At 38.4% G+C, this 144,179-nt stretch overlaps 2 protein-coding genes across 2 annotated transcripts; one reads left to right on the forward strand and one right to left on the reverse strand.

Annotated features, from left to right (window-relative positions):
* Positions 1–12,906: 12,906 nt before the first annotated feature.
* On the reverse strand, positions 12,907–83,417 carry TNKS2 (tankyrase 2). Its single transcript, XM_080823318.1, has 27 exons — positions 82,904–83,417; positions 68,748–68,972; positions 66,506–66,601; positions 62,555–62,591; positions 62,311–62,386; positions 61,862–61,956; positions 60,208–60,274; positions 56,747–56,933; positions 55,660–55,781; positions 52,999–53,090; positions 52,818–52,896; positions 49,373–49,544; positions 46,070–46,149; positions 42,380–42,525; positions 41,324–41,489; positions 40,143–40,362; positions 37,404–37,513; positions 36,510–36,698; positions 34,156–34,408; positions 33,218–33,300; positions 31,469–31,589; positions 28,197–28,294; positions 27,266–27,340; positions 24,516–24,621; positions 20,465–20,651; positions 16,535–16,691; positions 12,907–15,272 (listed from the first exon to the last, which is right to left on the reverse strand). The coding sequence occupies exons 1-27, from the start codon at positions 83,100–83,102 to the stop codon at positions 15,210–15,212; spliced, it is 3,501 nt and encodes a 1,166-aa protein (XP_080679444.1). The 5' UTR covers positions 83,103–83,417; the 3' UTR covers positions 12,907–15,209.
* On the forward strand, positions 47,103–47,726 carry LOC308355233 (transcription factor BTF3-like; the record flags this gene model as incomplete). Its single annotated transcript, XM_080823319.1, has 1 exon — positions 47,103–47,726. One exon carries the CDS (start codon positions 47,103–47,105, stop codon positions 47,586–47,588), a length of 486 nt encoding a protein of 161 aa, XP_080679445.1. The 3' UTR covers positions 47,589–47,726.
* Positions 83,418–144,179: the final 60,762 nt, after the last annotated feature.

Here is a 144,179-nt window from a genome sequence, read left to right on the forward strand (position 1 = left end):
GGCGCCTGCTTCTCCCTCTGCCCGCCACTCCCCTTGCTTGTGCTTTTTGTCGAATAAATAAATAAATCTTTAAAAAGAATATTTGAGGGGCACCTGGGTGGCTCAGTGGGTTAAAGCCTCTGCCTTCGGCTCGGGTCATGATCCCAGGGTCCTGGGATCGAGCCCCAAGTCGGGCTCTCTGCTCAGCGGGGAGCCTGCTTCCTCCTGTCTCCTCTGCCTGCCTCTCTGCCTGCTTGTGATCTTTGTCTGTCAAATTTAAAAAAAAAAATTATTAAAAAAAAAGAATCTTTGACTTTTAATCTACTTGGGATTTATTTTTATTAATTTTTTAAAAAGATTTTATTTTATTTTTATTTATTTTTTTAAAAGATTATATTTATTTATTTGACAGAGACAGTGAGAGAGGGAACACAAGCAGGAGTGGGGGAGGGAGAGCCTGATGCGGGCCTCAATCCCAGGACTCTGGGATCATGACCAGAGCCGAAGGCAGATGCTTAACAACTGAGCCACCCAGGCTCCCTTTCCTAAAGCCTTTTAGTGTCAGGGCAAATTCAGGGGGAGTCTTAATAGTTCATCTTTCTTGTGTGGCAGGCACATGCTTGTTCATGCACATTGTCCCCAGAAGTAAAACACACTGCTTGGGCTAATGCAACCTAGGCTGAGGTATTTTATTCTTATTTTATTCAATAAAATATCATTTTATTGATATTTTATTCCTAAATATCAGTAAGATATTGTATTCAATAAAATTTATTTTATAAAAAATATTTTATTCACTATGCAGTCATTAAAAATAAGCTTTCCTCTTAAAGAGATATTTAGGAACATGGGAAAATGCTTTGGATATAATATTAAGAGAAGATTTTTGAACAATAAGATCCAGCTTTGTTAAAACAAAAATATCCAATTACTTGCCTACATGCATAGAAAGCAGGTTGTAAATAAATATAAGCGAAATGGTAATGGTTAGCTATTTGGGATGATTTTCACTTTGCTGTAGTTTTCAGCCTTTTCCAAATTTTCTACAATGAATATGCTTTATTGCTACCATCAGAACAATCGGTAATCAGTATGATGTAAATAGGTGTTTTTAAGGCCCACCGTCCGGGCTTGTCTGGGTAGTTGGAAGAGTCAATCCCACCCCAGAGAAGAGAGGATCTTTCTCTCCGTGGGGAGTCCTGGCCGGGTAGCTAGCCCTGAAAGGGGATGCATTTACCACTTCAGTTCAGTCCTTTTGATTGGGAGATGCTGCCATTAGAAGATGTTAAATGCCAAATAACATCATCTGGAGTCTCCTGGTGACCCTTTGTGTTGCCAGCTGCAAGAAGGGAGCCCCTCCTCTGTCCCCCGCCCCCGCACCCCTCCCAGAAGGGCTGGGGAGGCACAAAGATGTGTCCTGTATCGGGGCAGTATGCAAATGCAGGCATGTCTCCAACCCTCTAATCCTATCAGGAATGCTTAGGGTGTTAATTTGACCATCTTTCACAGCTCATAAATCTACTTGGGGGCAAAGCCAAGCTGCCAGACGCCATGAAGCAAAACTCCTTCTGAGGCTGGCAGCTTCAGTAAAGCCGTGGGGATCATGCCTCAATAAAGTCCAATAAAGAGCTTTGTATGTGGGGGACTGGAAAGCAGCTTCTCACATTTGGATACAATAGAACAAAACAGTGGGAAATGTGAATGTCTGATTACCCGGACTGGTGGTCTCCTCTAGGCTCCGCCTGCCCACTGAGCCGTGGATCCTCATTCATTCACGAGTCTTTGCACGCAGATGGATCTATCTTGCTCCCGAACAATTGCCTGCAAAGACTCCTGTCGGATTAGTTTATTTAATCCCTGTCTCTAAATACAAATTGACTATATTCGCTTCCACTGGAATCTGGTAGCCTTTTTATATTAAAATCTATTAAACTTCAGCCTGGTCATTTCTGCCTAGATTCATTCTCCCCTTCATTCGGTGGTCAGAACAGAAAACATTCTTTTCTTTCTGGGACAGAACACTCCCCCAGAAAGAGTTCCCACTCTTCCCTCCTGACAAATAGGGTTGAAACTGCCAACAGAAATCAATTTCAACCTCCGGTTTACAGCTTCATCCAGAATCCCATCTGTTCTTCCAAACGGTCGATTTAAAATTCCCTTGATTAGAGATCCTAAGTAAAAACATCCGTCCCAGCAGCTGTTTGAAGAGGGGAGGCACTGAAGGCACGTTGGAGTAGTTTTCTGCTTCAGGGACATAAAGCTCATCTGACCGAATCCGCAAGCTGACTGAGGTGGAGAAGTGCTGGTTCCAGGAGAGAAACGCAGTCCTGACCCATGATCTTAAGAAGCACCAGAAAACTCTGAGACTGACCCATCCTGCACCTCTGTGTGGTTCAGGCGGCAAAGGGCATTCCCTCGGAGTCATGAGAAAAGACGGCGGCTTGCCAAGAGCACTTACAAGGTTGAGGAAGACAGAAGAAAGGGAATTTGAAAAGATTTATCAGCCTTGGCCATGGGCATTAGGTTTAACTCTTGGCTCTAGTTCCCTATCTGAAAGATAATCAATGTGGGATTATCTGGCTCATGGTGTTAAGGATTTAATACACGGTGACTGGGATTACTGCTATTATTGTTACTGGGAGTGAACTTTAAAAATAACTATAAGTATTGATGGTACATTGTTGCTGGCAGTGAATTAAATAAATGAGTGTTGTTACGATGGTTACAACTGGTAATGCCACTATTAGCTATTACTTTCTACGTATAATGGTTAAGTAGACCTTAAAAGAACTGAGTAAAGAACAGATAAGCCCACTCACTCACCAAGTATTTACGGAGTATCATCTCTGTGCCAGGCACTGTTGTAGACACCGGGCTCTATCACCAAAATCCACCCTTGCGAAGTTTCTCTTTTAGTGGGGGGAGATGGGCAATAAATATAATAAATACACTATATGGAATTTAGAACCTATTTCGTTTAATAGGAAAGGTAGAGCAGGTTAAGGAAGATTGGAGTGAGCTGGGGAAGAGGGAGGAAGCAATGAAATTTAAACCAAGGTGACTGTGGAAAGGCTTTCCTGAGAAGGTGACATCTGAATAATATGGAACCGGGGAGTAAGTCATGGGGAATGCGTGGGGGAAGAAAGCCTGCCTGCTCCGAAGGCCGAAGTGGCGGGGGGTTGGGTGGGAAGTGGTGTCACAGGGGTGGCACAGGCAGGTCATGCATGTCAAGCCATGCATTTGAAAGACTTCATCTTTTTAAGCCAAGTGGGGAGTCACTGCAGAACTCTGAGCCAGAGGTGGGACATCGTTTGACTTATGCTCCAACAGGATTACTCTGGTTCCTGAGTTGAAAGTAGACTCGAGTTCAATTTTAAAAAAAGAAGAAGAGGAGGACTATGGGGTCTGGGAGTTGGGGGGAGGTGGTGGACAAGGGTGAATGTGGGCCGTGAAGGAAAGATGATGAGGACTCCAAGGTTTCTGTTTGGAACAATTGGAAGAATGGAGAGGCCATGAACCAGGAAGAGGAAGACTGAAGACAGAGCAGGCTTGGGATTTCTCAGTTCAGTTTTGATTACCCTTTTTGGAGATTTAGAGCTTAAGAGAACCCTTAGATATTACCTAACTTAATCTCATCTTAGAACCAAAAAATGTATTTTTAAAAAAAAAATATTTTAAAGTAGGGGCGCCTGGGTGGCTCAGTTGGTTGAGCTCCTGCCTTTGGCTCAGGTTGTGATTCCAGGGTCCTGGGATCCAGTCCCACATTGGGCTCCCTACTTAGCAGAGAGCCTGCTTCTCTGCCTCTGCCTGCCGCTCTGCTTACTTGTGCTATTTCTCTGTCAAATAAATAAATAAAATCTTTAAAAAAATATATTTTAAAGTAATCTCTACACCCAATGTGGGGCTCAACCTTAGAACCCTGAGATCAAGAGTCTCATGCTCTATCAACTGAACCAACCAGGCACCCCTAAACAAATTATTATTATTTTTTTAAATGAGTCCACACAGGGACATCTGAATGGCTCAGTCGGTTAAGCGTTTGCCTTCAGCTCAGGTCATGATCTCAGGGTCTTGGGATGGAGGCCTGTGTGGTGCTCCCTGCTCAGTAGGGAGTCTGCTTCTCCCTCTCCCTCTGCCTCCTACCCCCATGCTCTCTCCCTCTCTCAAAGAAATAAAATACTTAAAAAAAAATACATGAGTCCACATAGTACAAAATTCTAAGTACAATGAATACAGACTGAAAATTTGGCTTTCATTTCCATCTATAGGTCTCCTGCCACCCAGCTCTCCTCCTCAGATTACTGTTACCATATATTTGCCATATATTCCACACCCCCCAGAGATAGCCTATAGGAGGACAAGTCCGTGTGTTTGTATTTCCTCTCAATTTTTTTTTTTTACAATGGTAACTCATTATACATACTTCCACATCTTGCTTTGCTCCCCACTCCCTTCTCTAATATCTGTCTTGATCAGTACACATAGCACTGCTCATTCTTTTCATAACTCCAGACTTTCTGGTACATGAATGTGCTATAATTTATTTAACCAGTTTCCTATTGATAGATAGATGTACTACTTATAACTTTGTCTTTTCAAGTAAAGCTGTGATGTATTTTATCATGGGTCCTTTCACTCAAAGGACCCATTTAAAATTTGGGCAATTACTACTGTTTTCCTTTTCGAGGCTGTTTTTCAACAATGCAAGAGAGCTACTCTCCTCCACAAGGTGTGACAGGTAGCTGTACCGTACTGGTATTGTGCTGGTGGGATTGTACTGGTAGTTAATCCGTATCAGCATACTTCCATAGGCACTGGCAAAAGCTGCTGCCCCCAGGCCCCTGAGTGCTCCACTCCAGTATCTCAGAAGCTCTAGTTCCCCCACCCCCTCCCACAATCCACCAACTAAAGGATAGACACCAGGCAGAAGACTTCAGAATCTGCTCTGATTGACCAGTGCCAGGGTGTTAAGTATCTTGAATATCACTCTTTGCTAACAGAGGTGGAAAATGGTTTCATGGTATTTGGATAGGTTGCATTTCTCTTCCTTAAATGCCATTTTAATTTTCTTTTCTGTATATTCATTTTCTTTTGGGTTGTGTTGCTTCTTGATTTTCAGGAGCTTTTTATATTAAAGAGAATCAACTCCCTGTCTGTTGTTCATGTTGCAGATATTTGTCAGTCTGCCATTTACCTTTTTGTTTGTAGACGTAACATTTTTTCTGAAGTTGCATTTATCGATCCTTTCATTCGTAGCTTCTGGGTTTTGTGTTACATCTGAAAGATCTTCACTATGTCTAGATGAGTAACATTGTTCTTTTTTCTTATAATTTTATCTTTTCATTTTCTTATTACACATTTGACTCACCTGAAATATTCTGATGTAAGGCTTGGGTCCAACTTTATTTTTCCCAGATGAATGCTCAGTTGTTGCAAGACCATTATGTTTCCCACAATTTCATAATATACTACACCTTTATCACATACCATGGATTGGAGACCACTTCTGGGCTCCTTCTTCCATTTCATTGATGACCTCATGTGTCAGGATTACTGTTTTTTTTTTTTTTTTTTAAGATTTTAATTTATTTGACAGAGAGAGAAACAGTGAGAGAGGGAACACAAGCAGGGGACTGAGAGAGGGAGAAGCAGGCTTCCCACCAAGCAGGGAGCCCAACGTGGGGCTTGATCCCAGGGCTCTGGGATCATGACCTGAGCCAGAGGCAGATGCTTAATGACTGAGCCACCCAGGAGCCCCAGGATTACTGTTTTAATAATAGTTTAAAAATATTTTTAATACATGATATTATTAGTAGTCCTTCACTACTTTTTTCTTAGACTAAAAAAAATTATTTATTCATTCATTCACTCATTTGCAGGGGGAGAGAGAGAGAACGAAACAGACTCTACCCAGAGCCTGATGGGCGGGGGGGAGGGGGGTGGCGCGGTGGTGGTGGCTTGATCTCCTGAAATCATGAAATGAGCCAAATTCAGGAATCAGATGCTCAACCCATTGAGCCACCCAGACGCCCCATAGGTAATTTTTAAAAATTATTGTTTTTAAAAAAGATTTTATTTATTTATTTGACAGAGATCGTAAGTAGGCAGAGAGGCAGGCAGAGAGAAAGGAGGAAGCAGGCTCTCCGTGGAGCAGAGAGCCCAATGCGGGGCTCCATCCCAGGACCCTGGGATCATGACCTGAGCCGAAGGCAGAGGCTTTAACCCACTGAGCCACCCAGGCGCCCCTCCCATAGGTAATTTTTAATAAGATCCTTGTATATTCATTTTTCCATGGTAGCTTTAGAGTCAGTTTGGTATTCCACTCCTTCCATCAAAAAGACTGACACGTGGACCAAAACAAGTACTGTATGATTTCACTTATACAGGGAATCTAAAAAACAAGTGAATAAACAAACAAAAAGCAGAAACAGGTCCACAGAGGACAAACTGACGGTTGCAGGAGGAGGTGGGGGGGTGGGCAAAATGGGTGAAGGGGAGTGGGAGACACAGGCTCCAGTGATAGGAGGAGTAAGTCACAGGATCAAAGGTGCAGCTCGGGAAAGTGGTCAGTCGTACCGTAACAGTGTTGTATAGTAACGGACGGGAGCTACACAGACTTGTGGAATTACTGCTGTACAACTGAAACGAATTTAGTTAACGTTGTGTGTCAACTACATTTCAATTAATAAAAAGGCTAAATATGTTATTACGTCATGGCAAATTTGTAAATTAATCTAGAGAGAAAATCTTTACCTTACTGAATCTAAGAAGAGCACATCTCTTGTTTCATCTCACAACTGCTTTTTGTGTGTAAACAGGAAGTCTACTACTTTCTACTTTTTTTTTGTACCTATTCATCTTACTGAATTTTCTTACTTTTCAGTTTTCTTGCTTTTTTTCAGATACTATCAACTGTGAGTAAACAACTTTACTGTCTCCTTTATCATTTTTAATGTTTTCTCTCTCATTTTCTCTCTCTTGACTAACAGTATCAGCTAGAAGAGTGCTAAGTAGTGGTAATAGACAGCCCTCATCTGGTTCTTACGTTTCTCCTATAAGCAGGAGGCTGGCTTTTGGCTTACATATAAAATTGGTCTACATACATATTACTTATTATATGCAGTTTTAAATATAGTCTGCCCTTTATATATGTTGCAAATGTTTTCTCCCACTTTGTGACTTGTCTGTGTACTTCCTTTACAGAGCTTATTAGATGAACAGATGTTCTTAATTTTAATATGGTTAAATTTATCAGTTTTTTTTTGTTTTTTTTTAAAGATTTTATTTATTTGACAGACAGAGATCGTAAGTAGGCACAGAGGCAGGCAGAGAGAGAGGAAGGGAAGCAGGCTCCCCGCCGAGCAGAGAGCCCAATGCGGGGCTCCATCCCAGGACCCCGGGATCATGACCTGAGCCGAAGGCAGAGACCCTAACCCACTGAGCCACCCAGGTGCCCCAAATTTATCAGTTTTTTCTTTTAGGGCTACCATTCTCTAAAGCTTAGTTCACAGTTTTCTTGTCTCTCCAAATTCGAAAGTCTTCCATAGTTTCTCCTAAACATTTAACATACTTTGCTTTTCATACTACATAAAATACATTTACAATTTTGTGTATGCATCCAAACAGATTTTTTCATGTGGGTAACGAGTTGTTCCATAAATATTTGTTGAAAATGTCCTCCTTTCCACATTATCTGTAATGCTATCACTGGTGTATATAACAATCCCTTATATTCTGTTCAGTTGGTTAAATGAGCTTATTCCTGTATCAGTAATACACTTAGTTCCTAGAGCATTACTTCTAGTCTTACTCTCTGGTCCACCCCCTGCCCTCAGCAGGAGTATCTAGCCTATCTTAGCCATTTACAGGTATTTCCCACTTACCCTAGGTTCTTTTATGGGAAAAAAGTGCAAGAGTTATCTGTTATTTCCATTTCTATGGGAGTGTTTGCATTTTTTCTTTTTAACCCTTTTTCACCTTTATAATTCTATTTCCACTCTTCAGTGATTGTCCTTAAAAATATAATATGCACACTTAGCAAACTCTGAAGTTCATCATTTAAAAATTCTCCCACCTTCCACATTATGATCAAGTAGTACATTTTACCTTGTCTTTTAAAATTTTTTTTACTTTTTAAATATTTTATTTATTTATTTGACAGAGATCACAAGTAGGCAGAGAGGCAGGCAGGGAGAGAGGAGGAAGCAGGCTCCCTGCCAAGCAGAGAGCCTGATGCGAGGCTTGATCCCAGGACCCTGGGATCATGACCTGAACCGAAGGCATAGACTTTAACCCACTGAGCCACCCAGGCGCCCCTCTACCTTGTCTTTTAAAACATCAAATCTGGGCACCTTGGTGACTCGGTTGGGCGACTGCTTTCGGCTCAGGTCATGATCCTGGAGTCCCTGGATTGGGTCCTGCATCGGATTTCCTGCTCGGAGGGGAGTCTGCTTCTCCCCCTGACCCTCCTCCTTCTCATGCACTCTCTCTCTTATTCTCTTTCTCAAATAAATAAAATCTTAAAAAAAATCATTATTTTTTACTTCTACAGTATTTTTGTAGATAACACTTATTACATTGTTTCATTTAAATAGATAAAATAGCTCCGATACACAATTCAAAAGGAATAAAAGGATATACAGTGAAAGGGTGCCTGGGTGGCTCAGTTAAGCATCTGTCTTTAGCTCAGATCACGATCTCAGGGTCCTGGGATCCAGCCCTATGTTGGGCTCCCTGCTCAGCCCTACTCAGTGGTGACCCTGCTTCTGCCTCTACCTGTGCCCCTCCCCTGCTTCGTGCTTGCTCTGTCTCAAATAAAATCTTAAAAAAAAAAAAAAAAAAGGATATACAGTGAAGTCTTTAACACCTCTGTCCCCATGGTGCCTCAGATTTCCTCCCAACAGTTCATGTGTATCCTGGAGGTATTTTATGCATAAAGAAGCAAATGCATATTGTATATTTCCCTTTTACAGAATGGTAGCAAATTACAGATATTGGTCAACCTCTTGCTTTTTTCTTCTTTCCATGCCTTTTTCATGTTATGTTTTGAAGATTATTCCCTACCAATTAATAAAACACTTACTCTGTTTTTACACGAGTATTTCTGTTTACCAACTTCTTTGTTCATCCTGCTTGCATCCAACTCCTTCCTTCTGGATTCAATTGCTTTCTTTCCTAGAGAACAATTCTATGTTCTCTTAGCAAAATCCAAAAATGTTTTCTTCATCCTCCCTTTTATTTATTTAAGTATTTTATTTATTTACTTATTTAGAAAGCACAAGCAGGGGGAGTGGCAGGCAGAGGAAGAGGGAGAAGCAGGCTCCCCACAGAGCAAGGAGCCCAGTTGGGGGCTCTATCCCAGGGCCCTGGGATCATGACTCCAGCTGAAGGAAGATGCTTAACCAACTGAGCCACCCAGGTGTCCCCCATCCTCCCTTCTAAATACTAATTTATCTGTATGTAGAATTCATAGCCAACATCAATTCTTCTTCCTCAGCACTTAATTATTTTATTGTCTCCTGGCCTATATTGCTGCCATTGGAAAGCTTGCTGTTAGTATAATTCTTTCTTTGCAGGTGATGTCTTTTCTCTTTGGTTGCTTTTAGATTTTTCTCTTGTCTTTTGCAATTCTGCTACCTGTCTAGAAGTAGACTTGTTTTCATTCAACCTCCTAGATATTTGTTCCCTTTTTTTAAAAACAACAACAAAAAAGTCCTTAAATTGTGGAAAAATCTTCAAATATCTTCCCACCTTTCTTTAATTTTTATTTTTTTTTTAAAGATTATTTATTTATTTGTCAGAGAGAGAGAGAGTGAGCACAGGCAGACAGAGTGGCAGAGGGAGAAGCAGGCTCCCTGCGGAGCAAGGAGCCCGATGTGGGACTCGATCCCAGGATGCCGGGATCATGACCTGAGCCGAAGGCAGCTGCTTAACCAACTGAGCCACCCAGGCGTCCCCCACCTTTCTTTAAGTTGGATCTTCTACACTCCTTCTCTTAGCCCTCTTCTATTTCCCATCTCTTCCTCTGTTACAATGCAGGTATTTTCCTGATTTATCTTCTAGCTCACCAATTCCCTCCAGATATGCCCAATCTGTGGCTTAATCTGTCCACTGCGTTAATTTCACTAATTATACTTTTTAGTTCCAAAAGACTTAGCTTTTCATATGTATTTTGCCTTTTTCATAGTGTCTTTTCTAATGGGTTTTATGCTTTCTTCCCTTGCTCCAGTCATTGTAACTATTTTTATTCCATAGTTATTCTACTATTTTAAGTTTGTGGGGGTGCTAATCCTCCAAGATTATGTCTGCTGACTTGTGCTCACAATGGATGGTTTTTGATTTTTGACCATGAGTCCATTTGTTTTTTCTGTACTGCAGGAATATGATTTGGCTTGGCCTATGGGTTCCCCAACAAGGATGCCAGAAGGGTCTATGTGCTTTTTTTTTTTTTTTTAAAGATTTTATTTATTTTATTTAACAGACAGAGACCACAAGCAGGCAGAGAGGCAGGCAGAGAGAGGGGGGAAGCAGAGGGGAAGCAGGCTCCCCGCCGAGCAGAGAGCCCGACATGGGGCTCGATCCCAGGACCCTGAGATCATGACCTGAGCCGAAGGCAGAGGCTGAACCCACTGAGCCACCCAGGCGCCCCGGTCTATGTGCTTTTATCAGTAATTTTCAAACTGAGATTCTTGAGCATCGAAAGATTTATATACTTAACATTTTGAGCTTTTAAAGATTTTTATCTGAACCTTGATGGGATCAATGGTTAATAATTCTTGCTGTTTTAAAATTCTATGTTCTATATTTGCATGACAACTGAGGACATTCAACCACTAGTCCTCACTAGCATTCTAGGAAACAGTAATATTAGTTACAATAACCAGTTATTACCAACTACATAACTTTGTGGCACATACAGAACATCATTCAGTTTTCTAAACAATCCTAGGAGAGGAGTACTATAAAGGTTATATAATTTAAGGTTGCATAATTGGGACAGGGTATCTATCTGACCCTAGAGCCCAATCACTTAATGACTATTAATTTAGTCACACAACAAAAATTTACTAAGGAACTACTATGTGCCAGGATGTACTAAGTGATAGGTATGGGGTTCACGAAACATTATTTTTCTTATTTCAAATTCTCTGTGAAGGGTCAGTTTTTTCTTCCTCCTAACTTCCAATTTGCTGCAGACCAGTATTTTTGTTTAAGAAATTAAAAACATTGCAGCAATGTCAAACTGTCAGTTTTGTTTTCATCTCTCCATGGGTTGGTACCAAAGAGTCAGACCAGTTCCCCCTGCAGAACTTCTCTGTGGCACTGCTCTACTGGCAGACCGTATGAGGGGGCTCTGGGGAGGACAACTTTGGGTGGATGATGAAGTAGAATGATACTTCTGACAATGGTGGCTTCTCTGTGGGGAGCAAGAGCCTCCTAAAAGGGTGTAATTGAAGCCAATACTATACTATATGTTAACTAGCTAGAACTGAAATAAAAACTAAAAAAAAAAAAAAAAAGGTATAGTTAAGTATTTTAGGTCACAGTCTGCCTAAGGAGTATGCGTGAAAAAGAGGTGGCAGAATGGGGGGTGCAGATTGAGCAGATAGTGAAAAGGTCACACTATGGTCTAACTTTATAAAAATCTGACCATTTTCCTGATGAAGATTGGGTACTACTACTTGCTTCCTCTGTCACTCTTGTTGTCTAACAGGGCAGGACAGTAGGTAAAGGGCCAGTCAGGAATACTAATTATAAAAGCTTATGGAAATTTATTTACATGTTTTCTTTCCTCACCACCCAGCAAACAACTGGATCGTATCAGGCACTGGGATGCTTAAGACCTAGCAAGCACTTTAATAGTATCCTAACTGATACAGTAACATAAAGCTGCTGAAAACTCTTTCAAAGCAAATGACTCATGGGTTATCTGCACCATTATTTTATCATGGAAAGCGGAGAACTTATCACATACACAAAAACACTTATACTGAAATCTAAAATACAGACATTACTATACTTTCTTTTAAGAGTAATAAATACCACTAACTTTAAGATTAAAAAAAATTTTTTTTGAAGATTTTATATGCCTGAGGTAGAGCGAGAGTGAGTGAGAGAGTGCACAAGCAGTGGGGAGTGTCAGGCAGCTGGAGAAGCAGGCTCCCTGCTGAGCAAGAAGCCAATGTGGGACTCTATCCCAGGACCCTGGGATCATGAACTGAGCTGAAGGCAGACACTTAACCTACTGAGCAACTCAAGTGCTCCGAGAATTTAAAATTTATGAAGTTTTTTTTTAGGGGTGCCTGGCTGGCTCATCAGTAGAGCATGCAACTCTTGATCTTGGGGTCATGAGTTCAAGACCCCACTGGGTCAAGAGCCAACTTGAAACAAAAACAAACAAACAAAAAAATACATTCCTTTTTAGAAGACAGATTACCCAGGAATAAGCTTTGAGGTTTACCAAAACTTGTATTGGATTGATTAAATGTCTGAAGGCATCTTATAGCTACTTCCATCTTAAAGCATCTGAATAGGTTATGGTCACGACACTCAAAATTTTAAACTTTATTTTTTTTTATTTTTTTTTTTTAAAGATTTTATTTATTTATTTGACAGAGAGAGATCACAAGTAGGCAGAGAGGCAGGCAGAGAGAGAGAGAGGGAAGCAGGCTCCCTGCTGAGCAGAGAGCCCGACGCGGGACTCGATCCTAGGACCCTGAGATCATGACCTGAGCCGAAGGCAGTGGCTTAACCCACTGAGCCACCCAGGCGCCCCAAAATTTTAAACTTTAAACTGCACTCTATCACTGTTAGACGCAGAACTACATTGTTTTCCTGCAATTGTGGTTTATTGTAATCTTAATCCATTTTCTCAAAGACCATTCAACACATTTATACTATTCCAGTAATTACCATGCTACCCAGAAAAACAAATAAACACTTTATTAAGAATTAAATGAGGGTATGGAATGTGATACAGTACAAGTAAGACACCCAAGATGGATATAATAGTACTACTCACACAAAAAGTTAAATCTCACTTCAAAAATAAAAAAAAAAAAGGAAAAAGATAAAGAAGAAAAGCAAAAATCACAAGACAAAAGAAAAAGCAATTCCATCATTGTAAAGTAAGATATTTCATGCAAAAACTCCAAAAAAATCCTCCAAACCACCCACAACCCCCCCGAAACAGCCAACAAACAAAAAGCTATCTGAAAATATTGCCATGCTAACATATTAACCACAATGTAATCATTCATAGGAAAATAACACAGTAATTAAGCAATGGATTAGATGAAACAACACAGGCTGCAGTCATAAACTCAGAGACCTTGATGACTTTACATGATAAGCAATTCCAGATTCACTTACAGGGGGAGTGTTATGGGGTCAATGTTGGGAGATATGGTAATGTAAATATAAACTCCATTAACTCATCTCATTATCTTCTAATTATAAAACCTGGATGATTCCAGAATCTGAAAAATTATATAAAATTTGGCATACTCCATTTGTGTTCCAAGAAATTACTTTAGGATCATAATTGCAATTATTAGAGAGCTGTATAAAAGCACTTCAAGGTCAGGAATATGATCACAATTTACATCATAGAAACAACTCCAGATATGCATTTAGTCTGATTAACTCTTAGTTAGGACAAGAAACATGATTTTCTAGCACTTTATGTACAAGTTACTGCAAAGAGCCAGGTAATTTAGAGATGGAATAAAATGTAAAACAAAAGTGAACTGGTACAGAGCGAAGGGGAACATTCTCACTTACAGAGACTTAAGTCGGTAAAAACCTGCCTTGCCTCTTGAGGCAGCTAGAGTCAACAAATAGACTGCCAAGCTATAATTCATGTCTCTGGGCCAAGAAGCTTTAGCTGATTTCATGGAAACACAGTTTTCCTTTAGAAAACAGGAATGGCATTTTATGGGACAGCACTTCCCTCCACAGCTGCCCAATAGGCCTGTCACCATATAGTGCACACACACAGCGTTTTCCAAGTGACTGTGAATGTCACAATGAGGCTACCCAGGACCAGGAAGCACCGTGTCACAGCACCTGCCCATGAAGATGACCTGGAGAGAACTGAGACACCTACATTTGTTTCATGGTTCTGGGTTCAGCTTACCTATGGTGTACAGATTGGCTGTAATAGTGAGGCCAAGGAAGAAGAACAAGAAAAAAAATACTTAGGACAAAAAAATGACCCCCTCTCATTTGCTTTTTATCCCCTTTCAATTTAGGTAATTAGAACAGACTGGAAAATTATTCAGGATTCCTCTTCCTACCTCTGAAATGTAACTTCCTATTTACACTCCACAAAAAGAATCCTGTAATTAATTGCTCAGTGGCAGGATGTAGCCCCTGAAACAGGAGCACTTGCTGATTTTCACAAAATGAAATGAGAAAATTTTCCAATGTGAAACCCAGAGCTTGAGGCCAGTAATCATCAGGACGTTCATAGAGCTCTTTGGAATGTGTCTTATACATAAAAGGTAATCACAAATTAAATCCCCAGAGTCTTCATGAAATAAATTCTTCAATGGGAAAGATTTCTAATGAGAGATAAATGCTTCCATCAGCTAATTAAATCTGATAAATCAATCTTTCCCAACTGACAAAGTCTTTGCTAACAGCTCAACCATAGCCTCTAGAATCAGATGTTAAGTTCATTCAGTCATGATGATGCAAAATGAAATACAGATGTGCAGTACATATGAAAAAATGTGTAAACCGCTGCAGTTCTGAAACAGTAGATTTATATTACAAAGCAATGTAAATAAATACTGGGCTAGTACAAAAGCTCTTATTTACAGTTTTACAAATGAAATCGTATTCAGTGTAAATGCTGTGTTTTAAAGAACACAGTGCTGTATTAGTAAAATGAGTTCTGTTGAGGGGATTACAGTTTCTGTTAGAATCAATGCATAACCTATAAAAGATTCAAGTTAACTTTGTTTATAATTTAGTACAGACAAACCCAGTTTAACCTGGAATGGCATCTGTTAAAGTGCTGAAAAACAGGAAATATTTAGAAAACACTGTACATTATTAAAGCTTTATCAAGTCAGAATGTTAAACTTCTTTCACATTTTTTATCCTTCTGTCACAGGCTTGTGGACAAGATGGTATTTCTCAGCGAAGGAGTAAAACTTAAGAGGCCACCAGCTGCTTAGATGATTTTATTAGGTTCAGTGGATTTAGCTTCCTAAAACAACTATTTATCCATCAACCATACCTTCAGGCCTCATAATCTGGTAAGTAATTAAATATTCAGGATAAGCCTGGAAGAGAAAGATTAATTTAAATGTTGGTAAACAAATTTTTTGAAAGGTGATTTTACCATAAGAATTCCTGATCTTTAGAGAAGAGGTTCTAAATTAATGTGTGGATCAGAGTACTCCATGGGCATTTTCTTAAAACATCCTTACCTTGATTCCAATCCCTCTTAGGTTCCGAATCAGCAGGTCTAGGATGAATCCTAAGCATGTGTTTTTTTTTTTTTTCCTTTTCTTTTTTTTCAAAGATATTATTTATTTATTTGACAGACAGAGATCACAAGTAGGCAGACAGGCAGGCAGAGGGAGAGGGGGAAGCAGGCTCCCTGCTGAGCAGAGAGCCCAATGCAGGACTCGATCCCAGGACCCGGAGATCAACACCTGAGCCGAAGGCAGAGGCTTTAACCCACTGAGCCATCCAGGTGTCCATGTCTGTTTTTAATAACTGAGGAGATCCTGGTATGTATCCTCAGTTCTGAACACTGCTCTAGAGATGCTTCTGACTGCATCTGTGTCACTAAGAGCAGGAGAGAATTGTACGTTTCTCTGCTACAGACAGGTTAACTACTAAATACAAGATTCTGATTAATTATATTTTATGGAAGGTTAAAAAACAGAAAAAAGATCCACCAAAATTGGCAAAATCTGAATAAAGTCTATAAGATAATATTCTATCAATGGTATCTTCCCAATGTTGATAATTTTAAAAGAGAATGTCCTCGGGGCGCCTGGGTGGCTCAGTGGGTTAAGCCTCTGCCTTCGGCTCAGGTCATGATCCCAGCGTCCTGGGATGGAGCCCCACATCGGGCTCTCTGCTCAGCAGGGAGCCTGCTTCCTCCTCTCTCTCTCTGCCTGTCTCTCTGCCTACTTGTGATCTCTGTCTGTCCAAAAAAAAAAAAAAAAAAAAAAAAAAAATTAAAAGAGAATGTCCTTGTTTTTGGGAAATACACACTGAACCATTTAAGGCTACACAGCAAGCCTACAATGTCCTCTCAAGCAGGTCAGGAAAAAAATCTGTATTCATACAAACGAGGGAGAATGATAAAATGTTAACATTGGGAAAATCGGGGCAAAGGGTATATGGGAATTCTCTATTAGTTTTGCTACTTTTCCATCAATCTAAAATTATTTCCAAATAGAAGTTAAAAAAAGCCCAACCCAGTTCTTAAGGCAATATGCCTTGTCAATTTAAGAGATTAGTAAGAAGAGTTTATTAAAGTATGGCTCTAAATCATTCTGAAGATGAAAAATAAAACTGAATTAATTACCTGTTCTCCTCTGTAAATAACATATTCAGCTAATGCTAGACCGTTCACGCTGGGTCGACCAGTGACTGAGTGATGTCCTGGAGGAGAATGTGCCATTTTCATTGCACTGAACTGCAGGAAAGACTTTCCCAAGGTTACCCGGCAAAAGAGCAGCTGCCTGTAACATGAAAAGATCTCCCTGACAACAAGGCAGTACATGGCAGTTTTATTTCTGTACAGTGCATAAGCTTTTTAGTGTATTTATACAGAGTTGTTGGTCATTTCATCCTTAAAATAACTTTGCAGGAATGTCTTCTACTCTCATTAATGAATTTGCCACTTTAATTCTTATTTTAACTATATAAACTGAAAGCGTAACAACCTCATAGAGATGGAAACGCTGCTCTCATCTGTACCCAGAGGAAAAGCACAAACCATAGCCCAAGTGGGAAGAAGGGGATTTAGGGAGCTCCCACAAAGTAGCTTGCAAAGATGGACATCTATCCAACTAAGTCTAATTGATTTCACCTTCAAAATGCATTTGAAATTCATTTTCTTAATTCTATTGCTACTGTTAAATTCAAATCACCAAAATTTTTATTTGGACTGGGAATAATGGCCTCTGAACTTCTATTTCTCCTCTAATTCCTAGCTAAACTATTTTCCATCCAAGCAACCAGTTATCTAGAAAAAAAACAACCCAACACATAAAACATTAATCAAATCACATCACTTTACTGCTTGAAACTTTGTAGAGGCTACTTAAGTGTCCCTGGAAGAAAACCCAAACTGCTTACAATGGCTCTAAATTCTCAAATCTTACTTCGTGTTCATTGTGCACCAGGAGCATTAATTTCCTTTCTTCACACAGGCCAACTTTCTCAACCTCATGGGCATCATACACACCACTTCCTTTACCACAGAGAATGGTACCTATTCTGCCACTCTTAACTGACTACCACTCATTTTTTTAGGTTTCAGCTGAAATGTTAGTTCTTCAAATAGTTTTCCCTTATCAGAAGTTTGAGATTACTCTCCCAATCCCTTCAGGCGTACGATTGACCTTCCTTATTTCCAATGAACCCCTTTTTAAAAAATTACTTAATGGTTTCTCTTCTTTGTTTTTCAGAGGAGAAAAGATTTTGGTGAGCCAGTTGATTCTGTTCTCCAAAGAAGAGAGGCTACCTATACTTTTTATTCTAAATATGCTTGTTGGAAGCCTTGGCATTTCTAGTAGATTTCTATTATAGTTACAATCAGCCCTGTGATAACCCAAACTCAAAAGTCTTAAGTTAATAAACTTATTTGTAGAGAATCAACCTTTCCCTTCCAAAGACAGTTTACAAGACTGTAAAACACTACTTATTATAATCAGAACTATTTTAACTATGAGTTAAATAGAGAAAGTGCTCAGAACTTTCACCTCCAGATAAAGTGACAGCAGAGTTCAATTTTTAGACTCTCAAGAAATTATAAGCCTTTTAACCTGTCCAATTAATTTATGATCTAAAACAGAAGAGGATGGGAGTTCATGCCCAGAAGGGCTGACTTCAGGCACCTACACAAGTCTAAATTTAAGGGGAAAACAAGAGTAATATAAAAAAAGACCTTGTTTTCCTCCAAGATTGCAGTTCTTTACTTGGCAACCTTTCACAATCAGCTGGGAAGACTTAAAAAAAAAAAATCCTAATGCCCAGAAATTATAAGAGAATCTCTGAGGGTGGGACATCGGCATCAGTAGTTTTTAAAGCTCCCCGGGTGATTCCAACGTGTCACCAAGGCTGAGAACTAGTGCTCCAGTGCTTTCTTCTAGATCATTGATCAGAAAACATCACCACCCTGGAGCTTAGCAGAAATTCAAGTTCTTGTGCTTCATCCCAGACCTACTAAATCACCAACTGAGTAGGCAGGGCTTAGGAATCTGTGTTTTAGCAAGCCCTCTAAATGATTCTCATGTCTGCTAATGTTTGAAGAAGACTGTTCTAGGTTTTTTTTTTTTTAAGATTTTATTTATTTATTTGACAGAGATCACAAGAAGGCAGAGAGGCAGGCAGAGAGAGAAGAAGGGAAGCAGGCTCCCTGCTGAGCAAAGAGCCCAATGCGGGGCTGGGGGGGGGGGGGCAGAGCTTGATCCCAGGACCCTGAGATCATTACCTGAGCCGAAGGCAGAGGCTTTAACCCGCTGAGCCACTAACTATAGCAACGCCCTAACTATAGAATAAACCACTATAATTAATTTTACTCAATTCTTCCAATGGCAAAAGATAATTTGTGCTTACCTATGAGGAGTTTATTAACAGGGACAAGTTATCTGAATGATTTTAACAACTGAGTTATTAGACCAGGGTAACTAGAAGTGGAGAAAGAAAGTACAAAGTAGTTATTTGATATTAACGTACTTTTTAAAAGGGATTGAAGTGTTCTGTTATAACTTCTCTTTCTTTTTTAAAGATTTTATTTATTTATTTGACAGAGAGAGAGATCACAAGTATGCGGAGAGGCAGGCAGAGAGAGGAGGAAGCAGGCTCCCCGCTGAGCAGAGAGCCTGATGCAGGGCTCAATCCCAGGACCCTGGGATCATGACCTGAGCTGAAGGCAGAGGCTTAACCCACTGAGCCACCCAGGTGCCCCTGTTATAACTTTTCAAGTTGTAATATAGTAAATTGAAGATTCTAGGATCCTATCCTAGAGAGAGACTCCCTCATGCATTGCTATGAAATAATTAGGCTTGGCAAGTAATGCCATTTTAGCCTTTGAGTTCTCTCTGTCTATTTAAACAGGAGGAGCAGGGGCCTGGGGGGCTTGGTTGGTTAAGGGTCTGCCTTTGGCTCAGAGTCCTGGGATCGAGCCCCACATCGGGCTCCCTCATCAGCTGTGGGTCTGCTTCTCCTCTCCCTATGTGATCTTTCTCGCATGTACTCTCTCTTATTAAAAAAACAAAACCCCCCTCCATAAAACTTTAAGTGGGGGGGGAGAGGGGCAGAGGGAGAGGGAGAGAATCTTAAGCAGCTCCACACCCAGAAATGGGAGTTTAACATGGGGCTTGAGGATCATGATTTGAGCCAGAATCAAGAGTCAGACACTTGGGGCGCCTGGGTGGCTCAGTGGGTTAAAGCCTCTGCCTTCAGCTCAGGTCATGATCCCAGGGTCCTGGGATCGAGCCCCGCATTAGGCTCTCTGCTCAGCAGGGAGCCTGCTTCCTCCTCTCTCTCTGCCTGCTTCTCTGCCTATTTGGGATCTCTGTCTGTCAAATAAATAAATAAAATCTTTAAAAAAAAAAAAAAGGGTCAGACACTTAACTGACTGAGCCATCCAGGTGCCCCTTGAATAACGTATTTTGAAAAAATCTACAGTCCTATAATATTTAAGAGCCACAATAAAATCTCTCAAGTCCAAAGATATTACCTACTCCATATTCTTTAAAACACTAGGTGTTCCAATGATTAAATGATTTAAATAGGTCAACTGCTCAGAACTGTGCTGCTCTATACAGATCATTTAATAAATACTAGCTGTAATTATAACTGGTGAGAGGGCCAAAACCAACCTGAAACAGGCCTAGCTTGGATTTCTAAAGTTGCCCAAGATGCTGCCCTTCTCTCCAAATTTCTCAAATATGAAACCAGTTCTTATCAAAATAAATGAGAATTTAAGAAATAAGAGAGAGGATCACAGGGGAAGAGAGGAAAAATTGAAACAAGACAAAACCAGAGGGGGAGACAAACCATAAGAGACTCTTAATCATAGGAAACAAACTGAGGATTACTGGAAGGGAAGGGGGTGAGGGATGGGGTAACTGGGTCATGGACACTGGGAAGGGTATGTGCTATAATGAGCACTGTGTATTATGTAAGATTTATGAATCACAGACCTATACCCCTGAAACAAATAATACATTATATTTAAGTAATTGAATTTAAATAAACAAAATGAGAACAAGTAATCTCTTACCTGTGGCAAACGTAACAAGATCTGTCTTTGTGAACTGGACACCCAGTACCTCCTCCAATTCCATAGACATACTGATTGCTTTTGGAAGAGTTTTCAGCAAAATAAATCCCAGCTCCAAACATGCCACCTATGTAGGCATGCCTTTCATCGAAGCCTTTATGGATAATTGCATTCACAAAAGGAGATCCTAAAATACATGTAGATAAGTAACAATTTAAAATTATCTTAGAAGAAAAATAAAATGAAACGCTCTTTGAAGTTAAATTCCTAAACAGACATACCTGAACACCACAATAAAGAATATAAAAAAACAAGTGTAACAAGTTAACTGTCAGCTAGTTTATGCCATTAGAATAAATAACTATTTTAGAAGACTTGCTAATACCAACTGATATTTCTAGTAAGGTGGTGGATGAGATGTAAAAAAAAAAAAAAAAAAAAAAAAAAAAGACATGCACAGATTCAACTAGAAAAAGAAAAGATTACTTGAAATACTGATGTTAAAGTTATTAAATTCCAGACCCCAAATCCATACAAATCCAGAACCAAGAGTTTCACACAATTTACCTAAAATAGCAGTGGTGAATGCAATTAAGTCTTACACTGACACATCTGTGTACATTTTCTAGGTATCAAAAGTGGCCAAAGCGGTCTTTTTTTTTTTTTTTTAAAGATGTTATTTATTGACACAGAGAGAGAGAGAGTGAGCACAAGCAGGGGGAGTGGCAGGCAGAGGGAGAGGGAGAAGCAGCTCCCTGCTAAGCAGGGAGCCCAATGTGGGACTCGGTTCCAGGACGCTGGGATCATGACCTGAGCCGAAGGCAGATGCTTAACTGACTGAGCCACCCAGGTGCCCCTTTATTTTTTTTTAAAGGATTTTATTTATTTGCCAGAGAGAGAGAGAGAAAGCACAAGCAGGGGGAGTGGCAGGCAGAGGGAAAAGCACACAGAAGGAGAATCAGGCTCCCTGCTGAGCAAGAAGCCCAATATGGGACTCTACCCAAGTACCCTGGGATCATGACCTGAGCCAAAGGCAGATACTTAACCGACTGAGCTGCCCAGGCATCCCCAATGTGGTTTTGTCATGTTCATTCTCTTCTTCTTCTTCTTCTTTTTTTTAAGGATTTACTTACTTGAGAGGGAGAGAGAAAGAGACCGGACCGATCAAGTGAGCATGAGTGCATGCAGGTGTATGTGTGTGTGTGTGCGGGGGTTAATGGGGAGAGGGAGAGATAGTGTTAAGCAGACTCTGCATGAAGCCCTACATGGGGCTCGATCTCATGACCCAGAGATTATGACCTGAGCTAAAACCCAGAATTGGAGGCTAAGTGACTGTTCCACTCAGGCACCCCTGTTCTCTTCTTTATACCTCTTCTCTCCCATCATTCCACTTCTCTGCCTGTCATCCCATTATACCAGATTCTATCTGCAAATGTGGTGTGTTCTTCATTCTCTGCATACTGACTACTTTCTCCCTGTTCCCTGCATGTGTGCCAAGAAGAGCTTAGCCAAAGGGAAGGAGGTAGTCACAGGAACCAGGCCAGAGAGTAGGGTGACGGGTGGGTGTTGGGGAAAGCCAATATAACAGTTCACTGATTCATCAAGATTAGTGTCCCTGTTCATAAAGGGATGGGAAAATATGCTGAATTCCACTCTGTAGATATACTGAAGGACAGAATCACTTGTTTGAATTAATTTGGAAAAACCAAAATCATTTATACTATAAAATAGAAAAATCATTCATTTTATCAAGTCAGTACATAAATAAATCATACTCTGTGATAAGGGATTATCATAATGATTTTTAGGATTTCAGAATGAGAAATGTTATTTAGATATTATGTAACAATTCAGTCTGCTATAGCCATTCCTCCAAAGGACTGTGAAATTAAAATGCTGTGTTTTATAGAACTTTATAGGTCTATAAAAAATCTTCTGCAAACAAAGCCAAATAAAAAAACAGATGGGACTAACTATGTGCTTGAAGACTTGATAAACACTGTATTACTATCTATATTCATCTTTGCTATACATTTGAAAGACCTGGGTGCCTGGGTGGCTCAGTAAGTTGGGCATCCGACCCTTGATCTCAGCTCGGGTCTTGGTCTCAGGGTTGTGGGTTCAGGCCCCATGCTGGGCTCCACACTGCTTAGAAAAAAAGACAGACAGACCAACCAACAGCTATTAATTTGCAACATAAAAAAACTCAGGAAATTTCAAGAATAAAGTTGCTCTCAATTCTATGTAAGTTCTCTGAAAATTCCCTAAGTTCAATGACAAAAATGGCTTTAAAAAAAAAAGATTTATTTATTTTTAAAAGTAATCTCTGGGGCACCTGGGTGGCTCAATGGGTTAAAGCCTCTGCCTTTGGCTCAGGTCATGATCCCAGGGTTCTGGGACCGAGCCCCACATTGGGCTCTCTGCTTGGCGGTGAGCCTGCTTCCTTTCTTCTCTCTCTGCCTGCCTCTCTGCCTATTTGTGATGTCTGTCAAATAAATAAAGTAAAATCTTTACAAAATATAAAAATAGGGGCGCCTGGGTGGCTCAGTGGGTTAAAGCCTCTGCCTTCGGCTCAGGCCATGATCTTAGGGTCCTGGATCGAGCCCCACATCGGGCTCTCTGCTCAGCAGGGAGCCTGCTTCCTCCCCTCTCTCTGCCTGCCTCTCTGCCTACTTGTGATCTCTGTCTGTCAAATAAATAAATAAAATCTTTATTTTATTTTTTAAAAACATTTTATTTATTTATTTGACAGAGAGAGAGAGAGATCACAAGTAGGCAGAGAGGCAGGCAGAGAGAGGGGGAAGCAGGCTCCCCGCCAGAGCAGAGAGCCCGATGTGGGGCTCGATCCCAGGACTCTGAGATCATGACCTGAGCGGAAGGCAGAGGCTGTAACCCACTGAGCCACCCAGGCGCCCCAATAAATAAAATCTTTAAAAAAATAATAAAAATAAATAAAAGTAATCCCCATTCCTAAAATGGTACTTGAACTCAGGAAACCAAGATTAAGAATCACATGCTCTATAAACTGAGCCAGCCAGGCACCCTTGACTGATAATGGCTCTTTTAACACAATGAAGTTAAATGTAGTTTTTTGTTTGTCTGTTTGTTTTTTAAGAATTTTATTTATTTGAGAGAGCACAGGGTGAAGGGCAGAGGGAGAAGCAGACTCCCTGCTGAGCAGGGAGCCTGATTCGGGGCTCAATCCCGAGACTCCAAGATCACGACTTGAGCTGAAGGAAGTTGCTTAACTACTGAGCCACCCAAGCGACCCCCCCCCCCTTTTAAAAAAGGATTCTATTTACTTATTTGTAGTTTTGATACTTAGAATCGAAGGCAGAATAGGACGTATATGGTCTTCTGAGGCGATTTTCAGACCTTGTTTCATTTTACTTTTATTTTTGTGAAAGAGTGAGAGAGAGTGAGAGAACAAGCTCCTGAGCGGCTGGGGGTGGGTGTGTGGGGGTGGAGGGAGAGGGAGAGAGACTCTTAGGCAGTCCCCACACTCAGTGGAGACAGAGCCCAACTTGGGGCTTGGCCTCCTGAGATCATGACCTGAGCCAAAGTCGAGTCAGATGCTTAATGACTGAGCCACCCAGGGGCCCCTCAGACCTTGTTTTAATTTTAAGGCAATCAATTAGTTAAAAGTAAAACACACCATTTCTCAGAGTGATCGTAATATGCCGTTTTGATATAAAGAGAAGAGGAAAATATGAATAGTCAACATTTCCATTTCTATATTTTGTCCTTATGTGATCCTATTTATAAATAACACATTATAAAATATACAACTTCAAAAAAGGTTGGAAATATAAATATAAATCTAATATTTAGAGAAATAGTATTTATTTTTAAAAAGTGGCATAAAAAAATAGGCTCATTATTTCATACATGATTAAAAAATAATGTAGAAGAGGATGGTAGTAGGATAGGGGAAGAGACCCCCCGCCACCTTTTTTTTTAAAGTAAGGTTTGAACTCACAACCCTGAGATGAAGAGTTGCATGCTCTCCCTACTGAGTTAGCCAGGTACCTCGGAGAAGAGGGAATCTTACCATGAAACAGCATTCTTTCATTTGCATGGTTGTGGTTTTCTTCAGAAACTTCTTTTCTCCTGTGAGTGTATCTTTCCCATAGTTTCTTGTTACAAACTTTCTGAATCTATAAAAAAGAAATCAGAAAAATCAAAATATTAGTTCATAATTACCTACTTGTTCATCTTAACTAAAATGGTCCACATAGCCAGTAGAGAGGCAAAAGTTTTTTTTGAAATGTGAACTATGTTTTATCTCAGTCAACTAAAAATACTTGGTCTCAAACATAAAGAGAAATATACCTACATTTTGGAAATCAAAAACGTCAAAGGGAAAAAAAGCTACATATAGCCTTATGTGAAGGTCAGGAATACTGTTGACTAAAATACTTCCATTCTAATTTAGAATTATTTAACTTTTCTTTCTTTCTTTTTTTTTTTTTAAGATTTTATTTATTTACTTGACAGACAGAGATCACAAGTAGGCAGAAAGGCAGGCAGAGAGAGAGGAGGGAGCAGGCTTCCCGCTGAGCAGAGAGCCTGATGCAGGGCTCGATCCCAGGACCCTGAGATCATGACCTGAGCCGAAGGCAGAGGCTTTAACCCACTGAGCCACCCAGGCGCCCTTCTAATTTAGAATTATTACTAAAATATCTCCCAATCAGGTATGTGGAGTTCTGCATATAAGTATTAAAAAGAGACAAGTTTCTTTCAACCTCCCCCTGCTTTATCTGGCTGAAAGTATCATCTTTATCTGTTATTAATTAAAAATGTTTGAAATAGCCACACCAAACACCATTTTTAAGACACGTACAGAAACACAGAGACACACCCTTTACTCTTCCCTATCCTTCCAGTTCTTAAAAGTTTTGTTTGGAGAACCATTGAAGATGGTCTTATTTGGAGTATTTCTTTATTTTTATTATTTTTTAGATTTTATTTATTTATTTGACAGAGAGGGAGAGATCACAAGTAGGCAGAGCAGCAGGCAAAGAGAGGGAAAAGCAGGCTCCCCACTGAGCAGAGAGCCCGATGCGGGGCTTGACCCCAGGACCCTGAGATCATGACCTGAGCCGAAGGTAGAGGCTTAACCCACTGAGCCACCCAGGCACCCCTCATTTGGAGTATTTCTAGGATCAAAATTCATAATCCTAGAGCTGTTTCTTGGCTGTGTTTAAAGGTGTTACAGCCCCTTGCTGGTCCCAGAGCACATCTGGGCAGTGGTGGTTTTAGCCTTGGATCAAAAAAACTCAAAATACCGCCACAGATGTAATCAATGAACACAACTGACACAGAGATCTCATTTATGTAAAAAAAACAAAAAAACAAACAAAAACCCCTCTCCAAAAAACAAAAATGAAGTTTTGTCATTGAAAAATTCATTAAATATTGCATTAAAATATCTTTACAGAGGAAGAAAACAGCATACCTTTTCTCAACTTTTAACTATTTTGAAAATGAAAAACATATCCTCTCTCCTGCGCTCACACTTAACAAATCTCTATACATTTTGTTACTACTTGCAGATAATGCAGACTTGACTGAAATTTGCCTGTAATATGCATAATTATGTCTTATTAAAATTATTATATATGTTCATGAATAGAAATCTCAAGGTGCTACTCTTGTCCTACTATGATATAAACTAATAAAACGGAGCTTCCAGAAGTAGGATTCCTTTACCTGAATAATGTGTGCTTTTGTTTTAAGTCATCTAATAGTATGAACAGAGCAACCTCAATAGTTTCAGTATTCACTAACTCTAAAATATGACATCTAATATTATACTCATAATAGTTTATATTCTGAAACAGTAATATAAAACAGATTAAAGATTTGATACTATTCACTTTTGAGTTTAAAATTCAGGTATTATAGGGGCGCCTGGGTGGCTCAGTCATTAAGCATCTGCCTTCAGCTCAGGTCATGATCCCAGGGTCCTGGGATCCAGCCCCATGTTGGGCTCTCTGCTCAGTGGGAAGCCTGCTTCTCCCTCCCCCTGCTTGTATTCCCTCTCTCACTGTCTCTCTCTGTCAAATAAATAAATAAAATCCTTAAAAAAAAAGAGTAAAATTTAGGTATTATAAAAACATTTGCCACATTCTAATTGTCTTTAGAATTATTAAGATATCTGAGCGTAGCTCACACTCACAAGTAGAGTGTGCATTTTTGCTTGCTGTAGTTCAAGAAAAACACAGCAAAGCTGGAAAAGGCCCTGAGAAAGTCAAGAAAAAGAGGACTCTCATGTGAATGACTCACAACATTTTTTAAAGACTGTTTTTGGAAAAGATGAAGATGTAGAAGGAGTACTACTAAAATTACAGAAAAGTGACATGTAGGGGGACTCAGAGAAACCTGGAGTCATCTCAGGACAAATAAAAGGAAGCATGGTATAAGATGGAGACCTCCCCTGAGCCACACAAAAAAAATGTGGCTTTGTTATATAACAGAGTACCTTAATAGTAATTTTTATATTTACAGGATTTATTGTTATTCCAAGATAAGGCATATACGCTAAACTTCAGTATGTTCAACAGGGGCTGAATTATTCATTATGAAAACAGCATCAACAACAACAAAACGAAACAAAACAGTACAGGGATTTTTGAGACTCTTAACCTTCCAAGGATATCATCTTTCCCAAAATATCCCGATGTTATGTCAAAGACTTACTAGGCTAGAAAGATCATTACAGTCTTATGAAAGTTAATTATCATTTCAAGCTTTGAAAAACCATGGTCTCCGAAAACTTTATTTTCACTAACTTCTTACCTTGAGAATATTGTATCTGTTGAAGATCCCACCTGCATGACCTCCATCTCTGTGCTCTCGGACTGTACTTTGCATCTGGTAGAAAAAATATGTCAAATACATGTGTATTAACTTTTGTTTTTTCTGATATGGGGAACATGGTTCTTGACTCCTATGATTCTGTTTTTGAGAATACAAAATGAGATTTTGTTGTATTTGTTGTTTAAGGAATAGGAGTCCTATAAATTCACAAGGACTGTTTTCTAGAGATAATTAGCTAGTCAATCTGAAAACTATTTACAGGTGAAAATTATACAATGCAAATTAAAGGAAGAAAAAAAGAAAGAGATGCACAGGTGAGTTAAACACACAAAGCTAATCACCTGACATACTAAAAAACAAAGCAATCGTTTATTTGTTCCAATTCATGTTGCTCTAATAAAGCACAATTTGTACTTCATAGAGAATTGGAGTTTCTTGAATTTTAGAACTGAGTCCTACTTAACTTTTTATCTCTGTGTTCCTCACACACATGTTCTTCAAAAGTGTAAGGCATTATTCAGAGATTTCAGTGGATCCAAGAGTTTTGTGGAAAGATATCTAGAAGAAAAATTTCCTGGATAAGTAGCATCCACATACTCTGGCTTTTGTCTGAGATACTGGGCTTTGTAATTGTCTTCATGAAGGGAGGGAATATTGGAATTTTTTTTTTTTTAAATGACAGTAAACTCTTCTCCAACAGAATTCTGGGTTAGTATTAATTGTAGTACTGAACAAAGTTACTGGAATTAAAGTTTATTGAGGGAGTGTACCTTAAATACTAAATTTGAATGTTTTCCAGGTGGTAAAAGAGTTAAGGACAATTAAAAAACCCTACGATATTTTTAAGATCTGGAAACCTCTAGGAAGTTTAGCTACTGAACCAACATTCATTTAAGGTATATGAACATACCTCTTCCTCCACAGACTGAAACTCTTTATCATCAGGAGATAGATCTATGAGAATTGTTCCACTTCCAGAGGTGTTCAGAGTTAAGTATGGGTTAAGACCTAGCAAATGAAATTTGAAGGTAAAAAAATATATGCCAAAAAACCCCCCCAAGTTAACATCAACCAAAACCAGCCGCTTGATTTATGATGTTTACTACTGATTTTTAAAAACTTTTAACTTTGGATGAATTTAGATTTTCAGGAAGGCTGAGATCATATAGAGAGTTCCTGTGTACCCTTCACTCAACTTCCTAATGTTACCAGTAAGAACATTAATGCTCCCCCAGTGTTACCATTTTATATAGCCACAGTGCATCTGTCATACTTAGTAAGTAAATTATAGACTTTATTTGGATTTCACTAGTTTTTCCCACTAATGTCCTCCTTTTTCTGTTCTAGGATCCAAACCAGAACACCACACTGCATTTAGACTACTAATTTTGACATAAGCTATAAGGGTTTTCTGGGAATAGTTCAGAAAATCTTTTTTTTCTTTATCTCTTTTCTTAAGGAGTTTGTCACACATTTTTTTCCTCAGTTACTCCCTTCACTAACTATATAGCCCTTTCAGCACTTAGCCTTTAATTTTTGTAAATATGAGGAAGAATTATGACAGAAACTTGTCTAGCCTCAGGTAATTCTGAATCATCTCAGAATGATTAACTCGACAAAGTTTACTCACTACTGAATGTTTATTCTAACCACTAACAGTTTTTAATTCAGCAATGAATGTTGTGTTTTCTTGAATGTCAATCGTTAAGATAACTGTTAAGTTTTTTAAATGGAGTCTTGAACAGAATTTTCTAATTTCTTTGGTGTATCTGGAACACACACCTCTCCCTCAGTCCCTACAACAAGATCTCTAATGCTCTGCTGTTTTCCAAGGTAGGGATCAAATTCATTATTGCTGGCTCAGCGCATGGCAGTTTGCCCCTGGAGAGTTAGAGCACTGTTCTGGTCTGAATAATAAGATTACCATCAACATGCTAAATTCTGATAAAGACTTATAGATATAGCTGAGTTACAATATCTACAAGAAGTGTGGGGACTTACAAAAGGGAATGTTCAACGAATAAAGACTTAACAAAATAAAGAGTATGACACAAGCTTGAACCTGTGTACCATCCTAAGATGTTTTAGCAGTGCTCAAAGATGAGGACAAGTCATCTATTGACTTGATGCACTGATGGATAGCTAGGGCTAAACCAGCAAATGACAGACTGTCAGAAGACTACTGTGGTTCCACTCTGCAAAACGTATAGAATCATGGCTTCAAACAAAGACAAGAAAGGTGGTAACTTTATGCAGGCAAGTGACCCTGATCTGCTAGAGCAGATGCAGTTATTCTGTGCTGTAAAAATTCTCCTTCATGTAGGAATGAATGTTCCTTTGCAATTGCAGCTGGATATATCAGAGTGACTACAGACCAGAGGTGGCATGCAGTTACATACCTCTGCCATTTGGAGGCAGTATATCTGTTTCTGCCATCGTTTCCTGAGCCTTTCAATGAGTCTTTTTTAAAAAAAAATTTTTAACATCTTAATTTTTTCAGTGTCCAAGATTCATTGTTTATGCACCACACTCAGTGCTCCATGCAATACGTGCCCTCCTTAATACCCACCACCAGGTTCACACATCCCCCCACCCCCTCCCCTCCAAAACCCTCAGTTTGTTTCTCAAGAGTCCACCATCCCATGCTTGTCTCCCCCTCTGATTTACCCCAATTCACTTTCCCTTTCCTTCTCCTAATGTCCTCCATGTTACTCATCATGCTCCACAAGTAAGTGAAACCATATGATAATTGACTTTCTCTGCTTGACTTATTTCACTCAGCATAATCTCCTCTAGTCTTGTCCATGTTGTTACAAAAGGCGGGTATTCATCCTTTCTGATGGATGCGTAATATTCCATTGTATATATGTACCACATCTTCTTTGTCCATTTATCTGTTGAAGCGTATCTTGGCTCTTTCCACAGTTTGGTGACTGTGGCCACTGGTGCTATGAACATTGGGGTACATATGGCCCTGTCTTAGTAACTGTATCCCAGACACCGTATGTTTAATGAACAAACACTGCCTGATTCCTTTTTTAACCTGCCTCTCTCCTAAATGATCCTTGTTAGTCTAGTACTCCACTGGAATTTCTATCCTACCAGATCTACCTACTATTATTCTAGTAGAGTCATGATGGCCATCCACCCACAACTAACTGAGAGTTCTAGTTTCTCTTCATTTTTGATGTTTTTTATATTGTATACTAACATTCCAGGGAGCCATGGGTCTTCCCTCCTTTTTATCTTATACAATTTTGTGATCTATAAGACATATTCCAGACTACCTCACATTTTAAACATTTTTGCCTTAGGCCCTGCCAGGCAAGTCAAGTGCATCTACCTTTAACTGATCCTATTCCAGAATTCCAGTTTAAAGTATTCCTTAACTTCAATCACCTAACTTTTAGAGGAATTTTTTTCAAGAGATGGACCCTATCCTGCCTATCATACATCCTCCCCTGAAAATGTCTTCATTTTTGTTAGTCTAGGTTTTTCTTGGACTCTAGTTGTATAGCCAGGACCTCAACAACAGGAAGTGTCTAACCCCAGAGACAGTGAATCATGCCCTCAGTTTAACTATGGGTCTTGATACTTAGAACAATTCACCTTTTTACCCAGGACCTGGTACACAGGAAATGTTAACATAACAAATACAATCTGCATTTTTTAAAAAGTACCAACATTCAAAAGAATTAAAGATATTACTCAATGCTGTTTTCCCAAATTCCCTCATTACAACAGGAAAACAAGTTTTCCCGGTACTTCCACTACAGGTGTTTAGAATTTAGCCATTTACAATAAAAGAGATTTACATTATTTTATGGGCAGGCCTGAATGTCTAAGCATTGCCTATTATATTACCATAAGAAAGGAGATATCCAAGTTTCTGATCTTTTAGAATCATAAAATTTTAAGAGCTAGAATAATTTCAGGGCGAAGGCAATTCCCAAACTTTTGAATGGCCCAGAAATCTTACTTAGGTTCACATAATTACCGGCAGAAGCTCAGGAAAATTAACAGTAGCAGTGTTATGACTTGATACCAGGTTTCTCAAATTCTAGTGTTTTTCCTGTTAAAGGGACTCGCTCTCACAGGATTTACTAATTATCATTTAGTAGGCTGAGGGTTGTCTTATGCCAACTGTTAAACTGATGACAGCATTAATTTAAAATGGAATACCTTGTTGTCCAGAGATAAGTCTCTCAACTCCTTTAATTAGTTTGTGCCTATGTCCATAAGCATTGATTCCAATCTCCTTCAGCTCCTTGTGCCCCATCTCAACTAATACATCCAAAGTGATCTGACAAAAGAGGATGAAATTGTTTAGAAGACTTATATTTGGTGGACATTCATATACCGGTGTTCTTTTAACATATTAGATTTATACATTTACTTTGGCTTTTGTGAATAGCTTAGAAACAAAAGCAAACCACTTATTAAATTGAACCTGAAAAGTTACAGCTAATTAAATTTCAGATATGAATTACCAAAAATATCTCAATGAATATAACTATAGTCATTTAAATATAAATATAACTATTTTAATTATAAGTATAGTTGTTTTCATTTAGCATTAAGAACCTGAGCTGACTTAAATTGCAAAACAAAAATGCACATATCTACCATCACTCTACAACCAACCCATTTATACAATGCCTTTACTGCATCCTCCAGACTCTGGACTACGCTAACTGATACTTCTGTCTCAGGGTTCAAATTATTCCTTTTCCCTCAAATATATTATTCCCACTTTATGAAACCGAAGACATTCAGAATCCTGTTTTATTTATGTATCTTCCATGAAGCTTTCCCTGAATAGTCCAGAGTGCAGTAACTTTTCTTTGAATTTCTAAAATCTATGCCAAAACTTATTTCTTCATATACTGTTAGAGTTCCATAAGTAGATCAAAAATTCCTTAGGGATACAAGTCTGTAACTACCATATTTTCTGTACCAAAAAAAAAATCAGTAAATATATTCTGATAGTGTACTTTAAAGTAGGACTGTTCTAAAAAAGCCCAGATTTATACCTAGCATTCCTATTACCTTCCCATAGTGGCTAGTGAAGTGTCAGACTTAAGAGTACGTAGTGACTGACACAACTGAACTGACCAAACAGAGCTCAAAGATAACCTACTTTAAGGGCTAAATAAGTGATGCTTTCCATTAGAGAAAGCTACTTTACTATTACTACGTGAGAGTCTATTACTCCATGTATTTTTAAATTTCTTCTTTGATTTCTTGTTGACCCATTCATTGTTTAATAGCAAGCTGTATAACCTCCATGCATTTATGGTCTTTCCAAACTTTTTCCTGTGGTTGACTTCAAATTTCATAGCATTGTGGTCAGAAAATATGCATGGCATGATCTCAATCTTTCTGTGTTTGTTGAGGTCTGATCTGTGATTTAATATGTGATCTATTTTTTTTTTCTTTTTTCTTTTTTAAGATTTTATTTACTTATTTGACAGACAGAGATCACAAGTAGGCAGAGAGGCAGGCAGAGAGAGAGAGGAAGGGAAGCAGGCTCCGTGCTGAGCAGGGAGCCCGATGCGGGGCTCGATCCCAGGACCCTGGGATCATGACCTGAGCCGAAGGCAGAGGCTTTAACCCACTGAGCCACCCAGGTGCCCCAATATGTGATCTATTCTGGAGAATGTCTCATATGCACTTAAAAAGAATGTGTACTCTAATGTGTTTCCATGTATTTATTTTTTATTTCATCAGAGTCCACCTTTTTGTGCTAATAAACTAAACAGAAATTCCAAGATAGCCAAATTAGAAGAGTGACTGATTTCCAGTCTCTTAAAAAACCATTCTCCTCTTCCTACAAACAGGTTGAATGGTCCAAGGCATTTCAAGTACGTCCTAATTTTTCCTTGAGGTCTCACAGAAAATCAAACCAAGCAAAACAATTCATCCACTCACCTGTTCTCTCTCAAATATATCCATCAGGTGCTCAAGTCCAAGATTTCTTACAAACTGAGTTATGCTAAAATCTACTGCTGGAACTGGAAAATAAAAAATCCAGAACAAATGAACAAAGTAATGTATATCAACATTATAACATCAGAGTTTTGTGGTATTACTATTCACATGAAAAATGTAAAGATGAAGGAAAATACTCATTGGCATTTGGGATATAATACTGAGTATCTGAACACAGCATTAAAAATTGCAAAAAGAGAAAGCTACAAAATTTCAACATCATTAGAAGAAACAACCAGTGGGGCACACACAGATTTAAAAAAAAAGTTTTCATAAAAAAAATTATTTTTAACTGTATCTTTAAAGTAGTTTCCATACTGAAGCTAATATGTCAATTTTATTTACACTCAAAAAAAAATTCCTTATCTTTGAGAATGTAAGTGACTTCACAAAAAAGTTTATGCAAACAAGTTCCACAATGTTGCATAAGGTGAGATGAGGTAAAAGGTAAAGAGAACAGTTTTAAAGACTGTAAGTATGTGCGTCTTTTTCTTTCTCTTAAAAAAGATGATCTTCACAACTGGGTATTTTGACATGGAGTGAAGGTATTTCATAACTGTAATAATACACTGGAAGAGGTATATCAAGGCATACCTACTCAACCATAAGACTTCTAAACCTTTCAAAAAGCATATTTACATCTAAAAAATAGGTCAGTGGCGTAAGACTCATTAAGCTTCAACTCCGAAGGAGAAGTAGTGTCATTAGAAATTCTACTAACATAAAGAAAACAAGAAAAGACTAAAACTTAAAGGCTATGTTAATTAATCTGATACTAACAGTTGTATTTAAGTTTGAAAAATGACTTGTTAGCATTCTAGAGGACAAACATGTGGCTACATTACAAGATAGAAAGTTATTTTTGCAGAATGTCTCACCCTCCTTTTTCTCCAAACTAGAGGCACCCTCTGTTCCACTTGAACTAACTACTGAAGACAGCTCAGAAAAACTCCCAGATAAGTTGTCAAGACTGCTGGCTGCAGAAAGACTTGATGGGCTGGATGGACCTGAAGACAGAGCATCTCCGGTAGTTCCTGAGCTTCTCACGCCATTGAGCACTTGAGGTTTGTAACATGAAGGCAGAGCAGAAGGGGGCATGGCTGCGGTCAGGAGAGCGCTAACATCATCTGCCTAGGGTGTGTGTCAGAGAGAGATTAAATCTGTGATAAGTAAGTTTTAAAATTCTCCTACACCAACAGAATACATTTAAAAATATGACAAATACTCAGCAGATCTGCAAGAGAACTGCATATTATATAAAAACCATTAAAAGTAAAACAAGTGATATCGCCAAACTGTTATTAACTATAAAACAATTCAGAACATCTGTTTCAGGGCACCTGGGTGGCTCAGTGGGTTAAGGCCTCTGCCTTCGGCTCAGGTCATGGTTGCAGGGTCCTGGAATCGAGCCCCGCATCGGGCTCTCTGCTCAGCAGGGAGCCTGCTTCCTCCTATCTGCCTGCCTCTCTGCCTACTTGTGATCTCTGTCAAATAAATTAATAAAATCTTAAAAAAAAAAAAAAAAGAACATCTGTTTCAAGACACAGAAAATTAAATCTAACTTTGATACCATGATTTTCTGAAAAACACCAAAATGAGTTATAGTAGTATCAATTTTATTTATTTATTTTAAATATTTTATTTATTTGAGACAGAGAAAGAGAGAGAATGAGCAGGGGTGAGGGGCAGAGGGAGAAGCAGACTCCCTGTTGAGCAGGGAGCCCGATGCAGGGCTTGATCCCAGGACCCCAGGATCATAACCTGAACCGAAGGCAAACACTTAATGGACTGAGCCACCCAAGCACCCTCAAAGATTTTATTTTTAAGTAATCTCTACATCCCACGTGGAGCCCAAACTCAGAAGCCCAAGATCAAGAGTAGCATGCTCTTCTGAGCCAGCACGTGTCCCTTAACTAGACATATTTTGCCCCCATTTATAGATGACATGACTGATGCTTAGAGATTACGCAAGGTGAAAGCTGTACAACTCTAAGTGGTAGAGCTGGAATTCTATGGCAGGTCCATTTGACTCTGAAGTCCACACCTGTCCTCTACAGCACTGTTTCACATCACTTGTGTCTGGTGGACTAACAAATGGATGGAATGAACTAGAAAAGTGCACTCTCAGGGTAGTTTGGAACTAGAAAGACATTTCCCTGAAGAAATACTGCAAATACTGTTGGCAGTTAGCCTGCTGAGAAAAATCTATTTAACCCCCAATGCAGCGGAACGAAATTAGCTTCTCAGGGCAACTTGTAACAGTGGAATCTCTCTCAGGAGAAAGAGATCTGTAGGGAAGACTGCCCTTCCATCTCAACTAGAGTTTCTTCTTCCTTTCCCTCCATGGCCCTGGTCAATTTCCTCAGTGGTCGAGGCAAGGGAGGCACCTGTGTCACAGTGGCCAAAGCAGAGGTCGAGGCGACAATGGAAATGCCTACACGAGTTCCCTTGGGAGATGGAAGGAAAAAACCAAAACCAAACTAAACGAACAAAAACTTCATACAAAATTGGAGGAATAAGCTTGTTTCATGAACACTACTGGTGAGGTAAGCAACAGGAACTTTGGGAAGAGGCCATGTGGGAGGGAAGGGAATCCCTACTAGAAGCTTTGTGGCTACACCTTGAGGGCAATGTCTCTGGCTGGGAAAGTTCATCAAGACGTCTATGTCCTATATGACTCTGCACAGTATGCACCGTTAACAGCCTTCACTGAGGGCCTGTGCCCGTTTTGTTTCCCAACAACTTAAGCAGCTATACCATGTACTTTTTTCCTTAAGATTTTATTTTTAAGTAATCTCTACCCCCCAAATGGGGCCTTTTTTCCTATTTTCAAAAGCACTCTGGATACAATAACTGATTGATAATCCTATTATTTACATATTATATTTTAACACTAAAGAAGTCCTAAGTTTAAATTGGGCTAAAAAAATATATTTAGCCACATTCACCAGGAAGACTTCTTTTTTTTAAGATTTTATTTATTTGACAGAGAGAAAGAGATCACAAGTAGGCAGAGAGGCAGGCAAAGGGAGAGGAGGGAAGCAGGCTCCCTGCTGAGCAGAGAGCCTGATGCAGGGCTTGATCCCAGGATCCTGGGATCATGACCTGAGCCGAAGGCAGAGGTTTAAACCACTGAGCCACCCAGGCGCCCCAAGGAAAACATTTTATACATACCAAGTGAACCTTAAAAAGTCAGAAAAGCACTGAGATTTTTCAAAAGTCCATCACTTACTGAAACTAAATCTAAAGGCGTTTGTCCTTCCTGATTTTTAAGAGTAGGGTCAGCTCCATGGGCCAACAGTAAAGCACAAAGCTGTGTTCGTCCCTTTTGTGCTGCTTCATGCAAAGGTGTGAAAGCCCATTTGTCCGTGGCATTGACACATGCGTTATACTTTATTAGTAAAGCTGCTACATCTACATGCTGTAAAAGAAAATACTCCTGTTACGGTCTAAAATATTATCACATTTTAGTTCCTAAAAAGAAACTAGCTATAGTTTCCGTATTTTCAAACCTACTCTGGAAAGGAGAAGAAAAATTGTGTTTCTCCCCAACATCATAATTTATGGATAGTTGATTAAAAATTATAGTAGGCGTTTTAATAAACTTGAGAAATCAGAAAATATTTAAGAATTCTACATAGGACAGGAACTAAATAAATGAATACAACTTAAACAATTTCTCATTTATTCAAGTGTTATAACTGCTGAACATCAATTTATAAACCAACAACCTTTCTCAGTTTTTCCAACTATACTATTTAAGATGGTCAATACTGATTATAACATTCAGGGCTGTTATGAACTCAGGAACAATGCATCTGAATCTACAGACTCCTAGGAGTGCTAGTGGTTTCCTGGCACCAACAAATAAACAAAACCATCAACATCTCATTGAAGATAGGAGGTGCTAAAGAAGGTAATACAATGAATGACAAATGTGCTGCATGTCACACATCTCACTTACAACAGATTCAGAATTGAGACTTGGACATTATTTAATCTCTTTAGTCCTCATATTTACTCCTCTATAAAATGAGAAAGTCAAACTAAATGCCCTTTGAACTGCAATACTGATTTCCACTTAGAAAATTTCAGAGATTTTAAAAGGTAATGTGAAAGAACTTACCCCGTAAGATGCCGCATTATGTAAAGGAATAAGTCCTCCTTTGTCCTGGGCATTCACATCAGCTCCATGTTGCAACAAATACTCTGCAACCTCTAAATTATTATAACCAGCTAATTTAGAAAAGAAGTAAAATTACTTTCACTTATTATAGACAATGACATCTATATATCTGTATAAAAAGCACATATATTCTTAAAAAAAAAAAGAGAGAGAGAGATTTTATAGAAATCTGATTATTCCCCAATGGAATCTATTAAAAATTTAGCTTATGGAAAAAACTGTCCACTGGTCTCAAGTTGGAAGCTTTCAGTGATGACACTCATTCATATCAGAAACTCTCAAAAGTTAAAACTGATTGATTTATCTTTCCTTCTAAAGTCTTCTACCAGAGTCCCTGGCTTTATAGTTGTTATATGCAACTTCCTTAACTCAGGTACGTGGTCTCAAGGACTACAAGTAAAAGGCAGTCAAGTATATAAAAACCAAGTTAGGAACACAAGTGGCTGGCAGAGTAGGAGGCAGCACACCAGCATGGGTCTCAGGACCCCATTTTCCCAGAAGGACACAAAGACATGCTTTTTGTAGAGAGAGCTCTTAGGGATATACATCTCTGCAAGTATGGCAGCAAAATCTAATGTTGTTAAAGCCATGAAATAAAACTTGGTATATTATAAATATGCCATAACCTCTTAACTGTCATCTTGGGAATTGTCAGCTATCTTAGTACAGTCTTATGATAAAGTATATTTTATCTGACACATAATCACAGATTGGGAGCAAATCTAGAACTTTGTCAACATAAAACCAGCTACCACGTGAAACTTTAAAACAGTTCAAAATATTTTTCACATTTATTTTCTTGTAGTTTTTATTCTTATGCTGAAGGATTTAAAGCCAAAAAATTTAATAAGATCAAGGAGGGAAAACAAAACCACAGAACTACCATAAGCTAAGTATTACAATGAATCTCAAAGTCCTTCCAGGTGTCAAGGTATAATACTGCACAAGAGGGCAGAAATGTTTTGTACATACAACCTATTTACCGCTTACAAAGACAACATGGATTTATATATATATTTTTCAAGATTTTTATTTATTTGAGAGGAAGAGAGAGCAGGATAGAGAGGAAGCAGAGGGAAGGAGCAGAGGAGAGGGAGAGGGAGAAGGAGGCTCCACGCCGAGCATGGAGTCCAACATAGGGCTCGATCCCAGGACCCTGGGCTGAAGACAGATGCTTAACCAACTGAGCCACCCAGGCACCCGACAACATGGGTTTAAATAGTAATTATTAAATGTTCTGGAGAAGCTACCATAAAGATACAGAAAAACTGCTGTAAATAAATATACACAGCATAAATCAAATATACACAGGTCACATACTGTCTCCATAGATGAGAAACTCCTGATTGCCAGTGGAAGTAAAAGCCTTTTTTTACCATATTAATGTGTGGTTACCACTTTCAAAATTCTCTAAAAGACATATAGAGTAATTCTTTTCCTTGGACAGTGGGTGAAAATTTAAAAGTACAAATCACACATAACCAAAATTATCTTTTAAATACTAGGAACATACTCAGTTATTCATACTGTAAGACTAAAATAAACAGAGAGAAAAAAAAGAGAAGGGTAGACTTCCATCTCCCATATTACACAAAGGGCAGAAACACCTGCATTACTTTTTTCTCTATTTACTTTTATTCTTTTTAAGCTATATGTATTTAGATAAACTTGTATGAGTCAGATTATGTCTACAATGTAACACCACTGAAGTATTAGCTGTAAGCTCAGTGATTTTAATGGTCCATTCCCTAGCATTTTCAATGCAGCTAAAGAAACTGAACTGAAATGCTGTGCATTTGCACTGAAAAAAAAAAAAAAAAAAGTGCACTGTGTCAATTTCATGAGTGAAACTTATAAAAATGTTATGTACTCAATTGTTTCCCAAATTCTTGTATTGGCTCTGTCACCATTTTAGCATGTGACTTCGTATTAGGAGATAAAATCTTTAAAGAGGTAATAAAGTTAAAATGAGACTGTTAGGGAAGGCCCTAATCACATCTGACTGGTGTCCTTATAAAAGATTAGGACAAACAGTGAGAGACACCAGACACGTACATACAACTTTGACAAAAGGCCAAGTCATGAGACAGTTAGAAGGTGGCCATCTGCAGGCCGAGAGGAGAGGCATCAGGAGAAACCAATGCTGCCAATGCCTTATCTCCACAACAGGGAGAAAAGAATCTTCTGTTAAGTCACCCGGTCTGTAGTACCTGGTTATAGCAGACCTAATGAATTAATACAACAACTCTGGCAATAGGTTTATGTGACTTTTGAAAGCCTTAAGATTTTTTTTTCTGCTTGTGCTTAATGGCTGTCATCAGAAGAACGGAAAGCTTTAACTTCCCATGAGGAAGGCTGACCCAAGCACGCTGATTTTTCGAGTTTCTATAGCCAAAACTCACTCAAGGAAAAAGGATTTAAAACTATGGTGACTGGAATAGAGATTCCAAAGCACTACAGTGACTGGCAGATTCTCCTTCCATTGTTCTTACTGTGGTAATGCACCAGTACTAAAGTGAACACGAAACATAGTTGGCCTGTATGAACACACTCAGGTGTAATGGTAGCATTAGGAAATATTTGAACTGCATCTTCTCAGTTTACTTTCAGGAAATATTTTACTCTGGTAAAACTAACCTTAGACGTTGAGCTTAAACCTGTGAAACTTCGATCGCTTACCTGCTAAATGTAAAGGGGTTGAATGTCGGCCTTGGGTATCACGGCAATTTACATTATCAGGAGAAGACAACTTCTTTACTCTGGCTAAACAACCCTTCTTGGCAGCATCTAACAAAGCTGCATCTCCCCTAAGTAGATCTTGGATATCCATATCTCCATCTTTAACAAGATCCAAAGGGGTATTTCCATCCCTGTTTTTCTTTGTAGGGTCTGCACCATGCTGAGCATGCGAAAAACAAAGAGGAACTGGCTTAATTAAGTTTGCCCTTAGTCTATGAGAAAATAGTTAATGGAACTACGGCAAAAAAAACCTACTTTATACTGAGAGACTCTACCTTAAAGGTTAACATGTTTGTTATATTTAATACAGTACACAGAAAATTATAATAAAAAGAATACAGAGGCAGTTAAACATTATTGGGCTTTTATAATGCAACTTATTTATTATCATTATTATTCTTGTATCTTAAAGTAGGCTCCATTCCCAGTGTGGGCCTTGAACTCATGACCCTGAGAGCAAGCATTGCAAGTTCTACCCACTGAGCCAGCCAGGAGCCCCTATAATGCAATTCAGTAAAAATTTAAACTACATTCAAAATAAGGCAGAATTTCATGAACAACTTATTTTCATAAACCCTGAAATAAAGTATAAATTTAACGTATTTTAAAAAATTTTTTTAATGTATTTCTTATTAAGAAAGCACTATGCCCAATGTTGGCTTGAACTCATGACCCCAAGATCAAGAGTTGCATGAGCTACTGACTAAGCGAGCCAAGCACCCTAACTTTTGTTTTTACTGTAAAATATCTACACGGATACCTGTATTAAACCAGTACTATCAATTTTATTGGTGTCAAATTAAATCCGGCTTATAAATTACATAATCTATCAAATATTTTGAGGTTAAAGAAGTATACAGGAAAAAGTAGGATAATAATCAGATAACTGTTACTTGATGATAGCTGGCTTTACACAATAATAAATCTATGTGTGGTAAACATCCCCATAGAGTAAAATATAGTGTTCATGACATTTTTTCTGAAATCTAGATTGAGAATTATATAGCTTTGCTTCATACCCCTTTATACCCCTTTACCAGTTTAAGTTTATATTGAAAGTTATTAGAAATATAATAAACATCTAGTAATAAATCAGGTCCACAGTAAGTACATAAATATACCTGGAGCAGGAGTTTGCATATTTCGTATTTTCCTTTTGCTGCAGCTTCATGTAAAGGTGTAAATTTCCATAAATCAGCTACATTAACTACTGCTCCATGCTTAACAAGAAGTTCTGCAACTTCATAATGTCCATAAGAACATGCATTGTGCAAAGGTACAAGGCCTCTGAAATGAAAAATCACATAAGCAATGCAACACGAAGATATGTTTAATTTAGCTAATTGCATATAGCTGATAAATTTCTTCAACTGCGTAAGGGATCACACTGCTTATGTTTTATAGAACCTAAATTTACTGAAACAGAAATGGAATTATTTTTGGAGGGTGTAGGAAGGAAATTTTAAAAATATAAACATTTTTTTTTCTTTTTGGTGGGAGCAATAGTAAAGTGATAGTACAAATCTCCTGAAGAGGGAGGGGACCTGAGAGGGCTGCCTGGAAAATATTTTAAATTATAGAAAACATAACAAACACCTATAGACTCGATCTAGAATTGAGGTGTGTGTGTGTATTTTAAATATTTTATTTATTTATTTAGAGAGCAAGCACATACAGGAGCCGGGGGGGTGGAGTAGGGGGTTAGGGAGGGAGGTTGTAGGGAGAGAGAAAATCTCAAGCAGACTCTGAGTGGAGCTTGATTCCCCGACCCCCAGATCATGACCTGAGCTGAAACCAAGAGTCAGCTGCTTAACCAACTAAGCCACCCAGGGATCCCAAGAATTGTATATCTTTAAAGAAAAATAATTTTGAGATAAACTGGAATAATTCAAATCTCCTCAGTGCAAACTGAAAAAATTTATTATATTGAAAATCATACTAATCTCCTTAGTCATTGTAAGATTATAAGGCATGATGCAAATAAATCTACATAGAGGCTAATCGTCATAAAATGTTAACTGAAACCAAGAAGCTACATTTAAGTCAGTGTTAGGTAACAGACCTGCCCGAAAACAAAAGAGCCACACTACCATAAAATTATTAAAAAAATGTTTTCTCAGATTTTCCTAAGAAGGTCAGGTGAAGGAAAGGGGGCCATGGCAATCGCTGGTACTTGCCCTTTGTCTTTGGCATGCACGTCGGCTCCGTGCTGCAGCAGGTACTCCACCACAGACACCCTGTTATAGCCAGCTGCGAAATGCAGCGGTGTAGACTGACGCCCTTCAATGTCTCTGCAGTTGACACTCTGAACAGTACACAGTTTCTGCAGGATGGAACACAGTATACACGTGACACTACATATTCTGATAGGTTTTCATTCATTTAGTAGAAATTTCAAACGTCTGACTGAATTTCTTGTCTCATTAAATCAGTATTCTCAGAAACAACTTATTCTTAGTTCACCTTGTTGTTTATTGGGAATCCCTATGGTCCTCTTATCTATGTATCATCTTTTGCTAAAGCTAGTGGGTAAATTTTGCCATTATTACTACTATTATTTACATAAAGGTAATCTAAAGCACCGATTATCGGCAATCCTAACTTCCATTTTGTGACAAATACAAGTAGAGGTAAGCTGGATCCTGGGGTTTGTTAAGAATGCAGAATCTCAGACCCCCATCTACTGAGTCAGAATCTGCATTTTAACAAGGTTCCTAAATGATCTGTAAGCACCTTAAAGTTTAAAAAGTTCTGCAGTTCTCAAATGTTCATGTGCACTGGGTCCTGCCTGAGAACGTGCATTTCTTTTCTTCTTCTTCTTTTTTTTTGAAAACCTGCATTTCTAACAAGTTCCTAGGTAACACTTGTAATCAAGGAACTATACTTACGATCCTTGGGAAAACTAAGAAAATAGTCAAATACTTCTTTGTGTTCTTTGGTCTAGATGAGGAAGACTTGGCTGAGAAAAGCTTTAAGAGTAACACTTTTATTCATGCTTGTATGAAAAGTACAAATGTTTGGGGAAGAAAAGAAACATAAATAATAAATCATGGTGCTCAAAAAAAGTTTAAGGACTATCTATATTAGTAAGACTTTTTACTATTCTACCATGCCCTATCCCTTAGGGATACCCTAAGCCTAATAAATCAATGGAGGAAGATATCTGTGGGTTTAACCTCAAGGGTTTTAATTACTGGACTGATAAAGCTTTCTTATGCTTCCCAAACAAGAGGCTGTTAGGTATATGGACTCAGGGTCCCATTTCAGACAGTATTTTATGGCTTTGAAGAAGGGCTCTAGGTAGGAATGAGGGTTTTTTTTTTTGTTTTTTTTTTTAAGATTTTATTTATTTGAGAGAAGGAATAAGAGAGAGCGCGCGCACATGAGAGGGGGAGGGTCAGAAGGAGCAGCAGACTCCCTGCTGAGCAGGGAGGCCAATGTGGGACTCATGGGACTTGATCTGATCACCAGACTCTGGGATCATGACCTGAACTGAAGGCAGTCACTTAACCTACCAAGCCACCAGGCACCCTAGGAATGAGTATTTTTCATACATGTGCCAAGTGCTACTAGGTTGGGTAGTTTTCACTACCCACTTTACTCCCCACTTCTCAGTTTAGTTTTGCGTACTCAGAGACAAGTTTTCTAATACTTTGTAAGAAGTATCTAGCCTGATGGATCTCCACTAAATAATACATAATTAATTAAGCGTTCATTGGGTAATAAGCATATGTTAGTGTGCCAGTAACTCATACCAAGCCTCCTGTCTATAGACAGGTAACAGCTACAAAGGTTGTGGAGATAAACTACTATCAAGTGAAATTTTTTTTTTTAGATTTTATTTTTGGGCAATCACACCCAAGGTGGGGCTTGAAACCACAACCCTGAAATCACCAGTCACCTGCCCCACCAACTGAGCCAGCCAGGTGCTCTGCCACCAAGTGATTTTAAAAGTAGGTGTAAGTGAAGATGGCCAGATACTTACTCACAGAGAATGAGAGAGAAAGGATGGGCTTCTTCAATCCATTATTGGGCATTATTTTGTTCTATAAGTCCCAATTCCTGCCCCCAGCTCTTCTCTTTATCTATTTCTTCCTCTAGACTCCTTTTATCTTTTTTTTTTTTTTAAGATTCTATTAATTTATTTGACAGACAGAGATCACTGATAGGCAGAGAGGCAGGCAGAGAGAGAGGAAGGGAAGCAGGTTCCCTGCTGAGCAGAGAGCCTGATGCAGCTGGATATGGCCAGAGCCGAAGGCAAAGGCTTTAACCCACTAAGCCACGCAGGCGCCCCAGACTCCTTTTATCTTTATGAAAATAAAGTCTAGCCTTCAATATTATATATACTGAATATAGCTTTATGCTCTTTAACAGATGTAAGCACATGAACATTTGAAAATTTTACCCCCTCAACAAAAAAATCAGCTAGTTGACCTTTAACTATTTGCGTTTAATTTTTAAATCAATTTTCCAGAAAAAAAAAATCAGCTCACTTCCTTTAACTTAAGTGACTTTTTTTTGCACAAGTCAGTAATACTTAGTAATAGAAACCAAATTCTCCTTCCAATATCTTATTAACCTTCCACTTAAGGGAATGAAAATGTAAATATAAAACATGTCAAACAGTAAGATTCCATTATAATGGTTTTTTTGAAAAATGAAATTATTAAAAAATAAAATCTTAAATTACTTGGAGATGACTGTACTAGCTACAGAGATAAAGCAGGAAAGATCACACTGACTTTTAAATCCACTTCCTGAAATCTCTTTATTTAAAAGGACAGGGATGTGTTTCCTCAAATCTCAAGTTCAGATGAGACCAACATATTTCATTCTCTGAAAATCTAAAATTGACTTTATGTCGTGTGTCTGTTCAGGACTGAGGACACCAAATAAAAATACAGTGAAACTGCTTCATGTAGCTACTTCCGTCACAAATTTATAAATTTACATTTTTATAAAACTTATTGCATGTCACTGTTCCCTTAAATAGGATGAGCACTGTTTTTGAAAAAGTCTAGGAGCAAGGGGGGCAGGGTTGGGGGAATATAACAAAGATTTTTTTCTCCCTGATAGCTTTGGGAATTAAAAATAACATTAGAATAAAGTGAAAAAAAAAAACCCCAAAACCCCACTGCATTACTCAAGAATTATTTCATTCACAAAACATGTTAATTTTTTAATCTATATTAGTTTAATGGAAAAGTAGTCTTGCTCTTTCAAAATATAAGGCTTCTGAGTTATCTACTGGGATATACAACTTCTATAGGTAACAGAAATATCTGGTACAGGCATTAAGACACTACATATGACTCTATGGTAAAAAGTAAAGGAAAATCTGAGGAAGGGTTATTCTATGGAGGACAACCATGGGAGATGGGCCATGTAAGAGCTGAAGTTGGCTAGATGAACTGAAGATTATTAGGAGACAGTGGCTCTGAAAAATGGCAACACAGTGGTAGAGAGGGCAAAGAAATGAAACCAGAAGAAATACATTGACATAGTGACACACTGTTTAGTAGTTCTTGGTCCCTTTCCTGTTGTATGTGTCATAGGTAAACAAATGACAATAATTTGATATCTTATTCTTCTTTTAAAGGGACAAACAGGTTCTTTAAATGAAAATTTATTTCCATAAACATGCACTTTATTTAAATCTGTGATTGTCAGGTATTTACTGAGATGCATGTGAAAAGTTTCTTTGCTGAACAAAGATTCTCACTTGTGGAGAACTAGATTGTCATCATTATTAACCTTTTAAAACAAGGCACACATAAATAACTAGGCACTTCATTACAACAATACGGATTCATTAAACACTGCAAATAAAAATTCAAAGTTAACAAAAGCGCAAGATCATATCTTACTTTTACAGTTTCTACATCGCCAGCCTTTGCAGCTTCCAGCAATTGTCTGTCTGCTTCTGAATTACCTAATGGGATGCCTTCTAAAAAGAGAGAAGGAAAGAGTGATTAAAACTCCCACAGAGAAGGCTGGACTAAGCTTTAAGAGAGGCATCTTATCTTAAAGTAAAGTTCTCTTACAGTTTGGTAGATTATATAGTAAATCTCCATGGTAGTAGAGGAAAGCCAGAAAGACTTAAAAATTTTTGTGAGACAAAAAAAAAGGTTTTTTTTTGGAGGAAACATTTCATGTATATACATATATATAAGCAAAATATATGGAAATGTGAATAAATATGATTAAAACAATATAATGGAATATAAAACAGATGAAAGAAAAAAAAAAAGGATCCATTACTTCTCAAATTGGCATGTTCTACAACCAAGGCCACTGGATGGTGGAAAAGCTTTAAATTAGGAGACCAACAGCCAGAGACCTAACCATTGTTCTGCCCTTAACTAGCTATCTGAACTGGGTCAAGGGGCCTCAGATTTTTTTCAGTTCTAAAAAGAGAAAAGATGGACTAGAAGATAACTAAAGTCATTTTCAGGTCTGAAATTCTGTTTTATAGCTCATTTAAATTTCACGAGAAAGGAAGAAAACATGTACCTCTGTATCTTAAAACAAAATAAACTCCAACGGATTAAAGACTTAAGGGTAAAAAAATTAAAATTTAAAAATACTAAAAGAAAATGTTAAGTAAATATTTTTATATACTTGGAATAAAAAAGCATCTCAGAGTAAGTACACTGAAGGCAGAACTAATACTGATTTGGAAGAATATGTCAGGCAATAACATAACATTAAACAAAGTTATAAGGCAAATAAAAAATGGGAAAAATACTGCAACATATATCTTAAAAATGCAATTAAAATAATGAGATCCGAGCTGCCATCTTGCGTCCCCGCGTGTGTGCACCTAATCTCAGCTGGTCCGCCCGAAACCCCGAGCGCCAACCCTAGTCCCCCGCGCGGTCCCATTTCCGCTCCAACAAGATGAAAGAAACTATCATGAACCAGGAGAAACTCGCCAAACTGCAAGCACAAGTGCGCATTGGTGGGAAAGGAACTGCTCGCCGAAAGAAGGTGGTGGTTCATAGAACAGCTACAGCAGATGATAAAAAACTTCAGTTCTCCTTAAAGAAGTTAGGGGTAAACAATATCTCTGGTATTGAAGAAGTGAGTATGTTCACAAACCAAGGAACAGTGATCCACTTTAACAACCCCAAAGTTCAGGCATCGCTGGCAGCGAACACTTTCACCATTACAGGCCATGCTGAGACAAAGCAGCTGACAGAAATGCTACCCAGTATCTTAAACCAACTTGGTGCAGACAGTCTGACTAGTTTAAGACTGGCTGAAGCTCTGCCCAAACAATCTGTGGATGGAAAAGCACCACTTGCTACCGGAGAGGAGGAGGATGATGAAGTTCCAGATCTTGTGGAGAATTTTGATGAAGCTTCCAAGAATGAAGCAAACTGAATTGAGTCAACTTCTGAAGAAGATAAAACTTGAAGAAGTTACTGGGAGCTGCTATTTTATATTATGACTGCTTTTTAAAATTTTGTTCATGGATCTGATAAAATCTAGATCTCTAATATTTTTAAGCCCAAGCCCCTTGGACACTGCAGCTCTTTTCAGTTTTTGCTTATACACAATTCATTCTTTGCAGCTAATTAAGCTGAAGAAGCCTGGGAATAAAGTTTGAAACAAGATTAATAAAGTTCTTTGCCTAGGGGAAAAAAAAAAAAAAGAGATCCTGGGTTTTTCTTTTGCATCCATTAGTGGTCAAAGAGGAAATGGGGGAGCTACACTGACAGTATTTCTATACTTCATGCTTAAAAAAAAAAAGCATCTATTACTTCTCAAGTTCATACACACACATTCACCAAATGAAAAGATTAAGAATCAGAATACCCAGTTCTGACAAACAAGTCTTGTCATATGCTGTTAGCAGGAGTATAAAATGGTACTTAACAACCTTTCTAAAAGATGATTTAACAATTACATGTTATCCGTTGACCTGGAAATTCTACTTCAACAATTTACTCTCAGAAATTAGGTGGAGGGGATGCCTGGGTGGCTCAGCCGGTTAAGAGTCTGCCTTTAGCTCAGGTCATAATTCCAGGGTCCTGGGATCAAGTCCTGTTTTGGGCCCTCTGCTCAGCGGAAAGCCTGCTTCTCCCTCTCCCTCTGCTGCTTCCCCTGCTTGTGTTCTATCAAATAAATAAATAAAATCTTCAAAATAAAAAAAAAAAACTAGCAGGAAAGGTAAGAAATCACACTTAGAACAAACTAGTAAATGTCCATCACAAGGCAACTGAATAGGATTAACACTGACACCCCAAAACTGACACTGAAACAAATGTGCGGTATATGAGGAACTAAAGGGAATCCTGAAAGAGTCTTGTAGTTTAGTTCAGTTTTGGCAGTTTCCAGGTTGTTTTGTCAACCTGCCTTCACCTATTCAGTGTTTTTCTCAAAAGGCAGTTTCTAGATCATAGGCATAATGACCATCAAAGATGACTGTTAAAGATACAAGAGGCTTGATCTGTTATATTTCTTCTCATTTGAGCTTTCAGGTGTCAAAGTCACTTTAAAATTAGACCAGATTTCTAGGGTGAAATGTATAACCTATGCAAAATGTATAGATGCCTGATCTAAAATATTTAAAATATAGTAAATACGCACGTATTCAATAGCTACATGTTTTAATAAGTCAAATAGTGGATTACCTTGTACAAAAACTCTACATGCCTCATAATATAAAGGACCTAAAGAAACCATGAAGAGGCAGGGCCAGTCTTTAGAGTATTACTCATCATTATGGATGCTCAACTGAGATACCTACCTTTTTATGTTTTCCTGTCTTAAAAAAAAAAAAAGCAACTATTACATCTTAAACACTTTCTAGATACAAACTTAAGAGCCAGCTATTAAGAGAAATTGAGTAGATAATGCTTCTGGAACAAAATCACAGTAAGACTTAATGACATTTGGAACACTGAGTATAGTGAATTAAGAAGTAATAGCCAAAGAGTCCACATTTTCTTTTTATTACCAACTTTTACATAGTATGTGACAAAATTTATTTTTATTTTTGAAGTTTTATATATTTAAGAATCTCTACACCCAAAGTGGAGCTCAAACTCACAACCCTGAAATCAAGAGTTGCATGCTCTTCTGATTGAGCCGGCCAGGCACCCCTGTGTGAAAAAATTGAAAGGTTAATTTAGAAAAGCTGACTTAATGAAAGCATTGACTACCTTGAAGAAGCTGCTGCACGTTTTCATTTCCCATCTGTAAGGCAGTAAAGCCCTGAAGGGATATGATGCTGGGATCGCACCCATAACTCAGGAGTAGGCGACAGGTTTGCAGATGACCACAGTGTGCAGCTCTGTGCAGAGAAGTCTGACCGAGGTTATCCAGAGCATTCACCTTAACAATGCAGAAAAAGCTAAAATTAGCCTGTAGCTCAAAATGTAAAACCATCTAATCATGTATTTAACGCTTGCTACTGATTTAAAAATCCCAATTATTTTCTCATGAAGTCTATTTTCCAGTGCCAAATCAGGTGTTTTTGTTTCGATCTAGAACGTAAATTCACAAGCTCATGAAGGCTGGTATCAGAAGAGATCCTTTTTTGAGTTAAAAGCAGGAAATGCTGAGTAACAGTTATGTTTGGCATTACATTATTAGTATATTTACTGCACTTAGAGGTAGACATTGCTTAAGAAAGTTTAATCCATATGTTTTTATGGATCTCTAAGGTCCAGAAATGTGGAGACTAACCCCAAGACAGGCAACAGTAACAAAGCCGGAGACTAAATTAGCATTAAAACATTTATTCCTACTGGCTTAATCTTTGATTTTTATCATGTAAAATATAACCTGTATAGATAAATACATTATGGTCTATACACACAACAAAATACTTTTGAGCAATAAAAAGGAACAAATGATTGGTACACGGATGAATCTCCAAAATATACAGAGGAGAAAGCCTTACAGTAGAGTATGCATTGTACAATTTCATAGACATGAAGGCCTAGAACAGGCAAATTAATCTACACAGGAAATAAATGAAATGGCTGTTGCATCTAGGGGTGGCGATTGCCTTGGATGGGGTCCTCCTGTGACCTCTATACCTTGATGAGTTTTGGTAACACACGTGTATACATTAGTCAAACTTCAGGACATGTACATTTAAGATTTGTGCATTTCACTGCATGTAAGTTCTGCACTCCCAAAAAACTTGTAAATAAATTCTGACCTCTAGATGATGCTTACATGGAAATATTTAGGGAGAAGTGTATAGCAATTTGCAAATTACTCTGAAATGTGTAACATGTATGTATACATTTATGGGTTGATAAAGGGAGAAACTGATGGGTATGTAATAAAATACAGTAAAAAGAAGGGTCCCTGGGCAGCTCAGTTGGCTAAGCGATTGCCTTCAGCTCAGGTCATGATCCCAGGAGTCCTGGGATGGAGCCCCACATCAGGCTCTAAGCTCCATGGGAAGTCTATTTCTCCCTCTGACCTCCCCTCTCATGCTCTCTCACTGTCTGTCTGTTTCTCTCTCTCTCTCAAATAAATAAATAAAATCTTAAAAAAAAAATAAAGTAAAATGTTAACTCCCCCATCTCATCTTCAAATGCACCCTTCCCCACCAGGTAAATAATTTTTTAAAACTTAAGTGAGAAATCAAGTTCCTCAGTAATCAACCCTGTGGCCACCAGTGTAATGAGACACAGTCCAACTCATATTCGTGGAACTGGAGAATATTTGAACAGGAATGTAGTAAGACTTTCTCAGAGAAACCAAAACTGGATTATAAATTACTTATCTCCATGCTTATGAACTTGAAAACTGATTTAAAACGATGAGGACAATTAATCTACTTATTCACATACCAAAACTCACTGAAATGTGAAATACATCCACTTGAAACTTTATTTGGGTACCACTTTGTGTTAAGATCAGGGTGACAAACTTCTTCTGGTTTGCCTGGGACTTCCCTGGTTTTAGTACTAATAGTCCTGTGTTTCTGGAAGTCCCTCTGTTCCTGGACAAACCTGGATGGTTGACCCCACTAGTCAGGACTCTCTGAGGGAGTTTCACAACTCACATTTAATATGTATTCTGATATTCTAGTAATGTACCACATGTATGAAAAAAGCAATCAATGAAAAGTTATAGAACAGACAGACAAGATAGGCCAAGCAGTCGAGCAGAATAAACTTTATTTTATTCAATAATTTACAATAGGAAAGATTGAGATTACACATTATCAAGAAATCCCCCCGTATCAAAAAGAGATTAGGATACTGAGAGGAAACACAAAGAAAAAACTGTAGAAAGAATTCTAAGTGCTTCCTTGAGTGGGATCCCAAGGAAGGACAGATCAGAAAACTACTCTGCAAAGCACATTTAGGGAAGAGCCATGGTGTCATCCAAGGGCTAAGGGTCTTACTCCTTTCTTTTCCCTTCATTCACAGCAGCTCCATTCCTTGCTACGTAATGAATTTCTACTAAAGATTTTGTTTGGAAAAGACAAGGATCTGTGGCTAAAAACTGTGAGAACTGTTGAATTTGGTGACTGTCATCTCTTCCAATGTGGGATGCCACGTGTATTTTTTACTGAGTGGTATTTTTCAAAGTTCCTGGGCAAGAAATGATGATTTCTAGCCTGATGAAAACTAATTCGGGGCTCCTGGGTGGCTCAGTGGGTTAAAGCCTCTGCCTTCGGCTCAGGTCATGATCTCAGGGTCCTGGGATCAAGCCCCGCATCGGGCTCTCCGCTCGGCAGGGAGCCTGCTTCCCTTCTTCTCTCTCTGCCTATCTCTCTGCCTACTTGTGATCTCTGTCTGTCAAATAAATAAAATCTTTTTTTTTTTTTAAAAGATTTTATTTATTTATTTGACAGACAGATCACAAGTAGGCAGAGAGGCAGGCAGAGAGAGAATGGAGGAAGCAGGCTCCCTGCCGAGCGGAGAGCCCGATGCGGGGCTCGATCCCAGGACGCCGGGATCACGACCTGAGCTGAAGGCAGCGGCTTTAACCCACTGAGCCACCCAGGCGCCCCAATAAATAAAATCTTAAAATAAAAAAAAAATAAAAGAAAACACAATTATCCAAGAATAAAATGCTTTGTATAAAAATGCCAACTGAAGAACACTGACTTCACAGTATGGGGAACTGTTTTCAGTCAAATTATTTAAGTAATTTATTCCCTTCTGTTCCAAGTCCTTTGGTTTAGTCATAGAAATAACAGAGTAAGAAAGACTGTGGCCGAGGTAAACAACAAGAGTTACCATGGTAGCCAAGGAACAGAAGGTATGAGTGAGAGAAGACTGGTGATGATTGGTCATAATCAGTGTGTCTCTAGCTGAGGATATTCTGAAGAGTATTCTGTTAAAAAAAGAACTTAAGGATAACTTGACTGGTGGGGTGTGGGTAAAAGGAATGGAGAAGGAAGGATATATAGGAAGCTTTTTTTTTTTTTTTTTTTTGGAGTAAATCCTTCCTTAGGCTTTCTAGCAAAAAATCAGATAAAGAAAAGTATCTGCTAGACTATTTTTAAGTATAGGTTAAGAAGAAAAAAGTAATACTTATGAGAGAGCAAGCAGTTTAGGAAGCCAGGAGTTTTATCTGCTGAACAGAAAATAACTCATTGGATTACCAAAGATTACCAAAAAGGAAGTATACCTTTGCTTCATGTTTCACCACTACTTCGACAACGTCATTATGAGCTTTCTCAGATGCCACGTGGAGAGGAGTCAAGAATCTTAAAAAGAAAAAGTAAAAAGTCAGCCAATCAATGTATTTTCCAAAATAAAAAAGTGTCAAAAAAAAAGTGTCAATTTTTAATTACTAAAAGTAGACTTACTCTTTAGTCTTTTCATTGATGTTTGCTCCTTTTCTTAGCAACAGTTCACATATTTGCTTTCTTTTGGGGTATGGAGATGCGGCAGCACAATGCTAGATAATTTAAATTGCAGCATTAATCAAGGACTATACATAACTAATTTTTACTTAAGAACATTTGTGTTTCTAATCAAGAACAACTAAGAATTTATTTAACCTCTTTGTTTTATTTTTGACCTGACTTTGCTACTCAAAGACTTTCTATTGGATAGAATGTACAACAATTACCAAATTCGGGCCCAGCCTGCAAATCCTATTTATCAGATATGTTAACTACATATTCTGATCAAGTTTTATAGTTGCCCTGTATCTTTGAAAAAGCCACTACTGATGTAATGAAAATTTAAATTAACATCATGAACACTCCTTTAAATGCTATTCCCACATAGCACGGTGTCTATGTTCTTTTGAAAAGTTTAATTAATAAAACACTCCTAAGGTTGGAGTTTCTTTACATCAAGTAGTAAGACATTCATCAGCTCTAGATGCTGCCTGGTAACAGCACAGGTCAAACAGCTGACAAGATCAGTATTTACTTCTTTCTCAACTAGTTGCTCAAACAGAATAAGGAGCTTGGATTACCTGTTTGTCAAAATCAATGGGAGGAGATGATACACTCTAAGTTGGAGTCTGCAGCATCTATATCTATGATATATCAAAGAGGAAAGGAGACAGGAGGTAGGGATTTGCTAGTTATAACCCTAGAATGTATCTCATGATCATGTCCCAAATCTTTGCTCCCCAATATTGAGGATAATAATTTTTAACAGGTGTTCAATAAATGTCTGGAGGCATGAATGACTAGATCAATGTAAAAATACGAAGTTAAATTCAAAGCTTGAGAATTCATGGGATAAAAGTTCTGGTGACTGCCAAACTAAGTTGTTCTATACATTTAAATACACAGTACATACGAAACCTGTTCTTATTTTAACCTGTTGTTAACTATAAAGCTTATCTGATCTTCATGACTTTGCCTCAGATTCATTCTTCATTGTGGCTGCTGTCACCAAAACCATTCCTTTGCCCTCAGTAAAACCATTTCTAACAGGTAAACATAGCTACTTTGGTATGTTGTGAATAATCATCCCTGGACATCTATCAGGATAGCACACAGAATGGAAATGGTTTATTTCCAAGAATTCTTGATCATGTCCATTTCAAAACTGCACTTTTACTCCTCTGTGCCCCATCGTGGGGCAGGGCCCATGATCTCTGGAAACCTGAAGACACTGCCCCTGTACCACAACTATCCACCAACACTTAACTCCTAGTATATTTTAAGATTAATAAGAAAAACAAGTTGTTTAATAGCAGAGTATTTAGTGGAAGATAATATGCAGTATTAGCTTTTCAGACCAGAAAATTTTCTTCTCAGTCTTTCTTAATTTCTCTGCACCATCTTGATAATGTTATGATTTTAAATTTGCACTAGCATTTCTTATTAGTCTGAAGCTTTGCTTTCTTTTTTTACTTGGGTTTTTTTTACAACTTAAGTTAGCAAAAAGGCTGAGTATGTTTTATAGATAGGTTCTGACATAACCTTCACATAGTTTACATCATGGCATAAAGAAGGAAATTAACCAATAACCAAGAAAATGAATTACCTACAAAATATTAGGTAACTAAGACTGTAATAAGACTGAAACACATTGGTTTATTTAGGGTCCTCTTTCCTCACTCAAAGCACATTTTGCAATTCATACAGCAGAACTGATTTTGTTCCTTTTAAACTGCTATTTGGGGCACCTGCGTGGCTCAACTGGTTAAGTGTTGCCTTTGGCTCAGGTCATGATCCCGGGATCCTGAGACTGAACCCTGCATTGGGTTCCCTGCTCAGTGGGAAGCCTGCTTCTCCCTCCACCCCTTACCCCTCATGCTCACGTGCTTTCTCTCATAAATAAATAAAAATCTTTCTAAAAAATTGGAGTTTCTAATGTAGTCTTTGATTACACCATTGTCTTCCTACCTTCCATCACTTTATCCCTATTAGCTCTCATTCTTTTCTCACTGCTTTTCCATAGACTGTCCAATTTTCATCCACTTTGTTACAGCTTTGTTACAGTAACATAACAGAAGTGTTATTACCTCTAACGGGGAAGTAGCCTCAAATCACACAGACACTTTATTTACACAGTACAGAGGGGATATATACAGACTTCAGACTAATTTTGAAAAAAATTATAATACTGGAAGGAAAACCAAGTTGTTTTTAGATGGATGACAGGATTATTTTTCATTACTTTCAGTGGATTTGAAATTCTCAATCACAAGCATTTATAATTTTTATAAGGAAATAATATGTACTATTACAATAATAAAAAAGCTACGCATAACATACACCAGTATATGAATAAAGTTTTTTTTTCTGGAAGGACACTCAAATGAGTAACAGTATTGTCTTTTGGGGAGGTGAGGTTGTCTATTTTTCTGTACTGTTTGACCTTTTTAAAAAAATGTATGTTCAGGCATTAATTTTTTAAAAAACAGATTTTCAAAACCAATTCTATTACTAGAAGGAGGACATTATGTTACTGTGTATCATCAATAGAAGTAGGACGTTATGATTAGTTCAACATGTTTTTGGTTACTGCATCTTCAAAACTTTAATCTGAAACATTACCAATGCTGTTTCATGTGTTTGAGGATGCTTAAAATTCACCATTTCCAGAGAGAGATGTTTTTTGATTCGTGTTACATCAGCTTCCCGTGCAGCCTGCAGCAATGAGTGGCCTTTAAACTCATCTAGATGAAAAAAAAAAGCATACAGATCTGCATGAGAATTATCAAATTGATGGAACTTACCTAATAAAAGATACTTAGTGTTTTTGAAATTATTTTCAAAATTATCTACCAAAATATTCAGATAGAAGCTCTAAAGATATTCTCCAAATATAACCCCCCAGAAGAGGACAGTGCTATACCAGTTTCCCCCTCAGTTATGACATAATTCATCCCTAAATGTATACACAGATTTAGCCCATGGGCCAACTCAGGGTCTATTTTGGTCTGTAGGAATCTGGAGTACTACAATGTATTACCAGACCAGAGAGCTCTAAGATGGTTCGTGCTCTAACATCATGGTGGTAGATGAGCCAAAAACTGAGTATTTCCAAGAGCCACCCACTACTGATGAACAAATGAAAGAGTATTTTCTCAAGATTTCTCTTTTATTCATCAGATTTGTGAAACCACCCATTTTCCTTTATTGTTCCAGAGTAACACAAATTTAATACAAGTTTCCTATTTATGTACAGCAATATTAAATCCAAACTAGGTGGCTGTTTCTCACTACATTTACTTCAGTTACAGACAGAAAACCATAGAACTGCCAGATATCAAAGAATATTAGATGGTTAGGATCTGGGGTCCATGTTTAAAAGACAGCAATCCTACAAATGACAAGGCAGATTAATAAGAAACTCACACCAAAGACAGGAACAAAACCCAAATTCACTCTTTCCAAAAGCATACAATCTCATTGAACTTCACTTGAAAAATCAAGTACAAATATATTTTCTTTTCATAGCATCTTAAGAGTAGAATGAGTAGAAACCTCCAGATGACTAAATACGCTAGTAAGAACAATAGATACCCATGTGTAAGGAAAATTTTCCATTACTTAAAAATTTCTAAAAACAAATGAGAACAAATTTTTAGTTTGTTGCTATCTTAATATCTTAGTTGAACATTCATCATTTTATACTCACATGATAATCTTTCTTTTAACTGTGGTGTGGGAGCCAAGTCTATAGCACTTTTATTATGACAATTCAGCAGTGTTGGATCTGCACCATAACTTAGGAGAAGAGAACATACTTCAACCCTGTTTTTTGAAGCTGCCTCATGAAGAGGAGTGAATTGCCACAAGTCCATTGCATTTACACAGGCACCATGCTGAGGGGTTGTGGGGGGGGGGAGGGTAAAGCATATAGTTAGTGTTCAACTTTTCAAGAGAATTTAGTATTAGTACTGTGTAATTTAACATGATGCAAGCTTAACCAGGCTATATCCTCAAGGTCCACGTTTTAAACCTATTATTTCAGAAATACATTTTTTTCTCATGGAAAACCAGTAGCTGGTTGCTAGGCTTATGCATAAGGGCTTTACTTAACTCTTATTGTTAAAAATAGCTAAGAATGAAGCTTTAGATTTAACTTGCATCTTTTCTAATTTCTAAGTTTTTCCCTTTTTTGAGGTATAATTTACATACAGTGAAACAGTTCTTCAAAGTGAACAGTTTGAAGAGTTGTGAAGATTATCTTTATCTGTATCTCCATGATACCATCACCCAATTCAAGACAGAGTACACTTTCATTACCCTAGAATGTTCCCTTATGCTCCTTTTATAGATAATCCATGCCCACATTCTGACTGTTAGCACCATATATTAGATTTATATGCTCTTGAACTTTACAAAAATAGAGTAACTCAGTATGTACTTTTGTGTCTACCTTCATTCACACACAATGTTTCTGAGATTCATTCATGTTGTTGTATCAATACTTTTTATTGCTGAGTAGCATTCCATTGTACTGATGGACCACAACTTCCCTATCCACCATCCTCTTGATGGGCATTTGGACTATTGCTAATTTTTTACTATTCTGAATAAGGTGTTATGAACATTCATCCGTAAGTCTCTTTATGGACACATGCTATGTCCCTAGGAATGGAATTGCTGGATGGATGATACAGTAGATACAGGTTTACTTTTACTAGAAAGTGACAAAGTCTTTTTTTTTTTTTTTTTAAAGATTTTATTTATTTATTTGACAGAGAGAGAGAGATCACAAGCAGGCAGAGAGAGAGTGGGAAGCAGGCTCTCTGCTGAGCAGAGCCCGACGCGGGGCTCGATCCCAGGACCCTGAGATCATGACCTAAGCCGAAGGCAGAGACTTAACCCACTGAGCCACCCAGGTGCCCGACAAATAGTCTTCTGAAGTGGCTTTATTATTATAATTTTTAAGAAGTGGCTCTATTATTTTTGCACTGCTATCAGCAATATTTGAGTTCTAGTGTTCCCTCATCCTTGTTAATACTTGGTATTGTCAGTCTTTTAAATTTTAGCCATTTCCAAGTACTGGAGTTGGATAGACCAGAGAAGTCATTCTAGTTTAATCTCTCGTCTCTCATAATCCCTTCCCAAAGCATTCCTGCAGATGGCAAATGAGCTACTCAATCTTTCAGTACTTTCAATGATGGGAAACTAATTCTCAACTAACATGACTTTTCATAATTACTAGATAACTTGTCTTATTAGAAATTCTCTTCTACATTAAGTTAAATATATATTTTTAAAAAGATTTTATTTATTTATTTGACAGAGATCACAAGTAGGCAGAGAGGCAGGCAGAGAGAGGGGGGGAAGCAGGCTCTCTGAGAGCCTGATGCGGGGCTTGGTCCCAGGACCCTGAGATCATGACCTGAGCTGAAGGCAGAGGCTTAACCCACTGAGCTACCCAGGCGCCCCTAAATATGTATTTTAAACTTGGATCTACTGCTCTTCTTTGGAGCAAAAGAGATCAATATTCTTGGCAATACTTGAAAGCAACTCTTATGTTTTTCTTTTTGAGTTTTAACACCTTCAGCTCCTTCACTCATTTTTTTCATTAGATGGTTTCTAGATTTCCCTTCACCCTCATGGCCCTCAGCTAAATATACTTCAGCTTCAAAGCTCCATTAAATTATTATTATTATTATTATTATTTTTTAAAGATTTTATTTATTTATTTGACAGAGATCACAAGTAGGCAGAAAGGCAGGCAGAGAGAGAGGAGGAAGCAGGCTCCCTGCTGAGCAGAGAGCCCGATGCGGGGCTCGATCCCAGGACCCTGAGATCATGACCTGAGCCCAAGGCAGAGGCTTAACCCACTGAGCCACCCAGGTGCCCCTCCATTAAATTATTGAGTGCCTAGAATAACAGTCTCGATGCAGTCTGACTGAGAAAAGTACATTGCATCTGTTGTTACATTTGCTTTTGACACTATACTTCTACTACTGGCATAAAATAATGTTAGCTTTTTAAGCAATCACATCACAATTTCTACAGTGTCCAGGTCATGAAAAGCAGTTAAGAGAATGTTTGCAGTTAAATGCCAGCTTCTGCTAGCCAACTGTTTAGCAAGGGTTGCCAACTGACTTAGTGTTGCCTACACCCTCCGCCTGTATTCTGTCTCTATCTACTTGGCTAATCTAGACACTCCTGAGCTTGACTGCTCTGGTAACTGCAACCTCACCTCAGCTAACCTCTATACATATGACCTCTAGTCAGCCTGCCATTCTTATTTATGGAACATCAGGTCTTAGGAAAACATCATTGTCTGTAGGACCCAATGCAATCTGTCTCATGTTTCACTTTTACCTACAATAATATTCCAAATGTTCTGTTGAATTCAAGATTGTTTTACAGTAAGAAAAGCATGACTGCTCCAGATATGTAATGTTGCAGCTTATACATTTAAAAAGGCTTAGAGGCTACTCAGAGTATCTAATCGTTAAAGTTGTTTCTGTGGGGAAGTATCCTGTGGTAGCACATGCCAAAATCAAGCATGGATTGGGAACAAATATCCTACCATGATGGCTGCTGCTAGAATGAGGACAAGTATTAAAAGGGGCAGAATGGTGCAGAGTAAGAGATGCCTAAGGAATGTGGTCAAATATATGTATAGGGACTGGGGGACAAAAGGAAATAGCTATGGGTGAGATCCTTCTATCTCCTCCGAAGAAGAATATGTATCTTCTATTTTTAACCAACAGGGAGCAAAAAAAGTTTGTTTTCAGTCCTGGGAAGCTGCTGGTTAAACAAGTGCCTCCTAGCATCCTGGGGGAAGTGCAGCTGACCAAAGGAGCCTGCTGCAACCTAATATCTGAATCACTACAAACTGCTTCCTGGTATTTTCAAGAATTTTGAAACTTCACCGTTAGCCACAAATTACAGAATCATTTAAGGTGGTATTCACGAGATGACAGTGCTATTTTTATACTTAAAATCTTAAGGTATCTTAAAAATCTCAAAGCAGTTGAATGTTGACCCATCAATCACCTACATCTTAGAATGACTATACATATTCCTCTATACCCTCCAAGCACTAAAAACACACAGTCAATAGGTATATGATATATTTCAAGTGATTTTATGTAATTCTGAGAAAAATAGAAGAGAACTAACCTTGACCAGAAGCTCAGTTACTTCATAATGACCATAAGAACAGGCATTGTGTAAGGGCACCAGATCACTACAATATGAGGGAGGGGGTAGGGAGTGAGAAGCAGCTTACGTTATTATAGATTCCCTACAGGTTTAGTTCATTTAATTTTAATTAACCTTAAATTTACACTGAGATTTAAATAACAAATGGCTTTTGTGATCCTCTAGTAGAAATGCACAAAGTTTAACAGTTCTAAAAATTCTAACTTCCATATCTCTTCCACATCCATCTTTTTTTTCTCCAAGGCTACTGCCATGCCTTTATTTCTTCCTGTACTACTCAAACAGCCCCTATGTCAATTTCTCTTCCAAACTGTAGCCAGATTTTTCTAAAAGTAAATCTGATGTAGAATTTTTTTTTTTTTTAAGAGGGGGAGACAGACAGAGGGTGGGGGGCAGAAAAATAATCTCAAGCAGACTCCATGCCTAGTGTGGAGCCCCATGTGGGGCTTCCCATGACTGTGAGACAAATCAAGAGTTGGACACTTACCCGACTGAACCACCCAGGCTCCCCTATTGTTGTTACTCCTTTTTTCAATGTCCTTCACTGATTCTTCCTTGCTTCTGAAAACTGGTTCCAACTGCTTAGCTTGGCATGCAATGGTGTGACCCTCTGGAGCCTTACCCTTCAATAATGGTATGCTCAACCACATGTAGTTCCCTCTATGCCTCTGGGCATACAGACTTCCCTCCCTCCTGGCTTGCTTCTACAATCTTTTCGTAACTCACAAGGTATCAGTCATTCAGCTTCAGAATCTGAAATGTAGTTATCTTTTTATTCCTTTTTCTCTCCTCACATCCAGTCAACAAATCTTACCCATTCTTACACTATAGTATCTCTTACAGCTGTGTCTTCATTTCCATTCCTCTGCAACATTATATATCTTCATTATGCCTGAACCCCTACAGTGATTACTCTCACTGCTCTTTGACCTTTGGTCCTTCTCTCCAAACTACCTTACACACTGCTGCCAGAATGTGTTCCCTAGAACTCCTCTTAAAAAAAAATCTTTCCCCTTGCTTAAGATCTTTCAATAGCTACTGTGGCTCATACTGTGAATTCCTTAGACTAGAATACCAAGTCTTCTAAATCCTGGTTCTTACCTACTTCTCCAATCCTAACCCTCATTCCTCCCCTGTGTAAACCAATGCTTCAGCCACACTGGTCTAGTCACTGTTTCTTAAATATGCTGTAATATCTGCTTTAGCACATCCCCTCATACAATTTCTCTTGCATGATGTTTCCTAAACTCTCTGCTTTCCTGAGCTGAGTCCAGGTCAAGTATCACCTCCTCCTGAAGGACTTTCTACCAGTACAGCCATCACTGAGAGTTTCCTCCTGGGAACTTCTACCCTACTATCTCTATTATCACCTCATATTTAGTAGAAAACTTATATTGTAGGTATCTTTTCACGCTTCCTAAAGTGTAGTTTAAGCCCTATGAGTTGTGGCTTTAAGGTTTTATAATTCTCTGTGTCCTCAGAGCAATCTGCATACTGTAAAAGTTCCATAATGTTTATGCTGCTTAGCAAGAAGATTTTTATAAGGTTACAGAGATGATTATAAAGACTGTAACACTTAAGATATCCTCATTTGTTTCCAATGCTTACTTACCCTTTATCTTTAGCATGGACATCAGCTCCATGTTGAAGTAATAGCTGTACAATTTTTACTCTGTTGTATCCTGCTGCCAAATGCAATGGAGTTGACTGAAATATTAATCAGACAAATGAATGAAATTACAATAATAGCTAAAAAAAAACCCCATATAACATCAGGGAAAAAAAAAAAACCTTTTACATCTTCATAGTTATCAACTGGTTTTACAAAATCTAACATATTTATACTGAAGGCATAGTATAGAAATTTTTAAGTTCATTACTGTAAATAGGAAGCAAACTAAATGTTTATTACCAATAAAGTTTTACTAAGTTTAAGAACTAATCCAAATTACTGCTTAAAAGAAAGTATTAGCATTCTCACCAAAATGTTTTAGTTTTTAGTAAGACAAATATATTTTCATGTTACCAGGAGGATGAACACAAGCTTAGTTGCAAAAGTACCTTTCTGCCATCACTTGCATGGCAGTTGACATTTAATGGTGTCAGTAGAGCCATCATTTTTTCTTCATTGCCACTCCTAGCACACACAAAAAAAGAGTTAGTACTTTATATTCTTCATCAGATCCTATCTGGAGACATATATGAGATCAAACAAAAATTCATTCTCTCTTAAAAGTTTGCTTGTTACTTAAAAAAATTAATGATAAAGTTATTCATGATACTTATTTGTAATACTAGTACACACCTGGCACTTTCCAAAAGTTCATCTTTCTTATATTCACCTGTGAATTAGGGGGAAAAAAATGAAAAAAAAAAAAAATTAATCACAAAAGCATTAACAGCTTCATGCATAAAGCTCCTCATGAACTATATTTAAAGTAGATAAATGTGGAAATAAGTTTCCAATGAACAGAAACTGATTAACAGAGTACTGTGCAGTTTAAAAATATTTATATGAAGAACATGGAATATATTTGTTATGAAAGTAAAAGAAAAAGTTGGGGGGTGCCTGGGTGACTCAGTGGGTTAAGCCTCTGCCTTCGGCTCAGGTCATGGTGTCAGGATCTTGGGATCATCGAGTCCCGAGGCATGGAGCCTGCTTCCCCTTCTCCCTGCCTGCCTCTCTGCCTACTTGTGATCTCTCTCTCTCTGTCAAATAAATAAATAAAATCTTTAAAAGAAAAAAAAAAGTAAAAAAAAAAAAAATCTAGTATTACATCATGAAGCTATCTGGAAACAGTATGTTCCAAAAAAGAAAGCCAAGAAGAAAATATAACAAAATTTCAACAAAGTTTGTCTTAGGTAGTAGGTTACTGGTGAGCTTTTCCTTTTCTTTTTACTCCTCAAATTTTCTAAAACTGGTATGTTATTTGTGCAATGGACAAAATGCACCCACAACTTCATTCCAAAGTAACACAAAACAAAATCCAATATGCCAACATCATAGAGATAACAGAAGATAATCTATGGGATTACCAACTGAACATAATCATTAATAATTTTATGAATGCAGAAGATTTTCCAACACTAAAACTATATTATAGTACTACTTTAAATATATACAAAAACAGGATTAAACTTTTTTTTTTTTTAAGATTTTATTTATTTACTTGACAGAGATCACAAGTAGGCAGAGAGGCAGGCAGAGAGAGGGGGGTAGCGGGCTCCCTGCTGAGCAGAGGGCCTGATGCGAGGCTCCATCCCAGGACCCAAGGACCATAACCTGAGCCGAAGGCAGAGGCTGTAACCCACTGAGCCACCCAGGCCCCCCAAATATAAATTCTTTATGCCTATAGCTTCCATATTTACAAATGCATACAAACAAAACTTTAAAATAAATACAACTTAAATTAACATAATTTAACATAACAGAAGTGTATTGATTTGCTGAAATAAAATCCAAACTGATGTCCACAATAAAAATATAAACTGACTGCTAATGCAAGGATTCTTTGAGCCCCAAGATTTTTTAAAAAGAGAAAAGCAGGGAATAGCATGGAAAAGTGAAGGGGGAAATGGAAGTGATAGTTACAGTAACAGCTTGCTTTTCTAGAGCCTCTTTGGGGTACTGGACTAAATTTTGCCGGTAATACCAGAAGAAGTATCACAAAGTCCAAGCACACGAGCTCATAGCAGAACCCCTCAGGCCCTTGACTATTAGATCAGAGGTGATTCTAATGGTGCTCACACAGGTAAGAATTTAGAAAATAATATGGCAGAGAGTTTTTCAAGAGGAAACACTCTGATGAAGAAGAAATATGTGAAATGGATACTACCACTCAAAAAAGCTTGACAGTTTAAAATGAACCTAGGGTGCCTGGGTAGATCAGTTGTTAAACATCTGCCTTCAGCTCAGGTCATGATCCCAGCATCCTGGGATCGAGTCCCACATTGGGCTCCCTGCTAGGCCGGAAGCCTGCTCCTCCTTCTCCCACTCCCCCAGCTTGTGTTCCCTCTCTGTGTCTCTCTCTGTCAAATAAATAAATAAAATCTTTAAAAGAAAATAGAATAAAATGTGCCTAGAGACTAAGCCTTATACATGTTAACAGGTTCCAAAGACATGAATATGTTAAGAGGAAACAGTAACTGACATTCTTCAAGGTACTGAAATTGGTATGACCAGAATCCTCTGCTTTAGAAAAGACAACAGAGCTTTTTGAAAGGTTTAAAAAAAAAAAATTAAAGTATGTTAAAAAAAACGCATATAAAGGGGATAAAACATGTTACCTGGAAAAGTCAGGGACATTTATTTATTTATTTATTTTTAGATGTTAAAATATCTTACCTTTTTTTTTAAATATCTTACTTCTTAAAAACTGACAGCCTATATAGAATCTTATCATAAAACCATATACATTACAAAAAATTTTTTATCAGAACACCTTCAATGTCTAGAAAAGTAGCATTTTTAGGCAGTTCCAGCTTGGAAATACAAATTCTCTGATTTCTTTATTTTTAAAGATTTTATTTATTTATTAGACAGAGATCACAAGTAGGCAGACAGGCAGGCAGAGAGAGAGAGTGGAGGAAGCAGGCTCCCCGCCAAGCAGAGAGCCCGATGTGGGGCTTGATCCCAGGACCCCGAGATCATGACCTGAGCCCAAGGCAGAGGCTTTAACCCACTGAGCCACCCAGGTGCCCCAATTCTGATTTCAAAAGGAGATGTTTCATAAACCTACTCACTGGTCAATAAAAATTAATTTCTGAGATTTCAAATATTTTAAGCTACTTTCATTTTTTTTTTTAAGTTTTTATTTTAATCACCAGGTGGTCATCTCAAGTGCACTCCTTAATCCCCATCACTTGTTTCACCCATCCGCCTACCCACCTCCCCTCTGGTAACCATCAGTCTGTCCTCTATAGTTAAGAGTCTATTTCTTGGTTTTCCTTTTTTCCCCCTTTGCTTATTTTTTTTTGTTTCTTAAATTCTTTACAAGAGCAAAATCATATGGTACTTGTCTTTCTCCGACTTATTTCACTTAGCATTATACTCTAGCTCCATCCATGTTGTTGCAAAAGGCAAGAATTCATTCTGTTTCATGGCTGAGTAATATTCCATTGTGTATATATACCACATCTTTTTTATCCATTTATCTATGGATGGACACTTGGGCTGCCTCTATACCTTGGCTATCGTAAATAATGCTGCTATAAACATCAGGGTGCATGTGTCCCTCTGAATATGAGTGTTTCTGTATTTTTGAGTAATACCCAGTAGTGCAACTGCTGGATTGCTGGGTAGTTCTATTTTTTAAGGAACCTCCATGCTGTTTTCCATAGTGCCTGCACCAGTTTGCATTCCCAGCAACAGTGCACAAGGGTTCCTTTTTCTCTACATCCCCACCAACACCTATTGTTTCTTATGTTGTTGATTTTTAGCCATTCTGACAGATGTAAGTGATGTTGAGTATTTTTTTTTTTTAAGAGAGAGAATGCGTGCGTTTGTATGCACAGGAGTGGGGTGGGGAGGGGCAGAGGGAAAGACAGAGATAGAATCCATCCTGGGCATGGAGCCTGATGCAGGGCTTGATCTCATGACCCTGAGACCATAACCTGAACCGAAATCAGGAGTTGGAGGCTAACTGACTGAGCTACCCAGGTGCCCCAACACTGAGCATCTTTTCATGTGTTTGCTGGCCAACTGTCTGTCTTTTTGGAGAAATGTCTATGCATGTCTTCTGCCCATTCTTAATTGGATTGTTTGGTTTTTGGGTGTTGATTTTTCTAAGTTCTTTATAAATTTTGGATATTAATCCTTTATTAGAGATGTTATTTACAAATATCTTCTCCCATTCTGTAAGCTGTCTTTTAGTTTTGTTGACTGTTTCCTTCTCTGTGCAAAAGCTTTTTATTTTGATGTAGCCCCAGTTGTTTATTTTTGCTTGGAAAAGTCAGGGACATTTAAAACATGTCCTGAATACATGATAGTAACACGCAATTAGCTATTACCCCTGAACGAAATAAGACAGGAAGCACAAATTTAAACACCAATTTAAAAAGAAAAAAGAAAAGCTTTACTTTTCTTAGGTAAGAATCAAACACCAATTATCCAGAGGTAGAGAAGATTAACAACTGAACTGACAGTATTTTGAAAATCTAGTTAAAAGTCATTAACTGGAGGAAACAGACCATCTACCTAGGAGGCTCAATTCTTTATATTCTTCCCAGAATACCCAAAGTGAGTACGTAGACTTACCGGTCAGCACTGCTTTGGCAGATGGGTCTGCTAAATCTAATGCTGTCCTTCCATCTGTATTCCGGATGGTTGGCTCAGCTCCATGCTGTAAGAGCACTGCAACAACACAGTGACACTACCTTTCAAAATGGTAATCATGACAATCTGATCTTCTCAAAATTCTGGTCCAGAAGTCTTTGAGTTATTTAAACACCTTCCATATCCTGACGGCATGCTGAATGTTACATTTTAAAGATAAGATTGTATAAAATATTGCATTATTTAATGTATAGCATACACTAAATAAATGCCCCCTAAGCTCAATGTCAGGTTTCCTTTGCTTTGTGACTAAGGACAGGTAAGAGTATATAAAGAAATAAAAGGCTAATTTGCTTGAAAGCTTGTTCTCTAACTCCAAATGAACGACTGCTCATGGTACACTGTCCTATCGTAACAAAAATGGAATTTCTAAAGCTATGGATAGTCCAGGAATAGGGATCTGTGGAATTAGAAAAGAAAAATAAAATCACATGGAAAAATTCTTTAAAAAAGAAAAAAATGCCTTCTGTAGGGTTAACAAACCCCAAATCAAAACTGTTTCATTACATCCTAGAACATACACAAAAAGGCTCATGCTATATTCTGTATTGTTATTTGTCATATAAAGATATTCTAGCACACTCTGTAAGTAAGGTGCCGAGGAAAGACAGGCAAATACATGCAGAAAGGGGAGCCTACCTCCCGTTCTTTGACACAGTTATATTCATTCCACTCTACTACTCCCTGTAACAATGCTGGCCAACAGAAATAAAATGTGAGCCACACATGTAATTTAGAATTTTCTAGTAGCCACATTAAAAAAAAAGAAAAAAAAGAAAAGAAACAGGTTAAATTATTTTAAACACATTTTATTTAACCCAATATACCCAAAGTACCATTTCAGTGTTTTATTTATACTGTGATCAATATAAAATTGAGACTTTTGCATTGCTCTTTTTCCAAAGTCGATCTGTGAAAACTGGTATGTAAAAAGTGTATCTCAATACAAATCAGCCATATTACAAGTCCTCAGCTACCATACTGGACAGTGAAGACCTATAACTATATTTGGAAAACCCTACATTATTAAAGCTGATTATTTGTATCTCTGAGACTCAGGAACTAGAAAAGGACTATGAGCAGAGGGAGTAGCAACTTAGGTAACACACAGGAAAGGAGAATTGGGCAGAGATTACTGGGTAATGCGTTTTATATCTTTATAAATGACCTAACTTAAACTAACCTGACCAGTATAAATAGTGATTTGGGGCTTTGCGATGAGGGAGAACAGTCAGTCCAGCTTAGAGCACCTGGGCTTTTCCTAGTGCACAGAGTTGGTTTTCTATCTGTCTCCAACATTTCAACTGTCCCTGTTTTGCATCAGGAAACAGAGCTAAGGTAAGCAGAGTCCAAAATCCCTGACTAGTAGGCTCAGAAAAGTTAATACCAGATTAATGAAACTCTCAAATAAGCAACCTTTTCAATGATAATTTTGTCAGTGATCAACCTGTCAGGCAAATCTTCTATCATCTGTTAAAGCATTGTAAATGACTGATAATTTGTCCTTCAAATGTTTCTGTACTTATCCTGCCATTTCTATTCTACAACAACCTTACTTCATGCCCTCATCATTTGTCATCTGGGTTATTCTACAGCTTCCTAGCTGGTCTCTCTGATGCCTTCTTTTCAACCTAACCCCCTTCAGATCATTCTTTTGAAAATAAGCTACACTTCATGAGACTGTTTTCTTAAAAGTCTTCAATGATTCCACACTACCTACATAACAATAACAAGCTCCCTAACCTGGAATTCAAAGCTCTTTATAAAGAAGTCTACCTACCTTTTTCAATCTTTCTCCCATTACTTCCTGGAAAGACTCCAGGAAGGAGCAACCTGACTCTAACCAAGTCACAGTACTCAGTTCCCTCTAACAATTCCTGTTCACTTCTACCATGACTTTACCTGGTTTTTCATGTGTCTTATTCTCCCAAGAGAATCTACATTTCTAGAGAAAAGGAATTTTGTATTCTCTTCTTTAAAGAACTTAAGTTTAATATCATATAAAAACAGACACTCAGTAAATAATGGTTAGGTTAAATTACAAAGTGTTCTTTAGTATTTAAATTCAGCCTGGCAGAATTTGATCATATTAACAAGTGAATTCAATTTAGACTCAGAATAGTTACAAACTTTCAAGGAAGATTCAGAAAGTAAATAGTCTTACCAATGCAAACATCAATCTTTCCTTTAATTGCAGCTTCATGGAGGGGGGTGTAATTCCAATTATCACGAGCATTTGGGTCTGCACCATGTCGCAAAAGGAGACTGACTACTTCAGCATGACCAAAAGAACATGCGTTATGAAGAGGAATAAGCCCCCCATCATCACGTGCTTGGACATTTGCACCATTCTGAAGCAAATATTCAACTACATCTTTCCGCCCAAAACCTAGAAGAAAGCAAATTATCCACATTTAAGTTTGCCAAAGAAAATATATCACTTAGTAATAAGTACTAGCTATGCTAAAATGTCTTTGGATGAAGAATAACAAAAGATTTAACAATTCAAAAAATAACTGATGGAAAGATCTGGAATATATCACTAATTAATCTTAATGAGAAAGCCAAGGGCCTAACGGTTTAGGCAATACAGCTGATCCTCGAACAACATGGGTGTGAACTGCATGGATCCACTTATAAGCAGATTTTTTACAATACTGTAAATGTATTTTTTCTTCATTATTATTGTAAGAATACAGTATACAGGACATATAATATACAAAATATGCATTACTCGACTGTTTATGTTATCAGTAAGACTTCTATGGTCAACAGCAGGGTGTTTGTGGTTGAATTTTGGGTAGTCAGAGGTTATATGCAGATTTCTAACTGCACAGGGGGTCAACACCCCAAACCTCACGTTGTTTAAGGGTCAACTGTACCATTAACTTCAGAGAATGGTTATGAAATAGGTGACTGAAAGCCCAATGTTCAAATGTTTTCCACTCTAGACTAGCATTTCTAATAGCAAATACAGAGTTCTGCATATTTAGAGTGCATACATTTTCAGATGTCCTAAGTATATAACTCTTGCTACAGAATCCCTTTCCCACATCTATCTCATAAAATGGTTCCACTAAATTGGGGGACTAAGAGATAGCAACAAGGAATTCTGCTTACAGTTTATATGTATCTATGCAGTGAAGATGAAAGTGATCCTCGGCAAAGGTGTGACATCAGGTGTCTTCAAAGGAGCCCCTACTTTGTCACATGCATAACACAAGCACCTTCTTTCTAGGTAGGAGGCCTCCTTTGGAAAACCATGTACCAAAGTTCTGCTGTAAGTGCCCCCATATCAAACAACAGAAAAAGTCCTACAACTCATTTTTACTGGTTTACAGCTTTAGTACCAATGAATTCCCATCTCTTACCATTCTCGTTCTCGCATAAAAGCACTTAAAACCTTTCTACAGCTAAAAAAATGAAAAGAATTTCAGGCATATGTTAAAGCAGATACATGTGTGCTGAGAGAGAGAGAGAAAGCCCTTCTCACTCATCTAAAGTTTCAACCCAATATTCTTTTTTATTTGATGAGAATATTTTGAAAATTATTTTTATTAACATATAATGTATTATTTGCCCCAGGGTCACCCCAATATTCTTAAAACCACCAAGGCTGAATATTGTTCTTCTAAGACCAGAGTGTGAGCTGAATGAGAAAGCAGCAGTAGCATGCTTTTAAGGTGTATGCCTGGGGCTGGCCTAGTTGCAGGCGATGGAAGAATTAGATGGCTGTAAAGATTACCTGGATTCTATGTTTTGTTCTATTTATTTATTTAAAAAGACTTTTATTTATTTATTTATTTTACATAGGGAGATCACATGTAGGCAGAGAGGCAGGCAGACAGAGGGGGAAGCAGACTCCCTGCTGAGTAGATCACCGGATGCGGGGCTCAATCCCAGGACCCTGAGATACGGCAGAGGCTCAACCCACTGAGGCACCCAGGCACCCACTATGTTTTGTTTTAATATTGGTAGGCTCCATGTCACAAAGATGAGTATCTTTGTATCTCTGATTCTCCTTATTCTCAAAGAGCTCACAAATTAAGACAGGGAGAAACAAAAAGAGCTAAGAATTTCAATACAATATGACTGCCATACAGAGGTACATATAAAATGGTACAGAGTCCAAAGAAGGGAATATCCAAATTGGGGGAAAGCAGAGAATAAGAAGGACTACCCAAGGAGATTCCAGCAAGGATATCTGAGTTGAAAAATTAAGGGGTCATTAGGAGAATGGGGCAAGGAAAGATGAGGGGAAGGACTGGAACAAGGGAAGAGCACTGCAGTCCAAGCAGAAGAGAACAAAAAGTACATAGAAGACCAAAAAGTACATAGAAGCATAAAAGAGCAAATCATTCCTAACAGGATACAAAATGCTAATTAGGCAGATGCCAGGTGAGGAAGAACCTTTTATATGTCATGCTAAGGCAGCATCTGGATTTTGTCTTATGGAATAGAGAATAGTGTTTTTAAAAACTGTTTTCAGGCAGATTTTAATGAATTATTTTCTGTCCTTAAAAAAATTCGAGATATAACTTAAATAAAACATATGAGTTTCAGGCATACAATATAATAATTCAGTATTTATGTACACTGTCAAATGATCACAATAAGTCTAGTTAATATCCACCGACACACCTAATTACAAATTTTCTTGTGATGAGAACTTTTAAGAGCTACTCTCTTAGAAACTTTCAAATACATGTGATTAACTATAGCCACCATACTATACTTTATTCTTTTTTTGTAATGGAAACTTGTATCTTTGGACCACCTGTACCCACCCCTCATCCCCTACTTCTGGCAACCACCAATCTGTTCTGTGAACTTGGATTCTTTTGTTTTGTTTAGTAAGATTCCACATACAAGTGAAATCATACAGTACTTCTTTCTTTTACTTAGCATAACACACTCAAGGTCAATCCATGTCACAAATGGCAATATTTCACTCTTATGGTTAAATAATATTCTATTATAAATATATACATATACCACATTTCCTTCATCCATCAACTGACACCTGGGATGCTTCAGGTCTTGACTATTGTAAATGACACTGCAATGAACAGGTGTGTGTGTTTATCTTTTTGAGCTAACAATTCCTAATGAAATCTTGTAAAATTCTAATATACTGCGTGATCACTGAAAAAATACCCAATGCCTGGCACCTAACTGGCACTCATAGAGTTGCAAATTAACTGGATTCAGTGTAACAATACAATTCAGCTTGAATCCTCCTTCTTCAAAAGCCCTCACAAAGACCCAAAGGAAATTATCCCTGTATTACTGAGGCATCTCCTAGAAATAGTATGAAAAATAACTGCTATACGTTTTAAGTCATTACTGAAGGACAAACAAATACCTAGTAATGTTTAAGAACAACAATAAAGGGGCACCTGGGTGGCTCAGTGGGTTAAAGCCTCTGCCTTCGGCTCAGGTCATGATCGCGGGGTCCTGGGATCGAGCCCCGCATTGGGCTCTCTGCTCAGCGGGGAGCCTGCTTCTCCCTCTCTCTGCCTGCCTCTCTGCCTACTTGTGATCTGTGTCTGTCAAATAAATAAATAAAATCTTTAAATAAAAAACGAAACACTGTTCTGCTTCTTTAAAAAAAAAAAATCTAGTAATATCCCAGAAACCAACTCCTATCAGTACCTATTTTATTTGTTGGAAGTATCATAATTTAACTATAGATCTTCCTCAACTTCTGATGGGTTTATAGCCTGATAAACCCATTAAAATTAAAATACTCTTAAGTCAAAAATGCATTTAATACACCTGACCTACTAAACATCAATCACAGCTTAGCCTAGCCCACCTTAAAGAGCTCAGAACACTTATATATTAGTCTACAATTGGGCTAAATCATTTCACACAAAGCCTATTTTATAATATAGTGTTGGGTATCTCCTGCAATTTACTGGATACTGTACAGAAAAAGAGTAACGTAACGATTTTATAGAATGGTTTTAAGTGAACTGGCTGTTTACCCTCATGTCTGCATAGCTGACTGGAGCTGCAGCTCAATGCCCCTGCCCAGCATCATGAGTATCGTACCGCATAGTTCCAGCCCAGGAAAAGATCAAAATTCAAAATCTGAAGTATGGATTCTACTCAATGCATACCACTGTAAAATCATACAATCATAAGTCAAACCATCATCAGTAGGAGATCTGTAGTTTCTTTTTCATGGATGGTTATTACTAATTTTTTGCTACTGTACACAATATTGCCAGAAGCAACTAAAGAGAAAATTGACAGCATCTGGTGACTTCTTTAACTTGAGGACAGAGAAGGAATGGGGGTGATTATCAGATCTCTGAGAAACAAAACAGCTTTTGTGGGTTAAGATGATTTAGTTTTGGAAATGCTTAGTGAGGAGCTTACGGATCAAATACCAAGTAGAAGATTCTGCAGATCTTGAACTCAGGAGCTAGAGCTATGACCATCAGGATGACATTTCAAGCCATCCATGAAAATAAATGAGGCTGGCTACAAAGCACTAGTTTTCTATCTGTTTTGTTGAAAGAAGTGTACTTCTATCAAAGATCCATCACTTTTCATCTTGCACCTTCTCAAAGTCTCTGTTCTCTCCCCACTCCCAACAACCTCTCCCTTTCTACTAGATGATTCTTGATAGTATGTAAACGTGTTCTACATCTTCTATTTTATGAAAAATATCCTCCCTAAACTCAAATTTCCATTTTTCTGCTCCCTTGCATAATCAAATCTCTAAAGGCTGTCACCAATTCTCTCTATTCACACTTCTTCCAAATCCAATCTGGCTTCTGCTTCTTTGTAACTGCTTTCATCAAAGTCATTTAAAATCTCCATGTTGCCAAATTCAAGGGATATATGTCTGTCTTCATTTGATCATACCCCTCAACAACATTTGGCAACTAAGTACTCCCTTCCTTGCTGAAACACCCTCTCCGAAATTTCCATTTCATCACACACTCCTAGTTTTCCTGTCTCATCTATTCATTTAACAAATGATCAGGGAGTATCTACTACATGACAGACACTTTTTTTTGGTGCCTGGGACATGCTAGTGAACAAGAGACCAAATCCCTGCCTTTGAGAACTTTTTTCTGTGGAGACGGGCATAAATGAGCAATAAATGGAAAAAAAAAAAAAGCTAGAAGGTCACAGGATAAAAAGCAGAATAAGGAGAGATCAGGGTGTATGTATGGAGGTGGGTTATATAGTTCAATAGGGAGGTCACCACAGGTGTTGTTGGGATGGTAACATTTGATCAAAGACTTGAAAGACAGGGAATTAGCCTTCCTGCCAACAGTATGGCCAGAGTGACTGAAGCTGAGTGAGAAAGCAGCAGCAAAGTAGGAGATGAGGTTAGAAGTAATGAGGGCCAGATACATAGGTTCAAGGACCACTCCAAGAACCTGGTGGCAATTGTCAGAATAACTAGTGGCAGATCCTGGATACTCTGAAGGTAGAGCCTGCATAGTTTCTCTTGGATTGGATGAGGGTTGAGGGTACAGCTGAAAAGGTGAGAGTGAGAGGAATCATGGATGACATTAAAGTTTTTGGACTGAGATAAAGGGGTGAAGCTGTCATCAACTTAAATGGGAAGGCTGCAGACAAAACAGGTCTGTGGCAGAAGAGGAGGAGTTCAAGTCTGGGCAGTCCTATCTACCCAAGGCCATCCTGCCTCCTCCACCTAATTTCTAAATGTTCGCATTCCTCTGGACTCAGTTCTTTACCCATTTTTCCCTTCTTAGATGATCTCATCTACTCCTATGGCATTAAGTACCATTTAGATATACAGCTTCCAAATTTAAATCCCCAGTCTAGCTAGACCTTTCACCTGAATTCCAGACAGTTTACTGGACATATCTCCACCTGGATATTTCAAAGTCATCTCAAACTCAACATGTTCCCAAACTTTTCTTCATTTCCAATGACCCTTGCTCTAGACCCAACCACTACTGTCTCCAGCTTGAACTATTTCAACAGTCTAATTGGGCCTCACCACTTTTGTCCCCAGTGACCTTTTATTATTTATTTTTAAAAGATTTTATTTATTTATTTGACAGAGATCACAAGCAGGCAGAGAGGCAGGTAGGGAGAGAGCAGGAAGCAGGTTCCCCGCCGAGCAGAGAGCCCAACTCGGGGCTCGATCCCAGGACCCTGGGATCATGACCTGAGCCAAAGGCAGAGGCTTTAACCCACTGAGCCACCCAGGTGCCCCCCCAGTGACCTTTTATTTTTATTTTATTTACTTATTTATTTTTTAAAAAGATTTTATTTTTTTATTTGACAGAGATCACAAGCAGGCAGAGAGGCAGGTAGGGAGAGAGCAGGAAGCAGATTCCACGCTGAGCAGAGAGCCCGATGTGGGGCTCGATCCCAGGACCCTGGGATCATGACCTGAGCCGAACGCAGAGGCTTTAACCACTGAGCCACTGGCCCCCCAGTGACCTTTTAAAAACATCTGGGTGGCTCAACTGGTTAAGAGTCTGACTTTTGATCTCAGCTCAGCTCTTGATTTGAGTTCAGGCCCCAGGTTAGGCCCAAGCTGGGTGTAGAGCCTACATAAAAGACAAAAAACCAAACAAAAAAACACACAAAAAAACAAAAACCCCCCACCAAAAAGTCATCATTATTATTTAAATTATTTAAACCATGATATAATATGTACCAATATATTATCATTATATTATCAATAATATAGTATTTCTTTAAAATAATTCACTGGCTTCCCAGTGATGCTCACAGAGTAAAATTCAATCACTCTTACTGTGTCCTACAAGACCTGATGCATGAACTAGGTCTTATCTACTTCTCTAACTTCATTTCATACTACTCTTCAGTTTCCAAATATGATTCAGCTTTCTTTCAGTTTATCAAGCATGCTAACGTTACATGCTGCCCTTCTGCTTGGACTGCTCTTCCCCTTTTCTTTGCATTTCTCACTACTTAACTGCAGTCATCCCTCACTATACATTCCTTTTGACTAATTCAATAATTTTTTATCAACAGGATTTCCTAGCCATCAAGGTCACTGAAACCTGTGTGAAGACTGACAGTAGAAACCAGTATCTTTTTATTATTTATTTATTTTTAAAAAAGTTATTATTTTTTTAAAAGATTTTATCTTGTTTATTTAATAGACAGATATCACAAGTAGGCAGAGAGGCAGGCAGAGAGAAAGGGGGAAGCAGGCTCCCCATTGAGCAGAGAGCCTGACTTGGGGCTCAATCCCAGGAACCTGAGATCATGACCCGAGCCGAAGGCAGAGGCTTAACCCACTGAGCCGCCCAGGCGTGCCCCGCCCCCCCCAAATTATTATTTTTTGAAAATCTTATTTATTTGAGAGACGGAGAAAGAGAGAGAGAATGAGCAAGGGGAGGGGCAGAGGAAGAAACAGACTCCCCGCTGAGCAGGGAGGCTGATACAGGACTCGATTCTAGAACCCGGAGATCACGACCTGAGCCAAAGGCAGACTGAACAACCCAGGCATCCTTGAAATCGGCACTTTTTTTTTTTTTAAAGATTTTATTTATTTATTTGACAGACAGAGATCACAGGTAGGCAGAGAGGCAGCCAGAGAGAGAGGAAGGGAAGCAGGTTCCCCGCTGAGCAGAGAGCCCAATGCGGGGCTCGATCCCAGGACTCTGGGATCATGACCTGAGCTGAAGGCAGAGGCTTTAACCCACCGAGCCACCCAGGCGCCCCGAAATTGGCACTTTTTTAAAAAAAAGATTTTATTTATTTATTTATTTGAGAAAGAGCGAGAGAGAGCATGAGAAGGGGGAGGGTCAAAGGGAGAAGCAGACTCCCACTGAGCAGGGAGCCCAATGTGTGACTCAATCCTGGGACTCCAGGATCATGACCTGAGCTGAAGGCAGTCACTTAACCAAATGAGCCACCTGGGCGCCCAATATGGCATGTTTTTAAAGTCGTACTATAAAGACCACAGTATGTGAGTGGAGGTCATGTTGCTATCCTCAAAGAGTAGATGAAGAGTTGGAGCTCTTGAAGGTCTGAAGCCACTTCTTTGCATGAAAAAAATTATTTAGAGGGGGTCAGCAGGTAGCTATTTCAAATTTTAAAATCTTTTATTGTTGGAAGTTTGGCAAAAGCTTTAGATTTTTTTTTTTTAAAGATTTTATTTATTTGAGATAGAGAGTGAAAAGAGAGCACAAGAGGGAGAAGGAGACTCACTGCTGAACAGGGAGCCCAATGTGGGGCTCGATCTCAGGACCCTGGGATCATGACATGAGCTGACGGCAGAAACTTAACCGAGTGAGCCACCCAGGCACCCAAAAATTTAAGATGTTTCTCAAACTCCGAGGGCTAAACCTTGATGAAATCCTCTTTCTTATAGTCTCAAGAACAGTTCAAAGTCTTCTGGTAAGTACTCTTTAAAAAAAAAAAAAAAAAGGCTTTGCAGGATATATTCTGATCATGTTCTCACTGGCCAGGTAAAACATGAGAAGTCATTAGAGTTAATGGCAATCTCTAAATCCTAAGGATCTCTTTACAAAGGTGTCAGAAGCCTAAAGTTAGTAGTGATGGCTACTCAGGATACACTGCGGTCTATTTTATAACTATGGAACAGAATTCATCTTCAAATACTGCTCTACATTTGAAAATAATGATGAAATCATACACTGAGTCTGAATTCACTAAAAAGCACTGACGAGAAAACAAAACAGGCGTATTTGGAAAGTAAATCTGCTGATCAATAAACTGTGTCACTTAATGGTAGGTATTATGTCCTGTTCATTTCTATTCACTGGCCAAGGTCAGTAGCTGGCATATAGCAGGATTTGATAAACATCTGCTTAGTACATTGTTGGAAGCGTAAGCAAATGACCCTCACAAGACTATGCAGTTGCCGATATGTGATCATTAAAGAGTCTATTCAATTTTTTTCTTGTCAAATTTCACTACTATGTCGGTGCCATCAGTTTCAGGACTATTGCTAACCATGACTATTGTTAACATCTTATTTTGCTACTATACTAAAACATGATTTAATCTGAATGGCTTCCAAAGAGCAGGGGAAGTCACAACAGAAAAACCAATTTAGACTCTCAGAGAGTTTCACTGAAGGCCACCACCTCCCCTTTTTTTTACAGTCCAAATGTGGGATGGGCCACTGATATAAACTGTCCAATATGAAATGATAGTGATGTCCAGGCTGGTGTCACACAGGGCTTTGTCAGAAGGAAAAGCTCAGAAACAGAAAATGTCAAAAACCACTATGAGACAGAGAAGGCTCTTGTGGTCTGGGAATTGGGAATGTATAATTAAGAAGCCCTCAGCTTTGACTTATACAGCCAGGACTCTTACCAGATTTTTCTGAGGGATGCTATTTTAAACCTCTCATTTACTATTTAGTTTACCAAGATCCAGGACAGTTATCCTCCATATATATTTCTTTAGAATGAGGAATATAAATAACAAGGTTTTGCTCAGTGCAACTTGGGACAGATACACTACCTCTCTGGTCAGACTAGGAGAAACCTGGAAAAGAATGTCATGGCCTCTGGGTTATCAAATCCTGACAATCTGAGTGAAGAGTACTGAAACAAATACTCCAAACTAGTTATTATTGAAGTAAATCTCTAAGTCCCACAAGATCTGAAGAAAGAGGTGTAGCTCAAGTCTTGGTAATATACTGGGAGATCTGGTAAGTTAAGAAATATTCTAAATTCTTCAACAAACGTCTTTACTTGATATATACACATTTTTTTTTTTTTTTTTTGAAAGAGAGAGAGAGAGTGAGCGAGCACAGGCAGACAGAGTGGCAGGTAGTGGCAGAGGGAGAAGCAGGCTCCCCGATGAGCAAGGAGCCGGATGTGGGACTCGATCCCAGGACGCTGGGATCATGACCTGAGCCGAAGGCAGCCGCTTAACCAACTGAGCCACCCAGGTGTCCCTATACACATTTTTAAACTGATGTGGGATTTAATCATTTCCCACAACAAAAACAAATCCTGGAAATAATCTATAATCCTAGTCCTAGGTAAGGAATATGGATCCATTTTGTGCATCTCCTAGAATTACAGCATTGGCCTATAGCCAAAAGTAGGAAAAGCTATTGAGATGGTTTTGGAGGTCTTAGCACCATTTTGGGAAAGGATATGAATGGCAATCACAAAGGCTATTATATCTTTGGTAGACGACTTGTTAAAACATTCACTTGGGGTAAACATTCCACTTTTTTATACTAGTCCAGATTCTGACCATTTGGTCCAACTGCCCACTCTTTCTACAACATCTCTGAAAGATGCCAATCCAACCACTGGACACTTCCAGCCAATTTCACAATCAAACAGATTATTAAAGGCAGTCTGACTCCTTGTAACCTTTCACCTACTGGCCCTGGTTTTGACTGCCCAAGCCACACAACTCATATCCAATATCCCTTCCTCTTTTTTACTTGTCTTCTACGTATGTGAAAACAGTAGCGTTGTCTAACCTTAGACTTCTTTCATCTCTAAGGTGACTCTAGTTTTCTTATTTGTTGCTTTTATAATAAATTCCTTATGTTCTAATTTCACTTCCCTTCTCTGAATAAAATACCAAACCAGGGGTGCCTGGGTGGCTCAGCCAGTTGAGCGGATGGACTCTTTATTTCAGTGCAGGGTCGTGGGATTAAGCCCCACACTTGGTGCAGAGTCTGGTTGAGATTCTCTCCCTCTCCCCCGTTGCCCCTCCCCCCAAAGCACACTTTCCATCTCTCTCTCAAATAAATAAATCTTTAAAACAAAAACCAAAAAAGACACCAACCCTCCCCAAATGCTCTTACATGCAACTTACACAACTGAATAACTGGAATTCAATCTTAGTCCAACGTAGATGTCTGAGTAGCATATAAATACAAGTGTTACCTTGTTTAGCTGGAACTCTATAATGCAAGCTCTTTTCAACTTGACATTCTCTAATAACATATAAATATGTACCACATCTCTTTCCACCATCTCTATATGTGAATTCCTTAAACCTAAAAAGTGTTTTACATATTTCTCCACTGAATGATACCTCTCTGCATGCCGCAAAGACTGAAGCCGCGGAATTCTATCACCACCCTCAATCCTATTCTAAGATTCTAGAGAATGCTATGTATTTCCTTCTTTGGCTCTGACAGACAACATGACGTTCTTCCAAAGGTTTTGTCTCTCTTCTTTATTTTTCAGAAATAAATTCAGAGAACCAATCTCCTTTACTGTAATCTGCTATTTTCTAAGGGATTATACTGTCAAGAATTTCAGACGGTATTGCTTTTGGCAAAATTAGACTTGCAGCTTCCCTATCCATCAACTTGCCTCAACAAGTTTTGTGATTTATTAAAAAAAAAAAAATCATTCATATCCTCTGTGTGTGGTGGGGGATTGAAGAAGAAACAATTTTTTCTCGTAAGAAATGGCTTCTGAAGGGGTGCCTGGGTGGCTCAGTCCGTTAAGTGTTCAACTCTTGATTTTGGCTCAGGTCACGATCTCAGGGTCTTGAGACTGAGCCCCCATACTGGGATCCAAGCTCAGCACAGAGTGTGCTTGAGATTCTTTCTCTCCCTCTCCCTCTGCATCCCCCTACACTGAGTTCTCTCACTCTCTCTAAAATAAATAAATCTTAAGAAAAAGACCAAAATAAATGGCTTCTTAAATAATTTATCTAGAAGAAATGCAATCTCGTTTAATAGTAAAAAGCACCCAAAAGAAAAAAGTTTCTATTTATGTTTATTATTTTTCATTAAGAGAACTCTACTCCTTGGGAGTTAACTGCCTATTGGGAGCAAGTGACTACTCTTTTAATTTAACTAAATATTTATTAATTAATTAATTTAATTTAACTAAATATTTAATTTAACTAAATATTTTAGATGAGAAGACAAACCAGATTTTTTCTAAACTGTTCTATCATGATCCATTTCCTTAGTCTGCATAAATCTCATTCCCATTGCTTGGAAATCAAAACAGAGACAAAAACATGTCCCCACCCCCTGTAAAACCTCCAAACTTTAATTGGTTAAAAAAAAGAAAAAAACCCGGCTTACCCTACAATGTACAAACACAAGAACTGCTTGACCAAGCAGTTCCACAGTCCCCACACCTACACTGAGCTTCCAATGGCATGTTTATATGTACACCGACATGACAGCTCAAGGTCTCTAAGAGATTATAAAATGTATTCTCCTCATGTAAGAGAAAACGTAACTAGATACATTTATTTAAAAGTTAAAACTAGGTTTTCTCATTAATTACTAACTCAGATTGAATTTACAAAGCTAATTTTTTAGAAGTTTCTTATATGACTGGGTTTAGATGCAGGGGTTTTAATGCTCTGGTTTAATGCACACCATTAGCAACTTTTATTACTCTCCTTTTACACCTTAAATTCTTAGTTGTATAACCTGTATCAGATAATTTGGGTAAATACTGAGACACATTGATTCCTAAAACAAATTTTCCATTTCAGTCAAAGCCATATGAAATCTTATGTAAAAAAGTACTTTGAAATATTGGGAAAGACTGAGGGTGGGATGGTGGAGGAGGAACAAGGTCAATAAGAAGCTAATCCCACAACCTCTAAATATTACTATTTTCAGATATGAACTCATTAATACACCAAATTCTTGAAAGGTAGCAACTAAGATCTTGCTTGGCTATTTTTATCCCACAGATCAAGTGAACAGAATCTAAGTAACACTACCCTTTGGATTACTTATCAGTTGGTTATGACAATTTGCCAAATCAGTTGTTTAAATGTTGGCTACATGGCCAAACACGGCAATTCAAATTAGCTGAGAAAAGATAGCACTGATCACTAAAATTTTAGGCAAAATGGCAAGCAGGTGAGATCTGACTTTAGTGTTTTTCTCCTTTCTCTTTCTGCTGCCCACAGGCTGTTTCTAGTTCTCCCACCAAACCTTCCTCTTAAAAGGCTCCCCAAAAAGAAACCCAACAAAGTTGGAACTGACAAAGAAAGCATATCCTCTACTAGTATTTTTATATATATATATTTTTTTTTAAGATTTTATTTATTTATTTGACAGAGATAGAGATCACAAGTAGGCAGAGAGGCAGGCAGAGAGATAGGGAGAAGCAGGCCCCCTGCTGAGCAGAGAGCCCGATGCGGGGCTCGATGGCAGGACCCTGGAACCACGACCTGAGCCGAAGGCAGAGGCTTTAACCCACTGAGCCACCCAGGCGCTCCTAGTATTTATATTTTAAAACAGGTACGAGTTAAAGCAAATAACTTAAGTAAAAGCAATGTCTGTGAACATGGGAATTTTTCTTACACTCTTTCTCTGCTCATCATGCCTACTACAAAAGAAGGGAACCTTTTAAAACATATTGTTTTTTAAAAAATTATCTTAACCAGACATGTAATACAAAATAAAAAACCAAGAATATCCTAAGTATGAGAACCTACTCCCATTTTCAATCATGCATAGCTCACCTGAGGATACAGTCATGATCTTTTCTCCAAGTGAAAGGCATAAATGATTTATGGAAATACACTGAGAAACAGAAATAAACTGAGAACCCCTAGTTCTTTTAAATTCTTCAGTTAAACTTAATACCTTTATATCATAAAGTCAACATAGTAAATATTAAAGGAAAAGTAATTCAAACGATCTAAATCTCTGAAAGAGGCGAGATGCGTCCCAACTTCAATTCTAGATCCCAGCTTAAGTACCTCCACCATCTCTCCATCTCATCCTACCACTTTCCACCTCAACTTGTGTATGTGGCAGCCACGACCCGCCCGCACCCCACCCCCCCAAAGTCAAATCTCAGTTCACCCAAACTTGATTACTCCCAGTTCTAGCCTCTCCAGAAACTTGCTAATGACTGGCTACCCTGACAAACCCATTAACACTAACGTGTCAGTGGCTAATTAAGCTACTCCTCCTAAATTACACCCTTGTATTTTACAAAGGCCTCTAAAACCTTAACCCAAAGGACTGATAAGAATTATAGTGGAACTTGCAAGAACGATAAATTTTGGAGATAAATGGCCTTTCAAATCACAGGGTCTACGGCGTCCCCTACCCTTTCGTGTGTATGAAAGGCTCCTAGAGTAGCAAAACCGGAAGTTGGTACAGGTATTGTTGATACAAAACAAAGCAAAAAAAAAAAAAAAATCCACTGAGTGGGGCACGCTCGCCACCTAGCCCCATGGCCTCGCCTTGGTCCCCAATCGATGAGAGCGAGATGACTAGTACCGGAGTCCTAGGGGGAAAAGCCGGGGCCAGAGGAGCGCAGCGTTCGGTTTGAGGCCTGAGAGCCACGGTGGGCCGGAGGGGTATAGGGCGAAGCGAGGCGGCATCGGTCGGGTTACCTGCGGCAAAGTGCAGTGGGGTGGATTTCCTGCCTGCCGTGTCGCGGCTGTTCACCTTCTCGGGGGTCACTAGCCTCTTGACTCGCTCCACGTCCCCGTTGCGGCACGCCTCGAAGAGCTCGCGGGCGGCTGGCTCCACGGCCTCGGCCGCCGCGCCCGCGCAGGCCGCGCCCCCGCCGGCGCAGCGGCGGCCCGACATGATCCTGGCCGCCGCCGCCGCCAGCAGCAGCGCCAGCAACGGCAGCAGGAGCCCCGGCCCTGCAAGCAAGAGGGCGAGGCCCCCCGGAGCAGACGCGCTCAGGGCCTGGGCCGCTCGGCTCCCTGCTGTCACCGGGGTTGGCGCAGTCCCATGGCCGCGCCGCCACGCGCCCCTCGCTCGGCCCCGCGACCCCGGGCTGCCCCTCGGCGGCGGAGGCAGCGCGAACCCGCCGTTCGAGCCCCGAAGCGACGCGGCGGCGGAAGCTGGCAAGACCCCTCCTGCCAGCTCCGCTGAGCCCTGGGAGGGCACGTGACGTAGTGCGGCGCGTGCGCAGTGCTGGGAGACCAGCCCTGCAAGTTTTGGCGAGTGGGGCCTTGCGGAGGGGCTTGTGGGAAATGTGAGGCGAGAACCTTTGGCCGCGGGAGGAGAAGGGGCTTCGTTCGACCGCCATCTTTGCAGTGGGTTTTGCTGAAGTCGAATGCTTTTGGTTATTGTCCTTTTTTAATGCATGGATTTCATGAGCTAAATTTCCTTATTGTTATTACACTGAAAAGAGCCATTGAAAGTTTCCCCCCGATCTTGCATATTATTTTGGAATTCTTAGTGTGGAAATTTTCCATTTTTTGGCTTTCACAATCCCTTTCTCCTGGGGGATTTCTTTTCCGTTTTCTTTACTGTCTCTTTCTTTCCCTTGCAAATGGTATTCTGTTGTTTCTTGTGAGTCACATCTCGAAACGAATGAGTTGCTTTCCACTTCATGGGGAGTTTGGATAAGTTGTCCAAAGAAAGCGATGAAAGTGTGTTCCAATTCTAAATTAATAATTGAGTGGGCTGGCTCTGATTAATTACTCTTCCCATAGTCGTTAGGTAGAAGTTACTAATAGGCCCATAAGGATATCAGCCTTTTACTAACTTGGTTGGGGTGTGGATACACTGGGTATACGCATCACCGACAAAGTTTAATGATTTGCCATATATATGCATATATATATAGAAAGAAGGAAAGCACAAAGTTAATTGTCACGCTTAAGGTAGTAATCTAGCTGTTATCATTCTCTACTCCATGCCTTGGCCTCAGGAAACTGCTTGAAAGTAAGGTATGCTTACATGAAATGATACATGTTGACCTTTGGCTTTAACTTCTTAACCTGTTTTTCAGGAAAACCAGTTTCTGTTTGGGAGTGTTGACTCAGTGCAGTGCAAGAAGATGAGGATGTACACTTTTAGGAAGGAACATTTTTATACATATATAAGTTATATAACTATACATGATAATGTATTTAGTAATTTAAGTTATATTGCATGTTAATAAAATGAATATCCATGAATGCATGTAAGAACTAGAGCACCGATACTATTGCATCTACCCTTTTCTTTCCCTTTTCATCCACTTCACAAATGTGTTCCCAATTTTATTATTCTGCGTATACTAATTTGTCCTTATTAATCCTTTCCCATGTGTGTATCCCTCAACAACATATTGTTCAGTTTACTTGTTTTGGAGCTTTATAAAAATATCGGTCTTTGTGGTCTTTTTTCACTTAAGGAGATGTTTGCAAGTCTCATGAATTCATTTTCATTGCTTTATAGAATTGCCTTGTATGAATACACTACAAATTTACAATTTTACTGGCCACTTGGTTTGCTTCCAAGTTTTGTTACTATGATAATTTTGTTTTTTTTTTTTATAGACTTTGAGAAACAGAAATGCAATTGGTGTCTTCAACCAGTAAACACACTCATATATATAAAACAAAAGTTTCACAAAATAATAAAATAGTCATTTCTTCAGTGCTTAAGAAATGCTAATTGTGGGGCACCTGGGTGGCTCAGTGGGTTAAAGCCTCTGCCTTCGGCTCAGGTTATGATCCCAGGGTCCTGGAATCGATTCCCGCGTCGGGCTCTCTGCTCAATGGGGAGCCTGCTTCCCCCTCTCTCTCTCTGCTTCCCTCTCTGCCTACTTGTGATTTATGTCTGTCAAATAAATAAAAAAAAAAACTCAAAAAAAAAAAAGAAATGCTAATTGTGACTCTCAGTAAATGGATTACAGAACTCACAAATGAGTGTTGACTCAGGGTTTGAAAAGTACCACAGGAATGGACTATTACTAGGTGGAATAGAATTGCTGAGTCTTAGGGAAAATGAATATTCACTTTACAAGGTAATGCCAAATTGTTTTTCAGAGACTGTTAATGATGTACATGCCCACTAGCAGTGTATATATTTTTTTAAATTCTCTGTCCTAGTCAATTCTTAGTATTGTCAGATTAAGTTTTCCAGTAAATATAGTGGATGTAAATGGTATTTCAAAAAGGTCTTAGTCTGCATTTTTATAAATACCAAATGATCATTAGGAAAATGCACATTGAAACCACAGTGCGATACTACTGCACATCCATTAGGATGGCTAGTCAAAAGAACAGAAAATAAGTGCTGGTGAGGATGTGGAGAAATTCTGGAATTCTTGCACACTTTTGTTTTAATTATAAAATGGTGTGACTACCATGAAACAGAATGGCATTTCCTCAAGAAATTTAAAATCAGACTATCATATGATCCAGTAATCCCTGTTGCACATATACAGCAGAATTGAAAGCAGAATCTCTAAGAGATATTTGCACAGCCACGTGCACAGCAGCATTATTCACAATAGCTAGGTAGAAACAATTCAAATTCCATAAGCAGATGAATGGATAAATGAAATGTGGTATACCTATACAATAAAATATTATTCCACTTTTGGGGGCACCAGGGTGGCTCAGTCAGTTAAGCTTAGACTGTGATCCTGGGGTCTTGGGGTCCTGGGATCTAGCCACTAGTCAGGCTCCTTGCTCAGCGGAGAGCCTGGTTCTCCCCCTGCCCCTCCTGCCCCCACCCCCAGCTTGTGCTTGTGCGCTTGTGCATGTGCAGTCTCTCTCAAATAAGTAAAATCTTTTATTTTTTATTTGTTTATCTGACAGAGATCACAAGTAGGCAGACAGGCAGAGAGAGAGGAGGAAGCAGGCTCCCTGCTGATCAGAGAGCTCGATGTGGGGCTCAATCCCATGACCCTGGGATCATGACCTGAGCTGAGGGCAGAGGCTTTAACCCACTGAGCCACCCAGGCGACCCACAAATAAATAAAACCTTAAAAAAAATATTACTCCACTTTTTAAAAAAAATATCATTCCACTTTTAAAAAAGGAAGTAATTCCTCTCATTCTATGACATGGATGTAGCTTAGTGATGCAGCTTATGCTAAGTGAAATAAGCTGGTCACAAAAAGGACAAATACTGTATGATTCCACTTACATGAAGTGTATTAGTTTGTTAGGGCTGCCATAATAAAATACCACAGAATGGGTGTATACATTTCTATACTTTAGCAAAAAAAATAAGTAGAAAATATAATTTTAAAGTCTATTATGGACAATTTCAAACACAAAAATGAGAAAAATGAACTTCCCCATAACTATTACCTAGCTTCAACAATTGTTACTATTTTGCCATTCTTCTTTTATCTCTTCCTTTATTTGTAAAACAAACTATTTAAAATGATTTTTATTAACTTTTAAACAAACAAAATATCATGTCACTTTACTAATAAATATTTGGGAATAAGTTTCTTTTGTTTTCTTTTAAAGATTTTATTTATAAAAAAAAGATTTTATTTATTTATTTATTTATTTATTCATTTATTTATTTAACAGAGAGCAGGAGAGCAGGAGAGAGGGAGCACAATCAGGGGGAGGGGAGAGGGAGAAGCAGGCTTCTCGTAGAGCAGGAAGCCTGATGTGGGGCTGGATCCCAGAACCCTGGGATCATGACATAAGCCCAAGGCAGAGGCTTAACGACTGAGCCACGCAAGTGCCCCTTTAGGTAAAAGTTTCTAATAATTAAAAATCTTGTTATTTTTTTTCCATAATGAATACCATTCAAACACATTAGCCTAACCAAATTAACATCAATACCTTAGTATCATCTACTATCCAGTCCATATTAAAATATCTACAAGTGCTTCAAAAATGTCTTTTTAGTAGTTTGATAAGCTATACTTAAAAAAAAACCACTTATGATTGCAATAAAACTAGAATGTGCAAAACCTATATGAAGGAAACAATAAAATCTTATTGAAATTCATTAAAGAAGACCTAAATAAACACATATGCCACGTCCAAGGATGGGAGGACTCAATATCCTGAACACAGCAATTCTTCCCAAATTGGCCTATAAATTCAATGCAAGTTTCATCAAATTCCCAATGGGGTTTTGAAGGAAATCAGGACTGATTCCAAAATTTACATGGGAGACCAAATCTTAAAAAAAAGTAAGGAAGAGTTAGGTGTGAGATTTTCCCTACCTGACATCAAAACTTATTACCAAGTTGTATTATGATAGTATTAGCAGATGTGTTAAGATGTAGTGGAAGAGGAATATTTAAGTGAATCAATGGAATGAAATACAGTCCAGAAATAGACCCATGAATATATGGAAGATTGAAGCGGCACTGCAAGTCTCATCTGAAAGGAAGAAGTTTTAATAGTGACAGGACAATGTGAATATAGTTATCACTACTTAACGGTACACTTAAAAATGCTTAAGATGACATAAAGTGCAAATAAAATTGAGGGTTTTTTCCCCACATGGTTATGGTCTATTTGTGTTTCCTCTGCAGTAAAATGCTTATATCTTTAGCCCATTTTTCTGTTGGGTTGTTTGCCTTTTACTATTAACTTGTGGGCATTTTGGATACTAATTCTTTGTCAGTGTTGAAACTATCTTCTCCTAATTTATGGTTTGCTTGTTGACTTTCCCAATGAAAAGCTATCTCAACTTTAATTTAGTTGAATTATGAATATTTTCATCTGTTTTATGTTTCCGTGTGTGTTTTCCCTTACCCCAAGATAGAAAACATATTCTTTATTTTCTTCTCAAAGTGAAAATTTTTGCCTCTTACACTTACATCCTTAATCCTTCTGCCCTTGGTTTTGGAGTATGGTATAAGATAGGTATTCACTATATTTTACTTTGCTCATATAGATAGCAAATTGATTGTTGATGATATTTAGATTTAATGCTGTATTGGATTAAGATTTGGGGGGATTTTCAAGAAATGGGCTGAAGATATGAACAGACATTTTTGCAAAGAAGACATCCAGATGGCCAACAGACACATGAAAAAATGCTCCACATCACTTGGCATCAGGGAAATACAAATCAAAAACACAATGAGATACCACCTCATACCAGTCAAAATGGCTAAAATGAACAAGTCAGGAAATGACAGATGTTGGCGAGGATGCAGAGAAAGGGGAACCCTTCTACACTGTTGGTGGGAAGGCAAGCTGGTGCAGCCACTCTGGAAAACAGCGTGGAGGTTCCTCAAAAAGTTGAAAATAGAGCTACCCTAAGACTGAGCAATTGCACTACTGGGTATTTACCCTAAAGATACAACTGTAGTGATCCAAAGGGGCACGTGCACCCGAATGTTTATAGCAGAAATGTCCACAATAGCCAAACTATGGAAAGAACCTAGATGTTCATCCACAGATGAATGGATAAAGAAGATGTGGTATATATACACAATGGAAAACTATGCAACCATCCAAAATGAAATCTTGCCATTTGCAACGACGTGGATGGAACTAGAGGGTATTATGCTGAGCGAAATAAGTCAATCAGAGAAAGACAATTATCATATGATCTCTCTGATATGAGGAATTTGAGAGGTAGGGTGAGGGGTTGTGAGGGGTAGGGAAGGAAAAAAATGAAACAAGATGGGATTGGGAGGGAGACAAACCATAAGAGACTCTTAATCTCACAAAACAAAGTGAGGGTTGCTGGCGGGTGGGGGGGTGTTTAGGGATAGGGTGCCTGGGTTAGGGACATTGGGGAGGGTATGTGCTATGGTGAGTGCTATGAAATGTGTAAGCCTGATGATTCACAGACCTGTACCCCTGGGGCAAATAATACATTATATGTTAATAAAATAATTTAAAAAAAAGATTTGGGGGGGATTTTGAAATGGGGTAAAATGTATTTTGCACATGTGATGGATGTGGGCTTGGGGGAGCCAGAGAGCAGACTATACTGAATTGAATGGTATCTCTTCTAAAATCATGTCCAATTTGAACCTCAGTATGTGATCTTATTTGGAAATAGGGTCTTTGCTAATGTAATTAAGTTGAGGTTATACTCATTAAGATAGACCCTAAATACAGCCACTGGAGTCCTTATAAGAAAGACAAGAGCACATAAACACAGACACATAGGGAAAATGTCACGTAAGGATTGCTGGCAATCACCAATAGCTAGAAGAAGCATGTGAGGATCTTCTATAGAGTATTTCAGAGAAAGCATGACCCTGTTGACACCTTGGTTTCCAGAATAAATTTCTGTTGTTAAAAGCCACCCAGTTTGTGGTACACAGCCCTGGGAAATTAATACACTGACCCACTGATGGTTGTTAAGAAATTCTTGTCAAACATAGGTATATGTAGGACTGAAAGCTCACAAGATCATAGTAAACTGGGGGGCGCCTGGGTGGGCTCAGTGGGTTAAAGCCTCTGCCTTCGGCTCAGGTCATGATCCCAGGGTCCTGGGATGGAGCCCCACATCAGGCTCTCTGCTCAGCGGGGAGCCTGCTTCCCCTTCTCTCTCTGCCTGCCTCTCTGCCTACTTGTGATCTCTGTCTGTCAAATAAATAAATAAAATCTTTAAAAAAATAGTAAACTAGGCAGGTGGATCAAAGGAACAAGTGGTGAAGGAATGAAAAAGCATTACTAAGTGATCTTGGCTCAAGTGTGATGTTGCAGGAGCTTGGGAATTTGACAGTCGCTGCAAAATGATTTAGTGAGGAAGCTTTGACTTGGTATTTAACTTGCTACCTAATGGGAACTGATTATATGCCTACTTACTTTTCATCTGTGTATTCCTTTGAATTTCTCTAGATAAATAGGGATTTACCTAGAGAAAATTTTGGCTTTTCAATTTCTGTGGTATTTTCAGCTATTTTATGCTCAGGACAAAAATTTGGCATGTTTTGTTAATGCTAAAGCTGATAGAAATACATCCTCATCTTATTTTGTAAAAAACAGAAAAAAGAACCTTTCATATTTTTTCTTTTCCCTAAATGCTTGTTTGTTGAAAATTTGAAAAATAGAGGTCAGCAAAAGGGAAAAATATGTTATTAACACCATGTACTTGTATTAGTGTTTGTGTCACAACGTGGGAGATTAGAGTACAGGACATTTATTAGGGAGTGGTTTTGGGAAGGGAGGCAAAAGAAACAGGACTGAGTAGAGGGAGAAAGTTGAACTGAGATGCAGTCCCAATCAACCAACCTGATGATAAACTCTGGATCTGAAATAGACCTTCAGAACTGTCCCAAGTTTGGGCAACGGGAACAGTTGCTCATACTTCCTGCACTGATCAGTCACTGGATATGAGCTACCCTTGGAAGGAGGTAGGCTCTTGGGCCACTTTCCTTCAGGCAAAACAATCCCCAAAGAAGGCTGAGAGCTAAGGGCTGTCTTCTGCAGCACTTCCCAGGGGCTGAGGGGATAAGTCCTCCATTTCTGGAGAGGGATCTGGGAGGCAAATGCAGCATCTACCACATATAGCTACAGAAAATTGAGTTCATCATATACCACAATTCATGGCTGCTATGTTTGTGTCCCCACCAAAATTCATATGTTGAAGCCCCAGTCCCCAGTGTAATGGTTTTTGGATGTGGGGCCTTTGGGAAGTAATCAGGCCATGAGGGTGGAATTTTTATAATGGGATTAGTGCCCTCAGAAGAAACATAAGAAAGATGATCTCTCTTTCCACCATGTGAAGATCAAACAAGAAGGTGGCCATCTGCAAACCAAAAAGAGGGTTCTCATCGGACATGAGTCTACAGGCCCCAGCAACCCAGGAACTGTGAGAAATATTTGCTTTTTATTTTGTATATTTATTTTTCTAAATTCATTTACAGACAGAAGTGTCCATTGACAAGTTCTATAATTTATTTATTTTGTAAAAGATTTTATTTATTTATTTGACAGAGAGAGATCACAAGTAGGCAAAGAGGCAGGCAGAGGGAGGGGGGAAGCAGTCTCCCCGCCGAGCAGAGAGTCCGATGCGGGGCTCTATCTGAGGTCCCTGAGATCATGACCTGAGCTGAAGTCAGAGGCTTAACCCACTGAGCCACCCAGGCGCCCTGACAAGTTCTATAATTTAAATATATATTTTGTCATAGGACACCTGATTACAGCTGGGATTTAGAGCTCATCATATACCTGATTTAAAAAAAGAACAACAATTCTCATGTTCAGGAGTCTAACTTCCCAAATAATAATCAATAGCTTTACTGAAGGGGAAGCTCTGAAACGTTGTGGTTAGAACTTCTACTACTTTTAGCACAATAGAGTAACTTATGGCAGAAAAATGCACCCTTTAAGAATAACTAGAGAAGTTGGATTAAAAAAAAAAATCTTGGGTATGGGGATGCTGCTAAGGCAACTTAGAATTGAGAGGCCAAGATTCTGCATGGGGGGAAAAACCATGGAGAGCTGAACTAGCATTCTGCATTCATGTTTTTCCATGGGGAATTTCACAAATATAGGCTCAAGGAATGTGGCTGGAAACCCATAAGAGTCTTGGGGGAAAGGGTTGCTGTTGGAAAGCAGAAAAACCATCAAAGCTTTTGGCAGTCCTGTGGTTCTAAACAGACACAAATTGGAGGCTCGAGGGGTAAAAAACTGAGTCCCGTTGATTAGGTTTATTCCTAGCCATTTTGCTGAATTCTGAAGAAACGAAGTATAGCACGCAAGAAGCTAGGGAGAAAGTTTCTGAAAAGCAGAGTGGAGGTTTTTGGTCATCTCAGTCTAGGAGTTAAGGATTAGAGTTCAAGATAGGTCATGAAGGGGGTCATGAAGTGGGGACTGTGGGGAACTGCCCAAGCTATTGGTTGGAACTCTCCAGGATTTACTCTAGGGTGGGAATGATGAAGAGGTAGAAAAAGCCTATGTTAAAACTGCAGCCTAACCTTGAATCATCAGTCCTGATTAGATTAAGGTGATTAGCCTACCTAGCAGAGGAAATGATGAAACCTCCCTGGAAATTCCCTTATGATCCAGAGCTTCTACAGTTTCTCAGTACAATATCTGACTGTCAATCAAAAATATCAGGCATACCAAGAAATAAGACAAAATGACCATGAACACTGTAAGGGCCTATTTAGCCAGAGCAGCTCCATCCTGACCCACCCCCCCCACTTCAGGGAACTTACTTAAAAACAAGTCCCGGAAACCAGTCCCACTTAACAAAGGCCAAATACAAGGGTGGGTCAGGCCAGGTGGAGATATCCAATTGGTGGGGGCGCATACTGTCTCCCTAGCTACCAAGGGATGGTATGGGCCCAGCACTTTGGGTGCCCTTTGGGCGCCAATTCTGACCAAGGTGATAGGCTAGTTCAAATATCTACTATAGGTAAATTGTAATTCAATTGGTCACTTATGTGTGACCTAGCAGGACTGTGCAGCTTTCTCTGTGTTACAATCTCATTGGTAACCTGTGCGTGGCCAGGCCCAACCACATGGCCTTTGCCCTTAAAAGCTAGTCTGTAAAGAAGAGAGAGGTCACCTCTTTGCAAGAGACGGCCCTGGCCAGTCAGTTTGATTCTCGATGCTTGGCGCGAAATAAAGCTTTGCTTGACCTTTGCTTTGTATCAGTCTTGCTCCTTTGACCATGGACCCAACAAACACAAGAGAAAAATCAGACAGGTGATTCAGAATTATAGACATCAGCCAATTTTTTAAAAATATAACTATGATGAGGACATTTGAGATAATAGAGAAAAAGGAGAAAATAGATTAAGAAAAAGAGAATCTCAGCAGAGACAAATGGGACAGAGGAAACATGTATGACATACATGTAATTCGAATCCCAGCAGACTAAGTGCAAAAGGGAAAGCAAATGCTCCAAGATGGAAAAATAAAATGCAGAAAACAAATGAAGGGCAATGAAAAAGCTAAATATATGGGTAAACATAAGTGGATTTTGACTATATAAAATAGCAGTAATGTTCCTTGCAATTTAAAATATATAAAATTAATGTATAATATAGAATACATAGAATTAATAACACAAAAGGCAGGAGATGGTAAATGGAGTTAAAGTGTTCTAAAGTCCTAGCATTTTCAGGGAATTAATAACATTAATAATTAATTTAAGGCTGTGTAGTGGCTTAAATTGTGTTCCAAAAAGAAACAGGGAAATTTGTAGCTTTAAATGCTATATGTTGGGGAAGGAGCCAAGATTGTCCTTCAACAGATGAATGAATAAAGAAGATGTGATTCATATAATGGACTATTCCTCAGCCATCAGAAGGGATGAATACCTCCATTTCATCGACATGGGTGGAACTGGAGGGGATTATGCTAAGTGAAATAAGTCAGTCAGAGAAAGACAATTATCATATGGTTTCACTCATATGTGGAATACAAGGAATAGCACAGAGGACCAGGGGGAAAGGGAGGGAAAACTGAATGGGAAGAAATCAGAGAGGGAGACAAACCATGACAGACTCTGGATTCTGGGAAACAATCTGAGGGTTACAGAAGGGAAGGTGGTAGAGGGATGGGATAACCAGGTGATGGGTATTAAGGAGGGCGTGTGATGTGATGAGCACTGGGTGTTATACGCAACTAAGGAATCACTGAACACTACATCAGAAAGTAATGATGTACTATATGTTGGCTAATTGAACATAATAAAAAAATTAAATAAATGCATATACTGGAAAAGAAGAAAGACGGAAAATGAAGTATCTATAAATAGTCACCTTGAAAATTTACAAAAACAATAGCAAAATACATTTATAAAAGTAGAAAGAAGTAAAGACACGAGCAGAAATTAATTAAATAGAAAACAAATACATAAGAGAGAAAACCAACAGAACCAAAAGTTGGGTTTTTTGAAAGACTAGTAAATTTGAGAGACCTCTAGCAAGGTAAGTCAGGGAAACATGAGAAAGAAAGCACAACATTCTAAGGCAGGAATGAAAAGAGGCCATTTCTTTGGATCGTATAGACATTAAAAAAAATTAAGACGATATAGACAACATAGATTGTATAGTCCCATATCTACTAAATAAATTGATTCTGTAATTAAAAACTTTCTCAGTGGGGCACCTGGGTGGCTCAGGTCATAATCCCAGGGTCCTGGAATGGAGTACCACATTGGGCTCCCTGCTTGGCTGGAAGCCTGCTTCTCCCTCTTCCACTTCCCCTGCTTCTGTTCTCTCGCTGTGTCTCTGTCAAATAAATAAATAAAATCTTAAAAAAAAAAAAAACACCACAACCTTCCCATATAGACATTTTCAGGCCCACATGGCCTTATGGGTGAATTCTTACAAATATTTCAGGAAGAAGTAACCTAACTTTTATACAACTCCTCCAGAGAATAGAAAAATATGAAGCACTTCCAACTCATTTTAAGAGATTAGCATAACCTCTGGCACCAAAACTTGAAAAGAACACTAAGAAATGAAATGAAAATCACAGGCCAAACTCTTACAAGAAGAGATATGCAGAAATCCTAAACAAAATATTAGCAAATTAAATCTATCAATGTATAAAGAGAATGGTATATCATGACCAAATTGGCTTTTGTTAAGGTTGGTCTGAAATTTGAAAATTAATCAGTGTAATGCATCATATTAATGGAAAAAAGAGGAAACGCATCATCATCTCTATAGATGCAGGAAAAGCATTTTATCATGCAAAAACCATTGATGATAAAAACTCTTAGCAAATTTAGAGTAAAAGGAATTCCTTTTTTAAAAAAGTTTATTTATTTATTTATTTGTCAAAGAGAGAGAGAGAGAGAGAGAGAAAGAGAGAGAGCGAGCACAAGCAGGGGGAGCAGCAGGCAGAGGGAGAAGCAGGTTCCCTGCTGAGCAAGGAGCCCAGTATGGGACTTGAGCCCAGGACTCTGGGATCATGACCTGAGCTGAAGACAGTTAAGCAACTGAGCCACCCAGGCATCCCTAGAAGGAATTTCTTTTATCTGATAAGGAATATCAATTAAAAAAACAGAGAAAACATAATACTTAAGAGTGTTATTTAAAAACACCCCCTTGAGGCGCCTGGGTAGCTCAGTGGGTTAAGCCTCTACTTTTGGCTCAGGCTGTGATCTCAGGGTCTTGGGATTGAGCCCTTGTATCAGGCTCTCTGCTCAGCAGGGAGCCTGCTTCCCCCCCTCTCTCTGCCTGCCTTTCTACTTGTGATCTCTCTCTGTCTCTGTCAAATAAATAAATAAAATCTTAAAAAAAAATAAAAACAACCCCTTGAGATGGGCAATGGGACAAGGTTACCTTTTTTTTTTTTTTTGAAGATTTTATTTATTTATTTGACAAAGAGAGAGAGATCACAAGTAGGCAGGGAGGCACGCTGAGAGGGGTGGGGGAGGGGGGAAGCAGGCCCCTGCTGACCAGAGAGCCCGATGTGGGGCTCCTTCCTAGGACCCTGAGATCATGACCTGAGCCGAAGGCAGAGGCTTAACCCACTGAGCCACCAGGAGTCCCAACAAGGTTACCTTTAAAAAAAAAAATTATTTATTTATTAGAGAGAGAGAGAGAAAGAGAGAGAGAACATGAGCAGCAGGGGGAGGGCAGAGGGAGATGCGGAGTCCCTGCTGAGCAGGGAGCCTGATATGGGACTCATCCCATGATCTGAGCCGAAGACAGATGCTTAACCGACTGAGCCACCCAAGTACCCACAGGTTACCTTTTACCATCACTTCTACTCAACACTGTACTGGAGATCCCAGACAGTCCAAAAAAAGGCAAGAAAAGGAAGAAGGAAACACATTAATCTCAGATGACATGATTGTGTATGTAGAAAATCTAAAAGAGTTCGTGAACTATTAAAACCAAATTTAAACAAGGCTGTAGGATACATGATCAAAATATAAAGATCGATTTGTATTTTTATCTACCAGCCACAAACAATAGCAAATAATAAAAAGATAGGGGGCCTGGGTGGCTCAGTGGGTTAAGCCGCTGCCTTCGGCTCAGGTCATGATCTCAGGGTCTTAAGATCGAGTCCCGAATCGGGCTCTCTGCTCAGCAGGGAGCCTGCTTCCCTCTCTCTCTCTCTCTCTGCCTGCCTCTCTGTCTACTGTGATCTCTCTCTCCGTCAAATAAATAAATAAATAAAAATCTTAAAAAAAACTTAAAAAGATAAAATTTACAATTGCATCAAAACCATCAAATATCTAGCAATGAAATAATAAAAGGTGGGCAAGACCATCACACCAAAGGACTACAAACAACTATTGAGATAAAGATGACCAAATTAATAGAGGTCAGAGAAGCTGAAAGAACATTCACAGGAAGTTGGAGCGATTGCAGGCCCCACTGCTGTTACCACACCAACAAGGTGAGCCAGCGGACGAGTGACGATGTGCACGAGTATAGCAGTGCCTACTTTGGAATTCTAAACGTAAAAATTATGACTGCTGCATTACTTCTGCCCTTCAAATCACACACACACGCACGCACGCACGCACGCGCACACACACACACACAGAGTCACCTCCTGTGGCCCACTCTAACTACAAACCATCAGGGAAGGGAATTCTGGAAGATGTAGTTTTGCCTACCTAAATCGACACATTATAAAGCTACCACAGGTATCAGTTTTTCCGAAATTGACTTACTGATTTAATTCAATTCTAATAACAATCCTAGCAGTTGTTTTTATTGCCCCATAGAAATTGATAAATTGATTCTAAAATTTATCTGAAAATGCAAAGGACCAAGAAGAGTCAATACAGGGGCACATGGGTGACTCAGTGGGTTAAGCCTCTGCCTTCAGCTCAGGTCATGATCTTGGCGTCCTGGGATGGAGCCCCGCATTGGGCTCTCTGCTCAATGGGGAGACTGCTTCCCCCCTCTCTCTCTGCCTGCTTTTCTGCCTACTTATGATCTCTCTCTCTCTGTCAAATAAATAAATAAAATCTTTAAAAAAAAGGGAGTCAATACAATCTTGAAGAAGAAGAACAAGGCTGGTGATTTAGAATAGCAGTTGTCAAGACTTGTTATGTTGTTATAATAATGAAGACCCAGGAAAAGACATATAGACCAATGAAAGAGAACAAAAATTCCAGAAAGGAATCCATATATATATATATATATATATTTTTACCTCATTTATGACAAAGATAAAACTGCAGTACAGTAGTGAAATGATGGTTTTTTAAAATAATTTTTTAGATATATTATTATTTTTTAAAGATTTTATTTATTTATTTGAGAAAGAGTAAGAACTACAAAGAGAGAGAGCACACACAGAGGGAGAGGGAGGAGAGAAGCAGATTCCCTGCTGAGCAGAGAACCTGACATGGGACTCCATCCCAGATCCCTGGGATCATGACCTGAGCCAAAGACAGATGCTTAACTGTCTGAACCACCCAGGTGCCCTTATTATTATTCTTCTTAAGGTTTTTTATTTATTTAAGCAATCTCTACGCCTCATGTGGGACTTGAACTCATGTCCCTAAGATCAAGAGTTGCATACTCCTCCAACAGAGCCCTCCAGGTACTCCAAAAGATTTTTATTATTTTTAAGTAATTTCTATACCCAAAGTGGCACTGAACTTACGACCCTGAGATCAAGAGTCACATGCTCTACCGACTGAGCCAGCCAGGTGCCCCATGATGGTCTTTATAATAAGTGGTGTTGGTTTTTTAAGATTTTATTAATTTATTTGACAGAGAGGGACACAGCGAGAGAGGGAACACAAGTAGGAGGAGAGGGAGAGGAAGAAGCAGACTTCCTGCCGAACAGAGAGCCTGATGCGGGGCTCAATCCCAGGACACTGGGATCATGACCTGAGCCCAGGGCAGACGCTTATAAAACAAGTTTTTGCCCTTGCCTCCCACCTTACACAAAAAACAACTGCAGATGCATCAGGTTAAATATAAATGGTTAAACAATAAAGCTCTAAGAAGAAAGCATAGAGTAATATATTCATGATATTGGAATAAGCAAAGTTTCTTTTTTAAGATTTTATTTATTTATTTATTTATTTAGCACATGAGTGGGGTTAGGGGTAGAGAGAGAGGAAGAGAGAAAATCTCTAGCAGATGCCATGCCGAGTGCAGAACCCAATGTGGGGCTTGATCCTAAGACCCCAAGATCATGACCTGAGTCGAAATCAAAAGTCAGATGCTCAACCAACTGAGCCACCGAGGCACCCCTGGAATAAGCAAAGTTTTCAAAAGAGGGCCCAAACAATGTGGTAACTTAAAGGAAAAGAAATTGGTAAATTAGACTCTGTACATCAAAAATACCATTTCATCAAAAAAGGTCAAGCCCCAGAGTGGGAAAAGATAGTTACTATATATTTGTGTCTGACCACTGACTTAAAAAACCTCAAATATATAAAGAAATCCTATAAACTGATTTAAAAAATGATATAGAAGTTGATAAAAAATGACCAAAAGACTGGAACATTCTTAATAAGCATATAAATAATTTCATTCATCTTCAAGGAAATGCAATTTAAAACCACAGTGAGATATCACTACTTATCCATCAGAAAGGCTACAATATAAAAGGACTGACAATACCGAATACTGGGGAGGAAATTGAACAATGGAACTCATGTCTTGCTGGTGGTAATGTATATTGGTACAATCATTTCAGAAAACTGGCAGTATTTACCAAAGCTAAATGTGCATATCCCACAACCCAGCAATCCACCTATCCTAGGTATATACCCACCCCAAGAAATGCATAAACACTTTGATCTAAGGTATGTTTATGAACTTCATAGAAGCAGTAACATAATAGTTCCAAACTGGAAATAACACAAATGTCCATTAATAATAGAATGAATAAAAAGTTGTGATATGCAGCAGTGAAAACAACATGATTGGTCTCGCAAACACCATGGGAAGCAACAGACACAAGAAGATTCATATAAGCTTCAAAAAGAGGCAAAAGTCATCTACGGTATTAGAAGTCAGGATAATGGTCACCATTGCGGGGGAGTGACCAGGAATGAGCACAGATAGGCTTCTGAGTCACAAGTAGTGTTCTAATTCTTGGTCTAGGTGCTGATTACTTGGGTGTAACCAAACAAATAGCAAATGAATTTTAAAAACATAAAATCTACAATTGCACAAAAACATTTACATTCATTTCACCTTGTGAAAATTAATCAAATGATATGCTTAGGATTTGTGTGCTTTTCTTTTTTTTTTTTTTTTAAGATTTTATTTATTTATTTGACACAGAGAGAGCTCACAAGTAGGCAGAGAGGCAGGCAGAGAGAGAGAGGGGAAAGCAGGCTCTCTGCCTAGCAGAGAGCCTGATGCGGGACTTGATCCCAGAACCCTGAGATCGCGACCTGAGCCAAAGGCAGAGGCTCAACCCACTGAGCCACCCAGGTGCCCCTGTACTTTTCTTTAGTTATGTTATACTTCAATAAAAAGTTTACTGAAAAGCTACCAACCAACCAATCCTCCTTCAAACAAGGTGCTCAATTTTTTTCTACTACTCAAATAACAAGTTGTTAAATATTAATAAATAAGAAAGCATTTGAGGGGAAGAATCAATCTCATTGATGACCAGAGGAAAAATTGTAGCACATGATAAATTCTACTCAATACATTTTATATATATATATATATATATATATATATATATATATATATATATATTTAATTTATTTATTTATTTTAGAGAGAGTGAGCATGTATACAAGAGCACACATGTGGGGAGGGGCAGAGAGAAAGAATCTTTAAGCAGACTCCCCGTTGAACGCGCAGGTTGGGGGGTGGTGGTCAGGGAGTGGCTCCACAAGGGGCTTGATCATGGAACTCATGAAACCATGACCTGAGCCAAAACCAAAAGTCAGATGCTTAACCAACTGAGCCACCCAGGTGCCCCTCAATAGATTACATTTTAACTTAAAAATACTTTTATCACCTGGAGAAAAGATGCAAAACAAATGCTGACTAGCAATAGTCTTATCTTTTTTCCCAAATATTGTACACAACTTTTATAATCAACAAGTATTTTTTGATTTGAGGATATGAACAATTATAAGAGAGAATTTTTTATATATTTCTTTCAGTCCTTCTTTGGGGTGAAACTCCTTCTTTCTTTCTTTTTTAAAGATTTTATTTATCCGTTTAAGAGAGAGAGAGTGAGCCCAAGCTGGGGGAGCAGCAGAGGGAGTGGGAGAAGCAGGCTCCCTGATGAGCAGGGAGCTTGATACAGGCCTTGATCTCAGGACCCTAGGATCATGGCCTGAGCTGAAGGCAGATAGATGCTTAACCGACTAAGCCACCAAGGCATCCTGAAACTCCTTATGTCTTTAAGAAAATTTTCAGATGTTGTTAAAGGCAACAAACTTGCAGTGAATAGTAGATAAGTCCTAGAGCTCTAATGCACAGTACAGTGAATATAAACGACTACATTGTTTTATTATTATCACATTTGCTAAGAGACTAGAACTTAATTATTCCAACCACTAAAAAGAAATGGTAACTATATAACATGATAGAGGTGCTAATTATTGCTACAAACATATGATTGTAGCAAATGAACACGTTGATACCTTAAGTTGACACAGTTATAGGTCAAGCATATATCAACCAAAAAAAAGGAAAAAAACAAGAAAAAATTTCAACTTGAAATATAGTTGTTCTTCTGTGTTTTAAAAACCACATTACGTTTTAAAAGACTTTATTTATTTATTTATTTAGTGAGTGAGTGAGTGTGCGAGCCAGGGAAAGGGCAGAGAGAGAGAAAGAGAAAGAATCTCAAGCAGATTCTGGGCTGAGCACAGAGCCCTACGTGGGGCTCAATCTCAAGACCCTGACTGAGATCATGACCTGAGCCAAAGTCAAGATGCTTAAGTGACTGAGCCACTGAGGTTCCAGAAAGCACATTAAATTTTTAAACATTTATTGGCTTTTTCCAAAGTAGGGGCTAAGAAATGGATCATAGATAGAAGCTTTCTATGATAAGTCTACTAAATGGCCACATATATACCTACCTCTGTAAAAGGTAGGCTTTCAAACTTGTAAATTGCCGCCAGCTGGCATAGCTCTTACAGTTCTTGGTAAAGACAGCCATCTAGTGGAAATAGTTCTACTGAGTTTTAAAGACTGGCAAAGAGAATGAATACGAATCTTCAACCTAACTACAAGCCACAATGTTGATTCAAGGCATAAGAAGAAATTAAAACAACAACAACAACAACGAGTATTCACATGCTTTCTTATTTTATGTGCAGTTCTGGAAGTGAAGTGGGAGGCAGGTTGTGGCGTAGTGAGAGAAACCGATGCTTTGCATTAATAGGTACAAAAAAGAGAGTAAGTGCTTTGCAGCTGGTTGTGATGTAGGAACTTCAGTGAGCTAGTAGCCATTAACCAGTTAGAGTTACAGGATGAGTATTCCTTTAAGCTGATGGTTTGAACAGCTAAAGCAATGTGTCACTTACACTAAAGAGGAAGAAGGAGGATGTGGAGGAGGAGAAGGTGGGGGAAGAGGAGGAGAGGAAAAGGGAGAGGAAGAAGTATACTAAATGAGAAAAAACAAACAAAAACAAAATAGAAAAGCACTGTACTATGCCAAATGTACCCAAGGCTCCAATTCTGAGAAGTAATGGTGTGAAGCAGAATCTGAATTGGGGGTGAGAAGACCTGAGTTAGATCTGCTTCTGGTGTGTATAATCTATATGACTCTGCTCATTTTATTTATCCAAATTACAGTTTTCTTGTTTATAAAAATAGTATGGTATAGTAACGACACGTATCTAGGAAGAGAGTGACTCTCTCCTTCCAGTTACTGCTGGAAACCTTGGATGCTAGCTGGGAATGAGAGGTATGGAGAGGCACAGAGTAAAACACTTTCTCATCATAACTTACTATCACTCTGTGTTTTTCTAACTTTTGATGTCCACGGACCACTTAATGGATTTTTAGAGCATATATAAGTTATCAACTTTAAGTTTAAAATCTATTAGCGCTTAAAAAGTGAAGCATATTAAAATTAATAATAATACTCTCTGACAGGTTTGATCATGGATGGCTTGAACTGTAGTTCAGGTTTTATGTAGCTGTTTTCTTACTCTTTATTTTCTTCTAAATTAGAAAATGCTAAATCACAATTATAAGTCATTAAAAGTGGGAACAAATATTTGCAGATGTTGTCAGATGGTTTTGTATTTTTTGATTGGATACAGATCCAAAAGTGTGGGGAGATTTTTCTTTGAACAGCACACTTGGTTCTTAGTCAGATGCTAATGTTTCAAGTGTTTCAAACATTTGAGTATCTAATAACACACTCCTTGGTTGTATGTGGCTCTAAGAAATATTTCTTGATATCTTCTTGCAGTATCTGGTTGCAGTTTTAAAATATGTCCATTAATATACCATAGATTTCTTTCTTTGAAGAGTAAAAAGAATCAACGGTTGGCAGAGTGAAATTCTTGACTATTGAATCATTTTCACTACAATTCACTTTTCTTATGAAATCTTGGTATTTTAACTTCAGCATTATAAACATCATGGCATGTGGAGTATAAGAAACAGTGCAGAGGACCATAGGTAAAGGAGGGAAAACTGAATGGGAAAAAAGATAAAAAGAGAAAAAGATAAACCATGAGAAACTCAACTATAGGAAATAAACTGAGGGTTGCTGGATGGGAGGTAGGTGGGGGGATAGAGTAACTGAGCAATGGACATTAAGGGGGACACATGATGTGATGAGTGCTGGATGTTATATGCAACTGATGAATTACTGAACTTTACATCTGAAACTAATGATGTACTATATGTTGGCTAATTGAATTTAATTAAAAAAAAAAGCCATCATGGTATTTTTAACTTTAAAATAAGAGGTTCTGGCTAGTCAAGATGCAGGTATATTTCTGAGGTGTGCAAGTTAAGGAAGCCATTTGAAATCTTTAAACATTTTTTAAACTTAAATTCAGTTTAATTAAGATATACTGTATTGTCAGTTTTTTATTTGCACAGCAGCACATTTCTTGCTCTAATATATAGTTGCTACTCTATTATTATTATATCTACTGTACATTTTCCATTTTCTGTCACAGACTCACAAAGTAATTGTTAACCATAGTCTCCTTTTCTGTAGCATGCATTTGGAGTGATAAATACTTGAAGCCATCAAGCACATCTCCATTATCTGATATATATAAAATATATAAAGTATACAATCATCTAATAAAATGTTTATAATGTTAAGAGGTAATTCATAGTTCCAGTGGTTTTGAACAACTCCAGAGAGTAGCATGGATATGTGATAGTAATGGCCTTCCACAACTATATTGCAGATATTCAGAATTCAATTGTCTTATTTTGCTAGTAGCTTATTATTGCTTCTTTCTAAGTGAAAAGCACCAATTTTATTCATCCTGGCTCTTATTACAAAGTTCCTACCAACAGTATAACTTGTACCTGTTTTGACTACAAGAAAGGAAACTTTGAACAATGCCTCTGTAATGTTAGCCCTTTTTTTTGCCTTTAGCAACCAAAATTCCTCATTTCAAGACTAAGAAGCATTGGCTTAATGCAGAAATCTGGGTGATTTAATTGAAGATAACCCTAACGTTTCAATGGCATGAACTATTTGTCAAATTTCCATAACAGATACTGCGCTGGAGACGAAAAGCAAATGGACTGTCAGTTTTCAAAAATCTCATATTCAGACACCAATCATACTTAGTTGTTATTTTCTTTTGCAGTTCTTATATGGAATAATCATACTCAGCGATGTCTCTGACCCAAATCTAGTTCTATTCACACTGTAGACTTGTGGTATAATTCTTTTTTTTTTTTTTTTTTTAGTAATTCTTTTTTAAAAGTTTTTATTTAAATTCTAGTTAGTTAACATACAATGTGATAGTAGTTTTAGGTGTACAATATATTGAAGCAACACTTCCATAAATCACCCAGTGCTCATCGCAGCAAGTGCACTCCTTAATCCCCATCACCTATTTAACCCATCCATCTCCCACCTCCCTTCTGGTAACCATCAGTTTGTTCTCTATAGTTCAGAGTCTGTTTCTTGGTTTGCCTTTCTCTCTCTCTCTCTCCTTTTTTCCCCCTTTGCTCATTTGCTTTGTTTCTAAAATTCCACGTAGGAGAGAAATCATATGATATTTGCCTTTCTCTGACTGACTTATTTCACTTAGCATAATACACTCTAGCTCCATCCATGTCATTGCAAATGGCAAGATTTCATTCTTTTTTATGGTTAACATCCATTCCTTACCAATTTGTCAATTGATAGACACTTTCGTCAACTGATAGACACTATGGCTATTTCCATAGTTTGGCTATTGTAGATAATGCTGCTATAAACATTGGGACACATATATCCCTTTAAATTAGCATTTTTGTATCCTTTAGGTAAATACCTAGTAATGCAATTGCTGGATCATAGGGTAGTTCTATTTTTAACTTTTTGAGGAACCTCCATACTGTTTTCCACAATGGCCCTACCAGATTGCAAGGAAGTTATTGTTATTATTTTTTTTAAGATTTTATTTATTTATTTGCCAGAGAGAGAGCAAGAGAACAAGCAGGGGTTCTTGAGAAGTAGGCTCCCCACTGAGCAAGGAGCCCAATGTGGGACTTGAACCCAGGACCCTGGGACCATGACCTGAGCTGAAGGCAGAGGCTCAACTGACTGAGCCACCCGGGCATCCCACAAGGAAGTTATTTTTATTTTTTATTTATTTATTTATTTTTTAAAACTAATTCTTAGGCGGAGAGGCAGGCAGAGAGAGGAGGTAGCAGGCTCCCCATGGAGCAGAGAGCCTGATGTGGGGCTTGATCCCAGGACCCTGGGATCATGGCCTGAGCCAAAGGCAGAAGCTTTAAACCACTGAGCCACCCAGGTGCCCCAGGAAGTTATTTTTAATAGCACATGATTTCTCTTATATTCATTTACTTTTTTTAAAATAAAGATTTCATTTATTTATTTGACAGAGATCACAAGCAGGCAGAGAGGAAGGCAGAGAGAGAGGGGGGGGGGAAGCAGGCTCCCCGCTGAGCAGAGAGCCTGATGTGGGGCTCGATCCCAGGACCCTGAGATCATGACCTGAGCTGAAGGCAGAGGCTTAACCCACTGAGCCACCCAGGCACCCCCTAAAGCTAGCTTTTAATGTAATAGTAGTTTTTGCTTAAAGAAACCAGATAATTTTATTTTTTTTAATTTTTATTTTTTTAAATTTATTTATTTGTTAGAGAGAGAGCGAGCAAGCACAGGCAGACAGAGTGGCAGGCAGAGGCAGAGGGAGAAGCAGGCTCCCCGCTGAGCAAGGAGCCCGATGTGGGACTCATCCCAGGACGCTGGGATCATGACCTGAGCTGAAGGCAGCCGCTTAACCAACTGAGCCACCCAGGCGTCCCGAAACCAGATAATTTTATTAAAACAGGTAAGTGGAATTCTTTCTAAACATCATTTTATTATGATGCAGACAAGTGTTTTTTTAAAGTAACATTTAAAATCTTTACATTTCTGTTCTTAAAACAAATAAAGAAACAACTTTATTATGATCCATATAAGCTTATTTCCCTAACTGGTTCAATTACCTAGCTACTCTAGAATCTTTATGTTTGCTCATGGTTATATCAGCAGTCTCAAATCATGGCCCTGTGTATACATATCTTTCCTTACAACTCTTTGCCTGTACTATACATCAACATAACTACTCTTTTTTGCAACCATAAAGGGATTTTTTAGATTGGTCTCATTCTCAAAGACCAGCTCTCTTAGCTTCTCTGTTGAGGTAGAAACTCAAAAAGAGCTCATAGTAGAAATATGTAGAAATAACATTTCTACAGTGTCTTTTTTTTTTTCTTTTAAAAATCAGGAAATGGTTTTTCAACTTTTAGAGAAAACTGGGATTAAAAAAAAGACTTTACTTTTACTCCTTTTCTTTGACTATTTGCTTCCCATGGGCATCTATCATCTTCTTTAGGTAAAGTCATCCTGGGTATGTTTCCTTGACTGGATGATTTAGTATTATAATGATGAAATAATCCAAAACTTGATACATAAATTCAATGTAATCCCAATAAAAATTCCAAGTGTATATTCTGAGGAATTTGCTAAATGTTTGAAGTTGTATGGGAGAATAAAGATCCATAAATAGCTAAGACAAGAATAAAAAAGGAGAATAAAGAATGGACTCTTCCTTTGAGATATAAAGACACATTACAAACTATAGTAATAAGAACAGTGTAGTATTGGCACAAGAATAAACAGATCAAAAGAACATAACTGAGAGATCATAGACCCCTGTATACTGAGAATTTAATATGAAATGGAGGTGACACCATAAATCAATGTAAAAAAATGGATTTTGTTAGCAGTGGTGTTGGGAAAATTGGCTCAGTACATGAAGAAAAATAAAACTGGATTCCTACCTAAGCTGATATACAAAGTTGGATTCTAGATGGCTGAAAGACCGAAATGAGGAAGTTAAGTTATAAAGCTAATAGAAGAAAACTTAAGAGAACATTTTTTGTAACCCAGGGGCAAAGGAAGACTTAATAAAAGTCCAAAAGCACAGATCGTAAGACACAGATACTACTTCAAAATTAACAGTTACTACAAAGGATACTGTGGACAAAATTAATAGATGACAAATGGGAATATTTTTGAAAATTTTAAAACTGACAAAGAATTAATATTTGATATATCCAAAGAACTCCTATAAATCAACAAGAAAAAGACAATAATTCAAATAGGAAAATGTGCAAAGGATATGAACACTAATTATCTGATTTACACTATAGGAAACTCCAGCAAGCACATGAAGAAATGTATCAGTAATTGAGAAATTCAAGTTAAAACAATGAGATATCAGTTTTCACTTATCAGAAAGCTATGTCACGCCAGGTTTGATGTTACAGGAACTCCCAGGTACTTGATAAAATCAGAGGTTTATAGCAAGTATATTATACTATACTTGTATACTAGTACATAGTATATAGTTATATTGTTAGTATAGGGCAGTTCTATTCTTGGGGTATATGTCAAATAAATGTCACACAGGTAAATGTAAGAACTCATATAAAATTTTTCATTTCAGCATTATTTGTGGTGGTGGGTGGATGCTTTCTTGCATGTCCATTGCTGCAAATGTGGTTAGGCAAAATATGGTGGTTGCACACCATGGGAACAAGGCAAGAATTAGAAATGGCTAAGTAGATTTTAGATCTATACATGGCACTAGAGATGAACTTAAAAGCATAGTGCAGAGTGACAAAAATAAGAAATGAAAAAATATGGGGCACCTGGGTGGCTCAGTGGGTTAAGCCTCTGCCTTTGGCTCAGGTCATGATCTCAGGGTCCTGGGATCGAGCCCCGCATCGGGCTCTCTGCTCAGCAGGGAGCCTGCTTCCCCCTCTCTCTGCTTGCCTCTCTGCCTACTTGTGATCTCTGTCAAATAAATAAATAAAATCTTAAAAAAAAAAGAAATGAAAAAATACAGAGCAGTAGCATTTAAATAAATTAAAATTATATTTCCACAAAACAACATATTTTGCAAATACACTTAAACAAAAAGATACCCATTCGGGGAGCCTGGGTGGCTCAGTGGGTTAAAGCCTCTGCCTTCAGCTCAGGTCATGGTCCCAGGGTCCTGGGATTGAGCCCCGCATGGGGCTCTCTGCTCAGCGGGGAGCCTGTTACCTCCTCTCTCTCTCTGCCTGTCTCTGCCTACTTGTGATCTCTGTCCAATAAATAAATAAAATCTTAAAAAAGAAAAAAAAAGATATCCATTCAACTCATTGGCCTGGCTGCCTATTGGGGATGAAGGAGCAAGGCTTGAAGAATGAGGATTAAAGGGAATAAATAAATTAAATAAGGGCGAGGCCTTGCACAGACCAATGATGATAATGGACTATGAAGTGAAGAATATGATGAACTCAACCCTGGAGCACCCATCTCACCCTCCCACCTCTGCAGATAAAAAAAACTCCTGCATGCTTTCATCATGTATTTGCTTTTTTTGCACACATGTCTAATCTCTTCAGATAAAGTTGTTCAAAGCAAGTTTGGGCACACCTGATTTAGAAAGTCTCGCATTTGAAAAGGAGCTATGAAGCACTAATTCATAACAGTTACATAACAGCTACAATAATAAGAAACAACTCCTCCAAGCCCTAAACCAAAAAATAAATAGGATAAGGAATATGATGATATATATTCTATAATACTATTTATATAAATTAAAATTACACGCATACACAAAACAGTATCCTTTGCAAGAACACCTGTAAACAAAGATACTCATTTAATTCACCACTACAGAGCAGAGGAAAGGACGTTCACATACATCCCTATTGGCCGAAAATAGTAAACATGGAAGTTTGAAGATGAGGAGGGGTTTGAAGGAAATTCACTAGATTCTAGCCATTGAACTAGGTATTACATATATATTCTCTCATTTAATCCTCACAACAGTTCTGTGAAGTGGGTTGTTAACTCTATTTTACAAATGAAGAAAACTGAAACCCAGAAAAGCTAACGTCACAGCAATTGAGTGGTAGAACTGGGACTCAGATATATATATATATATATATATATATATATATATATATATATATATTTTTTTTTTTTTTGTTAAAGATTTTATTTTTTATTTATTTGACAGACAGACCACAAGTAGGCAGAGAGGCAGGCAGAGAGAGAAGGGAGGAAGCAGGCTCCCCGCTGAGCGGAGAACCCGATGCGGGGCTCGATTCCAGGACGCTGGGATCATGACCTGAGCCGAAGGCAGTGGCTTTAACCCACTGAGCCACCCAGGCGCCCCAGATATATATATTTTTAAGATTAATTTATTTTATTTATTTATTAGAGAGAGAGAGAGAGAGCACAAGTAGGCAGAGCAGCAGGCAGAGGGAGAGGGTGAAGCAGGCTCTCTGCTGAGCAGGGAGCCCAATGAGGGGCTCGATCCTAGGACCCCGGGATCATGACCCAAGCCAAAGGCTGATGCCTAACCGAGTGAGCCACCCAGGTGCCCCTGGGACTCAGATCTTGATTAATTCTTAAGAAAAGGTTAATAAAAAAAAAAGAAAAGGTTAATAAAAATTATGGATATGCTTAAGTCAGTGCTTGAAGACCTAGTCTTCACACTAGACAACCAAGCCTTAAATAATAGGATGTTGGCGGAAGTTATTTATTATTTCTGTGGCTGGATATATCATATGATATCCTTCTAAGACCATAAGGAAAAATCAAGCCTAGAATGAGAGTAACTTAACCTGTATTTAGAAGCATTTATTTTTTTCAACTTTCCTAGCTATGTGGTGTTTTTCCATGGCCTTTTAAAACATACTTGTTACTCTTTAACTGTGTTAAAAATAGAAAAAAACAGTTGTCTGTTATGTACATATCATGCTGCAATCGAAGAGATCTCACTCCCCAGCTAGTTACTCATTAAGTGGAGCATATAATAATCAGATATTTGACACTGGCATTGATTGAAGTTGAAGTTGGAGCTCTGGATTGCCTATCAAACTCATGTCATTGAATCTAGTAGGAGTTTATAATAGTTCAATTTTATTATCTATCATAATGTGATATTGGCATAATGAGTACACAACTTTCCAAAATAAAAGTTTCCTGAGAAAAATTTTACATTTGTCTTTAGAAGTACTTTATAATGAATCTTAAACACATCTGTGTTCAGATTTATAAGGAAATAAATGATCTATTGCATCAAGTGTTATTCATATCCAGTTTTTAATACCCTGACCTTAAAATTTCAATTATAGATTACCCAAAATTCAGTTTATTTTTCAGGATTTCTGTTGTTCAGGTAGAGGACAGGAAAAATGAGGCCAGGGAACAGGAATGGGCAAATCAGAAATGCAGTAGTTACTGGTGACAAAAAATGTTTAATTGAGAAGGGAAAGAAAACAGGCCAAAAAGAAAAGTAAAAATTAGAATGACTTGTCATTGGCATGGGGATAGAGGGAATATGAATTTGCTCTTGCTTTGTTAAAAAATTTAATTTAAAATGAGGTGTCTTGGTGAATGTGTGGGTACAAGTTGAGAAACAATTAGAAGTTTGCTTTTTGATTTAGATGATATATTTTCAAGGCTCTAGGCCCATCCTGGAAAAACTTACCCGATATGCTCACTGCCATAGACATCAGCTAATGACTGAAATAACAGAAATAGGCAGTGTCCACATTTGCAGAAGAATATTGTCTCCTTTTACATCATGAACTGGCACCCTTTTAAAATTAGGGTGCCAAAGTTGCTCCTCCTTTCCCTTTGGCATGTTGGAGGCATCTCATGGAGTGCGTCTTTGGGCATGATTTCCAAACAGGGAGGGAGCAGGATAGCCCACTAACAATGAAGTGGAGGAAGAAGCATGCTGGCTGCCAATTTTTGTCAGTGAGGCAGGTAGCAGACAGAGGCAGCAGGGGGGTGGGCATGTGTTGGCAATCAATTTTGATAAGGCATGGACGCTATTGGTTGCTGATCTATGTTCTGATTTAAAACAGACATATTTTGTAATAAGTGTTGGGTGAGAGGGGTAGGAGTGGGACTGGGAAGGGATGATTAATGTCTGACCAAATGAGTTCCTGGGTAGCTCTTGCCTTGCCTTTTAGGAGAGACTCTGCAAGGAGCAATTGGTTAAAATTGGTGGATTCCTGCAGAACTTCATAAAGGAGGATTCGGTTCTTCATTTATTGATGCTCATTATAGTCTCCTACTTTACAACTTAATCCAAGATTTATCTTTAGCCTAATAGTTTGCTGATAACTCTTGAAACACAAAATATTTTTATTCAAACATTCATTTGTACATGGATTTGTAAACTGGCAGGTCAGGGGTTCAAAAGGTATTCATTGCATTCTTACTGTTCTAGTTGCAATGTGGGAGAGTAAAACAAAAGTACGATGCAATCTAGAGGGTGTTTTGTGAGTGGGAAATTTTGAGTCTAATAAGAGAGAGGAGCTATAACTTACATAGAACAGTTTACAATACAAATAAGTGTATATATTTAACTTAAGACTTGAGTCCAGTTTTTAATACTTTTAATAAATATTATTTTAATAAGCCATTTTTAATAAAAACTAAAAATGCAATTAAAGAAGATCCTATTGTGGTCTTAGGTTATTTGGAGAAGATTGGATTTTGACTTGCACTCAAGGAGTGGAGCAGACTTTAGATAGGAGAGAAGATGTGTTCTAAATGGCCAGCACTTAATTTAACTATTAGGAGAAAATTTATGATGTTTGTATAGCAGATGTAATTCAAAATAAACAATTCTAACACTGTAAAGCACAAAACCTGCATATATGATATGAAATTAAAATGGTTAATTCCATATTTTCTGGTTGCAAAATTCTGGGTAAGTCCATTATAGTCATCTCTCTCTTTCTGCTTTCCTAGTGTTTTAAATACCTACTTTGTCTACTGGGTCATCCAGCAACTAGGAATGTCAAGATCAATTAGATGTAATAAGGAATGAGAATTCAGTAAGGGGAGTTTGTTCGTATTTGTTTATTTGAGCAGGAATTCTTAGGTTAAGAGATAGTGGGAGGTAAATTCAATGAATTGGTGTGACTGGATTTTAGAATCTTTGAATGCTAACTAGATGAACATTGTCTGATAAATTATGAGAAGCCATTAAAGGTTTTATAGTGTGGTGGTAGATGTATGAAAACAGTGGCTTAGTTTATGAGCCTTCAATATCAGTGGCAAGTTCGGATAAAGACAGAGTGGAGGAGGTTGAGACTAGTTAATGAGTGAGAGATATCTATCTATCTATCTATCTACACTGAGAGTGACACACACACACACACACACACACACACACACACACTTACCCTTCCTGTAATTTACTCCACTTCCAGGATTATGTCATCCATAAGTTAGTTAGTTGAGTCTGTTTCTCCCTTTCCTCTCTCCCTTCTTCCTTCCCTTTTCTTAACTAGAATGTTCTATGTAAAGGGAAAATACATTTGTTTTCACAAACACATTCATAAACTAAATAATTGAATCAGTTAGGATTTCATTTGGTAGTTAATGAAGGAAAACCAAACTAACAATAGCTTAAGCCATAAGGACATTTATTGTTCACTTAGAAAGAATTTTGGAAGTTGGCAGTTCCAAGTTTAGTCACTGGCTCAATGATGTCATCAAGGACCTATTGTCTTTCTACTTTTTCATTTTGCTATTCTCACTGAGTGACTTTTAGTCTTTATGCATTTCACCTCATGGCTGCAAGACAACTGCTACAGCTCTGAACATTTTATCTTCACACCCATATTCCAAGAAGGAAGAAGAGACATGCACAAAAGATTAGCTAGGTCTACGACTCTGTCTTTTATTTGAGAAGGGAAACCTTTTAGTTAACTTTCCCTTTGACAAAATCAGATCACATGTCTATTGCATAGCAAGCAATCTGTGGCAAAGTGGAATAGAATAACTGTGACTAGTCTAGGAAAAATCATGATTCATCATTTAGGATTGGGATAGATCAATGGCTCTTTGGTTGCTCACATAGATCAAAGTTTTATTGTCATGGAAGTTGGGTATGAGGTTTAAGTAATGGGTGGACAATGAACAATGTCTGCCATTATTAATAACATAAAGAAGTAAAAGTAATTATAAAGAATGGTGATATGGTATAACTCAAGTCTGGGCAGAAGTCTATAAAAAGTTTATTAACTCAACAAATATAAATATTGAGCTCCTACTACATGTGAAACACTTTTTTAGATGCTGGGGATATACTGGTAAATAAAATAGTATGCATGTACATATGTATGTATGTATATATGTATGTGTTAGATAAGAAAGAAATAAATCAGTACATATTAAATATAAAGCCAAGTAGCTATGTGTGCAATGAAGTTAGGGAAAGTAGAAGGTAGAAAATGATGGGCAGCAAGCTATTTTAGATAACAGTGTTTGGGGAAGTTGCCCCTGATAGAGTGATAGTTGAGTAGAGGCCTGAATAAATGAGGGAGTTAAGTGTCTGGAGGAAGAGTGTTCCAGGCAGAGGGAACAGCAAACAGAAAGGCTCATTGAGGAATGTGCTTGGCATGTTTGAGTAAGAGCAAGGAGGTCAGCGATGCTGGACAGAATGAGCAAGCAGCAGAGTGGTGACCACAGAGGTAGCTGGAAGTCAGATCATGCAAGGCTTTATAGATTATGGTAAGGAGCTTACATTTTTATTGTATTAAAAGACATTGGAAAGTTTTACGCAAAGGAGTAATATGATGACGTTTGCATTTTTAAAAAAAATCTGCAGCTGTTCTTTGGAAAATAGGTTGTAGGGGAGCAGGATGGAAGCAGAAAGGCCAAATAAGAGACAACTGCCAAACCCAAGCAACAGATAATGCTGACTTAGAGCAAGATAGTAGTGTGGAAGTGCAAGGAATATTTGGACCTGGAATATATCACACAAATGGAGCAAACAATCTGCTAACGGATCAGATGTGGGGTGTGGGAGAGAGGAGTCAGTGTGGCTCCAAGTTTTTGATTTGAGTGAACGGGAGAATGGAAATATCTTATTCCATCAAAACTTTTTATCTAGCCATCTTAGTTTTGAGAAAGGCTGGGAGAGTGATTACTTAGCTTTCCTAGCTTCTATGGTAGAGAAAGCCAAGGAACAAAAGGTAGGGTTGGATGCCAAGTAAGCCAACCTATGGTGCCTACAACATAGTTATTATAAAAAATGGCACATGCTATATCATTGTTGATTGACCCTGTATCAGTCCATGTCTGTAATTTCTTCCCTCTCTGTTCTCAGGGCACATCTTTATTTGGACAATGCCTATTAAGGTCTCCCTGGTTTTCATCCTATGTCAACTTTGAGGTTGCTGAGTGTGTATTACACAATCAATTGATTTCTGGATACTTTCAAGGCTGTTGTTCTGAAAATGCCAATCAACTATGTAGAAAATTAGGCACTCTCCTCTTATGTAACCATTGCTTTTTTGCCTGAAATTTTGTTAACACAGATATCACTGACACTGTCCTTGAGGCCAATTCAGAAAACTGATTTATTTATTTCCTCTCCATTGGTGGGAGGTAGAGTTAGGTCTGTAATAATTTCAGCAGCAAAGTGTGACTCTGGGAACAGTAGTCAGTCATTTTAGAATTTCCTATTTATTATTATTATTATTTTTTTTTTTTTTTGAGAGAGAGAGTGGGGGCAGGGAAGGTCAGAAGGAGAAGAAGAGAATCTCAGGCAGGCTCCATGTCCAGCACAGAGCCTGACCTCGGACTCAATCACACTACCCTGAGATCATGGCCCAAGTTGAAATTGAGTCAGATGCTAAACCAACTGAACCACCCAGGTGCCCCTAGAATTTCCTATTTCTTTCTTCTTTTTTTTTTTTTTAAGATTTTATTTATTTATTTGACAGACAGAGATCACAAGTAGGTAGAGAAGCAGGCAGAGAGAGGAGGAAGCAGGTTCCCAGTGGAGCAGAGAGCCGATGCGGGGCTCGATCCCAGGACCCTGGGATCATGACCTGAGCCAAAGGCAGAGGCTTTAACGCACTGAGCCACCCAAGTGCCCCGAGTTTCCTATTTCTAATGTGGTTTTCACATAGAAAATTCTAGTGTAAGAAGTAGATTTTTTTTGTTTAAAGATTTTATTTATTTATTTGTCAGAGAGAGTGAGCACAGGCAGACAGAGAGGCAGGCAGAGGCAGAGGGAGAAGCAGGCTCCCTGCTGAGCAAGGAGCCCGATGTGGGACTCAGATCCCAGGACCCTGGGATCATGACCTGAGCCGAAGGCAGCCGCTTAACCAACTGAGCCACCCAGGCGTCCCAGAAGTAGATCTTCTAAGCAGATCTACTTTCATCTTCCTAGGGAGGGAACTGTTCAAGGAGGTTCACAATTCATTCTTTAACATTAATTGACCCTAACCATGTGAGCAGGATTATTTGGTTAAATGAGCAAAGCAGTGTTGCAGGTAGAAGGAATAGCATACGTGATGACCCAGAAACAACACAGAGTAATGGCTTATCTAAGGACCCAAAAGAAGTTCAGTGAGACTATTTGTCAAGTATAAGTTATAGGTACAGTACCCACTGGGGAACAAGGAAGCAAGTGCTGAAATCTCCCAGTGTGGGGAAACAGGAGGGTGACTGAGAAAGAAATTACAGAAGTGAGGCTTGAGCTGAATCTTTATATATCCAATAATCCAGTTGTTGGGTAAAAACCAAAAACCTAAGCCCACGTGCCAGGTGCTGGCAGAGTGCTGGTTTTAAAAGTGATGAGCCAGGGGCGCCTCAGTGGTTCAGTGGGTTAAGCCTCTGCCTTCGGCTCAGGTCATGATCTCAGGGGCCTGGGTTTGAGCCCCACATCGGGCTCTCTGCTCAGCGGGGAGCCTGCTTCCCTTCCTCTCTCTCTGCCTGCCTCTCTGCCTACTTGTAATCTGAACTGTCAAATAAGTAAATAAAATCTTAAAAAAAAAAAGTGATGAGCCAAACAAATATTTGCTGGCACCTGTTCTTGTGCAGTATATGATCTAGCTCTAGTGAGAAACCACACTAGAAATAATCGCATAAAAAGTATATAAGACAAACCAAAGTAAGTTCTATGAAGGCAAAGTATAAGATGGTACAATAAAGAGAACTAATTTCGATTGGGGCATGGTGGGTAGTGGTGATTGGGGAAAGCCTCTTGGAGGGAATGACTTTTAAGTTGAGACCAGAGGGATAAATAAGGGTTAGACAGGGAAGGAATCATGGAAATGCCCATGTAAACTCCCTGACATGGGCAGAGTTTGATGTTTGAGGACTGGAAAGGAGAGCAGTGTGGCTGGAGTGGAATGAGAAGTCAGAAAGGATACGAAATGAAGTAAAAAACATACATGGACCCAGATATTGTAGAATTATGGTGAGGAATCTATAGATTTTTATCCTAATTTTAATAGGAAGCCACAGAAGAGTTTTGACCAGATTTACATTTCAGGAGTTTTTTCCTGGCCATTATGTGATGAAAGAATTGGAGAAGGGGAAGAGTGGGAGTGAGAAGTGTCAAAGGGCTCCGAAACTAGTCTAGAAGGGAAATGAAGGTGGCTTGATGGGACCAAGTCCTCGGTAGAGGAGAATGGGTTTGAGATCTATTTTGGAGGTAGAATGAGCAAAAACTGGTAATGGATTAGATCTGGAAGGTCAGGAAGAGGGAAGTATCAATGAGTACTTCCAGGTTTTTGGTTTAAGCAACTGGTTTGATGGAAGTGTTAATTAGTGACATGTGGAGCAACAGGCTTGGATGGGGGAGGGTATAGAAAGGGAAGAGCTCTGGGCACCTGGGTGGCTCAGTGGTTTAAGCCTCTGCCTTCGGCTCAGGTCATGATCTCGGGGTCCTGGGATCGAGCCCCACATCGGGCTCTCTGCTCAGCAGGGAGCCTGCTTCCCCCCCCTCTCTGTCTGCCTCTCTGCCTAGCTCTGATTTCTCTCTGTCAAATAAATTAAAAAAAAAAAAAAAAAAAGGAAAGGAGAATGTTTAAAAAAAAAAAAAAGAAAGGGAAGAGCTCTGCTTTGAACATATAAGCTGTGAGAAGCTTATAAGATATCCAAGTGGAGATAAGAATCCAAGTGGAGTACAAGAATGTAGCAGCGGTATGGGTCTTGAGGTCAGGAGAGAAACCTGGTTTGGAGGTAAAAATCTGGAAGTTGGTAGCACAGAACTGATGTTAGAATAAATGTGAATGGATGAGATCATCTAATATAGAATGAGAAGAGAAGACCCCAGAATACAGGCCTGGAATACTCTACTCTTTAGACACTGGCAAGAGCAGGGAAGCTGAAAAAATATCAGGATGTTTAAACACTAAAACGTGTTAGGACAGATAACTTAGAAACACACACATACACATACTCTTATATACATATACATATATATACACACACATATACATAATACAAATTCAATAAATGATAATGTAGGAAAGAATTAGTAAAAAAAAAAAAATGCCATTGCTTAGCTTTTTGTCCAAAATGTCCTTTTACACCTTAACTATAAGAAGACTATTTTACACCTGGCTGGCTCAGTCGGTAGAGTGTGCAACTCTTTTTTTTTTTTTTTTAATATTTTATTTATTTATTTAACAGAGAGAGACACAGCGAGAAAGGGAACACAAGCAGGGGGAGTGGGAGAATGAGAGGGAGAAGCAGGCTTCCTGCTGAGCAGGGAGCCTGATGCGGGGCTTGATCCCAGGACCTATGACCTGAGCTGAAGGCAGACACTTAACGACTGAGCCACCCAATTGCCCCAAGTGTGCAACTCTTGATTTTGCGGTTGTGAATTTGAGCCCCATGTTGGCTGTAGAGATTACTTTAAAAAAATAAAATCTTTAAAACTATATATACAAAGACTATTCTAAAATTGCATGTGAAAAAAATTAAAATCTTAAAAGAAGAAAATATAAATTATATTTGCATTTATGCACACACATACAAACACAATAAATTAAACAATAAATTCATACTGTAGGGCTATGTATTAGTCAGGGTCCTGCCAGGAAACCACACTCAAGGGGGTTGCTAAAGGGAGTTTAATAAAGGGAGCATTTACACAGGGGTGGGGACAGGGTTAGGGGAACCAGCATGCAGAACACCTCAGGGCTAGGTATTGCAGGAAATCTTTTCTATCTGAGGCCCCAGGTCGGAAGAGGAATGGGGAGGGAGCTCTTATTAGAACCTAATGGGAGTTGTAGCTTCTTGGGGGCCATCTAACGGGTACTGTGGATAGAGGTAGAGGAGCCACATGGCAAACAGCAGCCCTAATGTGGGAAATAAAAATTCCAGTCTTTCTACCCTGCTTCCTATCTCTTTCGGCCAAATGCAACAAAAAGTCACTTTCGCAAATATTTAGTGTTATTATGCTTTTGTATCTTTGCCCATTTGACAGGTGAAAATCTTTATCTCATGATTTTAATATGCATTTCTTAGATTTATAGTATTATTTCTTAAAAATTCACTGTTAAGCATTTTGCACGTTTTTCTAATTAGGCACATTAATTTTTTGGAGATCCTTTTGTATGTGAATAGCTAACTTTGTTTTCTGTCACACATGTAATTTTCTCCCCACAATTTGCCGTTTCATTTTTGTTTGTGGTATTTTCTGTTAAAAGTTTACAGTTTTGGGGCGCCTGGGTGGCTCAGTGGGTTAAGCCGCTGCCTTCGGCTCAGGTCATGTTCTCAGGGTCCTGGGATCGAGTCCCGCATCGGGCTCTCTGCTCAGTGGGGAGCCTGCTTCCCTCTCCCCCTCTCTCTGCCTACTTGTGATCTCTCTCTGTCAAATAAATAAATAAAAATCTTAAAAAAAAAGTTTACAGTTTTTATTGACAGTTTTTTTACTTTATATTTTGACTTCTTTTGGTTTGTGCTTAGAATACCTGTTGAGTTTATTTGCTTGGTCTTTTTTTGGATGTTAAACTCTGTTCCACTGATCTATGACTGTCCAAATTCCAGTCTAATATTTAAGCTATTGTGCCTTCTTAGTATATTTTATTAACTTGTTAGACAGGTTTACAGGCATTGATATTCCTTCTCAACATTGTTCTGTTTTTTGTTCTTGTATGTTTATTCTTACAGATAAAATTTTGAATCATGTCAAACTGAAGAGAAATTCTGTTGGCATTTTTACTGTTATAGTGTTGTTTTGGATTAATTTCTACAGATTTACATCTTACCACTGAACCTTCCTATTCCAGGATCAAAACATTTCTTTAAATTTCCAAGTTCCATTCATGGCCTTCAATAAAGACTTACAACTTTTTTCCATATTAAGTCTGCACATTTATTTATTTATTTGTTTGTTTATTTATTTATCTAGGGTGCGAGTGTGTAGAGGGGTTAGATGGGGGTGGGACAGAGCGAGAAGGAAAGAGAAAAATCTCAGGAGGGCTCCATGCCCAGTGCAGACCTGATGGTGGGCTTGATCTCGACCATGAGATCATGACTGGAGCCAAAATCAAGAGTCAGACACTTGACTGACTGAGCCACCGGGCACCTCAGGTCTGCATATTTATTTTAAAGGTATTCTGGTGTATTTTGTATTTTTGTTGTTATTATTAAATATGAAAATGATTATTTTTACATGTTTTGCAATAAATCACCACTTACTGGAATTTCTTCCAGTACTCTTCCATTTATTTTTACAAATTTTGGTAGAAAACCACTTCATTTACAAATAATGGCATTTTTATGACTACTTTTCCAATATTTATGTCTCTTATTCAATTTACTTATTTAATTTTATTAGTTAGAAATGTCAGATTAAAGAAAAACAATAGAAGTAGCAGTAGTGGGCATTCTTGGCTTCATGGAAAACCATCTTGGCTTCATGGGAAACCATCTAGGATTTTACCATTAATACCATTTTGGTTTGAGAGTTTGAGAGACTTGGTTTGAGATACTTCTAAAAATCATTTTATGAAATATTTATGAATTATCTTAGATTAAAAATACAGAATTTTAAAATGTTAATTAAAATTTAAAATTTCAGTGCCCCTGGGTGTCTCAGTCAGTTAAGCCTCTGCCTTAGGCTCAGGTCATGATCCCAGACTCCTGGGATGGAGTCGCCCAATGGGTTCCCTGCTTAGCAGGAGGCCTGCTTCTCCCTCTCCCGCTGCTCCGCTGCTCCCCTGCTCCTGCTCTGTCTCTCTCGTTCTCTCTCTAACCCAAATAAATAAATACATAAATAAATATTTAACATGCAACATTTAAATATAATTTAGCAATTAATAATTTCCCAGTATTATATAATCTTTGCATTCATTGCTTAAATCTTACATTATTAAGATATTCTAAAATACGTTGCTGGATTAAAATTTTTGATATTTTCTTTAGGATTTGAAAACCCAAACAAATAAGCAAAAAGCCTGTAGCTTTATTGAGGTACAATTGGTATACCCTAAATTGTGCCTATTTAAAGTGTAAAATCTGATAAGTTTTGACACGTACCTAGTACCTAATTGTGAAACCATCACCAGAATCAGGCCCAAATACTTCCTCAATCTCATTTGTAATCTTTCCCTCTCCCCCTCCCTGCCCTTCTCCACAATCCACCCCACACCCTATCCCCTGGCAGTTACTGTTCTGCTTTCTGTCACCATAGATTAATTTTCATTTTTTAGAATTTTTTTGTAAATGAAATCATACAGTATGAACTTTTTTTGCGGGGGGGGGTGGCTTTGACCAGTTGTGTACAAGTCCTTATATGGACACCTGCTTTAATTTCTCTTGGGTAGATACCCAGGAGTGGAGTGGAATAGTTGGCTCCTGTGGTAGGTGTATGTTTTTGGACCTTTTTTCAGCTTCCGGACTTTTTTGGGGAATATCTTAAACATATAGTGAAGTTGAAAAAATTTTTACAGTCACCTTTCTACCCACTAAAAAGTTTTGTCATTAACATTTTATGTACTTCCTTTATGAGACAAATATCAGTGCAATCACCACTCTGTCCACCACCTTCTGTCCAATCTTTTTTTTTTTTTGGATGCATTACAAAGTAAATTATAAACACCAGTACAATTCACTCTAAATATTTCAGTAAACAAATTATTAGCCAGTATTCAGTATTCATTTGCAATTTTTTCTTGTGATATAAAGTTTACATGAAATGAAATGTACACAAAAATGTTCCTATGCTGAGTTTTGAAAAATATATGCATATGTGCCACCCAGAACCCATATAAAGATATAGGACATTTCCAGCACACCAGAACTCCAGAAAGTTGCTCACAATTGTGCTCAGTCAGCACCTACCCAGAATAGAAACTTTCCTACATTTTTGGTGAAGATCTAAGATAGTATAACCACTTTGGGAAAAGTTTTGGCAATACTTTATGAAAGGAAACATGCACTCACTTTATGATTCAGATATTTAATTCCTAGGCATCTACCCAAAAGAAATGAAAATGTGGTCCACAGAAAGACTTGTGCAAGAACATTCATAGCTTTACTCATAATAACCCCAAGTTGGAAACAGCCCAGATGTCCAAGATAAGAGAATAGATAAACACACCACAGTTTATTCATACAGTTGAATATTGCTCAGCAGTAAAAAGAAAAGAACTACTGATACATGCAACAATACAGATGAAAGGTACCATGATGAATGAAAGTAGCTTTACCCAAAATGATATAATAATACTGTGTGATTCTATTTAGATGAAATTTGAAACAGACAAAAGAATCTGTGGTGGGAAACCTGAGAAGAGTGTTTAATTTCTTAAAACAAAGAGCCAACGTATTTTCCAAAACTGTGGTACCACTGAACACTTCCTTCAGCATTGTACGAAGAGTTCCAGTTCCTTCACATCCTTGTCAACACTTGGTATGGTCAGTCTTTTAAATGTAAGCTATTCTAATAAGTATTTAGTAGTATTTCCTTGTGGCTTTAATTTGCATTTCCATAATGACTAGTGACACTGAGCATTTTTTATGTGCTTATTTGCCATCCATATATCTTTATTGGTGAAGGGCCTAAAATTTTGCCTATTTTAAAAGACTGGGTTCTTTGTGTTCTTTCTGTTGAATTTTTTTTTTTTAAAGATTTTATTTATTTATTTGACAGGCAGAGATTACAAGTAGGCAGAGAGGCAGGCAGAGAGAGAGAGGAAGGGACGCAGGCTCCCCGCTGAGCAGAGAGCCTGATGCAGGGCTCAATCCCAGGACCCTAGAATCATGACCTGAGCTGAAGGCAGAGGCTTTAACCCACTGAGCCACACAGGCGCCCCTCTTTCTGTTGAATTTTTAAAAAGTTCTTTATATGTTCAGCATATAAATCTTTTCTCAGGTACATGCTTTGCACATATTTTCTCCCTGTCTGTTGCTTACCTTTTTCATTTCTTAACAGTGTCTTTTGCAGAATAACCATTTTTAATTTCGATGAAGTCCAATTTATCATTTTTTTCTTTTATGGATTGTGGTTTTATTGTCATATTTAGGATAACTTTGCCCAACCCAAGGTCACAAATATATCCTATATTTTCTTCTAAAAGTTTTATTCTTTTAGGTCTTAAATTTGGGTCCATGATCCATTTTGAGTTAATCTTTGTATATGGTTCAAGGTGTGACTCAGATGTTGCTGTTTTTCTGTATAGAGTTATTTAAGTTTTCCAGCATCCTTTGTTGGAAAAACTATTCTTTGAAGAATTTTTTTCACCCCTTTGCATTTACCAAAATTAGTTCTTAATGTATGCATTTTTTCTAAATTCTCTATTCTGTTCCATTGATCAATTTATCTATCTTTAAGCCAATACCACACTATCTTGATTATTATAGCTCTTTAATAGGTATTGAAATCAGTGTTAGCCCTCCAACTTTGTTCTTTTTTCAGCGTTGTTTCTTTTTCAGTGTTAGGTCCTTTGCATTTCCATGTGAATTTTAGAATTAGCTTGTTCACTTCTTCTTCTTCTTATTTTTTTTTTAAAGATTTTATTTATTTATTTGGCAGAGAGAGATCACAAGTAGGAAGAGAGGCAGGCAGAGAGAGAGGACAAAGCAGGCTCCCTGCTGAGCAGAGAGCCCAATGCAGGGCTCGATCCCAGGACCCTAGGATCATGACCGGAGCCGAAGGCAGAGGCTTTAACCCACTGAGCCACCCAGGCACCCCAGCTTGTTCACTTCTTTAAAAAAACTGCTGAAATTTTGATTGGGATTGTGTTGAATCTACAGACCAATTTGGGAAACATCACCATCATAACAATATTGAATTTTCAAACTTAGGAATGTGGTATGTCTCTCTATGTATTTAGTTCTTCTTTTATTTTTTTCTCAATGTTTTGCAGATTTCAGAATACAGGCACTCTACATCTTTTGTCAGATTTATCCCTAGAAAATATATATTTTTAAAATTTATTTGTCAGAGAGAGAGATCATGCAGAAGCAGGCAGAGGCAGAGAGAGAAGCAGGCGCCCCACTGAGCAAGGAGTCTGATGAGAGACTCGATCCCAGGACCCTAGGATCATGACCTGAGCCGAAGGCAGTGGCTTAACCCACTGAGCCACTTAGGCGTCCCTATCCCTAATATTTTAAAAAGTTTTAAAAATATTTATTTATCTGAGAGAGAGAGGGAGCATGAGCAGAGGGAGGGGCAGAGGGAGAGGAAGCAGCAGACTCTCCACTGAGTACCCCAACAACCCAGGGCTTGATCCCAGGACCCTGAGATCATGACCTGAGCCGAACACAGATGCCTAACAGACTGAGCCACCCAGTGCCCCCATAAAATATTATTTTGTTGCTACTGTGAATGGTATTATTTTAAAATTTAAAATTTTCATTGTTCATTGCAATATATAAATAAAATTGATTCTTTTTGTATTGGTCTTGTATCCTGCAATATTGCTAGACTCACTTATTAGTTTCTGGTCCCTTTTTTGTAGATTCTGTCAGACTTTTACATAGGCAAATATGCCATCTCTGAGTAATGACAGTTTTACTTCTTCTTTAACAATCTGGGCACTTTTCATTTTTTTTCTTACCTATTATACTGGCTAGAATCTCCAGTACAATGGTGACTAGAAGTGCTAAGAGTGTCTTGTCTTGTTCCTGATCTTAGGTGGCAAACATTTTGACCCTCACCACTGAGTTTGATATTAGCTGTACATTTTTCATTGGTATTTTTTAATGTGTTGGGAAAGTTCTCTTGTATTCCTAGTTCACTGAGAATTGGATGTCAAATGTTTTCTCTATGTCTATTGAGATGTTCACACGGCGTTTACATTTTTAGTTTGTTAACATAGTGAATTACATTAGTTGAATTCTAAATTAAGTTATTCTAATAATATATTGCTCGGCTTTAATTTCAGTGCTTTATTCAGAATTTTGAATCTATATGTTAGATAATTATATTTCTTGCATATTTTCTCAGGTTTAAGTATCAAAGTCATATCACCTGGTAAAATGAATTGGGCAACATTCCTTCTTTTATGGTGTTCTTGAGCATATAAATTAAGTATTCCTCTTTAAGAGTTGCAAGAACAAATCTGTGCAACAAATGGGACTCTAACTTGTATCTTGGAGGGGATATTTTTTGACACATTAGAAAGCTTCCCCCTGTGGTTATTATCCTACTATATTTATCATCAAAGATTTTATTTTATATATATATACATATATATACATACATACATATGTATGTATCTATATTTATATATGCATATTTCCAGAAAATTATCCATTTAGTTGAAATTTTAAAAATTTGTTTGTGTCCCATTTCTCATTCCTTATGTTGTACGTTTGTGTTTTTTCTTCTTACCTTGATGAAGCTTTCCAGAGTTAAGTTTTATTGATCTTAAAAAATGAACCATTTCTTAAAATAGTTAATACTTCAAATTGATTAATTTATGCTGTGAGCTGCTTTGTGTCTTTCCTCATATTTTCCTTTATTTCTTGGTGCTTTTTACAACTCCTCGAATAAAATATATTTGAATTATTTTTTTGTTTAATATAAATACTTGCAGCTTCACATTTTCCTCTGAAGACTTTTCTCCACATGTTTGGATATGTAGTGTTCTATTTATTTCTTAGAGTCTGTAACTGCAATTTTATATTCTTTTGTGGCTCAAACTATTTAAGATGATGTTTAATAATCCCAAATGATTTAATTTTTTTGTTTTTTCCTTTTATTAATTATATTGTGGTTATATATATAAATATAAGTAAACATATATATCTTATATATCATATATGTATATATATATATTTGCTTGTAAAATCTTTTAGTTTTTGGAATGTGTGAAAATTTTCTTGTTGACTCGGATATGATACAATATAAAGTTTATGGGATACAAAGTGTGATATATAGTATTAACTCAAGCTTTCAATTATGCTTTTATACATTAACCATGTTTGCTTCTTTTAACTAGATCTACTAAGAAGAGAGAGGTATGTTGAAGCCTCCCATTATGGTTGTAATTTTAGACTTTTCTCTGTATTTCCAGCAGCTTTGGCTTTATCTATTTTGATGCTATGTTACATGGTATATGATCATTCATAATTGTATTCTTGGTTGAATTTTCCCTTTTATCCACCTAATATTTCCCCTTTCTCTTTTTCAAAAATTATTTTTTCCATTGGATTCTACGTTTTCTAAGATTAATATAGTGTGTGTGGAGGGAGTTTCTCAGCTGAGCTTCAAATTTGTTTCACACATTTTTAGATGAGTGTGACCAACCAGGGCCATATCTTCCATCACAATGTCTTTTGGAATGTGCATGGCATTCTTCCCTGATTTCCAACAATAATATAAAGTGTTTCCTCTTGCATTTGGTTGATTATCCAACAGGATTTGGTAGGTGGGTGGTGCTCTGATTCCATCTTGGACTAGAAGTCCCTGCTTCCATGATTGACTTCTTTTTGCGTAGCCCATCCCCCACAAGGATCCTTAGGCATCTTTCTGAAATGCAAATATGAGCTGGTCTCTCACCAGAGAATTGAATTTTTCGATGTCCTTCTTTGTGTACGGCATACTACTCCTGGCCACTAAGCTCAATGACACTCTAGCCATCTTGAATGCATAGTCATTTCTTGATGCCTCCCACTTGCACAGCCTCCTCCGTGCTGAGGTCCCTTTTGACATTTTATCCACCCTAAAAAATGAAGTCTTAACTCCCATTCATCCTTGGTCCAGCTTAAATGTATCTGTGAGATAAAACCTACTCACTTCCCTCAGGTGTAGTTAGTTTCTTCCTTTTCTGTGTTCTCAAATTATGTAGTTTATGCCTCTGCAGGAGTGGTTAAGAGAGAGGGCTCAGGAATTAGATTCTTCTTAAACTAGTCATGTGACTTTTGGGGAGTCAACCTTGTCAAAACCCTACTTCATTGGGTTGTTGCAAGGATGAGATGAGAAAGCAGGTAGAGGGTCATACAGTATCTGCAAATAGTAGACCCATGGTAAATGTTAGCTTCACTTATTCTGAATTTCAATCCATCTGCTTACATGTTTATGCCCTTCATTGTCCTATGAATCCCTTCATGGTAAAGAGGTTCTGTCTTTTCCTTGCATCCTCCATTGTCTGGCACTGCGCTGTAATAATCATTGGTGAGATGAATGAGTACTGCCCTACTACTACACTTCTGTGTGGGGGGAGGCAATTTTTCATCACATAAAACTCCCACTCTCCCCTAATTACACCTCAGTGAATTCAAGTCTTGAATAAGCTTGAGTTGACATTGTCTTTTTTTTTTTTTAAATTGCAGTATACTTTAAGAGATCTGCAGTTTTTCCAGAATTCAGCAGTTTGAATTTAGATTTGCTGTCCTCAAAACAGCTGGAAATGTTTATTTTCCATTTTAAACATGTAATTTACGACAAAACACACAATTAAATACTTGGAAAAATGCAACATGGCTTATTTGGCTAATGGCATGAATAAATCCGGCACTTCATAATAATATAGCAACAGTATAGAAAAGATGAAAGGCAGTATTTTGATACAAACTGTAAATAAATATGCAGTTTTTCCTATACAAAGATAAACCACTGGGGATTTGGTTTGACTGATTCTTAAAACAGTGGTGATGGGTTTAGGATAAGCGGCCTATGCTCTTCTATCCATATTAAGACATAATGAAGATAATTATAAAAGGCACCATAGCTGCTGTGTATGCCTACTATGTACCAACAGATTGAGCTAGTATTTTACACTTGTTAATCTTATCAAAACAGCCCAGCAAGGCACATTTCTGTTTAACAGATAAGGAAATGGAGGCTGAGCAGGTGTATTAATTTCCTGTGGCTGCTCTAACAAACTACCACAACATTGTGGTTTAAAACAACAGATTTATTCTTTCACATTTCTGAAGGGCAGAAGCCTGCGATCAAGAAGCCAGTAGGGCTGGTTCCTTTGGAGGCTTCAGGGAAGCATCCACTCCTCGCCTCTTTCCGCTTCCGGTGGCTGCCGTATTCTTTGGTTTGTAGCCGCATCACTCCATCCTCACAGAGCTTTCTCCTCAGTGTGTTTGGTGTCTATATTCCCTGTCTCTTTTTCATAAGGACACTTGGATGGCATTTAGGGCTGATCCAGATAATCAGGATAATCTCCTCAGTTCAAGATCCTTAATTAATCATACCTGCAAAAACTTTGCCATATAATAAGGTAACATTCAGGGGTTCCTGGATTAGCATGTGGCCCTGCCTTAGGAGCCATCATCAGCCCACCACAGCAGGGTTAAATAACTTGACCAAAGTCCGTAGCTAGTAAGAGGCAGTTGTGTGAGCTGAACCCCGATCTCTTTGACTTCAGAATTTGTACTCTCTGCACTATTCCATGAAGATAGTGGTCTTGTAAGGCAACGGTAGTGGGCTGCCAGGCAGAAGTGTTCCAGGAGGGGGGGATTCATCCGAGCAGAAGGGAAGGCAGTGTAGTAATCTAACCTCTCTCAGCCTCAGTTTCTGTATTTAAAATGGTGCCAGGGCACCTGGGTGGCTCCGTTGGTTAAGCCTCTGACTCTTGATTTTGGCTCAGGTCATGATCTCAGGGTGGTGGGATGGAGCCCTGCGTCGGGCTCTGTGCTCAGCAGGGAGTCTGCTGGAGATTCTCCCTTTCCCTCTGCCCTTCCTCCCAACTCATACATGCACGTTCCCTATCTAAAACAGATAAATAAATCCTTAAAAATAAAATAAAATAAAATAAAAATAAAATAGTGCCTCTCCAGAATGACCATGGTTTTAGTGCAGGTGACTGCAGCACAGGAAGAGGGTCAGGCCCTCTGGGGACACCTTAAAGGAAGGGTCTCCATGAAGGAGCCCAGAGGCAGGAAGCCTGGGCAGGACCCTCAGTTTCGGCAGAGAGGCAACATTTAGCATCTGGAGGACTGGGAGTCACAAGAGAAGCATCTGTGATTGTGCTGGGAATGATACTACAATATAGAAAATTTTTTCCATGTTCCACTTTTTGTTTTCTGTGGGGAACAGTTTTGGCCCTAGGGCCAGAAGGACTTCATAGGCCTGAAGAAAAATTCTGTCAGTAACAAAGATAATATGATTGTCTCCCAAGGTCTGGTTTTGATCATGAATTAAGCCAATGACCATGAAACAGAATTTTTTCTGCCTGAATTCAAGAAGGCTACATATATCCTAAATGATGTCTTACATCTCAATTGTCATCTTGCTCTATTCAGGAAGCTGATATTATAAACACCTACAAATTGAGGTTCTTTTTAATGTTTTTAAGTAATCAATGTCGCAACTACCAGATAAACTGTTTAAAAAATCCACATTGTGAAGAAAAAGAAAATATGTCAAATTATATAAGAACTATATAGACAGAAATATTCAGAGAAATAATACAACTTGAAAAGTCACAGCTGTCAACTTCAGATAATGTCAAGTTTAAATAATGGAACATTAAAAAATAAGCCCAGAAAAAGGCACATCCACTGCATATAAAATAATAGTGCCACAAAAACATCCACCTCCCCCTCACCAACAGGAATAGAAAGGTCCTAGTTGAGTGGAAAGTCACCATGAAGCACTGAGGGAGAAAAGCAAGGAGGAAATTTTTCTTCTTCCTATTGCCATTTTGGATTAATTGTTCCTGTTCAGAATGATTTCAACACCCAAACCTAAAGACACTTGAGACAATTTGATATAGAGCTTTTACCATCTGAGGCCTTTATCCAAGAACATACATAAAAACTTGGGGACTTGGGGACATTTATAAGACTTGGGGACAATGATAAGCTTTTAATATTTACACCTCTGCATAATAGTTGAAACCTTTGGATAATTCATAGACATTTTTTTCCCCTCCCAGAGCTTATTATGAAAGCTTTAAAACGTACTGAAAAGTCGAAAGATAGTGAACATGCATATACCCACCATTCTCATCAGGGGGGTCAGCACACTATAGTCCTTGGGCCAAATACAGTTGCTTGCCTGTTTTTGTAAATAAAGTTTCACTGGAATACAGCGATGCCCCTTAGTCTATATATTGTTTCTGGCTGCTTTTGCACTACATCATCAGAGTTGAGTAGCTGCAGGGGAGATTGCAAAGCCTAATGTCCTTGCTATAGGACCCTGTATGGACAAAATTTGCCATCCTTTGATTTAAATCCTACTGAAGTTAACAGGCTGCTATAATTTGCATTGTCACATATCAACCCACTATAAATTTACTGTTGACAGGAAAAAAGAGAACACCAAATAGTCACTGGTGGTCAGATTCACTTATCAGGTAATTAAGGATTAGTATTAAAAATTCCAAAAGAAAAAAGAAACTTAGAAAGGAAAAAAAAATCACTTAACTTTGCTATTTGGAAATATAATTAGGCTTATTCTCAGCCCTTAGGTAGATAAAGTTAATTATGATGTTAGATGCAAAATTCAGATTAACTGAATTTCTGAATACTTTATTTCTGCTTGAATCATATTGAATTATTTAAGTTTTGATGTGTCCAAATCTAGTATCAGGCAGCTTTTAGCAAGGTAGTCTTTATGTTCTTAGACACAAACTTCCCCAATATCATGGAGCAAAAGCTAATTTTTTCACTCTTTAATAGTAGAAATATATATTTTTGGTGAGTTGTTAATGAAATTGTGTATAGTCAGGGTTGTTACCATTTGTACATTCAAGTCTATAAGAATTATTTATTGAGTCTTTTCTACGCCTTAGACAGAGTAAGAGTTCTAGGTACTCTGTGGGATGTGAAGATGAATCAGAGATTCTGTCCTTGATGAAAACACTAACTTAAGAAAGACATAAGAACCCCCATGTTCATAGCAGCCTTATTTACAAGAGCCAAGACATGGAAAGAACCTTAAATGTCCATTCATGGATGGATGGATAAAGAAGTTGTGAGATATGTATATAACAATATTACTCAGCCATATTATTCAGCCATAAAAAACCAAGGAAATCCTAAACATTTGTGACAACATGGATGGACCCAGAGGGCATTCTGCTGAGTGTAATAAGTTAGACAGAGAAAGACCAATACTGTATGATTCTCAGTTATATGAGGAATGTAAACCTTCTTGCCCCCAAACCAAAAAAAGAACAAAGTCATAGAGAAAGACATTAGACTTGTGGTTATTAGAGGCAGGGGGGTGAATGGAGGTGTAACTGGAGGAAGGTGACCAAAAGGTACCAACTTCCAGTCATAAGATAAATAAGTACTAGGGATGTCATGTACAACATGACTATAGTCAACTCCACTGGGTGATACATAGGAAGGTAGTTAAGAGAGTAGATTCTAAGAATTCTTGTCACAAGGAGTAATTTTTTTTCTTTTCTCTTTATTGTATTTATATGAGATGATGGATGTTAACTAAACCTATTGTAACCATTTCACAATGTATGTGCATCAAGCCATTATGGAGCACACCTGGAACTTACATGGTGATGTATGCCAATTATTTCTCAGTAAAGCTAGGAATAAAAGATTGTGTCCTGAAAGCATATGTAATATAGGAGATGGGATATGGGCACAACCACTGTAAGATGGAGCGGAGAGTGTTGTAAGAGTGCCATGAGGGCTGGCGGGAAGAACAGAGGAGGGCAGGATTTGGCAGATGATTCTCTTGGTAAGGTGAGATGCTGAAGGAAAGAGCATTTGATTTGGACCTTTATGGACTGATGACATTTGGAAATGTGGAGAAGGAAATGAAGAGCACTCTTTGAAAAGCAAGGTTGAGAGACTGTAAGAAAGCACCAAACTGAATTCAGCTTTGTGGTGGGATATACAAAGCTTGTGAAAAAATTTTATTTTATTTTATTTTTTCAGTGTTCCAAAATTCATTGTGAAATTTAAACACTCTTGTGAACCCATACGGGGTTTTCATTATCATTGGCTCCTAATGATTTGCAATCAAGGGCCAACTTTTAGTAAAACAAACAATAATCTTATGAAATTGTGGTTTACTAGAGGATAGTTGCTAATCATTCTCTTCCTGTTGGCACATTAGTCAGGTTTTGGCGATGATACAATTTAAACAATCACTTCCAATGTAATACATGGGTTTAAATGAATTAATGCAACTTCCCAGTAAAGACATTTCTATGAATATATCCTTTTTTTTTTTAAAGATTTTATTTATTTTTTGACAGAGAGAGAGACAGAGAGAAATGGAACACAAGCAAGTGGGGGAGCCCGATGTGGAACTTGATCCCAGGACCCTGGGATCATGACCTGAGCTGAAGGCAGATGCTTAATGACTGAGCCATCCAGGTACCCCTCTATGAATATAACTTAAGAAAATAATAAAAAATGGGGACAAATACTTCAATATTATAATCATCGTAGTATTATTTATATAAAAAATTGGGAAAATGTCCAATACAGAGTATGAAATGTTCAATATATAGTAATTATTAAATAAATTATAGTACTACAGTGAAATCATATCTAGGTCCTAAAAATTATTTTTTTTCTTTTTTTAAAAAAGATTTTATTTATTTATTTATTTATCAGAGAGAGAGAACAAGCACAAGCAGGGGGAGCAACAGAGGGAGAGGGAGAGGTGGACTCCCTGCTGAGCAGGGAGCCTGATGTGGCTCCATCCCAGGACTCTGGAATGATGACCTGAGCAAAAAGCAGATGCTTAACCAACTGAGCCCAGGTGTTCCATAAAAATTACTTTCTTAAAATGAATTTTTAATCATATAGGAAATGGAAATTGTTTATATTTCAAGATAAAAACCATCTACAAAAAAAAGCAATTCATAAAATTCATAAAATCAACTACTTAATTTTAGCAAAGGAATTTAAGCTGAAGAAATGAGCCAAAGTGATCTGGGGAATGGAAACACCACTTTCTTTAAAGTTTATTTGTTCATTTATGTAATATCTATGGGCAACATGGGACTCTGATTCACAACCCTGAGATCAAGAATTACACACTCCTCCGACTGAGCCAGCCAGGTGCCCTGGAGACACCATATTCTGATAAAAATTTTGCCAAGACAATGTATGCTTTCTTCTTGCTAGGAAAATTTATAAAAACATTTTTTCCTGGGTTCTGGTAATATGGCTTACTGAGATACCCCATATTACCCTCTTTCTTCACTGTAAGCATATATAAATGCAGGACAAACTCTTGTAACAGAGTCTGAATGCAAAGGCTGAGCTCAAAATAAAGAAAGAGCATTCCCTGGTTGCCAAAAACAATGAGGGAATATGAAGCCAGATGTGTAACTTCATGATCTGATGCCCAAATGGCTGAGGAAGATATTGGCCTGGAAATAGACTAAAGAGACTAGTAATTGGGGATTTGCTATTTATGTTCATTTGAGCACGAATGTGTGGTCTTGGATGCTTATCCAATAGGAAAGTAGATCTGAGACATCTCAATGGAGCTAAAAAACTTAAAGGATTGTACTCTCAGTGAAGTGGGATTAGAAACTGTCTCCCCACCTATGGAAGCAATTTGAAACATTTCCCTGTCCTTGAGAAATCAGAGACCCAGGCTTGTGACTGGTGTTGGTGGAATTCAAATTTATCTGTACTCCAGTAGTCCCAGAATCTTCAATCAAAGAGAGAACATTAAAAAAAAAAAAAAAAAGGTAACAACTCAGTGAAATTTGTAAAAGCAAATACCAAATCTCTCTGTAGTAACTTTTCTGCAACAGGACACATGGATTTCCATCCATTTGAAAATGTGCTCACAGTCCAAATCCATAAGGAAGAAATACTCCACGAGGGAGAGTCAACAGACCAAACAAATAACAGAATTGGTAACCCACATATTTGAGAACAGTAAGTTGAATGATAACATACAAAGTATGTTTATGGGATGCCTCGGTGGCTAAGTTGTTTAAGTGTCTGCCTTTGGCTCAGGTCATGATCGGAGGGTCCTGGGATTGAGTCCTGCATCAGGCTCCTTGCTCAGCAGGGAGCCTGCGTCTCCCTCTGCCTGCCACTCCCCATGCTTGTGCCTTCTCTCTCTCTCACAAATAAATAAAATCTTTTAAAAAAGAGCTACTTTAAAAAAAAGTATGTTTAAAATTAGAAAATACATAATAGAAGTAATAAAAACCATAATGAAAGAATAGAACAGAATGAAAAAAAAAGAAATTTGGATTTATAGATAGTTCATGGGAGTTTAAATATTTAAAAACTTTATGATCTTTAAAGGTAACAACACAGATGATTTCCTGATGTCCAAAGACTACATTCTGGGTTGACTTTCTAGGAGTTGGGGTGGATTTATGTTGCACCATCCATATTCTCTCTCTCTTTTTTTTCCTTTCTTGTCTTTATGTAACCAAGTAGTTGGGAGGACTGGTCAAGACTCAGAATGAAACGTCTGTTGTAAAAATAGGATGGTTGCTACTTTGCCCTTGATCTCCTCAGCACTACTTTAAAAACAGTTGAACTAAACAGCTACAAAAGTGGTGTGGTGCCTTCAAGTTACTTATTTAGTATAGCAGTAACTTCATTCAAAATAGTTCATGAACTGATCAGCAACTTTGCAGACAGAAAATCTGAGTCACCAAGTTCAGAGGTATGAACTGTGGGCTGGGGGCCAAATCCAGCCTGCAGATGCATTTTATTTGGCCAGAGTATTAATAAAATAATTTTTGAATTAGTGTCTATAATTAGAAACTGGGAGATTTCACATAAATGCATGGATTTCTGGCTTCACCTGGAAAGGTGGATTATTTGGCTTTGCTGAGAATGGGTACTTCTGGTTGACAACAATGGGCTGGAACTACAGAGTTGTTGGCCTCTTCTCCAGTTCTATCCAGACTCTTCTATTCCATATTGAGTCTCCAGCACTGTGTACCAGGACTGGGGTTAGTGCTTTTTATTAATGTCTTTGAAGTGTACGAGTTGTGCAGTTCAGATCACTTGCCTTTGTGCCATCCATAGGGATACTTGGGGTCAGGACAAGTTACATGATTAGAAACTGGGGTCAAGCTCCTGTTGGGCTCAGGGAAGAAGCACTGGTGTTGCAATCTGATAGTCCTGTCACTGTGTCCTCAAAGATTTAAATGCTTCATTCGTTCATTCATTCATTCATTCATTTGAGATACATTTACTGAACAACTAAGCTACTCCAGCCAGCATGGGGACCATAAGTGGAATAGCTCACTTCAAGAAATTCAAAATTTGGTAGGGAATATAATATCATGGGGGATAGAGAGTGGGGAAGGTGAGTGGTTATCTCTATACTCTGGGTAGAATTGCCAGATCCAGCAAATAAAAATATAGGATGCCTGTTATAGTTGAATTTCAGGTAATGATATAATAGTTGGTACATACTTGTAATAATAAAAAATATTTATTGTTTATCTGAAATTCAGATTTTATTGGGCATTCTTATTTTATCTGGCAACTCTAATTCTAGGGCACCTGGGCCTCCATGAGTCAGGGACTTGGCTGGTAATCTGTTCATATAACCTTTTCCTCTTAGAAATTTCTGATCAAATCAAACTGCTGAGTTATGTTTGTCCTGCCTGATGAAATCTAAACATAGATGTTGGTCATCTTAAAATCTAACTACTACCCAGAAAATGGTAGTCAATAGATGGAGATCTTTTAATCATCCTAAAGTATAGCATTTTAGGGGATATAGCATGGGAATGAGTTGTGCAGTTCAGATCACTTGCAGCAGAACACTTGGGACTTGCTTTTCCAATAAAGCACAAGTCTGCCAACACTGGGTGAAATTGTTTTAAGTCAAAGGTAAGGATATAATCTATTCCAGATGAGATGTGTAATTAAAACTTAAATAAGTTTATTCAATAGGTTCTAAGGACTGGCAATTTGCAAGGAATAGATTGGTGAGGTGATGGGTATCATATCCCATTTAAAGTCTAATATTTATTTGCTTTTGAGAGACATTTCCTAACTTTACAAAACGTCATAGTTACCCAATAATGGTAACAATCGTAAAAATACCCACTTCTTGAATATTTACTATGCTTTAGGCATTGTGGGAAACACTTTATGTGCCTTATTCTGTCTAGTCCTTATAACCCCGTGAAGTTGGTTCCGTTTCTCCTGCCAGAGATGAGGAGGACATGGAGGCTTGAAGGGGCTAGTCCTTGAAATAGGGAGGTTCTCTCACAGTCACACTGTTGTCAGTGATAGGCTTGGTTTTGAACCACACTGGAACGTCTCACTCTGCATTCTGGATCTTCTCTACTTGACTGTATCAGTGATTCAGTCACATTAGTGGGAGGACTCATCAGCAAAGTTCAAAGTGGAGTCCTTTGAAGGTTTTTTTTTTTTCAACCTTTTTAGACTGGGTGTTTCTGACGTTAATATTGGTGGATTCCTTTGGGAGAAATCGCTTGTCTTTTCAGAAGAAATTGGGTAAGAGTACAATGACTACAATCAATTTAAAGACCCCAAAAGGTACAGTTTTTAGACTCTTAATATCTAAAGACCTAAACATTAACAAGGCTGTCTAACTTTTAATTCTTTAGCTTCTAGGACTTAAATGATCAAAACTTTGATTTTAAGAAAACAAACAAAATGAACTACTCATTAAGACATTATGTTCTTTTGGTTATGTCATTTCTCAGTGGAGCTTGCCCTCATTTTAAAGGTTCTTTTCTTGGGTGACACCCTAGGAAACCTGTATCCTCATGGGGAAGGAAGTGTTCTGCCGAGGAACCTCTTTTCCTTTTTCCCAGTGGTGAGAGTTCCCTGCACTTAGGCCAGCCTGAAGCTTTGTTAGTCTGAACTTAAAGGAATCTCTCAAGGGCAAGTGTATAAAGGAGTAACCCATTTGGAAAACTTCAGGTATAGTTAATCCTCCAAGAACTATCTCAATGTGAAAAATAAAACAAAACCGGACAAGCAAAAGAAAGGTGAGGATTTCTTTAAAATACTTTTTGGTCATTAAATTTATTTTCCTACATAGTAAAACACACACACACACACACACACACACACACACACACACACACACAATTTATTCATATAGTCAACAGTGACAGTCCGATAGATAGGCATGATTTTTTAGTCATGGCATGAGTTGCCATTATAACTTTAAAACCTATGTCTCTATTTATGGTTTCATTGTGATTTGGGGAAAGAACAACTGGAATTGGGAAGTGCAGACAGATCCATGGGGTTGGGCAAAGGTCAGAAGTCTGGTTATGGGCCCAAAGTCCAGAACCACTGAAGGGGCACAGAGTGCAAAGCTGGTCAAAGTCTAGGTCAGCTTCCATGGACACAGATGATGAAATGTGAGTAGCACTGGTTAAAGTGCAAACAGATTAAAAGTGAAAAGTATAAGTGGGGTGGACTTAGTCATGGGGAGACTGGAGTTTAAGGGCAAGAAATCTGGACCTCTAGGGAAACTGAGACATTGGGCTCTCTTCCAGGAGAGAGAAGTACCCTCTTCATGGCAAAATTCTAGCTCATTGTTGGTGTGCTGTACTGCTCATTTGCTTATCTGATCTGAGATCCCACATCTACTTCCTCTATTCTTTTCTAAATCCCAGCAGGGCTGCCCCTGTAGACTGTCTTTTCCCAGGTTTCTTTGCTAACTGGCTTCTGTCTACATTTCACCCGTGGGGAACTCAGGTAAGTTCTGGATAAGAGACTGGATAAAAAAGAAAGGGAGAATCCAGGGTACTGCATTTCAACTTTCTGTTTCAGGGGGAGTCTTGAGTTTCTAGTTTCTGTCCTCTTGCTCTGGCTTCTGGGTTTTGATACTCTGCTGTAGCAACTTTCCACTATTTTGAATCTCTGGGTTATCCCACTGTTCTTCATTCAGCCTCTTAATTGTTCTAACACCTTTATAACAGGTTCGTTGCATTAATTTATCTCCATTGAACGATCTGGCACCAGCTCCATATTCCCAAGAGAGCCCTGAATAATATGTTCTACATACTGAAAATACCTTCCTATTACTGAATTAAATCCACTAACTCCTGACTAGTAAATGAAGACAGTATTGGATTTCAGGAAGATTCCATATTATTGTTACTATTTTTTTAAATCTTAGATTTGATTTTCCTTCCTTTTATTGGCACATTTCATACATGGCTGACCATTGTCTAGTGTCCCTGAGATACTCCGCCAATGGCACCTTAGACAAGATGCTGGACAAATAAATTACTTTTGGTAGCTGCCAAACCAGATGGTGTGTGCCAAATGATGATACATGCACAAAATGTTCTAGAACAGAATGACAATTTAGATGTAAATAAACCATTTGAGCATATGGCATCCACCCAGCTGTTTCTGGAGGTAAAACTGGGAACTATTGGCTAAAATATAAATTTTAAAATTACTACAAGTTATCAGATAACTGGTGGATTAGCAACATAAGACATCTATCAGGAAGTTCCAGGGGTGCCCATGGGAAATTATGAGCTGTTATGTTATTTTCACTATAATTCTTGGCAATGTAGAAAAATCAAAGATAAAGTATAGGGTCAGTAAACATAAATTAAATACAACCCAAAAGGTACTTTTGGAGTACCAGAGCTCAGGATGTAATAGACACTAAACCAACAGGTATGGAATGTTGGAGAAATGTGTTTTTTTAAGGGGTTAAATCTGAATAGACATATGCAAATCTTTGAACAAAATTTGACATTCAAAAAGGCTTTCACATAAAATAAAGAGATGTCATTTTACCCCTATTCAAACTGGATAAGATTTTTAAAAATTATGATATCCAATAATGGAGAGAAAAATAGGCTGAGAGGGAAATCAGTACAACATTTCTGGAAGGTAATTTAGGCAAATATCTTAAGTTTTAAATGTGTCTGACTTAGCATTTTCACTGCTTGAAATTTAGTCTATGGAAATATCTGTAGACATATGCTTTATCATTATGGTTCATTATACTCTAATTTATGACTGAAAGTTTTTTTCTTTCAGTCACCTAATTCTCCATCAAAAGGGACTTGGTTAAGTAAAGTAAGACATATCTATACAATGGTATAGTAGGCAGTCATAAAAATGATATGTAAGAGTAACATATAGGGGAAATGTCTATGATTTATTGATAAGTGAAAAGCAGGTTATAAAGTAGTTTGATTCCATTAAAGTTACATATAAGAAACTTTATGAACCAATATGTTCATAAAGTCAGATTAGGCGACTTTTTTTTCTAAGTGTTTCTCTCTATTTTCAAATGTTCTAGAATAACATTATTTTGTAAACGGATGAACATAAATAAGTATTATAACATGCCTTGAATTTTATTTTTAAAAACTCAGCAACTGATTTTTTTGGAAACTGATAATTATGGAAGAGAGAGCATGTTTTGTTCAGTAGTGAATTTCATTAGAGACTTAAAGCACCCAGAGTATTTTGTTACACTGTACTAGGAAACAAAGGGTATGTAAAAAAGTGACTCTATTGTGGAATGAGGTTTAAACGTCATTAAATATATTTTTCACATAATTTTATAGAAAATTTGGAAAGCTAGATAGGTCAGTCCTGTTACTCTCATAGACCACTGTTATTAGCATCTTCCTGAAATGTCTTCCAGGCTTGTTTTTTTGGTCAACAGCAGGAGAGTTATAATGCAACTCTGTATTGTGTCTCTTCACTTTATACTATATGGCAAGCATTTCCCCATTGTCCTTGGGATTGTCACAGTGAAACAACTGCATAGTATTCCACCATGGGGACAGCTGCAGAGTATTAATTTAGCGTTGGGATTCTTTTGTGGACAAGTGCTAAAATGATGAGGTAGCTGAACACATTCATCAGTGATCTGGAAGAGACCCTCACTTCTGTTTCTACTGACTGAGGGTGTACAAATAACAAGCTAGAGGTGACTCACTGAAGAGGTATCTGGCAAACTGTGTGCCTGGGCAGGAGCACAGTGAATGAGCATCAGAACGGACATGACACGTTGTTCATGATGTAGGTTCTGTGACCCAAGGAATTTTGTCATGATTGACATTCTGGAAGGAAGGATGCTTATTTATTCCTTCTGCCTGGATTGCCTTTTCTCCCTATTTGTGCTATGAATTCATCCATTAGCACATCCCTTTCCCTATGCATCTATGAATACACTCTCTTGTCACTCATTGTATTGCTGAATTGTGTCCTCATCCTCTCACTTCATATGTTGAAACCCTAATCCCTAGTACCTCATGTTACTGTGTTTGGAAATGGGGCCTTGAAAGTGGCATTTAAGTTAAAATAGGCACATTAATGTGAACCCTAAGTCAATATGACTGGGGTCCATATAAGAAGAGGACATTAGGACACAAGTGAGCACAGAGGGAAGACCATGTGAGGACACAGTAAGAAGGTGGTCATCTGCAAGCCCAGAAGACAGGCCTCAGAAGAAACCAAACCTGCGGACACCTTGATCTTGGACTTCTAGCCTCCAGCATTGAACCAGGAGAACTGAGTTCAATTTCTGCCTCTGTCACTGGTAGTTTTATGATGCTAGACAATTAATTTAAGCTTTGTGAACCTTTGTTCTCTTTATATAACATAGGGATGCTAACATCTCTCTCAATACTGTTGTGTCAAATGAGAAAATGTCTGTGAAAGAGCTTTAGAAACTAGGAATGTAGGCCCAAGAAAGATGTTATTAATGAGGGCTTCCAGCCTACAGGGGCAGGCACTGGCCATGGCTTTCTTGGGCCTGTAGGAGCAAGCAAGGAAGGGGCTGCTCTTGGCCAGGGGAGGATGTGGGCAAATTCTGGCAACGGGCACTGGCAATAAAACTAGGTTTTCTACCATTTCTGACCACCCCTCTCAAGCATGACCTAATGGGGCTGGCAAAAATCCAGGGGAGGAGAGTAAGTGGTAAAGGGAAGAGAATATTTTCTAGATGAAGATCCAAAAAGGAGGTAAGGGTTCTTCCAAACAGAAAGATAAAGACTGAGAGAGCAGGAATAAATTAATAAAAAGTATTGAACTCAGCAGTGATGTAACAGAATCAAGTAGTAAATAGGTAAGGTTCAAGAGGGACTTAGATATTCATGGATGATAAAATTGAAATGAATTATTGAGCAGCTCTGGAAATGTTTAGGGTAAACCTATACATTTAGGCTTACCTAAATGTTAGGGTAAATTTTTAGGGTAAGCCACTGTGAAGTCGCTACCATAAAGGACTCCCTTTAAAATAACTTTTTTTTTTTAACCTCTCATGAGACTAGGGCTGGATAGTTTCTAAGTCTGACACCTATTGTCAAATTCTCTTCATTAAGGAACTGAGTGGAGAAGTGTTGAAAATGTTATTTTCTTTGATAACTGGACTTCTTTGCTATGCTCATTGCACCCGTAACTACTAGCAACATGTCTATACTTTCTGCCAGGTGGAAGCTATGAGGACAGGAATAGGTCAGTCTTATTCACAGGTGTACCCCAGTGCCTGGCACAGCTCCCAGCATACAGTGGTGCTTAATCAATATTTGAAATTGAATGTTATTTCCTCAACAGTGGCTGATGGGGTCCTTTTGTCCAGGGAAGCCACCCCTTTAGGACCCTGACCTGATCCAGTGGAAGCATTCCAGAATTTCACAGAGAGATGTTAGGCCTCTGTAGGGTTTGTCATGAACCACCCACACTACCCATTTCAGCCAGCCTGCCTCTGTCTGCTCCATGACTGACTCTCACTATCCGACAGGTTTCTGCTTTCTTTTGTCCTGTTTGTGGTTCTGGAGCCTCTGTTTTCTGCTTCTATGCACAGGTAAGTCTCTAAATTGATGGCCTGTATCCTTGGATTCCTTTCTGAGTCATCTGGTTTCTCAGGCCTGGCCATTTGTGAATTTCTCCCCTGGGCAACCCTACTGGTTTCAATTCTAAGCCCAGGTTTTAGGCTGCTGCCTTCCCTTTGGCCTTGAGGAACAGGGAGCCTGAGGATGGACATTATCCTGAGGATCCACAGAAGCAGCAGGGTATCAAGGAGAGGAGAATGAGCAGAACCCAGTTCAGTTCCATCTCTTTCCCTGAAGAAGGAGTTGCCTTGAGGACAGATCACACTTATTTGATGAGGCAGTAGGGACCTTATAGGAGATTTGACCATTGTCCTGGGGTAAGCTCTGCTCTTCCTCCAGCACTGCCATAGCAAAAACAGAGCCTTCCCCTTCATACAGTCATCAGCCCAATTTGTCTGGATCCCTGCAAGAGACTGCGTGGGTCTTTGGGCCATCATTGTCCTGGGGAGGCTGAGAACAGAGCTTCTTAGTGTCTCCATCCACAGAGCCAAGAGGCTGGTGGTTGATGATTCCTACAGGGAGACCCACATGTGAAAGCTATACGAGGCTCCTGGCCAAGACGCCCCCACAAAAGTCTGCCCTGGCAAAGAGTGTGGGAGGGGGCACAGATTTGGGCAGGGCCTCTCTTGAGATCTAACTGACTCAAGGTAGCTGGGCCTGGCCCATTGCCTATGACTTGGCCAAGCAAGCTGCCCTTTGCTTGGTTCCATGAAGGCCTGGCAGAGGTTCTGTGGAATAAGCAGGCATGGATGCCAGGGCTTCTGATGGGAAAGGAGGCTGGCTACTGTCTGCATTTACTCATCTGTTCTCACCCCAGCGCTGCCTCCACCAGTGCCCTAAGCAGCCTTGTCTTAGTCATTTTGGGCTGCTATAACAAATACCACAGATTGGGTAGCTTAACAATAAACATTTATTTCTCACAGTTCTGGAGGCTGGGAGGTCCAAGATCAAGGTGCTGGCAGATCCCATGTCTGGAGAAGGCCTGCTTCCTGGTTTGCAGATGGCCATCTTCTTGTTTCTGCAAATGGGGAGCGAAAGACTCTCATATGTCTTCTTATGAAGGGCACTAATCCCATTCATGAGGGGTCTACTGTCATGAACTACTTACTTCCCAAAGGTCCCACCTCCTAATACCATTCACATTAGGGGTTAGGATTTCAACATAGGAATTTTGGGGGGACACATATGTTCACTGTATAACATGGCCTCACCCAAAGTCTAGGGCCCAGGTTGCTCATCTGGATTCCTGCAGCCCTAGGAAAACTTCATGGTCCTGGACTTCAAAAAGCCATACACAATGAACATTCAGGAAGCAAGGATCCAAGGAAGCACACATCTTGCACGAGGAACAAGGCAAAGTTGGATCTGATTAGAATGAAGGAAGATGGAAATAAGCCTGGAAAGATGGCAGTTTAGGGCAAAGCTCTAAACAAAAACACCAGGATTTGCTTTAACTTTTGCCATAAACATCTGGTATTGTGTGGATGTATTTGCTCTGGCTAGAAGTTATCCGAAGGCCAGCACAGAGGATCAAATCTGTATATTTCTGGAGGAGATATTTCAAGGAGTCTGGGCTCTCCATGTCTGTGTCAGGAGCAGCTATAAGCAGCAAGTGTCATACACATAATCTTATCTATTTGGAAAGAAAATAAGCAAAGATCAGACAAAAACTCTGGCCAAAGTCACCAAATAACAGAAGAGATAAGAGTGTGGGGGTGAGAGAAAATAAGCTACAGTTATCTGTGGTTTGTCCATTAGCTTGGGATGGCTCAATACGATGCAAATTGAAAGGCTATGCAGTGGCAGGACCAGTGACCAACCATCAGCACCATCTTAATTAAATATTATATTAAAAAACAGTAGCTAATGGCAGTCAGTTATAGTGGCTTTGCCCAGATAGTTTCTGCTAACACAAGAAAAATTAAACCATTCCAGTCTGTAGAGATATTTTAATTATTTTTACACTTCTAGGTTTCATTTGATCTCTTATTCAGAGATCTCTCTGGGGTTGACAGACTAGGCAGAAATCATGCAAAAACTTTGCTCAACATAATAAAAGTGGAAAAACTAGTCTAGACTTAGTTAGTAAGCTAAACCATGTACCTAAAAGTTAATTAAAATGATTTATTGGATCAGGTAAGATACTAGAAAGACAACAAAGTGCCCAAAAGATAAGAAAGACTTTCTAATTTCTGTGCTCACAATAATTTCCTGGGGTATTTTAACAATGCAAATATATAAAAATAATAAATTGTCCTCCTTGAGGTTAGGAAAGACATTATAAGAAGGAGCAGCTGATAAACAGGGGATTTTCTATTTAATCATCCATCTCCCCATTTCTTCCCTGAGAACTACCGAAGAAGCTGATTTTTCTTTCATATAATTGTTATTTGTTTTTATTTTTGCTTTGACTAAGTCAAAAGTCATAGAATATTAAAACTATATCATTGGATATCACTCATTCATTAAATGAGTATTTACTGAGTGCTGACAATGTGCCCATGCTAGGTATACAATGGGGGTTCAGAGGGCCAAAAGGAGTCTCTATCCTAGCGGACACCACAGACTAAGAGCTCGTAAAAGAAAATAATTACAAATTATGTTAAATCATGAAAGAGTCAAACAGTCAAACAGTCAAACAGTGCACTCAGCTAGAGTAGAATCCGGGAAACCTGATTTTGAGGAGGAGATCAGAAAGGGGCCTGAGGTACAGGAGGATGGAGACACCTGCCCAGGGTCACCATACAGTCAGTGTAGGGCCACAACCCCTGTTTCCTAACTCTGGGGTTCTTTGGACTGTGCTGTCTGCTCTCGCATATCATCTGCCTCTGTTCTTTGGCAATCTGTGTGGATACTGGATGATTTCTTGGCTGGCTTTGCAAAAGCAGGTGGGAGGCTGTGTGGTGGGAAGAGGCAAGGTTCACTGACTGGGGGTGTGTTACGTGCTGCTATGTGTCTCTGAAAGGCTGAGAGAGAAGGGACATGGCAAACTTCTAGAGGTCATCGCCCTGCCGAAGACCTATCATATAATGTAATTCTTAACAAGATATCACGTGTGTGGGTGTGTAGGGGGTGGTGGGGGCTTCCTGCGTTTTCTCCTATTTCCATGGTAACTGGACTCTTGAGGGCTCCTTTCCCCTGCTTTAGGCAGGACTGCTTCTTGGTCTTTGGATTAAGTATTAGGTAAAATCACAGTGAATGAAGCCTCTACCTCAAGGAAAGTACCATTATGAATAGAAAAGTTGGACTGAAAAAGAGAAATGTCATGGTTTAACATTTTATTAAAGAAGTATGGAGGGGCACCTGGGTGGCTCAGTGGGCTAAAGCCTCTGCCTTCGGCTCGGGTCATGATCCCAGGGTCCTGGGATTGAGCCCCACATTAGGCTCTCTGCTCAGCGGGGAGCCTGCTTCCTCCTCTCTCTCTCTGCCTGCCTCTCTGCCTACTTGTG

Source organism: Martes martes (genome assembly GCF_963455335.1).
Source record: "Martes martes genome assembly, chromosome: 14".
NCBI classification, from domain to species: Eukaryota; Metazoa; Chordata; class Mammalia; order Carnivora; family Mustelidae; genus Martes; species Martes martes.

Coding starts and splice junctions, on each gene's coding strand:
- TNKS2 (XM_080823318.1), bottom strand. CDS start 83,102: ATGTCGGGCCGCCGCTGCGCCGGCGGGGGCGCGGCCTGCGCGGGCGCG. Junction 52,897..52,998: donor ATCAATGAAAAGACTAAAGA/GTAAGTCTACTT, acceptor TTTCTTTTTAAG/ATTCTTGACTCCTCTCCACG. Junction 33,301..34,155: donor TAGTTTGGAGAAAAAGGAGG/GTGAGACATTCT, acceptor TTTATTTTCCAG/TTCCAGCAGTAGATTTTAGC.